The sequence below is a fragment of the Cupressus sempervirens genome, chromosome 9 (assembly GCF_028749045.1).
Source record: "Cupressus sempervirens isolate cs-2001-9-10 chromosome 9, ASM2874904v1, whole genome shotgun sequence".
Taxonomy (NCBI): Eukaryota; Viridiplantae; Streptophyta; class Pinopsida; order Cupressales; family Cupressaceae; genus Cupressus; species Cupressus sempervirens.
This window is the reverse complement of record NC_143126.1, coordinates 505255979-505400157: the sequence shown is the minus strand read 5'-3', so window position 1 is coordinate 505400157 and position 144179 is coordinate 505255979. Positions and strand designations below refer to the sequence as shown.

At 32.8% G+C, this 144179-nt stretch overlaps 1 pseudogene; it reads left to right on the top strand.

Moving 5' to 3' along the window:
* The first annotated feature begins 35270 nt into the window (after positions 1-35270).
* Positions 35271-111831, top strand: LOC149539553 (disease resistance response protein 206-like; annotated as a pseudogene).
* Positions 111832-144179: the final 32348 nt, after the last annotated feature.

Sequence of the window (144179 nt, the reverse complement as noted above, 5' to 3'; positions counted from 1 at the left end):
GTTGCTCTAAGCCTCCAAGCTCTAGCAATTTTTTAGGTCACTTATTAGATTTCCATAGTAGGAAACTTTACAGAGATAGATTGTAGGCTCCTCAATTTTGAAGCATGATTGACATAAGATCATTGTTATAAACATCGTTATACTGATCACTCTGGTTGTGGTTTATTTAGTGGGGTATTGTGCATTAAAAAAAGAAAGGCATGATAACTAGAGAATTGGGTATGGATATAAGGGATAAGTTGAGCTTCAGCTTTAGCCAAGGTAGTGGCAATATTAGAGTAGTGATAGAGATCCTACAAGGTGAAGAACTTTGTAACCAATTCCAAGTGCCTTCCACCATAGAGACATTAGATCTGGATAATCCAAAAGTGATTGATCTAGCAAGTCTGAGGTAGAAGCATATTTCATGCTTTTTTTTATTTTGGTCTTTTCAGCATCATTTTATGTCTTTCCTTTCCTCTCTAGTGCAAATTAAAATGATGCTTCTTTACAAATTTAGGGTTATATTAGTAAAGGGAGCTCCTTTACAATTGTTTTTGAGTAATGCTTACTCTATTATTGTCTTATTATCTGAGTCATTGATTATACAAAATGTAAATGATGTTATTTCTAAGAATTGGGGTTTATTAGGTATTTATTGATTACTATTTCTTTTTGTGTGAAGGACAATGGGGTTAATCACAATACAACTATATTACCCTCTTTATCTATAAAATGTGTTATGCTTTGGCTACTATATTATTAATAAATGTGGTTCTGTTCTTAAGTCTTTGCTATTAATGTGTCAAAGAGAATTGGTGTTCTAAATTCTTCTTTAGGTCACCATATATGGACCAAACTAGGAAACAAAAAATACTTGCATTGAAATTATATCCATGACTATTATCTGGTCTCTCATAGGTTCTATAATTACTAAACATTGTGATAATATTTCTTTTATTTAATTTTGTATATTGAAAAAAAAAATTCTTAGAGGAAAAGTTTCAAATGTACTACTTCACCTATGGATATCTTGTTCTATATTTTGTCCCCAAAAAGTAGATCTTGGTGTTTAGTTTTTAGTTTTTTTTAATATAGTTTTTATAGTTTTTTTTTATAGTTTTTTAGTTTTGTTTAAACAATATAGTAGGAAGCTTTTGGAGAGATGGTGCAAGCAATGAAGAATGTTTCCAAATTCGACTCAGGGCTAACTATAGAGGAGATGAAGTTTCTTATAAGAATTTTATTGGTGCTATTAGGGCTTTATGGTGTATGTTGTCATCAATCAAGTTAAGGGAAGAAGCTAAGGATAAAGAGTAGAATGTCAAATAGATCAAAGAGTATCAATATGAAGTCATAGATGAGCTCGCTAAAATTATAAAATATGAAATGATATGTCATCTATGATTGATGATCATTTAATTCCTACTTCCACTTCACAAGAATATACTATCTTCTATTACAAGACATGTAGTTCTATTGTTGTTATTTGTTCTTCTCATTCAACAAAGAGGTATTGTACAATATTCAATTCTACTATCTTTGCCATTGGGTTCTATGTTGAAAACTCTTTTAATCTATTTGTCCATCTATCTCCAATCTCTATTATAATTATTTTTTAGAAAAGTACTGAAAGTATGTCACATATTATTATCGTATCACTAATCACTTTAGTAGAAAATTACTTACATCATTCTTTCTTAGTCCTCGTGAGAATACATTGATTTTTCTATTTTATCTTCTTTTCATCTGTAAGAATGATTTGTTGGAGTTGTAGATGATCATTATGAAAATTATAGAAATAAAGATAAATCTGTATGGCCTTCCATTAGTGGTTTTTGAATTCTATTGAATTCAATTATTGTGTGAGGGAAGAAGATTACTACTGATATCTTCCTTAATTTAAAAGTGGACATAAAATGAAAGAGTCTTTTGACCAATTTTTGAAGGCTTATTAGACAGTTTAATCCTACAAACATGTATGTTTTTAGTCATATAAGTAAGTAAAAATCTTGTACATATTTTTTCCACATGACAACCAATTCCTAGATGGGCTTAATGAGACTAGTTTGATAAGGTAGGCTACTTCAAATAGTGTAGCTACAAATCTAACTTCCGCTCAATCTACCAGGTTTGGCTTAGCACTAAGCTTGTAAGTCTTCTAATATCAAATTTTGAATTCAGCCAAAGGTGAGTTTAAGTGAATTTTCTGTACATAACATGGTTAATTTTTAATTATTTATTTAAAGGATACCATTATCTTCACAAAAAAAGAACAATTTTCTTAGTACTTAGAATGTTAAAAAGTGTTGCCAAGATGGTTCAATTTGTGAATTTATGGGTTTTCTTTATTTTATTTTATTGTTATAGGGTATGTGTAGGATCATGGTGTACCAAACTATGGCCTTAAGTGGTAGTCAAAAACCAGTAAATCAAGGTTATGTCAACTTGACACATAATTTTAAAGTGGTTCTGGACTTTATATCAAAAAGTTGTAAGAAAATAATTTGTAGGAAATTGAATCTAGTTTCTAAACTATAAGGCCTTATCTAGAGAAAAAATTATTTGATTGGTCAAAAGTTTGGATTTTAATGCAATTCTACAAAAATTTCAGGGCGAAAATAAAAAGTAGGTGTATGTCTGACCACCTTAATCATAATCAAATGATAATATTTTTAAATATAATTTGAAATATAAAAAGTAGACTCAAGCCTGGATGTGACACATATTTTTGAGAATTTTTATTCCAAATAAATAATTAATTATGAATTTTCTACTATACTATTTTCAAAATTAAAAAACTCCCATGTTTGACCACCTTAACTAGTTCAAAAAAAATCAAAATTAAGTTTTTTTTTTCTTATACTAGTCGAAGCATAGAATGTGACACATCTTTTGGATTTTACAAATCTTATATGGTTTGAAAGTTATTGCTATTTTTCAACTAGTATGTCAATCAACACTTTGTAGCTAACTCCATTAGAAAATAAATAATAATTAATTACTCAACTTGTAATTTGAAAAACCTTACATTTATGAAAAGCTAAGAACATTCTTAAGAAACCCTTTTCATTACATCAAATTTTGGTTAAAAAAAAGTCGTTAGCTACATGCTTGAAGTAAAAAACACATAATAACATGCCAAAAACACATTTTCGAGATGTTTTAAAGATGACCATATAAGGTTGGTATCAAAAGATATAGTAGGAATTATAAAGGTATTAATTGTTTTCATTTAGTATCAGGATGGGTGGGAAAAAAGTTGGAATAGATTTTGAAATTCTTTGAGGCATTTCAGAACTACATATTTTTCAGATCGCCACTTTTTGGCACACCATGATCCTGCACATATCCTATATCATTTTAATGAATTTTCTAAAATATTATTATTGTTTTTCAATTACTCATGGGTTCCTATAGAGATTTTCATTTATTAAAATAATCTTTTGATGAAGCCATTGTAGAGATATACATAGTGAAGAGTCCTATAAGGGTACTATGTTGATAATGTAATAATTGAGAGACAATTTTACTTTCTAGACTTCCTATTTACAAAAAGATGTATAAAAGTAAGCTAATTCTTACTTCTTGGTTTATAATTTGGGTAGAGATTTATTTTTTAGGTTTTTAATAATTTTTAAGGATTGTAAATCAAGGGTTTTTCTGATGTAATTCAATTTACATCTAACTTATGAAGTTTTTTGAGAAGTTGATGTGGGCTTTGAATGAATCTTTTCCATTTACCAGTTTATTGTTCCTTTAGCTTATTTTAAACCTCATTTTAAAATACCAGAAAATATGAAAATTTTATGTATTTCCAAAATTACGTGTTGAAATTATGTTATTGGCTCATTCATAGTTAAAAAATGTCATGAACAAAAATAGTTGTATTGAAGAGAAGAAGATGCAAGACTAATACTAAAGAGAACTAATTAAAGGGTTAAATGGAAAATGCCATTGTGTAGTATTTTTACCTTTATATGTTGCTCAATAGTTTATTGCCTAACTCTTCACTATAAGTCTTAAGTTTATCTCCTCCTATGAGTTTTTTATTTCCATTTTTTCCCTATTATTAGTTCTTTTTCTTTGTTGGTAAGACTACCAAGATTTAATAATTCACAAATAGACTTTTGTAATGTACACAGGTTTTATCATTCTAATTGGAAAATAAACTATATTTACATATGTTCATATTTTTGGACATACATTCCCACCTCAACCAAATTTACTACAAGAAGAATATAAGTTTTCTTCTTTTTGGAAATATAAGCCCTCATGGTGTTGAAGGAAAACCCCTCATCACAAACAAAATGAAGTAAGAAAACATAAATCTCTCAAACAACTCTTTAAGAAAGCAATTGGGACTTCTGCCTTCATGTAGAGGCAAGGTTTGGCGAAACCCCAGAGTTTAAGACCTGTGACTGCTACTAGAATAGATTCCTACTTATCCCATATAAAATTGAATGCCCTTCTAAGGCATGGTCAGGGTGGTTGGTAGGAGGAAGGAATTGAATGCATCACTGACTCAAACTATATTGTGCTAGTTTATCAGTTGGCTTTAAATCATTGATTCAACATAAACTATCCATTTGTGATTGTCTCATCAAAAAAGTTTGAGATATTACAATTTTTAAGGTTATTCAAAATATATTTAGTGCCTTTGTTCTAAGATTCTAGGATTTTATTATCTTTATATGGCACGTGCATTAGTTGTAAGAAAATTTCTTCCTTTAGATGTTGAAGTTTCTTTGCCATTGTTGACTGTTCTTTTTATTGTAGACATTCCTCTAAATTAAGATACAAAAATTAATTATGAATGAAAGGCTAGTTAAATTCCTATTTTTGATTAGCAAGGTAATAAATGAGTGGTTGCAAAATTTGTACATGAATACACATTGAAATGAATAGAAATCTTGAGTTGAAGCATGGGATTTCTTGCCCATTCTATTAAATAATTTAGTTATCACCCAAAAACCATATTTGACAAATCAAACTTATATATTAGAATGAAACAACTATGTTTAATGTAGATAATCCTTCTAAAAATTATTTTTAGGAATTTGATAAAGATTAAAAAAATCGTTGTCAATATTTCTTTTTAAATGAATATTGAAATATATGCATACATTTATTATAGCTAAATGAAGAGAATAAGGAATATAATTTATTTGTACTTTCTACATTTTTTTTGGTTTTTAAAATCTTCAATTTTATTTTTGGTCTTTTACTATTATTTGGTATTTGGATCATTTATATAGTCTCACTATTCATTAGGCTAATGGTTGTGTTACAAAATAGTTTGAGTTTGATTTTTATTTACCTAAGCTTAATAAGTATTAATTCTAACAAGAAAATACAATATCCTCAATTCATAGTAACAATAATCCTCCATCTTTTTCACTTTTAAAGAACATTATAATTTTTCTTCGTATGCATTTCATAAAGGGTAGGGAGTTGTGCTCAAATAGAGCTCTTGTTTATATAGAGAAGGAAAATAGCATTTCATCAATTTATTGGGGAATGGATTCAATTGGTGAACTTAGAATGTTGAATTTCTTAGTCAAGGGCAATCATGAGTAAAATGAGAGGGTGTAAATGTAAATATAAAAATGAATGTGTTGAGTCTAATTAGAGAGATTATTGTTGAAAGGTGTGTGAGTGATTATTAAATGATATTCATAGTATGAAATGAAGTTTCCACACTTTGATAGATTTCAATCTGAAAGAACACAAGAACATATAGAAATGAGGGGAAAAATTGTTGTTTAATGTGGTCAAAGTACATAATTGTTGACCTTTATGCTATAAAATAGTACTCATTCCTTAGTGGAATTGGATGCTTGTTGACTTAATTCTATCACATGGGGAGATAATAATATCTTTAATTGGGTCAAGATTCTAAAATGCCATAGGAATGGGGAGATAATAATGTCATTAATTGGGTATTTGTGACATGCCACACACATTTCTACAATAAATTATTAATGATTATTCTTAGTAGAATGTTTTATAAATATAGAGAATGATAAGTAAATAAATAAAAAGCTCTGAAGATTAGGTATTATTATTGTAATGGACAGACAAATAAATATTATCTTTTTAGCTAAATTAATTTGACCATTTAATGTACCTTTATTCTATAAACAATGTGATGGATACAACTACCAAGTCTTTTTGTTATACTTTTAATATTGCTACACAAATACACATAAATTGAAACAATGGAAATAATACTGACCAACTTCTCTAAGAACTCCTATGACATAGAGGCCAACACATAATGTTAAAAGTAAAGCTTTAGATTTGAATAGGTCTTGTCAAATGATCTCTTTGGGAGGTGCTAGATATTGCATACAAAAATCATTGTAAATCCTATATTTGTATGGGGTGCTCTATTTGATACTTACAATTACCCACCTTGGAACCAAGATGACCCAAATTTTTTACCTATGCCACTTATATCTCTAGGTAATCATAGAAAATACCACTATCCATGGCATGGGCAATCACCATGTATAAATATGAAGGAATGACACTTTGCAAAGAAATAATTGATATAGGCACAACAACAAAATAAGGGTTGACTTTTACAACAATATAAAAAGTCAAATCATTAAGGGAATTGCATATAGAAGCACCATTCTCCTTTGATCAATATGCAAGAATGAAAAATAATTTGTTTACAATTATTAGGAAAAAGGAACAGTTTCACCTACAACATCTCTCATTGTAATGTAGAAAGGTACGAATTCTCATGAATTTTCATCCCTTACACCAAAGTTATATTTACAAATATTTTATTTCTCTCATTTAGAAAATTTCAAATTTGTACAGGTTGTACCTTATGTAACAAACCATCCTCGCATTTTGCAAAATAACCCACTAATTGCTCTTTTCAATATGTTGCTATTTATTAAAGGAATGAATCAAGAAGATTTTATGAGTCTCATTTTAAAAAAGCCCAAGGATTCATCATTCCTTCAAAGTCTCCAAATATTTAAAATTTCAAGCCCATAAAAAGACTATTTAAAACATATACTATTTTAATAATGTGAACTCAATTGTATATAAATCTTTTTAGGATTTTTCTTTGAAAGTAGTTAACTCTTTTGCTCAAATCAAACATTAATATAAATATCATTTGTTATATATATAATTATGTATTTATTAATGTAAGTATATATATTTTATTCATAATTGTTAAATGAGAGGAAAATCATGTATGTAGATTAAAGAGAGTCATGTATAGAACGAAACAGGCTCCCAAATCCTAGTATAGTCATATTGACAACAACATGGAGAGCATGGGTCTTAAGAAGAGTGAAGTAGATCAGAATCTATACTATAATATGGTTGGAGGAAAATAACCCATTCCTATTATATGTATTGCGCGATCTATTTTTGATTAATCCACAAAGGATCATATGATATCACAAGAGAAATTTATAAATAGAAATTGAAATGAAATACTTAAGGTTGAAACACTATTTTCTATGACTTGAGGTGTGGTAGATAGGTGGGTAAATGTTACTTAATCATGGGAGACATATTTTGGAGATCTTGAAGAAGTTCAAGATGATGAGAAGTAGACTTATGTGTACACCTGTGATAATTGATTGGAATAAGATTGAAGCATCAAAGTAGGATGATGTAGAACACACCTTATATAGGTAGCTTAATGATTTCTCATGCATCTTTCTAACACAAGGCTTGACACATGCTTTTCATTTAATAGTCTTACTTAGTACATGGTGGAGCATATTATCTATGAAATAAAATTGAGTATCGGCTGAAATATACTCAAAATGACAATGTCAAGGTTGATTGTCTACACTAATGTAGACTAGGATGGTAATGTGAAAGATGACTTTGGCACTTTAAGATATTGCTTCAATATTAGATAATGGGTTTTCTCTAATTGGTTTAACTTGAAGTAGAAGTTGGTTTCATTGGACTCTGCAAAAGAAAAGTACATGCAAGAAATAAGGACTACATGTGAGACCATATGGCTTTAAAATTCATTGGTTTCCTTTTTTGGTTAGAGTAAAAATATACCATATGATGACTCCATCTTGCCATAAATTTTTATACCTTGACATCTAACAGTGGCTTTAATAGTGAAGAAGTGGAATTGGTGACAATCATTGAATCTACAAAAGTGAATTATTTAGGAGAGATTATTATAGAATTTAAAACCCATACCTTGGAAAAACTAGTTGACATGCTAGTGAATTTAACTTGATATGCATGAGATGATTGAGCTCAAAGCTAATGCCTACTACATAAAGGAAAGATAGTGTTAGAAGGTAGTGGAAGACTGACAAGAGTTCATGGCAAGGACTTGCTCAAGTAAATGGAAGAGAAACATGTATCTTGTTAGGGAATATATTGCTCTATAGTTCATATTTTTAAAACTAGGGCTCATGACATGTTATGCAGCACATAACACCTCCAAAAGGCCAAAAAAACCCTCTAGATGTGTGTTATGCAAACACAATAGTGAAACAAACTCCACTTGATTAACTCCAAGAGTGAATTATATTGGGCTTATGTTAGCAACCTATAATGGAAAAAGTAAAACCAATCATGTTTAGATAATAAAATCTGAACATTTGAACACGCATATGTGATATGTGACACAAACAACTACATAAAGAAACTCAACATTTTTAAAGAATACAAACATAGTAATCCTTTTTAAGAATACTCATAGAGAAATTTCATTGATCTAACTATGATATTATATGAGTGTGGCCTTTGAATATATGAATAATTGAAAATAAAGTCATACTTAAATATAATATTTCAAGTTAACTACAAAGGAATAGAAAAATAATGAGTGACTATAACTTATAATTGTCTAAAGATATGCCACTAACATCTTTCATATGAAAAATATCTGAGGTTATTGAATGGCTCATCACTCCTATTACAATCAATATGGGTGACTTACACCAAATTAATAGTCTTGGTCAATGATTAGAATCAACAACTTTACATACTATCATTTTTGGATACTTCAACATTGTAACCCACCCCATGCATCTACTACAAACATTAACCGATTACAACTTGTTGTATTGAATTGAACTAGGGGTTTACAATTTAAGAGAGAACAACAATGTATTATTCTAAGAATGTTATCTTAACATCAATGATCTGCGATTGTCATTATGGATGTCATTGTTGCATTTATTTCAAAGAGAGAGAGAGGGAGAGAGAGGTTCATGCTATATCTATAGCTATACTAGAAAATCCATTAGATATGTATATTTTGATAGTACACAATATTATTTTCTAACTAAGATTTCTTAAATTTCTTATTCATCATTACAAAACATGCACTTTATACAATAATGAAAATAATGAACAAAATCTCTTAAGACACCCATAGATTTATTTGTACATACGAAGATGAATAGAGTAGGTTTTAATCCAAAGAAAACTACTTGTCATCAAATTTTCATCTTTACCCTACCCTTCCCTAGAGCAATGTTTAAAAATAAATATAGATTTCTTATAGAAAGGCCTCAAATTAATGAAGTAAATAAATATTGTTGATATTTTTAACTTGAGCAACCCAATTTTGCCAATACTACTAAAGAGTTCCTTTCAAGTTAGAAACAATTGAACCAAAAGTAGACTTCATATGGTAATAAAAATAGTTTTGGATAGAAAATATCAAACAAGCAAAGATTGGCCAAAATCAAACATTGATAGAAATCAAGAAACCTAGTAATTAATAGTAAAAAGTAATCCAAGGATAACTTTGGTTAGAAATGAGTACAATATAAGTATAAGGTAGAAACATTTTTCTCTCACTGAATATGCTAATGGTTGTACTCTAAAATCCCTTTCTAGTAGATTATTGTATTTTGGAGATTCCAACTCAAATACCTTTCTCTTGAATTTCTTGTCCTCCTCCCTTACCATGCCAATATCTTCAATGAGATTTGCGTTATCACCTTGATCCATGATTCTTCATAGTTCATGAAGTCTATAGTTTGCATCTTTCCATAGGGAAAGATTATTATCCTCCTTAGCTCATTAATACTATTTATGATTTCATTTAAGTAAAAATAGAGACAGTTGGAAGAGATACCTTATGATTGTGATGAAAATGGCTTGGAAGAAAAAACTATTATTTATAAGCCCCCAAATATCTATCTTCCAAAGTGATTAGTTATGCCTCTTATCACCTTCCTCCTCATTTTTTAATTTAGATGATAGGGAGTAGAAGGTATTGTAAATTTTATCACGTTTATCCCTTTCCTCTTACTTCTTAAGGAATTTCTTAATAATCTGGTCCATCAACTTGTTATCTCTACAAATTTTCTTCCCTTTTCATGGCATATAAGTAACTTTAACAATAATCACCTATTCAATTTTGATTTTCCTTGAAGCAACCACCGTGTTACCATCTTTCCATTCATTATTAAACAACTTAATAATACTAGAGTTTGTGCCATAAAGGTGCTCCATGAAGGGAGTCAAGAATCTCCCAAACCTTAATTTTTGTCTTCTAGTTGTCACACGACAAATGTCCTTGTCTCATTTTGTGACCTCCCTATGCTCAAAGAATACTACTCACACAAAGCATAGAGAAAAGGCAAAGAACTAACACCGAATAATTCTCATAACACAATCTACCAAATTCAAAACTAAGAAACCAAAAGAAAAAATTATGCTCCCAAATGTACAAATTGTCATGTAAAATATTTTACATAATAAAATTTTTGGAATATAATTTTTGTAAGTATTAAAGATTGAATAGATAATGTTGATTGTTTTTATTGCATCTAAATAATATGTAATTTAAGAGAGAAAATGAGAAATAAATTCCAATCTAGGCAGTGAAGTTTTGAAAAAAATAACAAAGGTAGTGATCTGATATAGAGAGAGAGAGGGAGTGGGGAAAACTATGTTGACCCATGCGTCTATAGTTACATTTGTGATAAAATGTTGGAAAGTGCAACCGTGTGAAAGAATAAGTCAATCTTGACCAAGTCTTTGTGTGCAGGAGGGATGTCCAAGCTTTGGTATTTTACAAGACTTTTTCTGTAGTAAATTCAATTTCACCAATTCAACCACATTATCTAATAGTGGAAAAATGAGTTACTGACAATTTTGGCCCATGCAGAACGACGAAGAATGCAATGTAAAAGAAGAATGATGACAATAAAATTGTTTGAATTTGTAATTCAATGGGCACACATCTCTTATATGAAAATTTATAGATGATAGGGTGATATTTGAAGTTTTATGATAAATATTGTTTTGATGAATAGTATTTTTTTTTATTAATAAATAATATACTAGTTACAATTCACAAAATAGAGCGATAGTTATAGATCACTATCGATGTTGCATAATTGGAAAGAATTAAAAAATTAAAAATCTTTTAATATAATTTTATAATATTTTAATCAAATAAAGAACATAAGGAGGAGAAGTATCCAATGTTTGTTAAGTTTAGAAATCTTAGGTTTATCTTATTAAATAAAAAACTTTTTAACTAAATCAATAAAAAAATTTGTCAAGCACTTATTTCACTTGTATAAAATATATTAAAAAAATTCTTTACCTTTTACAAGTATATCGAAGAAAGATATACAAATTTTAACATAAATGGTGCTACATAAAAATATATTTAAGGCATTAGAAGTAATTTAAAACATACATAATAGATATAAAAATTCTTGCCCTCATAAAAAAATAGATACATTTTTCTTGCGTGAGTTTAGTATAAAAGTATAAACTATCTAATTGAATCTTTCATTACACAAAGCATTCTATATGAACTCTTATATGGTATGATAGCTTGTCAGGTTGCTTCTTGTTCTTCTTCTTTAAATCTAAATTGCAAAGCTTGATTGAAATGCCACTTCTTGTGGTTTTTAATTGTGGGCTTATTTTAAAGTTTCGTGATGACAATTTGAACTCAATGTGACCAGTAGAATTAATCTTTATCATTTATTTTATTCATACCAAATATCTAAGACCACATTTACAAGAACTTGAAGTTTACAGGTAGTCATTTAATCCACAAGGTAGTTGCAAAATTAGAGCATTTTGGATTAAAACGTACCTTTCTAGCCTATCTATATGAGACTTAAGAACTCTAAGATTGATTATTTATCAAAATAAGTGTACTTTCCTTTAGCACGTGAAAGAAAATTATTCCCTCCATTGTATGTGTCAATATGAAATATATTTTGTAGAATCTAAAAGGTTTTGCTAGAAACATTGCCATGAAATGTAAAACTTGAACATATCTTATGAGTAATTGGTTGTAATTATGATACTAAGACAAAAGTAAATGGTGATATTGAGTGCCCTTGTGACCTTATGACTAAAATTTGGAAGATATATGGAGACTTTGGATCTCCATTTCTTAGGATCTTGTTTTAAATTATCTCTTTTCACTTGATGAGTTCCAACCAATTGATGATAAAGAAATTGTTATGTTTCTTGAATGAGAATAATTTCATTGTCTTGATGACAAAGAGAGTTCTACAAATCATACTTCAACTATAGATATATTTTAATATACTTTAGATGTTATGACATCTAGTGTAGAAAACTTTGAGAGGATAAGAAAAACCAAATGAGATGCAATAAAATTTAATATCCCTCTTCTATTATTGAATTTGATGATATGTGTGGATCTATGTTCATAGCTAGTGACTCAATGTGGTTGGATATTCATAGTCTTCTAAAAATGATTTCTTAGAATGATCTATTGATAAATATTATATGTTTATTTTCACCATCCAAATACTTATCTTTAATTCAAATACACATTTTAAAGAGAGATAATTAAATATAATATTTTTTCCTGAGTTGGACCAATTGTTTTTGCAAATCACAATTCCAAAATTATTTTTTCTATCTAATTACATATTCCATTAATATCTATATAATTTATTTAAAATTAGTATACCAAACAATGTTATACAAAATAAAAACTACAATTTTTAATATTTTTTCATCTATAGAACAACCCAACAAATAGTTTCCATATCTATCCATGATTAAATTCTCATGCTATGAAAAGGAAACCCATTTTAATCATTAAAATTCCATAATAGTGCCCTGGATTGCTACACAAAATTAATTACATCTGAGCACATAAACAAGCACCCCAAAATATTTTTGAAGTTTACATAATCTTTCATCTACATGCTTTGCCTCCATTGTATGTGCTCCTAACTCATAATACATATTCGAAGGGACAATTCTAATCTAAGGGAAATTGTTGTGAGGAGGCAAATGTGTGCAGAAATGCTTCCTACGCTAAGCTTGAGAGGATGGTTATGCAAATTTCAATTTAAATATTTCAAAGATCTCAAGAAATGCATAATAAAGCATAATCAAAATAACAATGAACACATAACTTAGTGATTACCATGGGGAAACCTTCTAAGATAAAATCCCCACCCTCCAAAACTCACACAATGTATTATCAAACCAAGATTATTACAATACACTTGAAATGCAATTTCTTATAGGAGCCCATCACCACAACTCGAACTTAGAGAGATTTTTTCTAGCACCAGTCTTGCAAAAATTCAATGACACAAACACCTCCCAAATCCCTCCTTTTATAGTGATTTTACAACTTGGAAACCACTTTTGGTTTTACAAAACCATGGGCAAAACTATGATGTGACATGTTACGCATTTTGAGATTACATTTCCAAGATAGAGAAAAAAACTAGGTTAAAATAGTAATCCCATCCATAATTTTGTCTCTAGTTTATATCCCCATAAAAGTCATAAAACAAGCTAACTATGCTCTAAAAATGGCCCTCATATATTCTACTATGGACAAGGCACCTTTTGGTATTTGGGTGACCGCAAGAAGTTGGGTCAAAATTCTAGAAAGTCAGATCCGCAGAATTGTACTTCTCAAAAATGGGTACCCAATTTTTAAAAAATTGGGTACCCGTTTCTAAAATTATGCTTCGAGCACCCGACCCAAATTTTAAAAATTAGGTACCCGATATTTAAAAAGGATCGAGTGCCTGAGCCACTTAACTATTGGGCACCCACCGTTTTAAGAATCAGGTACCTGATTGCTTAAGAATCGGGTACTCGATTGCTTAAAAATTGGGTACCCGATTTGTAAAACTTTTATATAGCACTTTTTTGGCATTTTAGAGGTCATTTTCATGACCTCAAAAATGGGATCCCAATTAGAGAGGCATATGGGAGCCCGTTTCTTAGCCCTACCGACTACCCCCTTGCTGCTAGTTTTTGATACACAGGTATTTTAATATGTTTTATACTATTTTACTTTATTTTTTTCAATTTTCTTTCAATTTAATATGTATGTTAATTTATTTTTATCACTTTTCATATGTACGTAAAATTGTAAATTTAAATTGTTAATGAACTTAAATGTTTAAATATTTGTATTTGTTAATTAAAATATAGTTTCGTAAATGTTTATTTAAAAAATTATTATTTTAGATGTTTTGAAATGTATTTAATTTATGTATTTATTACAATGTTGAATGATTAGATTATATGTAAATTTATTGTTTAAACATGTAATTTTACAAATAAATATAACCTCAACCTTGTTTTAACTATAACCTTGACCTAAAACCATATAACCTCGACCTTGTTTTAACTATTTAACCTCGACCTAAATTTATTGTTTAAACTATAATCTTGACCTAACCAGATAAATAAAACCCTAAACATATTATAAAATACTTAATCACATAACAGCCAGCCAAGGGATCCAAACAAAAAACTTATAGTATTTAAAATGATTTTACTTAAATTGTATTATACTTTTTTTCATGGATCGAAAATGGATGATGTAAACTATTTTATAAATGTATATTCTTTCAACCTTTCATACCTTATGACATGTATAGTGGATGATTGTGCATTCTGAATTAATTTGCCAAGTGGCATTCAGAACAAATGTATATAAATTATTTAAATGGATTGAACAGAAGTAGTTAATATGAACTTTCATGTGGACACGTTATTTATTTTACTTTTAGTGGTTCATAATTATTTAAAAATGAAATGTAAATTTTCTCATTAAGGAATGCAATCTCTTATTTTTTTATAAATGTAAATTATTGTGTGTATGTTATTGCTTGCTTGGTAAAACTTTTGATTAGTTCTTTGGATCCCTTGGCTGGGCGTCATTTAGGATTAGTTCTATAATGTCAATTTGTATTGAATTTAACTCTAATCATAACCCTTACTATCATCTTAACCTAAGTAATCTTAATTTACTAAAACCTACACTAGGTAATATATAAATAATTAAATAACTTTCCTATCTTACCTTGAATACTAATTTTATAAATGTTAAACCCTTAGATTGAAAGGTAACCCTGGCCCTTAACTAATTAATATTATACTTATAAACAAAATTGAATTAAACCATGATCATAAACCTAATTATATATCCCAACTTAAGAGTCGAAACCTTGAATTTAACCTTAACAATCCTTTCCCCAACCATTAACCAAATTGAACCATTACCCTAGAAGATTGAACCAAGTTAAACGTTGACCTTAAGACTAAACCAAATCACCCTAAACTAGACCTCAATAATATATTCAAAACTTTAAAACAAAATTCAAACCTAACTTTTTTGAATTAATGTTGGTTTTTAATCTAAAAGCTCTAACTATAATTCTATATCTAAAACCGAATTTAGCACTTTAAAACTTAATTCAATTTATTAACTCTTGTCCTAATTGAAACCTAAGCATGTAAACCTAATCAAACAGTACAAACCAAATTGAACCCTAATCCTAAAACTAATTAAACATTGATATCAAGGTCTCAAAATGATACATCATAAAAAAATTAGAAGAGACTTGAATGAATCAGGCATCTAATTAAGTAACCCTCCCTGACCATCAAGAGGTGGAGGTGTCCACATCAGTGCGAGTACGAGCCCAGACTAGACCCTTAGATGGGTAGCCTAAATGTTTATTACCTTTGCAGAATGGAAGGCCACATAACAAAATATTGCCTTATTCTATAAAAAGAAATACCCACCCCCTAGTGATATATATAGTAAGATCTTTTTCCTAATTTTACTATCAATTTTTTTTGGTTAGAAGAAGATGATATTTCAAAATGATTTAGAAGATAAGGATAAAATGAGAACCATCATTCCTAGAATGAAGATGCATTATTCCAAGTGATAAACCCATTTCTATCTTAAATCAACTCCTCCATCCAAAAAAATTAGTAATTAGAAATCCCTACATCAAGTAATCAATGGAGGGCTCATAAAATTGATCAAGTGATCAACAGAGGGCTCATAAAATACCTAGGTCAAGTAACCAATTGATCCCCAAGGGGAGATAAGAATCTCATTAAAAATTAGAGACAGGACACTCCTAAATGCGTATCATACAAAATAATTATTGCCAAGGTCTTAGCCTCTAGACTAGAAGATATCCTACCCAAGATCATTAACCATACACAAAAGTGTTTTGTTAAGGATATTTATGCATATTGGAGAACTTGATAACCTATTGGAAGACTTTGGATTGAGAAAAATTTCTAGGATAGAGTGTAGGCATGCTCAAGTAATTGATTATGAAAATGTCTACAAAAGGGTGGAATAAAGTTTCACTATGATGATGTTGCGAGCCCTCCATCCAATAGTAAATGTCAAATGGTGTCCTCTCTTATGATTGATGTCAAGGTTTTAGTAAATAAATTAATGGGGTTAGATCATAATTTTTAGGACTCTCTAGATCAATTATGAAAGGGTGTCCTCTTGCATCCTCTTTATTTTTTTATTGTTGAACATTGACTCATTACATTATCTCCTTAGAGATAAGTAGTTGTCTCTAAAAGTTAGAGGATCTACTCTCCAAATAATTAATAAGTATCGAATGTACATAGTTTTTTGATAATATATTTGTATTCTTTTTAAGCTAGAAGAGTGTAACATGAGTCATTTAATGATCAAATTGGACCTCTTTTCTTTGTATCTCGTAGTAAGATTTATGTCTCTACATCTATCTTATTGGGGCTAAATATTGAGTCCCCTACTTGTGTAGTAAATATGGTATTGGATGGAGATTTCATAATTAAGTGGTTAGGTACCTAGGGATTCCATCTGTAGTAAACCCTAACATATAAATGAAATGTGTCTTTATATCAACAAGAAAATCTTTGGAAAACTCAACAACTGGAACTCTACTTATCTCACTTTGGTTGGTAGAATTCAAGTATGTTAAAAGATTCTCTCCTTGAATATTGGGTGTAAGTTTGTCTTCTTCCTGCTCATTTTATTTAAATCAATTTGGTCTTCCATATAAATCTATTAGGACCATTTTGTGGATAGCCAAGGGATTACTTTTGCAATAAAATGGATAGCCAAAGCTTCATAAGGTAATGAATTATGGATTATGATTAGAATTAGGATTATTATACATGGTTAGCGATAGGGTTCACATGTAAATTAGTTCATTACCTAACATGATCTACACTTATAGTATGCAAGAAGGTTTTCAACTTGGTGCCATACTCTATTTTTGAGATCTTCTGAAATTGCTTTTGTAAGAGATGTTTATCTCAATACCTGTATATGTACATAATATGATGGTGCTTCCCCATACATATATACTCAATATACTTTATAAATTATATGCAACTTCTCATATTTTCACCTTTACATCTTTTTCCCCTTTCTAATGTAAATGCCAAAGGTGAATTTTACATGGTTATTCCAAAATGTGACAAGAAGTCAGAACATACCTTTAGAATTAATGCCATTGTCTTGTCCCAGTTTTCTTGTAACATCTTGTTTGTGTGCAATGTAATCTAAACTTTTGCTGATAATTCTATCATCTGATCAACAATGGAGAAATTGTTAGCATGTGCTCTATGACATGAGTGTTTTCGACACCTTTCTAGAGAATATTTTTTATTAGCCAACTACTTTTTGTAGAACTTCATATGACCAAGTTTACAACAATAATGAATGAGTTAAGTTTTAGATTTTGATTCTTTGAAGAATCATGAAGTTTTTTGTATCCTTTCTATATAGTATAATTGTCCCCTCATTCCCAAAAGCCCCAAAATTCCCCTCATCCCTATGTGACTTAGTTAATGGGGATGCCTATTTTAGGTGTTGAGATTTGTACTTGAGCATTTTTGACACCTTTCCAAGAACAATTTTTGATCAGCCAACTGCTTTTTGTAGAATTTCATATGACCTACTTTACAACAATAATGTCATGTGATAGATTTTAGATTCTTTGAAGAATTGTGAAGTTTGTTCTATCCTTTCTATATATATATATATATATATATATATATATATATATATATATATATATATATATATATATATATATATATATATATATATATATATATATATATATATATATATATATATAGCATAATTGTCTTTGCCTTTGTCCTTGGTATTTAATGTTTTTTCATGTTGGATGTGTCATTGTTGATAGAAAACTACTTATGTTAAAAAGCGGATAATAGTTAGGATTCAAACTACAATCATAAATATTTTTTAATCAATTCATAATTCTATCTCTAAGCTTTCATTAGATAATTGTAACCTTAACTCTCGTCTTAGGACTATAATAAATATCCGATACAGGTAAATATAATTGTAACTAAAATCATAATCCTAAGTAAGTTCCCTAACATTAAAGGATCACAATCATTATAATAATCTTAAGCTTAGCCATCATGAAAACTGTTAACATAACAAAATTGTAAACCATAACCTTGTCATAATCTTAACTTTGTTTCATCTTGAGACATGAACATGTATAATCCATGATGAGTGCATACTTAAAAATTTAGTATTTAATGTTTAATTTGACTTAAGTGTTTAACTTTATTTATAATTTAATTGATATAATTTTAATAAAGATATGCACATTTATATAGATCTAGTTGATAAATTTTAGATTTAAATTTTATTAAACAGTAATTTTGTCATACATGTATTATGTTGTGATGTATTTTTGATGTGTTTTATGTTTTATGTTGTTTAAATATATATGCAGATTATATTTGATGGACCCACCGCCACCCCCTCCTCCTCCCATACCCCCACCTCCACCACCTCCATCTCCACCTCCACCTCCACCTCCACCTCCACCTCCACCCCACCCACACCTCCAACACCCACCGTGGATGAGCTCCGCGAGACCATGAGGCATAACCTCAATGACCTCATGAGTGATATAGAGGCTATCTGACATGAGAGGCACCCCCCCTCACCTACTACGTCTTGCAGATAGCATGCAAGGCATGGTTGACTCCATTCATCATTTTGATTTAGACATCGATTCATTTAGATCATGGAAGGAAAGCATGCATGCATTCTACTCTGATGGCTTATCATATAGAGAGGTTTATAACCTACATATAGGTAAAGGAAATTTTTGACATTATTTTGTAAACCCTAAGACGGGTGAACCAATTAGTGAGAAGAAGCCTCGCATTTCCATTAGGTGGTGTACACATCTGCGCATAGCAACACATTTTTGGGAGTGGTGGTGGATGGTATTTGACCATCCACCACATGCTAATCATGAGGTGTCCATGTACTTCCTTAGGAATTTATGGGCTGAGTTTGAGTCGGGTTTGAAACCAAACTATTTTGATATGAAAGCATTTCATGGGGTTAGTAGAGGGATGCCTCAAGATAGGCCTAAGGCAAAGCTGAATGACAGAATGAGAAACCATAGGCAAGCTGAGCCCCTTGTACCTCTTCCTACGCCTATTGTGCTTACTCCTCAGCATCATCATGTGATTTCATCTACTTTTAGCCATTTGAGTGCCCTTTCGGGTAATTTAGTACAACAGTGGACGCAGACGGTACATGCTCCTCCACTTGGACATGTTTGTGCTAGCTGTGGAGGCATATGCATAGGCCCCCAAAGTGATCCTGGTGCAGCACATGATGGCCATTATGTTGAGGGTGAAAATTTTGATGATGATGTATACACTGCTCATGGTGATGGTAGTGACGAGATAGACGTGTCATCATTTGTTGACCTCATGCAGCAGGGAGAGCCTGGAGAGAGTTAAGAGCAGCAGGTAAAATTTTAATTTCAATATAAATATAAAGTGCACATAATTATTTACTTTCTACATATATGTGTAATTGTATTAACTATATTAATTTTTACTTTTCAAATAACAAAGGATGGATGACACTGTTCCTCCTAGGAGGCAGTATAGTCTTTTTCTGAGACCTACAGATGTTGGCATCCCTTATATGGTATGCACTTTGAATTACACTATAAAAATGTACATTCAAATTCAAATTTAATAACATGTGCTCATATGTTCTTTTTATTTGATTTTGTAGGGATTGTCTGCATCTACACATACTGATGTTAGTACAAGTCCTACCCCAGTTACCACTGAGGCATAGCCTCAAATACATGCGGTATGAACTTTTGACTGAAGACAAATAATTTTTATTATTTTTATGTATGGACATTATTATTAACTTGTAATATGGACAATTTTGACTCACATGTATATATATTTTATGTGTTTTTATTTTGCGAACAGGAGCATGGATATCATACTCATCCATACAGGCCTCGGTATAGTCTATTTTTGACTCCATCTTATGATTATCATGCTAGCATACCTATAGACACATCTGTGACATTGACTACCACTCAGGTATGATATATATATTATATATACATGTTTAATTTATAGTGTATAAAAAATGTAGTGTACAAATTATGTACTTTGTAATTATATTCATGTATATTTAATTTTGACTAAACATTTATGTATCCATAATTTTAGGAGTATGTCACCACGAGTGTTGCTGAGAGCACAGGACTTAGCCAGATGGAGGTACCTACATTGTCATTTGAGGTCAGTATTGTGATTTATGTACATAATGTATAGTTCATTATGCTCTAAAATCAAATTTAAAAAATGTATGTATTGTAAATTACAGGACCTCATCACTGCTGCATTTGGTAGTTTTGATAGTGCACCTCCTCCGGTTACTGAGGGACACCCATCTCATGTGGTATAATTTGTTTTATTATATAGTGAATATTTAATTTATTTGAAAGCTATATTTTGAGACCCATTTCAATTAAGCAAGTACATGATAAGACGTGCCTCCTGTTACACAAGGTGATACATCTACCTCACAGGGTGTCCGACATGACGAGACGACTCATATTACACATGATGATCCATCTAAGTCCTCTTCGTGTGGAGCAAAGAGGACATTTGATCAGATAGATTAGGTCTTGTTGGCACCTATAGATTGTGTTTTTATGATATATATATATATAAAATTTATGATGTATGTACACTTTGTGTTGGGATAGTTAAAACTGTATGTTAGACCATGTATTTTTTCACTTCATAGATCATGTTATGATGTATGTTAGACCATGTACTATTTTTTTATGATTTCTTATCATGCTTGTGTATGTAGTACATATATTACTATGTTTCACCATGTTTTAAGTATATTCAAACCATTTTCTTTATTCTGATATATTTTATTCATGAACATATGACACATTTTGTAAGTATATATGCAAGATGAGCAATAATTTTAACTATCTATAAAGCATTATTGGATAAATATCACATCAAATTTATGCATTGAGATAATTCTTACAAATAAAATTGACCTACTCGATTAAAAAATGTATTGATAACGTACCTAACAATGTATCATAAGTGATCTTAATGTGTTGTTTGGTAATGTAAGACTCATTATCACCTAATAAGACCTATTATGTGGTAGTAAACATATGAATGCCTATCATAACGTATAATAGACATAATGACTTATTAGGACTCCCATGTCCCCTTAAGACACATGTATGGATAACGTACCTAACAATGTACATCATGTAAGTGATCTTAATGTGTTGTTTGGTAATGAAAGATATAATCAATACAATGAATACAATGAGTAATGATCTTTAAATTATCATGTGCAAGTCACTTGTTTTTTATATTACAATAAATAGTAATTTGAAACTTCAAACAAACATTAATTTAAACATGCTTGAATGTAAAAGTAATAGAACAAAATAGGAGGCCATTACTTAAATTGACAATTAATTTATAATAATTTATCAAGTGCACATACCTTTAAATTTCAAATAGAAGTAAACTCTCATTTTTGAATTAGTTTGTACAACATATTTCACAATATATGTAAGACAATGTCAATGATATATTTATAGTTCACTGAACTCATTTGAAACATAAAATTGGTTGAACGATCTCTTCAAATGAGGTCCTGTAAAATAAAAATATAAAAAAAAAACACACATGTTAATAAACACATAAATTAATATTCAAGGTATCTGAACTATGTAAATATATATGTGTAATTTGTATGTACTTACTATGTGAAATTACACAAGATGTTGATGTTCGATCCACTTTAACACTTAAATTTGCATAAATTGTAATTGAGACCTGAATAAGAGGTACATAAGTTCTCTAAATTGGTATTGACAACACAAACATACATGTAATTAAATTATATAAGTACATATATATAAAAATAATACAATAATGAAAAAACTTACATGTGTTTGATTTAAAAGTAGTCACCCCACTGTACCATCTACATCCTCTCTCTTTTGCAATTCATCTATGATTGTCTCGTGGTCATCCATTGAAATTGTCCATAATACCTTATTGGCGGGTCTCCCTTTGTACCTTTCTAATTTGATATTTGTTGCCACAACCAAATGAGAACAGTGTAAAATCTTCTTTTCAATTTGGTAGTCTTCAAATGTTGGAAAACCATTTCTTCTTGTTAGGTATCTATGTAGCCAGGTGCCAGCTACAACAACAGACCTAATTGGATACTCAAAACCATCATCATCTACTTGATGCCATGTCATTTTTCTTAGGTTCCACACATCTAGCTAGCCAATACTCAGTCTGTTCATCATTATCACTAGGTGCAATAATAGCATAAACATGTCCTACAAGATAAAATAAAGTATAGAAACACTTTAATCACTCATGTACATATGCAAATTATATAAATTGAATCATGAGATTGCAAAACAATCTAATTAAATTATGCATACCCGGTTCTATGAGGTCTGGAATACGATCATAGTCTTCTAATGTAAAAGTAACATTCTGGCCTTCATTTACTATATCATCTTCAAAATGCATGTCAGTAGGTGCTAATGATCTTTGTTGCCAATCTTCAACCCATTCTATATTCTCACATTCTTCCCATTCACCTGCAAGACAAAATTGACAAAAACAAGCAAGCTCCCTAATCCATATAGTCCAAGTGTTAGAATTTGAACTCCTAAATGAATGCCATTTAGGAGAACCACTAATTGTATCACAATCATATCTTGAAGGGATATTATTTTCTTCAACTAGGTAGAAGAAACGTTTGATTGTAGAGTTTTGACTTGATCCTATGTATAAATATTTGTTACACCATTCGACAATCTCATGTGCATTTTTGAATTTAGCTCTTTACTCAAATTTTAATTTCTCTTTACTAAGGGCTCTCTTCACACATGCACCAACACCATAATGTTCTCCTTTACCATGTCTAACCTCAAAAAAACTCCACACATGTTGGATGCTAGTTTGCTTATGTGTCGTACTCAACCAATAGAACATTCTAGCATTCTTGAATTGTCCTGTACAATTATCTGACCATATCCAATGTTGTGTCATTTGAATTTGTCTCTATTTTAAATTATCATAAAAGACCTTGAAAAAATATTGGACAAACTTAGATGAATGGAGTTTATTATCACTTAAATAAAAATGGTACTCTCTCAATATTTTTCAATCCTCCTCTATACTATCAGGTGCATGCCTATAAACTATATGAACATAAATTGTTACTTGCACTGAATTGTAGTATTGTGGTTGTACCTCTTCTTGCGATGCAAGCATGTAGTTCTCTGCAAAGTCAACAACTGAAAGTATAGTACCAATTGGAAATGTATGCTTACATATGCGAAATTTTCCATCAAGTCATCTAGAATATTGAGAGTGTTTAACATATTTTGGTATGATCACACTCTTAAACTCATCCATAAATGCATGACAACTAACTTTATCTGTTACTAGATCACACCTTCTTCAAAACTTCCCATTCTTCAATGGGTATTCAATAGTTTTAAATCTTTTTACCTCAACTAATTGTTGTCCAAAATTATTCAAAGCATTTTCATGCAAACATTCATCTAACAAAGAAAGATTGCCGCACATATCACATGTACTAGAAAGACATGCATTGAAAAGAAAGTATTGATCATTAGGTGGCTTACAAAAAAAACCTGATATGAAATCTTTTATAGTTTGAGGTAATATTTTTATACCACATTCTTGCAACATTTCTTACTATGCATGGTACCATGTATCGATTGAAATACATCATAATGGTAACGAAATTGAATATGAGTTTTACAACAACATGTGATTCTTTACTTGTTAATCCTTATATACCATGGTTTACACTTTTCAAAAGATCTTTGACTAATGGTAATATTTAATACCTTACCATCTACAAATTTTTTAAGCAATTCAGTTTGAGTCATGTCCAAAAGGTGTTTAGGATGTGGATCACGTATTTTTGACCCAATTCTCAATTTAAGAACATCTCTTGAATTAGGTGATACTCTTATATTATCATGCCAAAAAATTTCAATCAAACTTTTGATTTCACTAGTAAGTTTCATATCACATCTAGGGAGTCTACCACTAGAAGTCCATAAAATATTTGCTAGATCACATTCAATGTTAACCCTTCTCTTTACAGCTCTTTCTAAAGTCTTACGATTCACATTAAGATATCCACTTATGTTGGTAATTAATCTTTTGTCAGATGTTGATTTGTTAACTAAAGCTGTTGTTATTGCTCATCGTGTTGCATTCTTATCTTTAGACCAACTTCTCTTTCCGATAAAATCAAAGGCACTAGCAGCAGTGGATACAACTTGTTTTAAAGACTCATTTTTATTCTTGGGTTTTGCATACATTCCCAACCTTTTCATTACTTTTTGCATTTTAGACATTTTAATTAGTTGCAACATTAGCTGACATTGAAATCCAAATTTCTTATTATAAAAAAATGCCTATACAATCTATTAGCATTTGTCCTAATTTGTCTCCATGAAACCAATCCCTCAAGAATATCTAACACATCATTAGGAATATGAAAATTATGTTCAGACACTTTACTATCATCCTGACATGTTTGTTCAGTAGTTGGTGTTTCTATGTCTACATTCATGCAATTTTTATTTTCAGACACTTTACTATTTTCACTATTATTTGGGATTTGAATATCATTTTCAAATTTTCTTGGCATTTCTTTTGGGGCAGGCATTTCAATTGGAGTGTTTTGTGCATGATCGTTTGACAATTGCTTCTCATGAAGAAAATCTAAATCGTTTAAATCGTAACCTGCTTCTAAAAAATCACCAATTTCATCACGAGAGAAAATTTGAGGGTTTGGAGACACACCTGTATTGAATGCATAATTAGAATGTGCGCCTAAATTTTCTTTTATTGGGTTCTCTTCTTTGACTTCTTCATCCATCGTGGTATCTTCAATGTCTTTCTCCTTTGAAACATTGTTCAAGTCTCTAATTCTCTATCTTCTCTCTCATTGACTTTGTGCTTCATTCTCTTTATTTGCTGCAATCTCCTCATCTTTTAGAACTCTTGCTTTGTTCTTTCTTCATTGTTTTGATCCCATGTTTGCACCAGTTTTGAATTTGAATTAGTAGCCTACAAATTGTATAAGAGGACAAGAAAATAGAATAAGTGTGATGAACTTTGGTGTTGCAGGTCGAAACTATTGTTCAATCATTTCAATCATTGAAATTGGGTTGGTGGGGCAGCTTTTGGGACTCAACGAGTACATCAGAAATGGGCACCCAATTTCTTAAAAATCAAGCACCCGATTTTTTAAAACTCGGGTACTCGATTTTTAAAAAATCGGGTGCCCGACTCATGAGACATGAGCAAGAATTTGGCATGGCTCCCGACTTTTGCATGGGGTTTTTCCTTGGGGAAAGGCATGGCATAGGCTTGGTCCCACCAAGCCATGCCTTTGTACTCCTTTTTTTTTTCTAAGGCATTTAATCGACAATTTTTGATATTGTCATAATTTTTTTATAGTCATTCCTATTGAATTTTTTGATGAGACAAAAACCCATTATAGGTCTTCCTATTCTAATTTCAAAAATGTAAATTTTATAGTGTTATTAGTTTATTTTCTATTTTTCAATTATTTATTAATCAAAACTATCTTCTAAATGTTAAAAAGTGACATTCACTAAAACTTTAATAACTTTTTTATTTTATAATTTTTCTTAAATTAATTTATATGTCATCAATCTACATACAATTCTTTTGATGTTAAAAAAAAAAATTGAAAAAAGTGAGATTTTGATCAAATTATGTGGTCCGTACATGAGAGGTTTTAAAATTTACCTTTATAGCCAATTAATAATTAATAATAAAAAAATTATTCAATAAAAAATTAAGAAAAAAAATTGTCATCAATCTTAGGTGTATTAGGTAACTCCCTTTAAAAGGATTTTCAAAAATTCATTTATTTGTGTCAAATTATGGTGTCCATACACAAGCATGGTATGGTCCTGAAACAGGCATTTTGAAAAAGTGGTTTTTAAAGATCCATACCAAAAAAGTAATCTATCATATGGGTGCACAAATAAATTACATATTCAAAAACTAGATTCTGAACACTAAAATTTTTATTTCAAGAGTTTTTTAATATTCAATCTCTAAATACCTCAAAGTTTGACATCAATTGACAAAAAATTTCAAAAACAGGAAAAACACTTCCACTTTTTGGCCAAAAGTGAGACCCAACTTCTTGCACTGAACCATTTTATACATTCTTTTCTAAGATATAAACAACTGGAAAACTTTCATAGGCAAATTTCTAGAAAATGATTGCAAGGTTGAGACACATGTTCTCAACATTCTCCCACTTGTCGAACACCCTGCAAGATTCAGGGGATCCAAAATATCATGGACTTAATTTCTAGGGACAAAGAGGCCTATAGACTCTGAACACCATCTAAACTTCCCTATGCTTACAGACTTAGTCAATGCATCAACAACATTTACTAAGGTGTCCACCTTTACTAGCTTCACCTTGCCATCCTCAACCATATCTCTCACAAAATGATATTGTATGTCAATGTTCTTAGTCTTGGCATGAAAATTCATTTCTTTTCTAGGTGGATTGCACTCTAACTATCACTATAAATTATCACTACACCCTATTTGAACTTTATATCTAAACATAGTCTTTTAAGCCATATAGCTTCCTTGTAGGCATGAGTAGCTACCATAAACTCTGCCTCTACAATGGACAAAGTAACCACATCTTGTCACTCGCTCATCCAACTAATTGTAACACTCAATAATGTAAACACATATGCACTAGTGGATCTTCTTCTATCAACATTGCCAACCTACTTTTAATCCACATAGCCTTGAATATCAAAGTAGTGCTCATTTTATATTCCATGGAAAGGTATAGAGTACTCTAAGGTACCTCACAAGTATCTGAAAACTCTTGTTACTGCATCTTAATGTGTTCTTCCTAGATTAGACATATAATGGGAAAGTACTTCCACTACTTGATCAATGTCTAGTCTTGTATAGACCTTAGCATACATCAAACTTCCAACAACACTCTGATATGGTACTCAACTCATCTCTTCCATCTCCAATGGGGATGTGCGACACTGTGAACTAGAAAGATTTGTTCCCATTGTAATAAGAACACTCAATATTCTTGAATCTTGCATATTGAACCTTTTTAGAATAGTATCAACATATTTACTCTAACCTATCCAAATCTTTCTATTTATCAAAATCTTTCATTTCAAAATTTATCAAGAGCTAAGATTTTAATTCTGCAATCAAACCTTTTCCTTTGCCAATAAACAACATGTCATTGACATACAAAGTAATAACCAAGAAACTATCACCATTAGATTTGAAATATATACAGTGATTAGATTTAGATCACACAAATCACAAACTCAAGACATATGTATTAAACTTCTGGTACCACATCCTAGGACTTTGTTTTAAACCATACAAGGATTTCTTCAATTTATAGACCAAATGAATTGTATCTTTCAACGCAAAGTGCTATGGCTGTGTCATATAAATTTCTTCCTCCAAATCTGCATGAAGGAAAGCTGTCTTCACATCCATCTACTCAACTTCTAGATCATAAGCTGTTGTAATAGAAAATAAAAATTGAATTGATGTCTTTTTTTCTACAAGGGAAAAATTTCACCATAATAAATTCTTGCAACTTGGAACTAACCTTTTGCAACCAATTGTTCTTTATACTTCTCAATGCTTCCATCTCAACCCATCTTACTTTTGAACACCTATTTAAAACCAATAGGTTTATGCCATTCAAGAAATGGTTCAAGGTCTGATGTATCATTCCTCTTAAGAGCTGCCATCTCTTCTTCCATGGAAATTTTCTAGGATTCTAAATCATTCATACCAAGAGCCTCTTGTACAGATCTCAGTTCATCAATATTAGCATTCAATGCAAATATGCATCTCCAATCATCAAGAGAATACACACACCATTTTGGTGGTTTCCTTTGTCTACTAGACCTTCAAACAAGATCTAGTTTAGGTTCATGATCGGGTTCTTCCTCTTCCTTTGATGATTCAAAACTCATAGAGCTCTCTTTGATTTCTTATCTTTAAAAAGGCCTAGATTCAACTTTCTTCAATGTAGCAGGTAGTTGAATCACATCTTCCTTTTCTTCTATTTATTCTAGCTGTACTGTAAGAGAACAAGGCTTATTTTCTCTAAAAATAACACTTGTTGAATAAAATACCTTTTGTTCAATAGGATTTCGAAGCTTGTATCATTTCACACCATAGTTGTATCTAATGAAAATACATTTAATAGTTTAGTTATCTAGTTTTGTCCACTTCTCCTTTGGCACATGAGCATATTCTTTGCAACCAAACACTCGTAGGTATCTAAGTGAAGGTTTGTGGCCTAATCATGCTTTCATTGGTGTCTAATCAACAAGAGTTAATGTAGGAGACCTATTTATCCAGTAGTAAGTAGTGGCTGCAACTTTAGCCCATAAATTTCATTTCAGTCCAGCTCCACTCAGTATACTCCTAGCCTTCTCCATTAAGGTCTTGTTCATTCTTTCTGTAGCTCCATTCTATTGTGGATAATATAAATTTGTCTTCTCTCTTTTAATACCATAATCTTTACAAAATATGTTGAAATAATTAGAGAAAAATTCATTGGCATTATAAGTTTACAAACATTTTATTTTCTTTCAAGTTTAAAACTCAACCATTGCTTTAAATTCTTTGAAATGACTAAACACTTTAGCTTTACTCCTAAGGAAATAAACCCATGTTCTTCTACTAAACTCATCGATGAAAGAAACACAATAAACTAATCTACCAATAGAAGGAACATCAACTAGACCAAATACATCTAAATGAATTAGATCAAAAATACATGAAGACTTATGAGAAGTTGAGTAAAAATGAATGTGGTTTTCTTTATCATAGATACAATGCTCACAAAAATAAAATTAAGATTGCAGTCATTCAACCCATCAACGAGGTTTTTATTTTTCAAGGTTTGTAGACCCTTCTCACCTATGTGCTTGAGTCTCTAGTGCCATAACATGGTCTTCTCTATAGGAAAATTTGATTTGGTAGAAAAAGCACCCTTGGGTACCCAAAAACCATTACCATCTATTGACAGAGAAACCCTCTCTGTTTCCAACAAAGTAGTCCTCGTCGTAATCTTATCAGAAGTACTATTGTACTCAACCATGCATGCATCAAGCTAGTACAATGTACCCAATATACTTCCTCTTGCTATCATCATAGCACCTCTCACCATTTTCACACCTACTTTCAAAAATTGTACATGTGCACGAGCATCTATTAGCTTACTAATAGATAAAAAATTCCTTGCTAGTCTAGAGATATGCAAGACAGCATCAAATCTTCTAATTCTACCATTAGAAAATTTCACACAAATACTTCCATGACCAACAATATCAAGAACTAATTTATCACCCCAGTACACCTTACCACCACTAAACTTTTCATACTTACTAAACTAGCTTCTATTAGGAGTCATGTAGAAAGATGCACCTAAGTGTATTAACCATGCATTTTTACCTGGCCAAGTGACCAAGGCTATGATAAAAGAATCTCCATCTTCCTTCTCAGACTCAAAATCAAAATCTTACTTCTTCTTCTTCTTTTTCTTCTCCTCTTTGTAGTCCTTTTAGAAGTCTCTAGGTTTTCCACAATTCTAGAAAATTGCCTTGGACTTACTAGGAGATTTTGATCTTCCCTTATTCTTGGACTTAGAATTCCCATGCTTCTTTTCATTCTTTCCTCTTTTCTTTGGTCTTCCTTCAACACTCAAAGCCTCTTTGGAATTTAGAGAGACCTTCCTTCTCATCTCCTCAAAAAATAGAGAACCAACAACATCCTCCATCTTTAGGACAATTGAATTTCTCCCTATAGCTATCACAGGACTATCCCATGAGTCTAACAATGACCATAGAAATATTTGAAAAATTTCTTCTACATCCATTGACACCCCAACTCAGGTCAACTGGGTCACAACATATTCAAACTTTCAATATGCTGAGAAATTTTTCCACCTTCCATTTTCAAGGAATACAACTTCTTCCTCAAGAAAATTTTGTTCACAAGTGATTTCCCTTGATAGATCTCACTTAGCTTCTTTGTAAGCTTCTTTGTCATAGGTTCTTCATGGAAATTATTCAGAATTGAGTCTGTAAGATACAATCTTATGAGACCTTTAGCTTGTCTATCTGTCACATCATACTGTGCGACTAAAGTCAAATTTGTGAGCCTCATCTTATTCTCATCAATTTCATCCCATAGATTCTGATTAGTTAACAAATCTTCCATCTTAAGCTTCCACATCTCAAAGTTTGTGCCATAAAAATTTTCAACATCAATTTTCCCTAACATGCTTGCCATCTTTTCAATCTTGCAACATGGAAATGAAAAACTCTATACAAGCTCCCACTTAAACCTTGATTAGCTCAAAAAACCTTGTACCTTGGAACAAATAGAACCAAAACTGGCCAGGCTCTAATACCACTTGTAAGGAAGCAAAGGTGTGTGGAAATACTTCATACTCTAATCTTGAGAGGATAGTTATGCAAATTTCAACTTAAATATCACAATGATCTCAAGAAATTCATAATAAAGCATAATCAAAATAACAATGAACACATAAGACAATGATTACCATGGGAAAACCCTTCCAAGAGAAAAAAACCACCCTCCCAAACCAACACAATGTATTATCAAACAAAGATGATTAAAATACACTCGCAATACAAGTTCTTACTAGAGTGCATCACCACAAATCAAACTCAGAGAGACTCCTTGTAGCACCAGTCTTGTAAAAACTCAGTGACACAAACGTCTCCCCAAGCCCTCCTTTTATAGTGATTTTACAACCTAGAAATCACTTGTGGTTTTACAAAACCATGGGCAAAACTACCATGCCACATGTTACCCAAGATGGAAAAGCAACCAGGTTTAAATAATAATCCCATCCATAATTTTGTCTCTTAGTTTAAATAACCCATAAAAGTCATAAGACAACCTAACTATGCTCTAAAAATGGCCCTCCTATATTCTACTATGGGTAGGGAGCCTTTTGGTATTTTATACACTCTTTTCCAAGATATAATCAAGTGGAAAACTTCCACAAATGAGTTCTTGAATTTTTGAGAAAAATATTGCAAGGTTGAGACATGTTCTCAACAATTGGCCAAGGAAAATTATCAATATATATTTAAACAAGAAAAATAACTTTATACTACAGTATTATGACTATATGAACATTCTTATTTCGTAGTGTTCTATCCCATATCTTGGCCCAAACAATAATTTATTCTTCAATAAATTTCTCTTCACACCACTTTCATTGATATATATATATATATATATATATATATTGCCCCCTCCTAGATTTGGCCTTGATGGCAGTTTATTTTTTAGCATATTCTACATTTCGTGGTGAGGTCACATGAGCCACATGTGACCAATAGCTAGGTTGTGCTTTGATCTTAAAAAGTGATAATTCAGCTCTAGTCCCAATTCATCCACACATCTCTTAATTTGAGGGTTTTCTTCTTCTCTAGAATGAACAATTTTAGATGAATTTTTGTGCCTCATTATTATACACACATCTGAACTTTCAATATTTTAAGTTATTATGATGATAAGTAAAATTACCATCATCATAAATGTGTTAGGCATACAATGATCTCTTCTCATCATTAAACTCAAAACAGGATTTGATGAAGAAAGTGAAGTTGTATAGAAGATGGTACATTTTATTTGGAGGAAGACTAAGAAAGAAGAAAGAGAGTTATAAGTTGTGCAATTAGAAAGCACAAGGTTAGCAATCGATTATATAGAGAGAATGGATTTGAATGTTGAATTATTTAGTCAATGACAAGTTGGAGTACAATGAGAGGGTGTAGGTGTGAACAAAAAAATATGGTGTCAACTTTGAGAGATTGTTGTCTGGGAGTGCCAATGAATATTAAACAAGATTTGTATGTTTGAAATGGATTTTCTGCACTTGTTGGTAGATTTCAATGTGGAAGAACACAAGCATGCTAAGATTTGAGGGGAAGATTAGTTGTTTAATGTGGTTAGAGTGTATAATTGTTTACCTCATTGCAATAAAATAGAACTCATTCCTAAGTGGATTTTGATGCTTGTTGGCTTAATTCTATCACATATGGAAATAATATGTCATTAGTGAGGTCTTTCTCACATGCCATACATATTCTACAATAAATTACATTATTAGGGATTTTATAAGAGGAAGTTGTTGGCAATTGTACAAATATGAAGAATAAAAAATTAGTATATGCATTAACTATGAGTGCAAGATTATAGGTGATAGGTACATGGGGTGAATGATTTATAAATCTATGAATTTTAGTTATAATAAACAAGTCTCTTGTTAACCACAACACAATTCAGATTTAATGGAAGGGTTGCTTCAACATAATAGTAGAGATAGAGTCAATCTCATATCTTGCAGTTTCATATATATTTTAGAGCACATTAATTGTTTGGTGTGAATCTTTAGTGCAATATTTTGGTGGATCTAAAAAGAGAAACAAATAGTTAATCCATTTTTTGTGGATAACTTTTGTCAAATGTATAAGTAATTTCTAGGTTCTCAAAATAATTTTTAGAAATGGACATTTTATAGATTCCTATTTCCATGAATAATGACAAACAAAAAGGGAAGAGTGATGAAAGGACTTCAGAGGGTCATAAATTTTGACTCAAATCTAGGGTTTTCTTGAAATTTTACAAGTGGATTCATGAGGAGTTGTGTGGATTTCCAAGTAAACCAACTTGGTAATTGGTCAATTTTAACATTTTGTGAGAGCTAGAAACTTCATTTAGACCTTCAAAAACTAATTTTACTTTTTGTCTACAATTTTTTTTCTATTAAGATAGCTAATAATCAAGTACAAAAGGAGAGATTGTATCATCATACTATTTGAAGGAGTAGACAAACCATTATAAAGAAAATCATCCTAGTCATATCACCATGGTTGATAAAACTGATGACTAGGTAGAGATGACTGTAATCTACATCAAATAAGGAGGTGCACAAAGGAAAACAACTAAACTTGAAGATACAGATGACATGAAACACTAAATCCTAAAGAGGTGATCATCAAACCAAGGAAGTATTAGAAACAATAGAAGAACCCCCTTAATGTAAATAAGGGTGAGGTGACATGCAACTGAAAAAGTGGGCCATAATAATGGTATGTCAAGGAACCAAAATCAAGATGCACAAAAGAGTACATATGTGTGTACTAAGGTGATCAATCTCAGACAAATCATAAGGGTAATGTCACAAAAGGGACACTTACTAGACAAAGGAAGATGCCAAACAAAGGGAAAAAATCAACCATTTCATGGTACTATAATCATGGGTAGTGCATGTACAATAAGGCACAAGATATGGAGAATCCCAAGAATACAATAATCTACATGAATGTCCTTAGATGACACTGCTTGAATCAAAAGGAAAGGCAAGTTAAACAACTGAAATGAAAATATAGATGCAATATTACACTTTATGTTAGTGTGTTTGCAAAAATTCTTACAAATGATGTCTAAATAGATAGAAAAGGACATAATAAAAATACAATAGATAGTAAAAGTCATGACAAATCATCTAAATCAAGAATTTTGATCCTTGGACCTAAAACAACCAAAATATCTACTAGAATGCAAGGATTCAAAAAATTGAACAATGTGCCTAGAGAAGAATCTAGAATAAAAAAAAGCATCACTAGAAAGAGCTCAGAAAGGCTTTTCCAATGACATTTAAAGAATTCCTAAATCGAATATCAGATGCTCAAGATATGTCCCCTAGAGTACAAAACTATACCCCTAACTTTGATAGTAGAAACATCCATCGAAAAAGCATCAAAACTAAAAATGAATTGTACTACTATGAAGGCCTTAGAATTTCTTTTTGATGATATCTCATTTGTGGAAAATAGAGTTCATATGCCTAAGACATGAGAAAAATCTACCCAAGATAGGTGAAAATAGAGCCTAAGGAGGTGACAAGAATGTTGATGTGACACTGATGTCAGCAAGTGATGATCCAAAAATTGATGGTTAAGTAGCCATCAAAGCAAAAAAAAATCTTGAAAAATGACCCTTGATGTCAAAAAGAATGCATTCTGCTTGAATATTTTTTTCTAGAAAACAAAGGGTGAATGTTGGATTAAAAACTAGTGGCCAAAAAGGATATTTCATATTTCATGTGTCAAAACATGGTTGGACCCACACCAAATAATTCTATCCACATAAAAAATCATGTGAAGAAAAAAGTTTTAGAGATAAAAAATTATTCAAAACAAGTTTACAATCCATAAAATCTTAGTCAATGGACATGTGCTAAATAAAACATTTATCAAAATAAAACACCAATCAATGGGAAAAACTACTGATGAGCACCACTAACTGAGCACATGACCCCAAATTCCCATGTCAATAACAATGCATTAGATCTCAAGTGTTTCCCACACACATGCATACACATGATCAGTTGGAAGGGAAAATCATGAGGCTTGAGGCACTGTACAAGCACACAATACAAAGCTTGCAGGAGGTGCAAATGGGAGAACATGAGTTGTAATATCTTGCAAAGTCTGAAAAACATTGCCGATGGTGATGCAAAAGGGCTGCCTCTTCAAAAAATGGAAAATGGTGCCAAAACTACCCTGAAAAATCCACATAGGAGAACATCGGCAGTGGCCAGATCAAGGTGAGCCTAGATAGAATTGAGTTGAGCCCACAAAGAACAACAAACTCCACCAAAAAAAAGGAAGAGGCCACATATGTGCATGAAAATATTGTCAAACTAAAGCATGGAAGCTGAATATGGGAAAAAGCATAGATCTGTGTCACTATTTAGGATACCATAACCTATTTTGGTCAAATCTCATTTCTCTATCAAAACTCATTTTTTATCAAAAACTAAAAATGCCCTTTTATAGATCTCAAATTCAATATAACCATTATATAAAATTTTGAGTGTTTTGATTTGTTATAATATGTTGTAATTTAAAAATATTATAAGTTGATATTTCATCATTTCAAAAGATGCTCACTCATAAAAGGGAAGCAATAGTAAATCATATTAAAAAAAAAAGTTACGTTTATCTCTAGAGGAGAGAGTCCTCTTCATGAATATGTAATTTTTTTTCAAGAAGGTGCAGATTTGATAGGAGGAATTTTTTTTTGGATTCTGATAAGGTCGAGCTTGAGTACTTATAATAAAGAAAATATACATCAAAATTTTTTTTTTTTTTTTGTTCCCTAGCTATACATGTCATCTATAAGATATGATCAAATCAAAACAACAAAAGATGATTTGGATATACTTATTTGATAGGAATTACACCATATATTTTTTATAGTTAAAAAAGTGACTTCAAAATAAAAGAAAATGAATAAGTTTTTACTCAAAAAATTATAAAAATTATAGGCATAAAATTCATCTGATTCCACACATTTTATTAGTTTACATCATCTTCAAATTCTAAACACAAGTACCTTTTTTTGTCATTAATGTTGAGCTATAGCATTTTGATATCCTATTTGTTTATAAAAGGTGACACAAGTTTGTGCTTTTACCCATATACGTGTCCACCAGTGAAACAAAAGCTCTCTGATAAAATCTCATAGGTGGTAAGTGGAGGTAGATAGTGTGTTCAAACTCTGGGCTGATCTTCCAAAATATATGGAGTAAAATCATGCAATGAATACATGGTCTCCAAGAACAAGTAAATTTACACCATCAATAATGATTGTTTTGTTACTAAAGATCCATCCAAAAAGCACATCAATGAACTAGAACAACACATAAAGAACTTTATTTTCCCTTTAACATCATTTTTCTTCAATACCCTATATGAAGTGGAGAGGCCAAAACCTAAAGATGTAGAAAATATTGTCAAGGTAAGGGTCAATGTAGCTGTAGGCTACGTGGTGCCCAAAAATAAGTTGTGCTCTCATATTAATCGAAAGAAAAAAATTAGTCATAGAGGGAGCTGGTGAACCACTAGTCAAGGCATGGATAACTCCAAAAAAATGCTAGTAAGTTCTCATAAACTGCTAGATGTCCATACTGCTTAAAAGGCATGTATGTGAGTAGAGATCGCACAATGGAGACCAAGGCCAAAAATAGAGATCATGCAATGAAGGGGAGATGGGACAAAATATGGCATGGCCGATGGTATTTTCAAACAAAATTTCTTCTCCAAAAAAAAAATTCATAGAGTAGCTGATTTAGCATGAGGAACAGAGGCATGCTCATGTGAGTGCCCAAAAAGCCATCTAAAAATTTGAAAAAAACCTCTACCCTCCTTGGTCACCATAGATGCAACTCAAGAAGAGAGAAACACCAATGCTGGGAATAGGAAAAGAGGCACACTAGCTCCAAATTAGTTTTTGAAAATAAAATAACTAATGACTCAATTTGCATGCCTAGGTCAAAAATTTCCTTGGTACAAAACAATTTTGCCTCAGATTTCAACAACATCCAAATTGGACCCATTTTATATGGAAAGGGGGACTTTTGAGTGCTCTAAGCTCAACAGTGATGTCCATTTTTTCGCAAAGTGCATCAAAAATAAATTACCCTATGATCTAATAAAAAACCAATAAAAGCTCATATCTAAAAATCGTTGCCAAATCTCTCAAGTATAAAACAAGGGCATGAAGATCTGGAGCTCTAATACTGTGTTGAAGTTGATGAAAGATCAACCCCACAACTTTGAAAAATCACCTACATGCAAACACCTATACACAAAATGAGAGAAGCAAAAGTTATGGAGGTTAAAACTACTAGATCCATGGATGAGACATTCTTGATAAGTTAAAATATGAATTGCAATTATCAACAATGAAATTATCTCAATTAAAGTTTACAATGTGAGATCATCCTTATAAAGGAGATCGAAACCCTAGAAAGGTCTAACCTAGGTTGCATAATAATAATTAATAAAAGAATTTATTATTATATGCTTAAAGTTTAGCTTAAGAAACTAGAGTTAATTAGGAAATATCTAATTACTCTAATATCTTGTTCTTAGCTTGTGTTGCAATTTCAACAATTATTCTATTTCAACTTATTTAACCTTTTATGTAATATTGGGGTTGTTATTGGATAGTTTTTCTAGAAAAAATATCAATCTATGTTAATACACCTCCTCTATGTACAAGAGAAATAAATGTCAATATAAGTTTCCTAAAAAGTTTCTAAAGCCTCTCTAATAAAATCCATTTTTGTGTACATGTCCACCAATAATTACATGCAAGGAGAATACATTTCATGTACAGTTTTATAGAAGAGAAGAAAATGAGATAGACATGGAGAGGGTGTGTATCATATTGAGATAATGGGTGTTGCACACATTGCATAATATTGTTATATTGTATTATTTTGTTTTATTATGAAATGTTGCACCTAGATGGGCATGCAACATAGAAAGATTCTCATGGTATGTACTTGATGTGTTGTATTGTAGCATTGTGATAATATTTCATGTAATTATTTAATATTGGGAAAAAGAATTAAATATCTAATATTAAATGTGGGATCAATGGGTTAGGTAGCACACAATTTTAGCACATGGTTTATGTAATACCACATGGTGGTTTTGTGGAACTTGCTATTGTATAAGAAGCAACAAGGGTAGTTGTTGGTGTATGAAGGAGAAGAAGGCAAAAAGGGAAAGAGTCGAGTGGAACAAGGTTTGATAGGTTAGCCAAGAGAGCATTGTGAACGTTGGAAGCATGACATGGGATGTGTAGATTCATGGTTGTTCACACGGATTGCTTGGTTGTGGCCATGGCTTTGAAGGCTTCCATGGTTTTATTGTTATGATATTTTTGTTGAATAATACATGGTGATGGATGCTTTTGGAGGTTGGGTTTTTTCCCATCAATGAGGGTTTTCTAGGGTATATCCTGTGTCACATTCTTATGGGTATGTTGTCTATTATCTTGCATGTGGATTTCAATTGCATATTTATTTTAGATCTATTATGAGTTATGTGGAAATAGTTATATTCTTGGTTGTAAGTTTTCTTACAAGTGGTATTAGAGCTATGATTTTATTATTATATCGCTAGATTGAATCCATGGGAATGCATGAGAGGATGAAAGAAAGGGCATGGTATATGAGTTGTTTATTGTAGATCTAGAGGATTTGGATTTTCTATTAGATGAGATGTTAGTAGATTTTGGACATGTGAAATTGCTTGACAAAAGAGTTTTTTAGATGTTTCATTTAATTGAGGGTTTTTGGGAGAGTTTGAAGAAGTGACCTCCTAGGTTAAAATAGATCTCACTATTGGATTTAGCTCAACATTTCCATAAATTTTGATATATAATATGCCCTAGTTTAGCCATGTTTAGAAAAAAGGAAAGAGTTTTTAGTTTTAGCCTATGATACCTGTCAAATTTAATCCTGTCATTAAAAAAAATGCACTAAAAATGGTAAGAAGACTTTCATAGTAAAGTGATCATAAATTTCTCTCAAGATATTGGATTATAGACTTCTTACAGGTGTTGGAAAGCTAATTCAAAGCACTACGACTTGGTGTTGGTTTAGTTTTGTGATTTTGATATTTTTTCTACTTTTAAGAGCCTAAAAGTTAGATGTTGTCTATTTTGAGCATAGATTAGGGCATAACTTGGGCATATGGAGTCAAATTTTGGTCTTTGAGTAGTCAACAAAAAGCTTTTGGAGATCTCTATGCGTTGTTTTAGATTTGATGCAATTTTGACATGATTTATTTGGTGATATATTGATCTACATAGTTTATGACATTATATATTTGGAGATTTAAGATTTGATGTCATTGTATAGTCATTTCATATTTTTTATTAGTTTGATGATGATATGGTTATCAATATTTGGTTTACATATGTATGAACACTTGTTGGATCTACAATTTGTGCATAGTTGTAAGTGGTCCATACTTATAGGTTGCATTTATGGCTTGGATATGGGTTTTCTTTGCCCATTGATATTTATTTATTGATGCATATTTAGATTGGTGGCTTAGATTTGGGTTTTCTATGCCCTAAGTCAAATAATTTTCTAATTTTTATTCATGTAGAAGGGATGAGATGTTGGTACTAGGGATAGCCATGGTGGAGTATTGTGTTTGACTATTTTATGCTAATAGGTTGGACATATTGAGAGTTAGTTGATCTATTCATGGATGTGATCATGGTGTCATGAATTTTGGTATACCATGATTGGATATATAGGTACATCCTTGATGTTTATTGGTTTGGATTCTTGATTTAGTTATGGAGGTATATCTTCTTGGTTGAGGATCATGGCTATTTGGTTTCTTTTGAGGAGCTTATGATGTGCACTTTGAGTTCTTTGATGGTTTGAATCCTTGATTGAATCTCATAGTTTGAGGATGATATCTCATCATGATGTCATGGATAGCTTGGATACATAGTTTAGTGGGAGCTTGTGACAGTGATGTGGTCGTAGTGCAAGGTTATTTACTAGAGGGGTTTGTATCATCTTATGTTTTGAGATCTTAGTTTCACTTGGTACTAACACTTTGGTTCTGTGAGTGTAGACCTAAAGGAACTTCATGTAGGAGATGGATTTTACGATGCCTTAGTGCCACAGTTGAGTGATTTTTTTTTTGGCATTGATATATTCATTGAGTGTTTGTAGATGTTTGAGCTTTGTCTTATATCTTGTTACTGCAGAAGCATCTTTGACATTTGCATCATGTATTGGCTATCTTCATGGTGTGTGAAGATGGTTAGATCTTGAGGAGTCATGGGGTTCTTGGTTATCTTAATAGTGTGTGGAGATGGTTCTTCATAGTATGTTGAGATGGTTCTCTTCATGGTTTGTGGAGATGGTTGTATCTTGAGGACTTATAGGGTTCTTGGTAAAGGTGTGGTTTATTCTTTCATTTGGCATGTTATCCTTGGTGTTAGGATGGTTTCATTTTTAATGTCATGGTATAGTCTTGATACATGTTTAGAGTTTTGTCATGTTATAGTATGTTCATATGGAGCATGTTACCTCTTTGATTGAGATGATTTAGATCATATTGTCATGTTCATGTTCTTGAGGTGATGGTTGGAACTTTGACATTGATCTTGGTTTAGTTTCTTTTTATTAAGTACATTGATCATAAGTTGGATATTTCATGATATTGCTATGTTGCATTTGGATTTGGTATGGATTAATTGGTTACAGGTTCTCATGGATACTTAGAGATGGTGGTGATGTTAATTTCTCTTAGATTAGAGAAGTATTTGTTAGGACAGTTGATGGTTTTAGTAGGAAGTCTGACCTGGGCATTTGCCTAATATGGACTAGAGAGGAGATTGTTCTTAGTTGAGTCTCGATTGGAGACTTGGATATCTTGATGAGAATTCTCATTCCCCACTCTTGGTCAACTCATTAGTTTTCTGTACGAGAGGTATAGCCCATTATTTCTCTTAAGTTTATTATATTTATGCTTGTCTTTCATGGATATTGATCTTAAGCTATCGTAAATGAGTTAGTCTTGGAGGGTTCATTTGAGAGATGATTTAGCATTAGTTATCTCCATTTTCATGTGTTGTTATGTTGGTTGAGTTTGGGAGATGGTTTTATATTGGGTATATTCCTTGGTTTAGGAGTAGTTTATGAGTTTTATCTTCTTGTGAGAGGCTTACATCTATGATTTGCTATATGTTATAATTTGGGTGTTGTTGTGGCTTCTTGGTTGGGGTTTTATGAAGGAGATCATACTTGCACAGTTTACATCTAGAGATCTATGTAGAAGGACATGATATAGGTTATGATCTGCATGGTTTATCTTTGGCCTTGGTTATCTTCCTAGATTTTCAATTTCACTTACATTGGATTTGAGATTGTGATCACTGGTTTGTGCTCATGTATGTAATGTGAGTGATGACATGGTTATTCCTTTATCTCTTTCCTTTGTTGATTGTGGAGAACTTGGGAAAGTGTTGGATGCTTGTTGTGAGAGTTGTTCTTGCAAGTTATTGGTTTATGTACAGTGGATGTCCTTGAGACTACATGGATTCACTTCTTTGAGATGTTGTGAGTGGATTGGTTATAGATTTGACATTCTCTTTTGCAATGGGAGCTTCTTGGTATATATGTGGCAGGGATTGCTCTTGAGGCTTGTGATTGGAGGTTATAGATTGGATATGTTGATGATGTGAGATTCACTTATTATACCTTTGGAGGTATGAATAATTGGATGGGTTGGCACTTGTGGGTGCTATTTCAGCTATGGATATTTTGACAACTACAAATAATGTGATTACCTTGGGGGATCAAGTTTTTGTGCTTGGCATTTCAGTTGGTACATGATTTTATGATCTTTTAATGGGATAGGTTGGGTGGCTTTCTCTTTAGATGGCTTCTATGTATGTTTAGTGGTAGTGGCATAATAGGAGGTGAGATCATTTCTATTTGAGATGCTAGATACTTTGATTTTGTTATGGGTATTAGGATGGAGCACATGGTGTACTTTGATCCATGATGGTGGATGTGCTAGGAGGGATTGTTCCCCTTTTCATTTATGTGGCTATAGACTAACCCTATGAAATGTATACAACAAGTGGGAGATTGTTGAGATAATGGGTGTTGCACATATTTCATAATATTTTATTATTATTTTATTTTATTTTATTATGTAATGTTGCACCTAGATGGGCATGTGACATGGAAAGATTCACATGGGATATACTTGATGAGTTGTATTGTAAAATTGTGATAATATTTCATGTAATTATTTTATATTGGTGAAATTAATTAAATATCCAATATTAAATGTGGGGTCAATGGGTTAGGTAGCACATAGTTTTAGCACATGGTTTATGTAATTGCACTCGGTGGTTTTGTGAGACTTGCTACTAGATAATTAGTCAGAAGGGCAATTTTTGGTGCAAGCAGGAGAAGAAGAGGAAAAAAAGGGAAAGAGTCAAGTGGGACAAGGCTTGATAGGTTAGCCAAGAGAGCATTTGTGAAGGTTGGAAGCATGGCATGGAATGTGTGGGTTCATGGTTGTTCACATGGATTGCCTGGTTGTGACTATGGCTTTGAAGCCTTTAATGGTTGTATTACAATGTGTTTTATTCTAAATAATACATGGTGATGGATGCTTTTAGAGGCTGGGTTTTTCTTTTCCCTCAATAAGGGTTTCTCAGGGTATATCTTTTATCACATTTTTGTGGGTATGTTGCCTATTCTCTTTCATATGAATTTCTATTGCATATTTATTTTGGATCTATTATGGCTTATGTGAAAATAGTTATATTCTTTGTTACAAGTTTCCTTACATATCAATGATGGTGTTTATCCTTATATGATAAAAAAAACCCTATTAGTTTTCATGTTTCCATAAGGATGGAAGAATTTTATTGGAGTGCTATAGAAATGAGAGTTTTATAAAATTAGAAAAATAAGAAGAAATAAAAAACACTATCATTCAGATGAACCAAGTTTCAATTTGGTCTTTTTAATTTGATAATGCATTTCTCTACATTTATATATTGGTAAAATTAGGTTATACTGGGTATAAACTAGCTTCAATTTAGCATTCAAGTAAGTCTCAAATCCATAGAGGTTAAAATAATTGATATCTTAAAAATAGAAAAAAGGAGACTTTATCGATGAAATATAATAGTTACCTCACATTGGTTGGGAAGCTATGTCTAGAAGAATATGTATAGTCCTATATATTATGATGAATGGAAATTTGGCCCTCGAGAGTTGCTCCTATAACAATGTAAATTTCCTACTATAATTTTTTTTGGTCCTGAAAAAATATTTAGCTTTGATTGGGAAAGCCTTTCAACCTTTCCTCACATACTCATGACATCCATTTACAATATAGTCTTTTGATACCATATGGGGGGAATGAATGGTTTGATTTTTAGTCAAGTTAACTTGGACAATTATTTGTCAATATGCAATCATTTAGTAAATAATTGTTATACTAACTACTTTGTTAGAGTAGGGACAATTATTTGTTAGATAATTGATTTTTTTTACAAGAAACTAGAAACCAATTTTGTTAATGGTTATTGGGTTATTTAATCTCAACTGGTAATTGAGAATCAATCTCAATCATTGGTTTTCCAATAGGAGTAGAATAAAAGGGGGTCCGAAGGGAACTTGTAGTGTTAGAAAATGAACTTGCAGTGATAGAAAATAGTCTTGTAGTGTTATTAAGGGTGTAATGATAGCATTGGTGATAACATTGGGTGAATATCAATGAGAGAAATTGGGAGGTTGTCAGAGTTGTGCTAGTAAGAGGCAATAATCAAGAAATCTACTTATATTAATTGGAAACATATGCAAAGTAGGTTTTATTTTCAAAACTTTTGAATATTTTTCATTTAGATTTGTATAAGTTATGTTCATTTTAATCAAGACTAGTTTTTATGGATATCCATTGAAATTATAGGACACAATTGGTGCTTGTATAATGATCTATGCATTGTAAGAACTAATGGCTTATAGATTTAGAAACTAAACTCATATAAGGTTTATTGGAAATTTGTTTGGTGTTATTTGGATTTATTTTGAGAATTTTATTGGAGACCCTAGGAAGGGTTACTGGTTTTGCTCCTGATTTATGACAAAAAATATGTGTCTTGGTTCAGAGCACATAAATTGTGATTTATTTATTGGATTGGTGTCAAATTTATCTATGATTTAAAAGGGATAATTTGGAAAAAATAATCCAAAGGGTTTTCAAATAAAATGTTAGGATTTAAAGCTATGAATAATGTACTTAGGTATAGACTTCAGACTATGTCAATGGTGAAGTATTGTTGACTAGTGTCAAAAAGAGTTTTTTTTTTTTCTCATGAGATGTCTAAAAATGAAATTTATTTCATTCATTTTGAAGGTATCAACATGTATCCCAGTGATTGGTTTATTTTTAAGATTCTCTACATCACCAATTCATGTCAATGATGCTAACAAGAGTTAGAAAAGTGAGGTGGAATAGGAGAACGCTACCTTAGTGGAAATAGAGAAAGCAAAGAAGGGGTCTAGCAAAGGATCAAATTCACAAAGTGAGAAGAAGAAGAAACTTTCTAAGATTAGCTGCTTTGATTATCATGAGTATGGTCATGCTATCAATGATTTCCTACAAAGAAAGAAGGGAAAGAAGTAGGTGGTGGCTTCAACAACTGTAGAAGGACTCTCTAGTAGAATGGAAGACTAGTTTATATTCATATCTTGTATGGCTAGCTCAACCTCACAGTGTGTTTTGTATATAGATAGTGGGGCATTATTTCATATGATAGGAGTTAAAGAGTAATTCACTACTTATAAGGAGGAGAACACCAATATCTATATCTCTATGGGGAAATTTTCCAAAATCAATTCAATTGGGAAACAAATTGTTCAGTTTCAGAGGGAGAATGAAAAGATAATTCCATTTCATGATGTGTTTCATGTGCCAGATTTAGGTATGATTTTTCCTTCTATATGTGCCCTTCAATGTAAGGGATATAATGTAGTCTTTAGAGTGTCACATGTGTTGATCAAGCATAACAATTGGAAATCACTAGGAACTATTGGAGTTAGCACTAATGAGAAGTAGTAATCCTAGATATCGTGGAGAGATATGGCATAGGAGGATGGACCATATTTATCATGAAGAACATAAATTTCTATGTGAGACAATGATTGGTGTTCCAAAGGTGTACAAAAAGCATGATGATGTATGTAAGGGATGTGTGTTGGGAAAGTTTGTTAAAACATCTTTTCCAAGGAGTAACACCAGATTTGAGGATGTTCTTGATCTAGTACATTCAAATGTATGTGGACCAATGTTGATGAAATCTCATAAGGGATATGAGTACTATGTTACTTCTATTGATGATTTCTCTAGGAATACCTAGATATAGATATACTTCTTGAAGACCAAGGATGAGGTTTTTAGTTACTTCCAAGAGTTCAAGGCTCTTATGGAGAACTTAATAGTAAGAAAGATAAAGGTTTTTTAGTAAGACAATGGATGCAAGTACAAAGGAAATAACTTCTAGGAGATGTGCACCAGAGAAGGAATCAAGAGAGATGGACTATTCCTTACAATCCATAGTAGAATGGAGTTAATATGAGGAAGAGTTGGTTTATATTAGAGGTAACAAGTGCTACGCTATATGACTAGGACATGCCCTGCTACTTATGGTCAGAGGTCTGTAGTACAATAGTTTGCATTCAAAACTAGGTTCCATACAAGGTACTAAGGAAGATGAGACTAGAAGAAACAAGATGTTGGTCACTTTAGGATATCTGGGAGTCTACCATAGTTTCTTATTCAAAATGATACACATACAAAGTTAGATCAAACCACAGAGAGAGGGTACTTTGTTGGGTGCAATGAAATCTCAAAGGCATATAGGACTTTTATTCCAGTGACCATAAGAATTATTATCAGATGTGATATCAAGTTAATGAAGGAGAAGACATTTAGAAGGTCTAGATATTTTCTAGTAGATGATTATAGTGAGTATCCAATAGAAGTTCCAAGGCCAAGTCAAGGGAAAAAAAACTCAACTACACTTACTAGTACAAGGCTAGGATTAAGTGGTGAAAGTTCATTAAAAGTGGAGAAATTGGTGCAAGAGGAAATACATCAAGAAGACATAGAAGTTGATATTTCACCATCTGTAGTTGGCACCAAAAACTGTGAGGTTCAAGAGACACAAATGGATACTCAAGAAGTTATGGGAGCTCCTAGGAAGAGTATGAGACAATACAGACAACCAACCATGTTCAATGACTATGTGGAACTAGTTAGTTGGTAGATAGTGGGCCTTCTGGCTATCATGAGGCTATATAGCATCAGGTATGGTGAGATGCTATGGTTGAGGAATATTATTCAATAATACAAAATCATGTGTGGGAGGTACTACCTAGACTAATAGATAGAGAACTAGTTTGATCACAATGAATCTATAAGCTAAAGCATGGTGTAGATGGTAGCATCAAAAAATAAAAGGAAAGATTTGGGAAAAAGTTGTTCCCTCAGAAGGAGGCAATAGACTATGAAGATACATTTTCTCCTATGGCTAGCTATATTTCTATATGAGCTATGATCTCATTTTTAGCACACATGGAATGACATATCCATCAAATGGATGTTAAGACAACATTGCTTAATGGTGAGTTAAAGGAGGATGTATACATAGAGGAACTAGAAGACTTTGTAGCACACAACAAAGAGATCCACATCTGTAGATACAAGAGAGCCTTGTGTGGACTCAAGAAGGCTTCTAGTAGAGATTTGTATGAGGGCATTGATATATAATTTCAAGAAATGGGCTTTGCAAAAATTGAAGCAGATGCTAACTTCTACTACTTGGCAGTAGGGGCTATGGTTCTCATTCTTTTTCTTTATGTGGATGACCTATTTTTTATAGGTGCACTAGGGCTTATAAATAATTCTAAGAGCGACCTTTTAGAAGAGTATAAGATGAAGGAGTTTACACTTAGGCATTACTTTCTAGGGGTGGAGGTGTGGTAGACTGATGGAGATATTTTCTTTAGTCTAAGGAAAATATTGCATTGAAATATTGAAGAAATTTAGGATGGAGGATTACAAAGCCATGTCTACATCTATTACCATGAATTGGAGGAAGGTATATACATCCAAGGAAAAGGATGTAGATCACACATTATATAGGTAGTTGATTGGTTTTCTCATGTATTTGGTCAACATTGAGCCAAATATAACATTTTTTGTAAACTCTCTTAGTTAGTTCATGGTTGAACCAAAAAGAATGTATTGGACAATGACTACGCATTTATTGTGTTACTTGTATGGTACACTTGAGTATGGGATTAGATATGTTCAAGGTGAAAATATAAATTGATAGGATAGATTGATGTATATTGGGAATGAAGTACACTAGACAAAAGAAGCATTTCAGGGTGTTGTTTCAATCTGGGATTAGGACTTGTATCTTGTTTCAATAGGAAGCAAAAGTCTATGGCTTTAAGTTCAATAGAAGAAGAATACATAGACAATAGCATGGAAATATGTGAATTTATATGGCATCAAAAGTTACTAGTAGCCTTGTTTGGTCAGAGGTTTGGGACTACTCTGATACATCACAACAATTAGAGTTGCATCAAGTTGTTTCAGGATCCAACATTTCATGATAGGTCTAAACATATAAACATCAAATATCACTTCATCAAAGATTGTGTATTATGTGGGATTGTTCAGATATAATTCATACCTCAAGAGGATTATGAAGAAGACATTCTAAGTAAGGCATTAATGAAGGTAAAGTTCATCTTCTTCAGAGATAGCTTGCGTGTTGTGTAGAACAACTTCCTCACCAAGAGGGATTGTTATTTGAGTTTTTTGGACAACTAATTGTCAATAGGTAATTATTTAGCAAATAATTGTTATACTAACTAATTTTTGGAGTAGGAATGATTATTCAAGTTTAATAATTGACCACTTTTAGAAGCAACAAGAAACCAATTTTTTTATTAGTTGTTGGGCTATTTTAATCTCAACTGTTGGTTTTCGAAAGGAGTAGTATAAAAAGGGGTTAGGGGTAATTTGGAGAAAAAAAATAAGAGAAACATTTGTAGTGTTGCAAAATGAATTTGAAGTGATAGAAAATTGTCTTGTAATGTTAACAAGGGCACAATGATAATGTTGGGGATAACAGTGGGGGAATATCAATGAGATAAATCAAGAGGTTGTTAGTGTTCTATGAGTATGAGGAAAGGAATTTTGGTTCTCTTGATGTGCCAAAGTTTAATATAATTCCTCATCTATAAAAATGGATTTCCCTTAGGGATTTTTTCGAGGATGATTTGTTCAAAAAAATTATGGTCATTGTGTTGTTTATTTCTTTTCATATTTTTAGTGGTGAAATTGTAGTTGTATTTTTTTTTGATAAGTTGTCAATTAATTTTTTTTAGTTAAATACTTTTAGTAGATACGAAATTAATAATTAGTGTCTACAATAGTAATTTTCATACTGATCACTGTTGGATACAATTGTTAATTGTGTATTGTCTTTGATGTTACATAAATGTCATATCAGTCATCAGATAGAGTCTATCAAACTCAGATGATCAACAAAGAAATTTACAGTGTCTACCGAACATTCCTGAACATTACACAGTAAAGTCAGTTCTTACTGAGCTCACTTGGGCATCAATGGATTTTTTAGCAGAGAGTTAGTATTAATTGAGCTCCCAAGGTTAACAAATAAAAGTTAGTTCTTACCGAGCTCACTCAGGCATCAAAGGATTTTGTAGCAAAAAGTTAGTGTTAACCGAGCTCCCAAGGTTAACAAAGAAAAGTTAATGTTTACCAAGCTCACTCGGTCATCAAAGATAATGTGGCAAAAAGTTAGCTTCTACAGAGATCACAAGGTCAACAAAGGAAGGTTAGTGTTAACCGAGTTCACTCAGCCTCCAAAGGATTTTTGTAGGGTTTGTAGTGTTTACCAAGCTTCACTTGGTTAACACTAGAAAACCATTTTGGAGCCAGTTACCGAGCTGGATCAGCCAGCGAAGGATTTTTTTGTTTTGATATTAAGTTCAATTGCTTCATGCAATAAGTGTAGCCAATTGATGTAATGATTTTTTTAATTGTTGTAACTTATATTTGAGCCGACTTTATAATTTGAAAGGTATATATATAGATGTTCAAGTTGTGAGCGAATATTGAGTGAATTTTGATGAAGGATTGGATATACTAGAGGAGCTACAAAGTCGTATTCAATCAATAACGATCTAGTAAAGCAGAACATAGATCTATAATCAGAAAAAGATAAGTTACATATCATTCAGGTCACTTCATTGTTTCTTTCTAATCATTTTAATAGTGAATCTAGAATCTCTTTACAAAGTTGGTTTAATAGCCATTTTGTAAATCCTCTAAGAAGGTGACAGTTCAGTTGAATTGTTCTAAAGACCTCTAACCTGGCCACTCCTAACAGGGTGATTAAATCCTCTAACAAGGTCACACCTAACAGTGTGTATTGTAACCTTTAACAGGGTTGGCTCCTAATAGGGCTCACTTTAGAAGAGTGAAAATTGGTGACTAGTTACTTGGTGGTTTTTCCGATATTGGGTTTCCATGTTAAATCTGGTATCTTTTGTGTTCATTTATTTAACCTTTGCATGCATATTAATAACTATGAATGCTAGATGATTAGTAGCTAGTTAACTTACCAAGTTACAATATTCCTGCACTATTTACCGATTATCAGTAGTAAGTAAGCATTATAGACATCTAAGGGATTTTTGAATTGTTTTTGTGGTAATTGATTCACCCCTCTCCTCTCAGTTACTTCATCTACATTTCCAACAATTGGTATCAGAGCTTTTGGTGTTTACAGGATAAGATTTCAAGGATGTAAGCCAAAGATCAGAATGTCTTATAAGAGGGAAATTCCAAGACTTAACAGGGACAACTTCTTAGCATGGCAAGGGTTGACGAGACTTCATCTAGCTTCTATTGGAGATACAAGTGTAATGCCTCGCCAAGGGATCCAAAGAATTAACCTAGAATTTCACTAAGTTAGGTAACATTTTTATTTTATTTTAAAACATGAAAGCAAATCACACATATAACTTATACACAATAACGGAAGCAATAGCAATGTCCATATGAAAGTAAACATAACATACATAACAGATTACATTCTTTAAGGATCCCTTAATGTTGAACTACATCTTAATCAACTAACATTATTGAATCCATCAAATATAACAACCACATGAAATAATAATGATAAGTCCAATGTTTATACATTACATTTCAAATGCTCAATCATCCACTGTACATGTCATAGGGTATGAAAAGCTTAAAAGAATATACATATGTGGAATAAGGTACATCCTCCTATTCTAATCCATGATACATCAAGTAAAGATAATCACATGATACACATGATACATCATCATAGAAGATCAAACATAATAAACTAAGTGCAGGTTTCCTTCCAACCGTTAATAGCATCATTAGACCATCGTGGGCCCTAGGCATCCCTCCGTGCGTAACATTCCAAAGCACCGAAGAGATCATTGGTATGAACATAGTAGGAATGTCACTCCTAACATATACTATATCATATGCAGCAAGTAATCTAACATGCAAATATAACCATAAGATAACATCATCTAACATATGTTATTCATCAATGAAAGGATACATATCCACCATCATGAAGGACACATCAGCCACGATGTCTCAATGAATCTCAAATGATAAGAGTGGAAAAACACTACCACCCGATCGTGTAGTACCTAAGTGGTCCACTCCCACATAGTATCAAAATCACAAACAGGTTATCAAAATCACATAGTATAAATACTCTCTAAGTCCAGGAATCCTAAAAGTATACTAACTCAAGGGTTTCAAACACAAAATTGACATCTAATTCCTAGAGGCACACAAAGACATGTAGGAACCTACTATGCAAGCAAGAAAGTGTCATCGCATATATCATGTACAAGTTACCCTGGCAGTTAGCTAAACTCCACGGGTCCATATTGATCTCATGCAGCCACTAGTATCCTCTCATACTGACGAGGCATACTATGGAATGCAAGGTTGCAACCATGCATTCTCTGTACTCCCATCCTAGTCTGTACAAGCACTCAAGGCATGGGCAAGAACAAAACACTTATCTTTTTAGGTTCATTTAGTTAGTATTAGGTGTGAATATTTTCACTTATTAATCCAACTTACAATGAGTTACCTTGGCAGCCTCTTAGGGCCTCAGCCCCCCATTGCAAGCCACTTCCTGACACTACATGCAGATATCCTACCCTAAGCTCATGGAATCATAAATCTCAAAATCACAAAAGATAATCCATAATAAAATCATCAAATATGCATAAAAGCATCAAATCTCCATGAGCAAGCATCTATAGAAAATCATGATCACAACAGCTCTCTATTGGCAACTAAAGTATCATTGATAATTAAAAGTATCCATTGGTTCTCAATAACCAAAATATATCTCAATCATACTGATCAAAGTTTCCAAAATGGTTAAGTCAAAACATGTCACAACATGACATCATCAAGAATAAATCCACATTTCAATCCCATCATGGCGACTAGAAAATAACCAAGGATAATTGATCGATGAACCAAAAGAAATGGTTAAGTCAAGTGTCTCATACATAAGAATCTCAACTATAACAATCAGTAATTACAAACATTACATAGAGCATTCCATCACATAACCATGGTTGGGTTTATAAAGATCGACATTAAAACATCATCATGACATCACAATCACAACACCCCCAAGCCTCTGGTAGACATCCTATAACTGGTCAACACTAGTCAACCCAAAACACAAAACAATAGCATAAAGAATACACAATGTAAACACATGTTTTGGTTTTGCTAAATTTACAAATTTAAATTTAAATGTAGAGGTCTCAGTTTATGTTTCCAAGTTTGGAGAATGAATGGAGGAACATTTTGTACATTTTTTCTAACACATGTATTTTTTTGGATGGATAAAAATTTTTCTTAATAGGTATAAAATCCATTTTCCAATTATAATATTTGTTTGAAATTGTTTCCCACCAAACTACCAATTAAATTTCACATACTTTATTTAATAATTTAAAACAATTAATTAAATCTTAATAGTTGAATATTATACAAGAGTTCACCATTATAAAAATGAACCTTTGATATAAATCATTTATCAATTATATAATAATTCAAATTTATTAATAACATATTTACATATTTTATATATATATATATATATTAACTTTGCATTTTATAAAAATCAAATTACAATAATTTCGATTGATACAATATAACATATGAAAATTTAATAACAATGAAAATCAATTTCATATGAAATGACTATTATACCAACACACATATATAAGTATGTACCACTGGCGGTATGCAGGACCCTGTGGTTGCAGGGCCTACAACGTCAGTGGGTACTATGTACCCCTACCATCATAGTACCTGCGATCGCAGTGGGTACGTGGGTGCGGGTCTCATCCCCCCCGACTTTTGCATATTATTATTTTTTTTAAAAAAATCGCATAAGCGATTCATTCACCATTTAATATATGCGAATTCAATTTTTATCAAATTTTTCTTGAATAACATTTTTAAAACATATTCAATCAATCATGGTACAATATCATTCGATTTTTAATTCAATATGTATGTATGTATGTATGTATGTATGTATGTATCTATATATATATATATATATATATATATATATATATATATATATATATATATATATATATATATATATATATATATATATATATATATATATATATACACACACACACACACAGAGTTTTTTTCAAATATCACAACATATAAACATGTATACATATACATATATATATATATATATATATATATATATATATATATATATATATATATATATATATATATATATATATAATTGTATGTGTGTGTGTGTGTGTGTGTGTGTGTGTGTGCAGATTCAAAAATAAATAAGAAATTTTAATTTTCAGAATTTTCTTATAAACCTTTGATCTCAGATTTATTCAATAATTTATGTAATGGCTTGAATTTAAACCCTAGCCCCATGTTCTTTCCAGATCTATGCATATAAGACTCTCAAATAAATTTAACTACCCATATTGAGAATGCATACAATTAAAATAGGAAAAGCCTCAAAAAACTATGGAAGACATGAAGAAGACGGGGAATGCAAGATGTGGAAAAAGCATAAGTAAAATCACAAGAATCTACCTGGATTCTGATGTTAATTCGTTCTTCCTTAGAAAATCCATAGAGCAAACTCCTCCCTTCTTTAGAGTTCTCAAGTCCTCCAACGCTCCAAATGCTCTCCAAACGCTCTGTCTAAGCTTCTAGGAATGCTTGAATATAAAGAGCTCTCAAGAAACACCTAGAATGTCTCTAGAAACAACTAGAAGGTGTCACCAACTAAGCATGTGTCTTTTCCAACCTTCTAGATGAGTCATAGGGTTGTAAACACCATGTGCTTAATTGATGCACTAACCCTCGTGTTGTTGACATATGATAAATAAAAAGGTGTGTTAACTCCTATGTAGGCTTATAACTCTAATTTACTTTTATATAATTTCTATTGAAATTTTTATAACTTTCATTTTAATTTTTATAACTTTTATTATTATTACTTATTTATTACTTTATTATTATTTTATAATTATTATTAATTTTAATTTCTAATTTTCGTTTATTTAATTCTCGATTAATCCTCATTTAATTAATTATAATCAAAATATCAAATATCATGATATTTTATATAAATTTTCTCAAATAATTAATTTATTAATCAAATCTATTTATTAAGACTTAATTAATAGAAAATTCACCATAGACCTCCAAGATAAAATATGAAAACCCATCATAGAGCAATTCACACAAAATCAGTCTAAAGGGTTAAAAATCATGAAATATGTCATCCGACACATTCAGTGGGTAACATATCCAGATACTTTTCCTACCTCACTAGGACAATTGGTTTAAGGGTTTGGGATTTGGACTTGAGAATTTATCTCCCTTCTCTTATCATTGAGATAGTATAATAGGGTACGCTCATCCTGGCAATTCAAGAAATTCGATACCTGGTACTTGCAACCTGCAGAAAAACCATGCATGTACATACAATATATATAATGCTAAGCTAAATACACAATGGCAGGAAGTGGTGCATCGTGTAGATCCTGACTAAGTAGGTGACTATGACTCCCTTCCTTAACCCTATCAGAAACGCCATACAATAAGAAAACACACACACCATACACATGCAAGTATGGGGTAAGTATCCATAATAAAGCATATGAGATAATAAACCATCTAACTAATCATCAACAATAACTAAAAGCAATGTAATGATCATCACGCATACATGAAATGTAAAGTCTAAATGATCTCATCATATATCAACTAAATCCATAACATAATGTCTAATAGTCTCAAAACCATACCACTAATCCATCAACATAAAGCTAGTCTAACATAGTCTGATAATAACAACAACAATGTCCAGCAAAGATGTAAATGAGGGTAGGCACTACAACAGGACTAAAATACCTTGATTGAAAATATGCAAAACCATCTGGTACACTATCTGTTAATTATATTGCTGAAAAGAAGACCCACAACATTATGATGATAGATATAGCATCTACTCTGAGTTATGAAGAATTTGATGACATCAAGGACTAAAAATTTTCCTTTGAAATGTGGGAAAAGCTAAAAGAAATCTATGGAGGAGATGATAAAGTAAGAAGAGCCAAAGCAGAAAGTCTGAGAGGACAATTTGATCAGATGAGGATGAGAGAGGAAGAAAGCATTACAAAATATGTTAAAAGAGTCAAAGTGTGTGTCAGTGCAATCAAAGCATCTGGAGGAGATATCAAGGGGGAGACAATTATAAATAAAGTTCTTAGAACTCTACTTCCCATTTATGCAATCAGAGTTCTTGCAATTCAAGAAAGAAGATGTGAAGCAAATCATAAGATAAATCTAGAGGCCATAGTTGGAAGATTAACTGCATTTGAACTAGACAACTTTGACAACCATGTTCCAGCTTCCAAGAACATAGAATCAACATTTGAAGCCAAGCTTTTAATCAAGGAGAAAAGAAAAAAGAAAAAGGAATCTTATTCAGGAAGTGAAGATGAATCAAACCAAAGTTCAGACAGTGATCTTGAGGTGATTGAAGCTCTTCTAACAAGAAAATATTTTAAAGGCAGAGGAAAATATAAAGGTAAAGTTCCTCTAATCTATTTTTCATATGAAAAAAATGGTCATATTGCTGCTAGGTGCCCAAACAAGCAAAACAAAGATGAGAAGAAAGGTTACAAGTACAATGGCAAGAAAGACTTCAAATCATTCAAGGATAAAGTTAAGAAAACATGTTTTATGGAAAAAGATTCTAATGATTCTAATGATGAAGAAGAAGATGAAATTGTCTACATTGCTGTGAAAGATGAGTCTAATAATGATCAGGAAATGGCACTCATTTCTCATATGAGAAAAAATGATACATGGATCATAGATAGTGGTTGTTCTCATCACATGACTGGTGATAAAACTAAGTTTTAATACTTTGAAGACTATGATGGTGGCAGTGTAAGATTTGGTAACAATGAACCTTGTTGTATAAAAGGAAGAGGAAGAATCTCTCTAACCAAAGAACTTATATGTGATAATGCCTATTGGGTAGAAGGACTAAAGCATAATTTGTTGAGTGTGGCATAGCTACTCAATAATGGATTCAAAGTAGAATTCATGCATGGAAAAGCAAGACTGTTGGATGGCAAAGAAAAATTGATTGGATCAGGAACTCAAAAAAAAGGTAACTTATTTTATCTTGAACTTGGTGAATGTTCATGTTTTATTGCTCAAATTGAAGAAAGTTGGTTATGGCATAAAAGGTTGTGTCATGTCAATTTCGATAATTTGGTGAAGATAAAAAAATTCAAGAATGTAAGAGGCATTCCTAACATAAAGAAACCTGAGGTCGGTCTATGCAAGAATTCTCAGATTGGTAAAATGGGAAAGACTAGTTTTAAAAGTAAAAACTACCAGTCTGAAGATATATTAGAAATTATGAATACTAATTTATGTGGACCCATTGGAATTGAAAGCTATATTGGAGAAAATTTCTTCATTCTTTTTGTTGATGATTACTCAAGAGTGATGATTGTCATGTATCTAAGGAACAAATCAGAAGCATTTGAGAAATTCAAATGGTATCTGGCCAAAGTAGAAAAGGAAACAGGGAAAAGATTGAAATGCTTGAGGTCAGAAAAAGGTGGAGAATTCATTTCACATGAGTTCAATAAATTTTGCATTTAAAGAGGAATCAAAAGATAGGTATCAGCCCCTAGAACTCCCGAGAAAATGGAATAGATGAAAGAAGGAACAGATCTATCATGGATTGTGCAAGAACCTTAATGATTGAAAAGAGCATTGCTATCAAATACTGGAAGGAAGCTATCAACACTACAGTTCATACCTTGAGCCGAGTACAACTAAAAAATGACTCATTGAAAACTCCCTATGAGCTATGGTATGGCTATAAACCTAATGTAAGTTATCTAAAAGTATTTGGAAGTAAATGTTACATTTTGAAAGAATCTAAAAAAGGAAAATTTGATGTAAAAAGTGATGAAGGAATATTTTTGGGATACTCTTGTAAAAGTAAAGTATATAGATGTTTGAACTTGTCTACTTACAAAGTCATAGAAAGTGCACATGTGAAAGTTGATGAGTTTGCAGAAAGGACTGAAGAAGAAAGCAAAAGGGAACTAAAAGATTATAGAAGGTTTGTTTTCATTGAACCTGATACAAAACCAATCAATTAGGAACCTTTTACTCCCGAGTCATCAGTAACTTAGTTACAAGAAGTTCAAACCGAGCTACAACAACACGAGTTACATTTAGATGCTATCGAGCAAGTGTCTACCAAGTCTGAAGGACCTGAGCCAATATCTACCAAGCCAAAATAACTAGAACCTGAAGTTGAAGTGCAAGAGGATAACAATGAAATTCAGTCAAAAGGAAAGGAACTTGTATTAGCAAAATATGTCAGGAGACATCATTCAATAGATCAGATCATTGGAGACAAATATGAAGGAACCATGACAAAAAGTAAGTTGAAAGGTACTTGTTTACTTGTTGATTTTGAACCTAGAAATATCAAAGATGCATTGGAAAATGATAGTTGGATTGAGGCTATGAATGAAGAAATAGAGCAGATAGAGAAAAACAAGACATGGACTCTTGTACCCAAGCTTAAAGATAAAAATGTGATTGGAATTAAGTGGATATTTAGAAACAAATTGACTAAAGATGGTAAGGTATCAAGAAAAAAAGCTAGACTAGTATGAAAAGGATATGCTCAAGAAGAAGGAATAGACTATGGAGAAACTTTTGCTCCTGTTGCAAGATTGGAAGGAGTTAGAACCTTACTTGCATATGTTGCTCACAAAATTTTCAAAGTTTACCAGATGGATGTCAAGTCAACATTCCTCAATGGTTTCCTGGATGAAGAAGTTTGCATTAAACAACCTGAAGGTTTTGTTGATCCAGATAATAAAAACATGGTTTGCAAATTACACAAGGCATTGTATGGTCTGAAACAAGCCCCTAGAGCATGGTATGAAAGATTGCATAACTATCTTATTTAGATTGGTTTTCAAAGAACTAATGATAACAGTAGCTTGTATATAAAGGAAAGACCAGATAATAAGATTGTCTTAGCAGAAATATTTGTAGATGATGCTATTTTCACAGGGAATGATGATCTTTGCAAAGAATTTTCTGAGCAAATGAACAACAAATTTGAAATGTCTATGTTTGGTGAAATCAAATTCCTTGTTGGTCTTCAAATTTAGCAGAATAAAAATGTTATCTACATCACTCAATCAAAATACATCAACGAGATATTGAAAAAGTTTGGTATGGAAGATTGTAAACTAGTTGGGACTCCTATGTGTACTGGATTAAAAATTACCAAGGAAGATGAATCAAAAGAAGTAGATCAAACATTGTATAGATCTATGATTCAAAATTTACAGTATGTGGTTAATACTAGGCCAAATATTGCCCTTGCAATTGGTATTGTAGCAAGATTTTCAGAAAAACCAAGAGAAAATCACATGATGGCAATCAAAAGAATAATGAGATATTTGAAAGGAACTGAAGATTATGGTTTATGGTACAAATTTGGAGGTAATCTAGATTTGAAAGTGTTTACTAATGCTGATTGGGCAGAAAACCTTGATGATAGAAAAAGTACTAGTGGAGGAGCATTCTTTCTTGGAAAGAGGTTGGTTTCTTGGACAAGAAAAAAGCATAATTGTACATCCCAATCTACAACAGAGGCAGAGTATGTTGTTGCAGTAGTAAACTGTTCTAATATTGTTTGATTTAAACAGTTGTTGGAAGGCATGAAGGTGGAAATCAAAGAACTAGTTGTTATGTTCTGTGATAATACAAGTGCAATCAACATATCTAAGAATCTAGTGATGCATTCCAAAACCAAGCACATTGCAATAAAATATCATTTTGTCATAGAATTGGTGCAAGATAAGGAGATCAGATTGGAATATGTCCATACAAAGGAACAAATTGCTAACATATTCACAAAGCCATTACCTAAGGATGCATTCTTATATCTAAGAGGTAAGTTAGGGGTCACTCCCCTATCTAAAGTTCACTAAAATTAATTTTTAGTGATGCATCAACGCATACCAAGTTGAAGATCTATTAGTTGATGCAGCATAATCAAAAAATATTACATATGAATCAGTACTAAAGGTACATTAAAATTCATTTGAGTTGTGTTATCTTTGGCATGTGTTGTCAAAGAGGGAGAGTTTTACTATCATATCTTTCTGAAATTCGTTTGAGAGGAAGAGGTTGCTATGTAATTCCTTCATAGAGGGAGATTACTGAAAGAGGGAGAGTTTGCTATCTAATAAAGAAAGTAGTTCTAACAAGAAAAGACTTGTTAGACTTGTTTTCAAATTTCATTCTACTATGACATGTTGTGTTGCCATCAATTGGATACAATTGTTAATTGTGTATTGTCTTTGATGTTACAAAAATGTCATATCAGTCATCAGACAAATTCTATCAAGCTCAAATGATCAGAAAAGCAATTTACAGTGTCTAGTGAACATTCCTGAACATTACATAGTAAAGTCAGTTCTTACTAAGCTCACTTAGGCATCAAAGGATTTTGTAGCAAAAAGTTAGTATTAACTGAGCTCCCAAGGTTAACAAAGAAAAGTCAGTTCTTACCGAGCTCACTCAGGCATCAAAGGATTTTTTTGTAGAAAGTTAGTGTTAATTGAGCTCCTAAGGTTAACAAAGAAAATTCAATGTCTACCGAGCTCACTCAGTCATCAAAGATAATGTAGCAGAAAGTTAGCTTCTACTGAGCTCACAAGGTCAGCAAAGGAAGGTCAGTGCTAACCGAGTTCACTTGGTCTCCAAAGGATTTTTTTAGGGTTTGCAATGTTTACCAAGCTTCACTTGGTTAACACTAGAAACCCATTCTAGAGCAGTGGTTACTAAGCTGGGTCGGCCAGCGAAGGATTTTATTGTTTTGATATTAAGTTCAATTGCTTCATGCAATAAGTGTAGCCAACTAATGGGTAAAAGCACAAACTTGTGTCACCTTTTATAAAGAAAAGTGATATCAGAATGTGACAATTCAACATTAATGACAAAAAAAATGGTATTTGTGTTTAAAATATGAAGATGATGTAAACTGATGAAATGTGTAGAATTGTATGAATTTTATGCCTATAATTTTTATAATTTTTTTAACTAAGAGTTTATTCATTTTATTTTATTTTGAAGTCCCTTTTTTAACTGTAAAAAATATAGGATGTGGTTCCCGTCAAACAAGTATATTCAAATCATCTTTTTTTGTTCTGGTTTGAAAATATTTTATAGATGACATGTATAGCTAGTGAACAAAAAAAGAAATAATTATTTTTTATGTATATTTTCTTTGTTATAAGTACTCAAGTACAACCTTTTCAGAATCCAACAATTTTTTCCTCCTGTCAAAACTTCCTTATCAAATCTATACCTTATTGAAAAAAAATTACATATTCATGAAGAGGATTCTCTCCTCCGGTGATAAATATAATTTTTTTATTTTTTTAATATGATTTACTATTTTTTTTATTTTTTGAAAAAGCGTCTTCCGAAATGTTGAAATATCAACTTATAATATTTTGAGATTATAACATATTATAACTAATCAAAACACTCAAAAATTTATATAATGATGATATTGAATCTAAGATCTATAAAAGGCTATTTTTAGTTTTTGAAAAAAATTGAGTTTTGATAGAGAAATGAGATTTGACCAAAACAAGTTTTTGTATCACAAATGGTGATACAGATCTATGCTTTTACCCTAATGTAATAATTTTTTCAGTTGTTGTAACTTATATTTGAGCCGACTTGATAATCTGAAATGTATATATATAGATGTTTAAGTTGTGAATTGGAGAGGGAGTGTGAATATATGAATGAAGATGGAATAAGCGAATATTGAGAAAATTCTGATGAAGGATTAGATATCCTGAAGGAGCTGCAAAGTCGTATTTGATCAATAAGGATCCAATAGAGCAGAACAAAGATCTGTAATCAAAAAAAGATAAGTTGCATATCATTCAGGTCACTTCATTGTTTCTTTCTAATCATTGTAACAATGAATCGAGAATCTCTTTACAGAGTTGGTTTAATAGCCATTTTGTAAATCTGCCAATAAGGTGACAGTTCAATTGAATTGTTCTAAAGACCTCTAACTAGGCCACTCCTAACAGGGTGATCAAATTGTCTAACAAGGTCACACCTAACAGTGTGTATTGTAACCTTTAACAGGGTTGGCTCCTAACAAGGCTCACTTTAGAAGAGTGAAAATTGGTGACTAGTTACTTGGTGGTTTTTCCCATATTGGGTTTCCATGTTAAATATGGTGTCTCTTGTGTTCATTTATTTAACCTTTGCATGAATTTTAATAACTATGAATGCTAGATGATTAATAACTAGTTAACCTACCGAGTTACAATATTCTTGCACTATTTATCGATTATCAACAATAAGTAAGCATTATAGACATCTAAGGGATTTTTGAATTGTTTTTGTGGTAACTGATTCACCCCTCCCCTCTTAGTTACTTCATCTACATTTCCAACAGATCACATATATTGCAAATGAGTTAGGATTAAAAGAGATCAACTCATTAAGGGGCTTGTAGTCAACATATTTTTAGTTGTTATCTAATACTTCAAAAACATATTTTTAGTTATTGTTTTTTGGCAGCTATTTTACTGTGGTTCTTATAGAGGCAAACTCATTGAATGGGATGATTTTGAGAAGACTTCTTGTGGGATTAGGAATTGGATAAAATACTATCTTGGTGCCTATTTAGATCTCAAAGTAGGTTGCAATTTTCTTCACTACAAAGATTGAATGTGGTATTTGGCAAGGATGCGATATATTACATGAGTTTAATGTGATAGGACCCCATATTGTATTCCTGAAAAGCATGTATTAGGCTTGAGTTGTAGGCATGTATCTTAATACTATAGATTTCTCTTGAGTTTTAGATAGTTGTTATAGTCCACTATATGGTTATATTCAGATTAGGGTAGTTCCTATCTTGTGTAATGTCTAGAGCATACATTATTATAAATGATATTTTATAAGGTCATGTTATGATAGACTCTTCTTGTTTCAACATATATGATATAGAGCTATTGTAGCAATTATAAAGTCAAATTGTGTTGCTACTATCTTTGATATAGATTAGGTTTGATGACCAACTTTGATATATGATTTATAAATAACAACTTTCTTCTTGTTTCTTTCCCCAGGATCTCTTCTGAACTAGTATTTGATATATTTAAAATATATAATAGATCTCCACTTTCACCTAATTTTTATCATTTACTTAGGTTTAGTACTTAATCATATATCTATTACTAAGGTTTATATTTGGTAATTCTAAAATTTGGTCATGTGTAATTGAAAATAAGAACACATTAAAAGAAGAGGTGGGAAATACCTCTCAACCTATGATATATTGACTATAATCAAATTATTATTTCTGGTTATTGAGTAACTACAATACTTGACAATATTGAAAAAAATATTGTTACATATACTTTCTATATCTAATATATGTAGATATTTTTTGTGGTATGTACCCAAAATTAATACTTCAATAAATCAATTTTCATTGGAGCACTATTATGAGAATGAATATAAGTTTATTTTCCAAACATTTAGTAACTTGCATGCATCTCACTATCTTGGAGTTAATAGAGGCAGGAGAATGGGGATGTAAAATAGGGTTCAACTAACAAAGTAAGATGATTCTAGTAACTTGTACCTCTTGTGGAAAATCCTATAAGATAATAAAAAAAGTGTATAAATATTAGGAATTACTAATGTAATGCACAAAAAAATGAACAAACAAATCAATATCTTCTTGTGAATAAAATGAATTCAACCATTCAATGTACATTTATTTTACAAACAATGTGTTTGTGATACATAATAGAGAAAAAATAAACTACTAAATCTTTGTTTTGTATTTAATACTTTTGCAAAAATACACATCAAGTCAAATAATGGAAATGATTTTGACCAATTTCCCCAAGAATTTTAGAGGCCAATAAAAAAAATTAACAAAAACCCCTTAGATTCAAATGAGTCTTGCCAATGGACTTTTGTGGGAGGTACAAGATATTATGTACACAATTGGCTCTAAATCCTAGATTTATCTTTGTAGTTGTTGGTCTATTTTTCAATACTTCAAATATCCCATCTTAAATTTAGGATGACCAAAAGGGTTCACCTATAACACCTATATCTCTTGTTACTAATAGATAAATAACACTATCCATGACTTGTGCAATCACTAGTTATAAATTCTTAGGAATGACACTCTGCAAACAAACAATTGATACAAGTACAAGAAAAAGAAAATGGTTGACTTTTACAACATCAAAAGTAAAATCCTTAAATGGATTTCATATGAAAACACCATTGTCTTTTAATCAACATGTAAAAATGAAAAAATAATCCATGCATAATTATCAAGAAAATTGAAGAGTCTCGCCTACAACATCTCTCGTTATAGTGGGGAAGAGTAAAAATTATTGAAAATTTCAATTATGTAAAACTGGACTTAAATTTACAAATATTTTCTATCCCTCAATCAAAAATATTCAACTTTTTATATATTTACATTCTACAACAAACTATCCATGAATTCTAAAAAATAAGCCACTAATTCCTCTTTTCAATATGTAGATGTTATATTATTAAAGGAATGAATCAAGAAGCTTTTCCTAATCTCAGTGTTTAATAGTGCAAGGATTCATTAGTTCTTAATAGTATTCATAAATTTAAAATTCCAAGCCAAAAATATTATGTAACACATATACAATTTTAATCACGCAAACACAATTTTGTATAAGTGATTCTAGAATTTTGCTTTGAAAATAGTTTATTTTGTGCACAAATAAATATCTTAGGTTTTAAATACATATGATTACGTATTTCCTAATTTAAGTATATATATATTTATTCATTTAATTCAAGGGAATATCATGATTTTAGATTAACGAGTTTCGTATGTAGACTGAAATAGGCTCCCAATGCATAGTATAATCATATTGATCACAGCTTGGAGAAGATGGGCCTTGTGAAGAGTGAAGTAGTTTTCAATCTATACTATACTATGACTAGAAAAAAGATCTCATTCTCATTTTGTATCTATGTTATCTATTTTTGATGAATCCACAAATGATCATATGATATTGCAAGAGAAAATTATAAATATAATTTGAAATGGACAACATGTAGCTATTACACTATTTTCTAGGACTTGAGATGTGGTAGATGGCATGTGAAAATGTTTATTATTGACTTGAGATATGTTTTAGAGATATTGAAGAAGTTTAAGATGACGGAATGTAGACTTCTATGCCTATGTTAACCAGTTAGAAGAACATTAAAGCTTCAAAGGAGGATGTAGACCCAATCTTATATAGACAATTTTTTTGGTTTCTTATGTATCTTAGTTTCAGTTAAAGAGTAAAAATAGATTTTAGGGTGACTTGAAACTCCATAGAGTCTTTACAAAATATGCATCATTATAGTCCAAAAAGTCGTCTATGCTGGCCTAACTAGCAACCCTTTAAAAAAATTGGATATCTTTGATATTAGATCATGTGATTTGATATTTTTGACTTGATATTTTTATTAAGTGAATGAATATTTAATTTGGAAATTTCAAGGGTGTCTTATTTATCACAATTTGGGCATGATAATAGAAGAACATGGTTCCATTGATTCATTTATCTTCATGTTCTATTTTATATTCCAAAATTTTGATCCATTTTCATGTTGGAGTTGAGATTTAACTAATTGTAATGTACTTTGTTATTTATTGTTAATAAGAAGAATAATTATAGCTGATTATTCAATATTTTCTTTCCAACCCAGAGGACATAAAAGATTCAAGGTGACATAGGGAGAGAATTTTCTCGTGGTTATATTTGTATTTTAAGAATAAAGGTGTATGGCTATATGACATTATATTCTAAATGAAGAAGCCATGTCATTTATGTATTATTTTATGATAAAGCTATATTTTATTTTATGAGATGTAATGAATAAGTTAATCTGCTTAATACTTTGAAAGCACTTATAATTTTTATTTACTTTGTTTATTTTTTGAATTGCTAAGGGATTTTCGATATGTTTTCTAACATTATATTGTTGTTGTGTGGAGTTGAATATCTAAACTAAATATAAGAGTTGACTATCTTTGTTTTTGGTGTTAGTTTGTGGTGACTCGTCATGAAAGTACTGTACATACTTCATAAATTCTTTGGGGCTTAGGGCATCACCTCAATTTTTTTTTGGGTACTATTCGTAGATTCACCATTCGTAGATTTGCCACTAAAGTAATGGCTAATATACACCAATTTATGGCTAACATGTGGTAACCCTAAATTGGTCTAATACTTGTATTAAAGGGCTTAAGGTTAGGGTTGTTTTATAATTGTGATGCAAAATTGGTTCTTACAATAGTATTGAGCTATAAGGGATTATGGATTGTAATCAGGTTATAATCATTGGATCGTAATAATATCGAACCTACTATTTGGTGGAGATAGCTCAAGGATTTGGTGAATCACGTTAAATCTTGGTGTCTTGTGTTCTTCTTTGCGTGATCTATTATTTTCTATTATTGGTTATATTTTCATGTAATTGTTATTTATGTCCGTAGTTTAATCATAACAAGTGGTATCAGAGCGAGGTTATTTTTTCAGTTATCCTCTATAGGAAAGTCTCACAATTGAGTGGGAGTCTATCAAGTGGGAGTGATGGCAGATGAGGGTAAGCTAAGGGTTGACAGGTTTAATAGGCAGAACTTCTAGTTATGGAAGATGCGAATGGAAGACTATCTTTATCAGAAGGATTTATGGAAGCCATTAGAAGGAAAAGCCAAGAATCAGGGATCTATGTCAAATAAAAAATGTGATCTTTAGATAGAAAGGCACTTGGAAGAATTCACTTATGTCTGGCACCATTGGTGGCATTTAATATTACAAAAGCAAAGATGATAGAAGAATTGATGCAAACCCTATCGAAACTATATGAAAAGCCGTCTGCTTAAAACAAGGTATTTCTCATGAAGTGTTTATTTAATATAAAAATGGTAGAAGGTGGATCTATTATATATCATTTAAATGAGTTTAATACTATTACTAGTTAGCTATCTTCTGTACGTGTCAATCCCGATGAAGAAATTAGGGCTTTCTTGATTTTGTGTTCTTTTCCTGAAAGTTGGAATGGCTTGGTAATTGCTATGAGTAACTCAATTCCTAGATCTAGTACCCTAAAATATGATGATGTGATCAGTGTTATTTTGAGTGAGAAAACTCGTAGAAAAACCTTAGGTGGATCTACATTAGGAAGTGCTTTGAATGCACAAAGAAGGGGTCGAATGACTAAGAGAGGAAGTAACTTTGGAAACAATGGGAAATCAAGAGGAAATCCAAAGGGGAGGAGGTCTCAATCGAGAGGATCCAATGATTGCTAGTACTATGGGAAACTGGGCCATAAAAAGAAAGATTGCTGGAATCAAAAGAAAAAAGGAGATAAATCAAATGGAGACAAGAAAGAAAATGTGGTAAGTAACAAATATGAAGAGGATTCTTTGCTTCTATCTTTAGAAAGTGTTTATGATTCATGGGTTTTAGATTCTAGTGCTTCATTTCATGCTACACCTTATAGAGGTTATTTCATTGATTAGGCCCAAGGGGATTTTGGACTTGTTTATGTGAGGGATAATGAACCCTATCAGATTGTTGGAAAGGGAAAAGTTAAGATTAAGTTGTATAATAGGAATCATTGGCTACTACATGAGGTAAGACATGTTCCAAGGCTGAGTAGGAATTTAATCTCGATAGGAAAACTCAAAAGGTTACTTTTAATGATAAAAATTGGAAGGTTTCAAAAGGTTCCTTTGTAGTAGCAAAAGGTGTGAAAGTAGGCATATTATATCTTTTTAAAGGTCATATTGTTCCTTCTACTTTAATTTTTTAAGAGAAAAATAATGTTTAGGAACAATTGTTGTTGTTGAGCAAGGAGAACAAATAATTGTTGTAGATTTTGATACAACGCTATGGTACAACAAACTTGGGCACATGAGTGAGAAAGGTATGAATGTAATTCATCCAAAGAAAGTTTTAACAGGTCTAAAATGTGTTAATATGGATTTCTATGAAAGTTATGTGTATGGAAAAAAAAAGGGAGTGAGTTTTGTGAAGACTGGGAAGGAAAACAAAAAGGAGAAATTAGAGCTTGTGCATACTGATGTATGGGGACCGACTCAAGTATTTTCCCTTGGTGGCTCTAATTATTATGTTACATTTATTGATGTTCCAACTAGAAAAGTATGGGTTTATTTCTTTAGACAAAAATCTGATGTATTTCAAACTTTTAAGAAATGGAAATGCTTGGTTGAAAATGAGACTAGTAAGAAATTAAAATGTCTCAGTTTTGATAATGGTGGTGAGTATTGCAATCATTAATTTGAAGATTATTTCTCCACTAATAGTATTAATAGATAGAAAATTGTTCCAAGGACTCCATAGGAAAATGGAGTGGTTGAATGTATCAATAGGACTCTAATGGAGCATGCAAGGAGCATGAGGTTGCATGCTAGGTTTCCTTTACACATGTGGGTGGAGGCTATCAATACTACTACATATTTGATTAATAGAAGTCTCTCTACTCCTTTGGGCTGTGGTATTCTAGAGGAAGCATGGACTGGTAATAAGGTGAGTTATTCTTTTCTCAAAACTTTTAATTGTCAAGCATTTGCTCACATAGATTCTGAAAATAGAACCAAGTTGGAAGCTAAGTCAAAGAAATGTGTATTTGTTGGATATGGAATTAATGAGTTTGGTTATAGGCTTTGGGATTTGAAAATTAGAAAACTGTAAGAAGTCATGATGTCATATTCAGTGGGAAAGTGTTGTACAAAGATCTATTAAAGCAAAATGAGAATAAAGAAGATGATTATGTAGTTATGGCAGATACTCCAAAAGTTGATATTTTAGCCATTCCTCATGATGTGCAACAATTGCAACAACAAATACCACACACATTGGTGAATGTTAGATGGTCAACAAGGCAAATTAGACCTCCACAAAAATTTTCTCCCTCTTTGTATTCTATTTTACTTATTGATGCTGGTGAACCTGAAAGTTATGATGAAGCTGTGCAGGTGGATACTAAGATTCAATGGGAGTCTACAATGAAAGATGAAATGGACTCTTTGCTGAAAAATAAAACATGAGATTTGTGAAAGTTGGCTATAGGTAAAAAGGCTTTACAGAATAAGTGGGTTTATAGATTGCAAGAAGAGGAAGGAGTTAAGAAAAAAATTGAAGTGAGGTTAGTTGTAAAAGGATTTGCATAGAAAAAAAGAATTGATTTTGATGAGATATTTTTTTCTGTTGTTAAGATGACTTCTATCAGTACTATTTTAAGTCTTGTTGCTACTGAATATTTGAATTTCGAGTAGCTTGATGTTAAAACAACCTTCCTTCATTGTGTTTTGCATGAAGAGATATATATGGCTTAGCCATAGGGATTTTTCATCAAAGGTAAGAAGAAGTTAGTGTGCAAATTGAAGAAAAGTTTATATGGCTTGAAGCAAGCACGTTAGCAATGGTATCTGAAATTTGATAGTTTTATGCTTGAGCATGGTTACAGTAGGTGTCATTCAGATCATTGTGTCTACTTGAAGAGTTTGGATGATGATATCTACATTATTTTATGTTTATATGTTGATGATATACTTGTAGCTAGGTCTAACATGGATCACATTAAGGGGCTAAAATGCCAATTAGCACATGCATTTGCTATGAAAGATTTGGGGGCAGGAAAACAAATCCTTGGTATGAAGATTTGTAAAGATAGGAAGAATAGAACATTGACACTGTAGTGCCTGCCCCTGGTTCACATTTTGTTATCGTTGCTAAACTCTTTTAGAACTAGTTTTATGTTGTTGGTTAGCAGCATTCTTTTGAGATTATCAGATATTGTGCTATGGATTCAGTTTATTATGTGATGAGATTACTTAGATTCTACATTTCATGTATGTATAATGATTAGTTTTAGTGTTCACAATTATTGATGATGATCATTACATTGCTTTCAGTTATTAATGATGATTAGTAAGATGATTTATTATCATATGTGCTTTCTTATGGATACTTACCCCATACTTGCATGTGTATGGTGTGCGTGTTTTCCTTGCATTTTTGCTTTTGTATGGCGTGTCTAATATGGTCAATGAAGGGAGTCATAGTCACCTGCTAGTCGGGATCTACACGATGCACCACTTCTTACCGTTGTCTGTTTAGTTTAGTATATATTGTGTTTGTACATGCATGGTTTTTATGTAGGTTGCAGGTACCAGGTATCAACTTCTCTGAATTGCCAGATTGAGCATACCCTATCACATTATCTCAATGATAAGAGAGGAGAGATAAATTCTCAAGTCCAAATCCCAACCCTTTGAGCCATTTGTCCTAATTGGAAAATTAGGACAAGTATTTGAGTTGAATACCCACCGAATGTGTCGGATGCCATATTTCATGATTTTTAACCCTTTAGATTTATTTTGTATGATTTGTTTTATGATGAATTTTCATATTTTATCTTGGAGGTCTATGGTGAATTTTCCATTAATTAAGTCTTAATAAATAGATTTAATTAATAAATTATTTATTTGAGAAAATTAATAAAATATCATGATCATTGATATTTTGATTGTAGTTAATTAGATGTGAATTATTGGTGAAAAGGAATTAAATAAAAGAAAACTAGAAATTAAAATTAATAATAATTATAAAATAATAATAATAAAAGTTATAAAAATTAAAATAAAAGTTATAAAATTTAAATAGAGATTATTTGAAAAGTAAATTGGAGTTATAAACTTGCATAGGAATTAATATGTGTCAACAACATGGGGGTTAGTGCATCAATTAAGTACAAGGTGTCTACAATTCTATGACTCATAAAAAAGAATTGGAAAAGACCCATGCTTAGTTGGTGACACCTTTCAACGGTTTCAAAAAGCATTCCAAAAGTTTTTTGAGAGCTCTTGATATTCAGGCATTCATAGAAGCTTAAATGAAAAACTTAATGGAAGCTACAAGCTTAATGGAAGTCTTGAGCTACAAGCTAAAAAACAATAGAAACTTCAAAGCTTACATGGATGGGAGAAGATTCATATGCTTATATATTTTCTACTTGTCTCTATGCTCCTTCTAGCTCTTCTAATCACTTGGAAGATTCGATCAGCTTGGATTCCTGGAAGAATTGTGAATGATGGAGAAGGAAGAAATTTTCTATGGACTTCTGAGGCATGGCAAATTAGCATCAGTGTCCAGGTGCACTCGTGATATTCTCATATTCCCTTTGCACTCTTTCTCTTCCTCTCTTCATCGTATCTGTTTTATGTGTCTGAATACTCTCTGTATTTGAAATTGGAATCTAGATATTTTATTTGGATGAGAAGAAAAAAATAGAAAAATCCTAGATCCAATTAAGGAGAAATAATTAGATCTTAATCGGGTTTGGGTTCAAATTTATATTGTGAAATTAGATAGACAAGATTTGGAATTAAAATAAAAATTCTAAGTTGAAAATTCGTATGATTAGATGTAATATTTCTATCAAATTATATTTTTAGATGTGTATGGACAAACCTATTAGATGGATGAATGGGTAAATTTAGAGAACAATTACATTTTAAGAAGAAATTCTTAATTCATCACAGATTGTCCTGTCGCTACCCCTTGGATAGACCCAAACTCAGTCATTCATAACTTTTTATCGTGATCGAATTTATTCGATTGCTCTTGTCAGAATTGGCACAACTTGGCCCTCTCTAACATATTTAAATTTCAGCCTGATCCAGCAGTTCATTAGGGAGATATGGTCGTCGTACTAGGACTGTTTTATTCAAGGACACATATTTCTCCATTTCCCATTACCAAGAGATCTTTATGCTTAAACTTCACAAAAATAATATATCAAAGTATGGAATGAATTAAAGATATTATTGCAATCTTCCTTTATTAGAATCTTATTAATATGCATTAGTTTTATATGGTTTATTATTTAATCTAATTAAATCAAATTTAATTAAGATTAATTAATAGCAGAAGAAGTGTAGTTAATTATTAGCCAATCTAAGTAAATGGATGAGAGGAAATTAAAAGAAAAGAGATTTTAATATAGTTTATATAGTGGACTTTTTATAATTTATATTGAATGCTATTTAATATATATTAAACAATTTTAGAGTTGTTTAATGAAGATGATAATGTTAAGAATTTGGAGATTATTCATGTTAAAATCTACAATGAGTCTTATTGGTTTGTGATAGGGATCTCTTTCAAACAACATTTATATAGACAAAATATTATTAGAACAATTATAAAATGGAGTCTAATGGTTAATTTTAATATTTATTAAATAATTGTAAGATGATAATTTATATTATGTTGATTTAAATTTAAAAACTCTGAATGATATTGGATTAAGACTGAATTATTATGTTATTGGTTAACACGTTTGAATACCTTAATGGAGTTAAGAGTTTGCCAAATATTAACTAATGATTTTATGGAAGGATTCTATAGATTGAGTATGTATAGTTTGAGGAGTTTATTATTTATTAATGTTTGTAAGGACTAACAAACTATTAATAAATAATGGTTTAAATAGATATCAACAAATTTGGTTAGAGTTAATCTAGAGGAGATTAGATAATGATTGAAGTACTGTAAAAGATATTAATTAAATTGAATTGGTTAATAATTTGGAGTATTAATTAATTGAATTATCATATATAGGGGAAACTTATTTGAGATAATAATACTTGGTATTGGAGATGTATTATAACTTGTTATTATTAAAATAAAAATGAGAACATCATGAATGTGGTCATTATAAATTTATTAATAAGATTTCCAATATAATTTGTCATTAAATATTAGCAAGTTATTATTATTGAACTATGAATATGAACATTTGTGTATAGTTGACTTTTAGTTATTAGTAAACTAAATATTCATTGGGTTGATGGTTTGGTTGTGAAATTACTAATTAAATCAATTAACTAAAGTTAATTGGATTTAATCAATAATTATGTTATGTAATAAAGATTTAATTGATATGATTCTTTTAACGAGGTTGTAAAATATTGATATCAAAGTTGATAGGCCTTATTCTCATGATTTGAATAATATCCCTAGATGTTTTAATGGTGAGACGTAGTAATATTGAATTGAAAACTATTAAACGACAAAAGTCATGGAATCATGTACTTATGTTAAGTGGTAAATTAAATTGATCATTTTAATTAAGTTATAATCTTCTTAATCGAAGATTGATAATTGGTTCTTTTATGAATGAATAATGATCCTTTGATTATGTTGAAATGTAGAAGTAACATTAAGGAAGAGTTGATCAATTATTACTATGGATCTTAGTGAGTAAAGAAAATGATTTAATGAGTAAATATTTATCCTTAATTTATTGTTAGAATGTAATTCTTAATAATGGAAGGGTAATGCTATCGCAGAACAAATGGGTTGACTTGTAGGTCAAATGATAACTTAAGACACTTGAAAATATAGTTGCAAATAGAAAATTGGAAACCTCTACACTTGATCCAACTATGTAAGATAGCAAAACCAAAACATGTGTCTGCATCGTGTATTTTATATGCTTCTTGTTTTTGGTTTTGGGGTTAACTAGTGTTGACCAGTCCTAGGTTGTTACTAGAGGCTCGAGGGTTATGAGATGTGATGGCATGTTGATCTTATTTGGTCTTGATCTTTATAAGCCCAACCATGGTTATGTGATCGTATGCTCTATGAAATGTTTGTATTTTTTCTTCAGCCTTCATGTGTGAAGTTGAGATGTATATATATCTGAGATACTTGAGCTAATCATTTTTGAGTCATCGATCAGTTATCCTTGGATTACTTTCTAGTCGCCATGATGGGACTGAAATGTGGATTTATTTCTTGATCATGTCATATTGTGACATGTTTGACTCAACCATTTTGGAGTCTTCGATCAATATGATTTTGAGATATTCTTGGTTTCTTGTTAAGAACCATTTATCTTGAGATATATTTTGGTTATTGAGAACCAACTGATACTTATGATTATCAGTGATGCCTTCAGTTGCCAATAGAGAACTGTTGTGGTCATGATTTTTTATGGATGCTTTTTCGGATGCTCATGGAGATTTGATGATTCTTATCTTGGAGATTTGATGATTCTTATTGTTGACATTTGATACTTTTATCATGAATATTTGATGATTTTATTATGGATTATCTTTTATGATTTTGAGATTTATGATTCCATGAGCTTAGGGTAGGTAATCTACTTGTAATGTCGGGAAGTGGCTTGCAATGGGGGCCGAGGCCCTAAGTGGCTACCAGGGTAACTCATTGTAAGTTTGGTTAATAAGTGATAATATTTACACACTAAATGAGGATTAAATGAACCTAAAAAGATAATTGTTTTGATGTTCTCGCCCATGCCTTGAGTGCTTGTATAGGCTAGGATGGGAGTAGTGAGAACGCATGGTTGCGACCGTGCATTCCGTAGTATGTCTTGTCAGTATGAGAGGATACTAGTGGTCGCATGAGATCAGTATGGACCCATGGAGTTTAGCTAACTGCTAGGGTAACTTGTACGTGATAATTGCGATGACACTTTCCCGCTTGCAGAGTAGGTTTTCTACATGTCTTTGTGTACCTTTGGGAATTAGATGTCGATTTTGTGTGTGTTGGAACTTTTGAGTTATTATACTTTTAGGATTCTTGAACTTTTTATGCTATGTGTATTGATATCCTATTTGGGACTTGAGATTATCTCCTCAGCACAGTGGGAGTGGACCACTTAGGTTCCACGCGGTCGGGTGGCAGTGTATTTTCACTCTTATCATTTGAGATCCGTTCGAGACACCGTGACTGGAGTATTTTTGGTTGGTATTTATCCTTCATTATGTTCTTGGAGCATTATGATAGATAATATACCTTATGATGGATGTATTTACTAGTATGTTTCTTATATTGATGATTTGCTTTACTTTGCATATGTTAGTTGATGATTTATTATGCTTTACTTTGCATGTTAGTAGGATGTTTTAGGAGTGACATTCCTACTATGTTAATACCGATTATCTCTTCGATGCTTTGGAATGTTACGCACGGAGGGATGGCTAGGATCCACGATGGTCTAATGATGCTATTTACGGTTGGGAGGAACCGTGCACTTAGTTATTTATGTTTTGTGATATATGGTTATCTTTTGTGATAGATGTTTATATCTTTTGTGATGATGTATCATGTATGATATGTGATTTTATTTATGTTATTGCATCATGGATTAATATTAGATGATGATGATGTACTTTATTTAATTGGATGTTTATTCTTGTAAACTTTTCATACCCTGTGATATGTACAGTGGATGATTAAGCTAAACTAAAATATAATTACAAAAGGACACTTGTATATTTCTTAAGTACATTGGATGTATCATTGTTAATTATTTCATAAGGATGGGATGTTAGATGAATAGTTAATTTAGATGTGATATAACGTTAAGAGATCTTTAAAGAATGTAGCCTGTTATGTATATATGTTATGTTTATTTTCATTTGAATTGTTTCTATTGCTTTCGCAAATGTTATTAATGGTTTTATCTTCCATAATTAAAAAAAAATTTGTTTGAAAAACTTAGCAAAATTCTTTGGATCCCTTGGTAGGGCATTACAGACACTATCTTAGGCTAATTATGTTGAGAAGTTGTTGCAATATTTCTCTATGGAGAATGCTAAAGCTGTCAGCACACCTTTACATGTTCATTTAAAGTTGACCAAAGAGATGTGTCCTAAGACACAAGAAGAGGAGGATAAGATGTCCAAGGTACCCTATTCTTTAGCTATAGGAAGCTTGATGAATGTTATGGTATGTACTAGGCCATATATTGCACATGCAGTGGGAGTTGTTAGCAAGTATATGAGTCATCCAAGAATTGAGCATTGGAGTGCCATCAAATGGATTCTTGGATATTTGAGAGGAACATCCAACAAGTGTGTATATTTTGGGGGCTCTACTACTGCTTTATAGGGCTATGTTGACTTAGATTTGGTAGGAGATATTGATACTAGGTCGAGTACTATAGGTTATGTCTTTACTATTGGTGGGGTAGCCGTAAGCAAGGTTTCTAGGTTACAAAAGATTTATGCTTTATCCACTATAGAAGCAAAGTATGTACATGCTACAAAGGCAACCAAGGAGAAGATATGGCTTCAATTCTTCTTGGAAGAATTGGGACATCCTCAAAAAGATAATTATTTGTTCATAGATAGTCAGAGTTCTGTTCATCTTGCAAAGAATTCAGCTCTACATTCAAAGACCAAACACATATAGTTTTCATACCATTTCATTCAGTTAGTTTTGGAGGATGGACAATTAAAGTTAGAGAAGATACATACAAATGACAATCCAGCAGATATGTTGACAAAGGTAGTTATAAGGGAGAAGTTGAACTCCTCTTTAGCTTTGGTTGGTCTTCTAGACTGAACATAAATAAAGAATAGGAGATTCCAAGGTGGTTTGATCTAGTGGGAGCCTCATGGAGTAGTGATATCGCTACAAGATTAGTCTCCAAGTGGGAGATTGTTGTTTAGTGTGGAGCCTGATTAGTACCCAAGTGGGAGATTGTTAGTTTGTGGTGACCGATCAAGAAAGTATTGTACATACTTCATAAATTCTTTGGGGCTTAGGGCATCACCCTAAATTTTTTTGGTACTATTCATAGAATTTCCATTCGTAGATTTGTCACTAAAGTAATGGCTAATATTCACCAATTTATGGTTGATAGGTAGTAACCCTAAAGTGGTTTAATACTTGTATAAAAGGGCTTAGGGTTAGGGTTTTTTTATAGTTGTGATGTGAAATTGGTTCTTGCAGTGGTATTGAGTTGTAAGGGATTACAAATTGTAATCAGGTTACAATCATTGGATCGTAATAATATCGCACTTGTTGTTTGGTGGATGTAGCCTAGGGATTGGATGAACCACGTTAAATTTTGGTTTCTTGTGTTCATTTCTATGTGATCTATTGTTTTCTATTATTGGTTATATTTTCATGTAATCTTTATTTCTATCCATGGTAGTGTGGAACCTGATCAGTCCCCAAGTGGGAGATTTTTAGTTTGTGGTGACTGATCAGGAAAGTACTGCACATACTTCATAAATTCTTTGGGGCTAGAGACATTGCCCTGAACAATTTTTTTTGGGTACTATTCATATATTTTCCACTAAATTAATGGCTATTGCCAATTTATGATCGACATGCAGTAACGCTAAAGTGGTTTAATACTTGTATAAAAGGGCTTAGGGTTATGGTTGTTTTATAGTTGTGATGCAAAATTGGTTCTTGTGACGGTATTGAGTTGTAAGGGATTACAGATTGTAATTAGGTTATAATCATTGGATCATAATAATATCATACTTGTTGTTTGGTGGATGTAGCCCAAGGATTGGCCAAACCACATTAAATCTTGGTGTTTTGTGTTCTTTTTTGTGTGATCTATTATTTTTTATTATTAGTTATATTTGCATGTAATTGTTATTTCTGTTTGTGGTTTAATCCTAACATTTGCTACTCTTTTTTGCATATAGAAAACCTCAAAGATATTCATACAATAAATTTTTCTTTTTCTTATAGAAAATTGGTTTTCAAAGGTTGTCAATATTAGTAAGTAACAATATCATAAAATTGACTAATTTTAAAATTAGATTTAATGATTAGATAAGTTTATCAACATTTAGGAACATGTATCAAATAACAATTAAAATGGAAAATAGACTAAGCCAAGCTTTAGAAAAACCAAATCTTTTAACAATATATCTATCCATAAATATTTTATGGAAAAAATATGAATATAAAATAAATACTATTACAATTGGTAATTCATACTCTTTCTACACAAATTATAGATCCTAGCTTCATGTGGCACATTTTAGATTATATGTTTCTCATCTAAATAATATGCTCTGCCTGAGCATTCATCATTTAATTCCTGATGTAGAGCATCTAAAAAATTGACCAATAAGTGGGATGCATGTTGATCCCTTAAATATCTATGAAATAATTTCATTATATAGAGGCATTTCATGAGGAAGAAGACAACATGTTTTAATACAAAAACATCAACCTTTCTCCATTACTCATATCTTGATTTCTATATCTAATTCTATTATTCATAACTTTTGTTCTAAACATCTTATTGAAAAACCCTTTGGTGGAATTTTTCCAAATTGGACCTATTAAAATATATCCAAGCTTGAGTAGAATATAATGTACCAATTACAAATTATGATGTCTGCACTGAGATCTAGTTGCTCTATCATAAACCATAAGTAAAACAAAAATCCTACCTAGGGCATCAAATAACTTGAACAAAATGACTCCAAATGAAACCAAACTAATTTCTAATTATTCCTATATAAATCTAGTTTCATACTCTATAATTCATTAATTTATCCAATACATAAATCATTTTATAAGATCAAATTTTTGTCTTCACCTTTAATGGATATCCTTAAAAACCAATCTTTACTCAATTACACATAACTTACACAAATCTAAATGATATTGATGCACACCAATTGAAAATGCAAAATAGTTCACATATATTTCCAATGAATATAAATAGAGTTTCTATTTCATCCAAATGTGTCTGTACCAAACATTGCAATCTTGCTAATGTTTGGTAGCTTCAGTCGGTTAAACCTATATATACATATATAATATTTAATTTATGAGATATTATATATATTTTATTATATAATTATAATGGATATACAAGTCTCATGAGAAGATATGTCTCTCCATGTGTCATTTTCAATACATATAAGACGAGATTGATGCATTTAAAAAGCATATACCAATACATGCAATGTAACTACATTTGTAGTGATCTGAGAATTCTAACATGGTATCAAATCTAGGTTGCAAATGTACTAATAATAGAACATAGAAGTTCAAGAGGGTTAATAAATAAATAAATAAAAGAAAGTGTTCATGTTTCTTGTAGCACCAAGAGTTGTCATGAGTGTGATAGTTGTGTATGTTCTATATTTTATATTTTGAAGCTCTTGTCATGCAAAATTATATGGCACACAATACAAGCATCCACAATTTCTATAGTGGACAGAAGTAATAAAATATAAAAAAAAATGTTTCATTTAAGATATACTACACCCTTCATTCATATAAAAATCAACTAAGTTCTATTGCAGATATGATGTTATAACCATGAGTCATATTATCAAACATTAAACCACAACATTATAGAATAGAAAGAATATGAAAATGTGAATCTATTATGGCAAGAAATATCCTGGGCATATAAAATAATATCAATAACTTGAATTAATAGAATCAATGTGAGTTGTGGCTCTGCCTAGTTCTGTCGTAAATCATTTTAGAGAAATATATTGGTTAAAACAATGTTCAGGTGCTCTGCCCTCCATTGAGTTGTCTTCTTGGTATAATAACTTATCAACTATGAACATTAGCATTGGACAAAATGGAGTGAGAGGAGTCTACTAATTAGTCAATGAACTTTTCTTGACCACATGCATGAATCCATGAGCAAAATGAAACCATTACTTGAGATGGAATGAAGGACTATTGTCGAATTCACATAACAAAGTTAAGAGGTCACATCACCATCGTGATGCCAAATATTGATAATGAGGGGCCACAGTAGATGATAAACAAGTAGAATAGATAAAAATGTTTGTCAAGGGCATCGACTATAGAATTAAATGTTGATAAGGTAAGTTGTTTAATTAAATGAAACATGTGGTTATGATTATGTTCTATTTAGGAATATTGTACTATTAGTAATAGAAATATACTTTCTACTTATAATGAATATTGAATATTTATGTTTAGATTATATGTAACATAGGGAACATGGTAATTCCCAACTTAATTTAATTATTAAATATTATATTTTTTATCATTTGAAATGAAATTTATTCAAATAATATTACTGTGAAATTCTATTATTGTTTGGTACACAAGTAGAATATGTTTTATTTATTTATTTGAATAATTTTAATAAATTATTATTGAGAATAATTACTCAAGGTAATTTCATTATAGGATATGTTCCTTGATCTTTTCCTTCAAGAATAATCTTGTAGGAAAAGGAGATTTATTATCAAGTTCAAAGGGAGCTTAACACTCGGAAGAATTGCAAGATGAAGAGCTTGAGAGATTGATATTAAGAGGAAGCCTAACATTTTTTTATGGGTAACCTTGAAAGAGATGGAGTGAGATGGAGGAGGTGATTTGGTCTACCTTTGATAATCTTGATTGCAATGACTTAGAGGGAGTAAACCATGCTAAGATGGATTCTCCAGTGATCAATACATTGTAGAAAGCGATACGACTATGATTCATGACTATTTGGGCCTACCCCCTGTACACATCATGAGGAAGTGATGACTTCCAAACGATCATCTTTTGTATTTGCACAAGTTATTGAAAGGTGACAATTTTCAATAACTTAATCTTTTATGATAGATATCTTACGATGTATTTGCAAATCATGATAGATTATAATTTTCATGGTGGATGTTTATATGGTACACATTATGAGAATGTTAGTGCACATACCTTATAAAAAATTTGAGTACATGGTGAATGGTATGAAAATTGATGTTCAAGAGGCCATTACTCACAATACTTGGTGAATATTTTACAACTTGACATTTAGGAGGCCATTACTCAAAAGCATCTAGTGAATGTCAAAAGAGTTGGCATTCTAATATCAAATGAGTTGATATTCAAAGTCAAATGAGTTGGCATTCAATAAATGAGGAATTCAAATGAGTTGACATTCTAGAAGCCATTTTTTACATTGAGGTAATATGTTGTTCACACTCTTGTTTATCCTCCCTAACTAAGAGGGAGTGTGAATGTTTGGTAACTTAAGTTGGTTAAACCTATAATTATACATACATATTATATATGTATGGATGTATGTGTGTGTGTGTGTGTGTGTGTGTGTGTGTGTAGCTAAGAGGGAGAGTAATGTTTGGTAACTTCAGTCAATTAGACTTATAAATATACATACATACATACATACATACATATGGGTGTGTGCACCAAGTTGTGGTGCCAAAAACATGACACCATTTTTTTTAAGGTTTTCAAAGCGTGTACATGCTATAGTACACACACGCTATGGATTTGGTATATATGGGTGTGTGCACTAGGTTGTGGTGCCAAAAACATGATACCACTTTTTTAAGGTTTTTAAAGCACATACATGCCATAGCACGCACGTGCTTTGAAAATCTAAAAAAAATTCTAAATAGGCTACAAACCCATAGTCCATTTCATTTTCATTTCATATTACAAAATTTCCTCCTCACAACACATATGCAAGTTGACGGAATTAGACTTTTGCAACCCACCTCCTTAGAATGCCTCCCCATCACCGAAGTTTGAGATTGAGATCACGTCATATGTTTTCTAATCTTTTTTTTGCATTGTTTTATATGCTTTTGCATTATTTTGTAGGTTTTTAAAAAAAATTCTTTAAATTTGTTTATTTATTTAGATTGCAATTGGTTTCTTATCAAGAAATGTGGATAATGAACTACCAAATCCCCTCCTCAACAAGATCAAAACCAAAACCCTCCACAAAATCTGGATGAAAACCCTCCACAAGATGAGAATCAAAACCCTCCACAATAAGAGCAAGAAATTGCACAACCTGCACCAATTAGAAGACCTCTTCCGAGCACATAAGACAACATAATAAATGAAATAAAAATAGGGAAAAATGAATTAGAAGCACTTGTTGGTAGGTTGAAAGCTTGTGGACAAACCAATCCAATGAGAGCACAATTTGGAATCCTCCCTCGAGTCCATTTTGACCCATGTAGCTTCTAATAGTGGTCAATTGGATATTTGGCATGTTAAGAGGGATGAGCAAAGAAGATATTATGCAAACAAATTATCATATCAAGATGTTAAAAATAAAAAAACAAAAAACAAATGGTAGCATTTGTGCATTGTTTAAAAAACCTAGTGAACAAAATACTATTAGAGAGACAACTCAATGGTTCCCCATCCATTGGTGCATACATGATGGTATTAGAAATAATTTTTGTGATAGATGGTGGATGGTCTTTCATGCCCCTCCCTACAATAATCATGAGGTTCCCATGTATTTCTTAAAGAAATTATATTGTGAATTTATTCTTGGGGAGATCCCCAATTACTTCAATATATTAGAATCTTAGGGTAGAGGTAGGGGATCATCATTTGAGAGGTCGGGGGCACATCGTGATCCTAATGTAGTTGGAGCACCTATTGTTAAGCCATAGGGTGAGCATGTGATTATTTGTTTAGTTATGAAGGAACATGTAGATCGTAGTACTCTAGGGACTATTAATTCTTTAATGTAGGCCCTAATTCATTGCACGAGTCCATTAGTTAAGGAGGAACCTTCTATATGTCATGATCACATGTGCACATCATGTAGATCCTTATGCACATTTGGCAGTCGTGCTAGAGATAATATGGATGTTGGGCTAGTCACTGATCAGTTCCTGAATGAGACATTTGGCATTGACACATAGGTAAATTACAATTATAATAAACTAATTTGATCACATTTCATATGTATAGTGAATGAATAATTAATTAGCATGTATTGACATTGTTCCAAATTCAGGATCAAAGTGTTGGCAGTGCTAATAAAGATCCCCCAACCCCATTTTTTGTCCCATTGATGAGTTCAGAGGTATGTATCAATTTAATCATTTAAATTAATACATATATTTATTAAGTAATCATATGAAAGATTGACAAAAAAAGTAATGCGTGTGCATCAGTTCTCTACTAGACCATTGACATTCACTAGGGACTCTAAGGCTAGGTGTGATACAACTTTCATAAAGGTACATTTGTTTCATATTAATTTAATTCATTTGATTATATTTGTTTCATGTTTCATGTAACTTGTATTGTATGCCATCCAGCTCTTGACATCTGAGACTCCTTCTCATCTTTAGTAGTCCATGGATCATGGAGTTGCTGCAATGATGGCTAGTTGAGAGCCATTGACTAAGGTATGAAATAATTTTCTTGGTTTTAGTTGTTGTTTATAATAGTTAGTATCAAAATTTCTAATGTTAATTATAAGTGATTATATTGATTGAATTTTTGTAGGGTCTTGTTACACCTGATCGCCTGTGAGCCTTTGAGGTGGACTTATAGAGTGACTATTTGATGGCAGTAAGAAAATAATTAATTTTGTGTATGCATATATTTGATTTTAATGTATAATAATTATTGATTCATATCTACTTTCTTTGTATTAGCTCGAGTTAGAAAAAAGCCTAAACAAGAGGATGAGCGAGCATGTGAGGAACACCCCATCATCCCCATCATTGTTTATCAAGATTAATTCAATATGTAATTAGTTTGAAGCATTGATAGAATATTGATTAACAATTTTTTTTATCACTATTCAAGCACAAGTTTATCATTTCCAATATGTCATTGTCATATGATATATAATCTTGTTCATGTTTAAAGTTTTCCTTCTTTTTTATTTGTTTATCAATCTTAATTCAATACCCAATCAGTTTGAAACTTTGATACAGTATTGATCAACAAAAAACTTTATCACTATTAAAGCCAAAAATTTATCATTTGCAATATGTCATTGTCATATGATTTATGATATTCTTGTTCATGTTTAAAGTTTTCATTCTATGTTATGCATCTAAAAATTTATCATAAATTATTATTACAAACATATAACAAATCTGAAACTGAAAATAATACATTACATTTGCAAACTTTATCACTATTCTTGATTTGAAAAATCATTTTCATGACTCATAAATTCAGATTTTCTATAAATATTAAAGTATAATTAAAAATAAAGTTTGACATACCCAAGTACCCCCATCCTTTATTATAAAAAATAGTTTTACCTATACCCATACCCATACCCTAAGTACCCCAAGTACACCTGTCCCAATGATGTAGAGTGCTCACAGGAAAAGCTAGTGGATTCCCAACAAGAACACTTTTAAGGAAAACTACCTTTCCCACCTTCATAAGCGTCTTCAAAGACTCTTTCAAAATTGGTTAAAATATTGAACAAACTTCTACCCAACATAACAAAAATACTTGATCACTTTCCCTATTCAAGACTTGGGAAGCAATAAGGGAAGAATGAGCAAATTTGAGAAATGGATCATAATCAAGTTCTTGCTTGAAAGTAACATCTTAGCCACTTCAAGGAACACCTAATAACTATCTCAAAAATTTCATTCTATCATCTATTCCATCCTTCTAAGAGATTCTTCAAAATCTCTTGAGTGAAAACAATCTTCCAACATCCTATGATTGTATTTTCTTTGCAACAACATATAATTTGCTAATTTTCGGACATCTCTTCACAAAGGGAAGTGGTTATGTTTCACATCCATGAAATGACTATTAAGACAACCAAGAAGATAATTAACATCTTCCACTTAACCAAGAAGATCATTAACATCTTCTACTAACTCCATTCAGTGATAACATGTAGCTATATAAGGTGTAATGACTCTCAAAATACTTATTGAGTCAACTTATTAACAAAAACAACAAAAAAAAAGAAAATAATTAGGACTAAGGCAATTTGAGTTTATAGGTGACCTGAAGTTCCTTGATCTTAAAAACAAGGATTATCTTATTACCATAAAAAAAGTATGTTCAAAATGATTTGTATGATCACCCCTTTACCTTCTATCATTGGATGAGATGACATAGACATTTGCCATAGTCAAAGATCACTGCCCTATGGCATTTAGTGACTCTTATGGACGATTCAGTTTGGCATTCTTGAGAACATTCAAGCACTCAATGGGAAGGGACAAACTTAGGGATAGTGTTTACCTAGCCACCCAAAGCTAACAAAATAGATAGTTCGGTCCCACGATGAAAGGTGAGAGATATTTGATAGTTGGCAACTTTGTACTAGCCAACACTACAAGTTTCAACATCACCCAAGATGGCATTGCAAAATCAAAATGGATTAAGATCTCAAAAAAGTGAGAGAGGTTATTGTAGGTCTCTACAACATGGTCCTATAGAACCTAGAATTGCATCCATACCTCACACAAGCTTTGAGATATGCCCCATCAAAGATTTTTTTCCTATGGCATTTAGTGACTTGTAGGGACATTTTTGTTCAATATGCTCAAGAATGTTCAAGCACTCAACAGGATAGGATGATCTTAGAGCTAGGGTTTACTTGGTGACCCAAAGCTAACAGAATAGATAGTTTGATCCCATGATGAATGGTAAGGGAGATTTGGTAGTTAGCAATTTTGTATTGACCAACACTACAATTTTCAGCATCACCGGAGATGGCATCACAAAATTAGAACATAGTAAGATCTCCAAAAATTGAGAGAATTTGTTTTAGCTCTTTGCAAAATGGTCCTATAGCACCTAGAATCACATCCATACCTGACATGACCTTCGAGATATGCCCCATCAAATATCATTGCCCTATAGCATTTAGTGACTCTTAGGGATGTTTCGCTTTGATGTGCCCAAGAATGTTTGAGTGCTCAATGGGATAGGATGAGCTTGAAGCTATTGTTTACCTAGTCACTCAAAGCTAACAGAATAGATAGTTTAATCCCAAAGAAAACAATGAGAGAGATTTGACAGTTGGCAACCTTGTACTATTCAACACTATGAGTTTCACTAGCACCCAAGATGGCATCACAAAATCAAAATAGAGAAACATCTCCAAAATTTGAGAGAGGTTATTATAGGTCTCCACAACATAGTCCTATAGCACCTAGAATCACATCCATACCTCACATGAGCTCTAAGGTATGCCTCGTTAAAGATTTTTGCCCTATGGCATTTAGTGACTCTTAGAGACATTTCAGTTCGATGTGCCAGAGAATGTTTGATTTTTCAAAGAGATAGGATGATCTTGGGGCTACAATTTACCCAGCCACCCAGAGCTAATAGAATAGATAGTTTGATCCCATGATGAGTGGTGAGGGAGATTTGGTAGTTGGCAACTTTGTACTAGCCAACATTATGAGTTTCAACATCACCCGAGATGATGTCGCAAAATCAAAATAGAGTAAGATCTCCAAAAAGATAGAGAGGTTATTGTAAGTCTCCACAAAATGGTCCTATAACACCTAGAATCACATCCATACCTTGCACAAGCTTCGAGATATGTCGTGCCAAGGATTTCTGCCCTATGGCATTTAGTGACCCTTAGGGACATTTCAGTTCAGTGTGCTCGAGAATGTTCAAGCGCTCAACATGATGGAACAAGCTTGGGGCTTGGGTTTACCTAGCCATCTAGAGCCAATAGAATAGACAATTTGATCTCACGACAAATGGTGAACGAGACTTGCTAGTTGGCAACTTTGTACTGGCCAACACTATGAGTTCCAACATCACCTGAGATGACATTACAACATCAAAATAGAGTAAGATCTCAAGAAAGTGAGAGAGGTTATTTTAGGTCTCCATAACACGGTCCTATAGCACATAAAATTACATCCATACTTCATAGGAGCTCCAAGATATGCCCCGTCAAAGATTGTTGCCCTATGGCATTTAGTGATCCTTAGCAACATTTCAGTTTGGCATGCTCGAGAATGTTGGAGAGCTCAACGAGATAGGATGAGCTTGGGGCTAGGGTTTACCTAGCCATCTGGAGCTAATGAAGTAGATAGTTTGATCCCAAAATTAATGGTGAGGGAGATTTGGCAGTTGGCAACTTTGTACTAGCCATCACTACGAGTTTCAGCATCACCCAAGATGGCATCACAAAATCAAAATAGAGTAAGATATCTAAAAAGTGAGAGAGGTTATTGTAGGTCTCCAAAAAATGGTCCTATAACACCTAGAATTGCATCCATACCTTACACAAGCTTTGAGATATTCCCGATCAAAGATCACTACCCTATGGCATTTAGTGACCCTTAGGGACATTCTGGTTCGATGTACCTGAGAATGTTTGAGGGCTCAACAGGATGGGATTAGCTTTGGGCTAGGGCTTTCCTAGCCACCTGGAGCTAATGGAATAGATAGTTCAATCCCATGATGAATAGTGAGAGAGATATGAGCAAGATATTTATGCCTAGGCCACTTTGTGCAAGATATGAGAAAAAGTTGCTAATTAGGCCAAATTGGGTCTTTTTGAGTTTTTTTTCAAGATACAATACTAACTACCATTTCCCAAGTAACCATGAAATTTCAATGAAGGAAACTATAGTTAGAGGCCCATTTTTGTTGTGTGCACCAAAATGTTGTCCTAAAAACATAGTTTCAATAAAAATGCAATAACTTGAGTTAAAAAAAAAGCAAGACCAGAAGAAAAAGAAAGTTGATTCAAAGAACTATCTCAAAAATCCATCGCATCTAGTCTAAAAGTTTGTACATTTTATGCAGCATGCAAACAATAGTAAAAATGACTCGAAAACTGAATTTCTTTGTTTGCAATTTCTTCCAATCTGTATATTAATGCCTTCCAGACCTCACAAATGAGGTATATATATATCCTATGTATATTTTAATGGGTAGAGCCAATATTTTAATAGTTATAACCCTTCTCCCACTAAGTTCCAAATTTGAGCAACTTTTACAACTTTCAACAATGCGACTTTGTACAAAAAGTGCAATTTTTACATTTTCCACTTGATTCCACTTCTAGGACTTGGAAAAGGTTCCAACATACCTAGAACAAACTAAAAACAACTCATTCTGAGGGTTTCTTGACCAAAAACATTATAAATTCTTAATTTTTCTAACATGCAACTTTTTCTTATAAATTGCATAAAGTGCCTTAAGCATACAAAATGGTGTCTTTCTTTGAGAACCATGGACTTCTCATCCTAGGGTTTTTTATTCTAGCCTAAGTAGGTTAGAAAAATGATAACCAAAATATAAATCAACTGCCTTGGTGCTCTACACCAGGAACATACCACCAAACATGAATGAAAAGAGAACAATGACCATGGACACAGTGAGATTGATGAAATGCAGTAGTAAAACTTTTTGTGTTTGCAAGTTTATAATAAATGGAATCCAATACCCACACTACCACACCTAGGTCCAATGACACTTATTCTACTTACAAGGCTCACTTGGAGCATAACACAACAAAAATGAAAAGGTGAGGGCCCTATGATTGGTGAAGGAGCACCCCTCTTATGAAATCATGTAATCAAGTTGTTTGGGTCATTTATCACCTCTTTCTAGTTTTCTTTCCATGTTTTCAATAAGGTCATGATTTTAGACTCCTATATTTTCCATTAAGCCTTTTGCATGGTCCATTAGCAATATTGGGTGTTTTCTAAACCCGTTGCTCAATGAGGTCACAAGGGCACAATTTTTGTATTTTGAATGCATATACTTGTCATCTAGGGCCTAATATTTGTGTTGAGTCAATTAGGAATCATTTACATAGTTAAAATTCCTTTTAGGCACAAAAATGAAAAAATGCAATAAAAGTTGCAAAAGTTTCTATGCAACTTTGCAACTCTTTTCATAACTAATTAAAATTGTTTGTAATCATGTTAGTGGATACACAAATCCTTGGCATGTAATTGGGTCTCAAAGACCAAATTACAAGTGGATATGCAATGTTAGTATGTAATTGAGTCTCACTAACTCAATTACAATAATGAATTATAGATAATATGTAGTTGAGTCTTCAAGACTTTTCTTACAAGTGTCTATAAACAAGATATGTAATCATACCCTAAAGACTTGATTGCAAGTGTAGAAGAGATAGAATATGTAACTAGGTCCTAGAGCTACATTACAAGTTTTAAGTTCAATACATGTTGATATGTAGTCAAGTCTCAAATACTTAACTATGATTGTGTTAAGATGGTGATATGCAATTAGGTCTTCAAGACTAGATTGTAGGGATGCATGACTTAACCTGATGACATATGAAGATGCTTAAAGAGCTTGCAATCAATTTATCGAACAACATAAAAGGATGACTTATTGGTTGTGTCTTAAGGCTTGTCAACCACTTAGGCATGATAAAACTTGCAATCAAGTTTGTGAGACCCAATTTCATTTTTTTAATGCATATTTATGACTTTTAATTGATGTCAAGGACCTTGACTACATGTGAGAACTAGGACAAACTATTCACATGTTGAGATTAAAATATCGATATATACACTAGTAACTATGAGGATAATGCAAGGGCATTCAAAGACATAAAATAAGCGCCTAAGATACATGAGCCACAATGAAAATGGATTTTTGTGTAGATTTATACTTAATTCTTACCAAGAAAAAATCAAGGGCAACATAGTGAAAGGTTATGTTAAACAATAGTAATGTTGATGATGACCTTCAATCTACCTTTGAACCCTTTGAAATAAAGTCACGTCTAAATATACTTCTTTATTTAAGATGAAACAATATGTGCATTGTTCAATTCAATTGCTTCATATGTTCTTTACTCTTTTCTATCCCTGCGTATATAATTCAAACTTCTATTACATGAAAAATACTTTCTAGTCTCCCATTATGTTTGGTATCATAAAAGGTGTTAAAAGATTGAAATTGCATAAATTTTTCTTCATAACTACTTTATCTATTTGTTCAATAGACTCATTTAACCATAGTTGAAAATTTGGTTCGATCATAACTACTTTATCTATTTTTGTGGGTTTACTCACAGAAATAAAAGTACAAGGGAGAAAGATGATGCCCTAGGTGTATGTAGCATAAATGCACCAACTCACTATTTTCTACAGTCAACTCTTGAGACCTTAAAACTCATTTCCAAGGCTTCAAACTTGGGATTTACACTATTTAGAATATTCCTCAACATGTCCAATTGGTTTGGTGATCGGGAGAAGTAGGGATGAACCAATCATTAATTCATGCTTTGTGTCTGCCTCTAAGACTTAGGGTGTCTTGCAAGATCACTTGATAGATTTATAGGACCTTTTCCAAGCTAAGATCCCCCAATCTAAAATCATACTCCACTATCTCACTAAGTTTTCACTTCTTTCTATCTGTTAGGCTACCATTGTAGAATGACGAGCAATCAAAGTCTTCAACAAAAGTAGGTCTTTTTGACCATTCTTCTCAACCACTTTCAAGATCGTGGAAGGAGTCTCAAAACCTTGTAATGTACTCCTTTGGCATCTTAAAACATCTTTCTATGGCTAAGTTTCTACCTAATTTCACCCTTTTTCTCCAAAATAGGGCTATAAGGAAGAGCCCAAGTTAGCCCTATTTAACCTAAAAAATAGGGATTTTCTCCTTTGTCTTCAACTAACCAGTAAAAATGGCCTTCATGTCCCTGTATTCAATTTTTGAGAGCTTTACAAATTTCTAGGTTTTAGACCCTAGAATGGCTATATAACACCCTTCCTAATTTAGAGGGTTTGTACAAAAAAAATTGTTGTTTGGTGTTGTTTGATGCCTAAATGGATTGATGGAAGCTTTTCCTTTCACCCAAGCAACCTCCTCTCACTTCTCTTTCAACCTCCAAAAGCATTCTACAAAACCTCTCCATAATCCTGCAAGAAACAAGCTCTATAACAACACTATTCCCTAGCTGGACATGCTTTAGCTCACCCAGGGAAAGAGCTTAAAAATGCTTGCTAGCATTTTGAAGGACCTTGATTTTGGCAAAATATAGTACATTGAATTTACTCACTATCCCCAAGAGGCTGTACAATTCTAGCAGTGGGATAGTGAGTTACACCATTATTTCTACAAGTTGTTCAAAACAAGACAACAAACTATATAAAATGGAAATATTCTGATAACTATAAAACAAAAAAATTTCAAAGAAAACTTCCTAAAGAATAAATTTTCTAATTAACCCTATATATGATTCCATTAGGTACAACAACCAAGGATAATGCCAAAAATGTCTTAAAACTCATAAAATCAGTAATTTTACCTTCCAAATGTCATGCTACAACACTTGTCCATACAAACAACAATTCCTTATGCCTATTTTAGGGTTAGAAAGGTATTTATATGTCTTCTTAGGTGTTTTTCTTCCTTATTAGGGCTTGTGTTAGCTTTCTTCAAGTTTTAAAAGGAAAAATCCACCATTTCTTGCAAAATCTGCATTTTTGCAAAAATTGCAATATATCAACTTTTGCAATTTTTTCTTGCTTGCTCTTTCTAACACTTCCAACTTGTTAAATGGGCTATACCTTAGCAATTCCATCCTAGGGATCCTTCCCTTTTCTAGAGGCTTATCCCTTAAGTTTCTCATTACCCTATGGTAAGGTATGCCTTGACTTTTACGCCAATTAGTGACTCTTCCAAAGACATTGTGACTTTCTACACCCTAGCTATCACACCTAGGTCTAATGACCCTTATTGATGCAGAGCACACAACCTACTTTTTCCACTTGGTTCTTAAACATCTAATGGTACCCAAACCCACTTCAAGATGATGTCTTGGTTACCAGCTGTTGCCAAATGATGACCTTTACTTATCCAAGTGGACTCCACCTTTCTAATGTTGTTCCCCTTTCCTAGGGCTCTTGGCAAACTCGGATCAAAATATGGCTTTAGGGACACTTGCCCTCAACTAGGCCAATTAAGAAAAAACATGTTAAAAGGTTGCAAGACTTCAAACTTAGACTTGATTCAACATTTCTAGGACTAAACCACTATGATGCATGCACTTTTAAGGCACTAACACCTTCAAAGGATAAATATCCCTAACTTAGGCCTAGAAATCCTAATAGGTCAAAATTTAGTTTTCCATGGAAAAATTCCAAAATTTCCAAAGGACAAGGCTAGCTTATCACTTTTTCAAGTACCCTTTACCTAGTTCTTAAAGATTCCAAAGGATCAAGGGCTGACTCCATTCCAGCATACCCAAAATCCACTTTAGTCTGCAAACCTAATAGGCCTAATTAGGCTGGGCTTCCAAAGCAAGTGCTTGAAGATGGGTTCATAGAATCAACTCAACCCCATGGAACTCTTCCTCTCCTTCCCAAAACTCTATTTCACCCTTCACCTAGGTTCAGACAATTAGTTTGGAAGCCTAAATGCCACTTCTTCTTCAATTTTGGGTTGAACACATAAGGATGTTCAGCATAGGGCTAGCTAGTAAAAATATCAAACCAATACCTCCTAGTCTAAAAATATGTCATATAAAAGTACACTCCCAAAGAGGCATTAAATTTGAATTGTGGGTTTGCAAGTTAGAGGCACATGTTTGCCAAAACCCTTGAATTTAGGCCCAAATAAGTAACCTTTACAAAAATTGCAATAACTTAAGAAAATGAAAAGATATAACCTTAAAACCAAATGAAAATGAGACTTAATTCATTAGGCTATCCAACCATGGCACTTGATCTCCTTCAACAATTTGTACACATTCATACAACTCAAAAAAATAGAGAAAAAAAGCGTAAAACCAGAATTTTATTCATGTAAATCTTCACAAGTCCATACAACTATGTTGTACTCTCCATGTACAACATTCTTAAACATGTATTCCTTGCCTCCAATGGTCATAACCATTGTTCAAATGTTTATGCCAATGTTCAACTACATTTTCAATTATTTAGCAAGAAAAGTTATCATTTTGCATTTTTTTTGCATGACAACATTGACATTTTTTCTTTAATAACCTCTTAGACACCTAAATCTTTGCTAAAAGACCACAAGGCATTTAAATCTATATAAAGACCTAAAAACTCCTTATTGCATAAAAAATAACTCAAATTCCTCAAATTTGACCTTTGGTTCAATTTGGTATCCTAGCTTATAATGACACCAAGGATCCAATCGACCTTACATATGGTCTTGTTACAAAAACCTTATTCAAATGACTAATTCATGGACCTATTGCACTTCTTTTCCTTGGTGCCCTACACCACTTATTACTACTTACAAAAGCTCTATAGGAGCACAACACAACAAAATAGAAAAGGTGAAGGGCCCTATGTTTCAAGGTGCCCTTGCACTATTTGGTGGTTCTAGCATATGTTTAAATAGTACTTCCTTTGCAATAGTGGCCTAATCAGCCCTTTGCCCTTAATTATTGTCCCCATAGGTTAATGCAGCATTTTTGTTTATGCAATGTTAGCACTTTGGAATTTGACAGTATGTTAGGAGTAGGAGGTGTCTTGGTGGTTTTTTTTTGCTTCCATTCAACATTTACTAAGTTGCAGGCCATAACCTTGCTTCTTGGGCTACTAGGAATCTAAGAGGTTAATGAATAAACTATGACTTTTTCTCAATTTGAGGCCTTCAAATTTAGTCCATATGCCCTTGCTAATGTAAAAACAAAATGCCTTAAGTCTGTGTTCATGGTTCCATGTCTGGAGTAGGTTTTATATGTTAAGCCTTTATTGTTGTCAAGGTGAACATGTAGGGTCTTTGGCCTTGTTTGGGCTTTCAAAATATTTTTAGATGTCCTTGTGGGTTGTGCTCTCCCAACCTTCCTTGTTAGTACCCTGCTTGATGTAGAGCTTACAACCTACTTCCACCAAATGCTTCTTAAATGCCTATCAACACCCAACCCACTACAAGATGCTAATTAGGTGTACCAACCTTTACCCAATTCTGATCTCTATCTCTCCAAGTGGACTCCACTTTTCCAAGGTATTTCCCCTCTCTAGGGCTCTTAGAAAACTTGGGTCAAATCTAGGCTTTAGGGACACTAGCCCTTAGCTAGGCCAAATAAGGAAAAATATGCAACCAGGGTTCACAACTCCCAACTTAGGCTAGAATCAACATCACTATGCTTATACCACTAAGATTCATGTTCTTTTAGGGCTCTAACACCCCCAAAGAACTAATTTCACAAAATCATGCCTAAAAATCCTAGTAGGTTAATTTTTGGTTTTCTTCATATAACTGCCAAACTTCTCAAAAAATGTGACCAACTTAACACCTTTCTAGATACCCTTTACCAAGTTCTATCATATTTCAAAATATCTTAGGCTGACCCTAGTCTAGCATATCCTAACTCCTACTTGGTTCACAAACCTAATAGGCCTAATTAGGCTAGCTTTCCAAAGAAAGTGTTAGGAAATGGGTTCATAGAACCAACACAACTACATGGAACTCTTCCTCTCTATGCAATATCACCATTTCACCCTTAAACTAGGTTAGATAAATTGTTTTGGGAGTTTAATCACCACTTCTACAAATCTGGGCTTAACACATAGAGATGTTCAACCTAAGGCTTGCTAGAAAAAATAGAAAACCTTCTCCTCTAGGCCTAAAACTCTGCCATATGAAAGATCATACCCCTAACTTTCTTTCCTCCAAAAGGCATCAAGGTTCCACCATTGGGTTCCAAGTCAGAGGTACATGTTTGCCAATAACTCAAAATTTAGGCTTAAATAGGCAACCCTCACCAAAAATCCAATAATTTACACAAATGAAATGATAAAACCTTCAAACCAAATGAAAATGAAAGCTAATTTACATATCTATCAATTAATGTCAATTGATCACATGGTCCAATCTGTACAACATAGAAACATAGTCAAATTGGTAGAAAATTAGGCTTGTCTATTGCTGTAACTTCTCAAATCTGTACATCCACCACCACACTGATCATGTATTGTCATTACATGCTTATATTACTTTATTCCAATTTTTATAACCATATTTCAAATGGTTATGCCATCGTACAACCATTTTGCAACCATATTGCGAAGTTGTCAGCATTATTCAATTTTGCTTGAGAACTTTTGCAATTTTTGACAATTTAACTAACTTCCTAGACACCTAGGACTTGACCAAATGACCCTAAGGACCATTAAAACCTTATAAGCATAAAAAAATCATATTTTCATTTTAAAAGTCACCAAAATTTCTCATTTTTGACCCATTGGTACAATTTGGCACTTTGGCTTATAATGGCACCTAGAGCCCAATTGACCTTACATTTTGGTCTTTTTACAACATTCTCATTAATGTTACAAATCCAAAACTAGGACCACTATCCATTTTCCTTGGTTACCTCCACCACTGTCACTTACATCAATGATTTAAGGTGATCGTGCACCACTCTTTCTCTCTCTCCCTCTCTCCCTATTCAATCTAATGAACCAACTGGATCTGCTCTACATTTTAATGTCTCAAGTATTGCCTCGTGGTTTGACTCATGAACTTTCCAAAGAGTCTTCTTATGTGGTTCTCTACCGTATTTTATCAAGTGAAAATTTGATGCAACAAAAAGGTTTGAATAGTGAAGAATCTTTCTCTCTATTTGCCAATTCTTGAATAACCACAAGTTAGGGTTCTTCATAGAATATCATCTAAGCCATGTGCCGATTAAAACCATTGCACCGATATGGTACTCTAAACCTTCACCATCTATAATTGAGTGATCCAATTTTTTTTTGGATTGGACATAATGACACAAATAATAATCAGTGCCTTCTTCATTGTCTTCAGGTGCAATAACAACAAAAACATGGCCTATAGTGATAAATGTACAAAATGCACTCATTAATTTAGAAAATACTTAGGTAAAAGTTATAAAGTTACATATTGAAATTAAAAATATATATAAATATGTATATTTCCATGTTGCACTAGATCAAACAAGTGGTCAAAGTCAATAGAAAAATCCATCTCTACCATAAACCAATGCTTGTGGGGGATGATAGGTGTCAATTGGGTCCAAAACTCATATATCCCACTCATCCACCCATTTAGTCAACTCATAGTCATCCCAATATTCCTCTACACATGATGGACAATATAATTCCATTTTTCATGTGTGGATACTCCATGAACCTACATTAGAGCTTCTAAAAGAGAGCAACTTACTTGATCCTATTAGTGTTCAACAATCCTCATATGGTGCAATGTTAGTATTATCTATCAACTAAAAAATCTATGAACCGTAGACTCACCTTCCTTACCTAGACCATTGTAGCATTACACCAATAGATGATGGATTTTGCATCGATCAATATTGTTTCATCTTTGTACTTTAGTTCATAATGAGCTAAGGCTATTTTGATGCATGCGCCTACACCATTATGCTCTCCCTTTCCATGACTAGCCTCTAATAAATTCCACATATATTGAATTCTACACAACCTATGCTTCCTACTTAACCAATAGAACATCTGTGCATTCTTGAATTGAGATGTGTAATTGTCTGACCAAATAATGTGCTCATGATATGATATGCCATTGCTAGCCAAGTCTCCATAAAATAGTTGAAAATAACCATGTACAAACTCCATAGAATGTGATCGATCATCGCTAATGTAAAAATGGGACTCCCTCAAAATCTTCCTATCATCCTCTGCACTTGTAGGTGAATGCATGAATGTTATGTGAACAAATATGAAAACTTGTTGAGAAGTATAATACTTTGCTTGCACCTCATTTTGTGGTTGTAGTGTGTAGTTCTCTGTGAAGTCTACAACTAAAACAATTGTATCTAGTGGAAACGTATCCTTGCACAACTTGAATTGCAAATCCAGCCATCGAACTCTATGTGTATGGCTTGCATACTTGTAAATAATATTTTCATGAAAAATCTTCATAAACTCATACACTAGAATCTTTTCAATGACTAAATCACATATTTAACCCTATTTCTCATCTTTTAGAGCATATGTCACTATCTTATATTTTTTGTAATCTACTATTTCATTTCCAGTTGCATGTGTACTATCCATATGTTCACAAGTTGATAAAAGTTGCAAAGAACCACAAAATAAGCATGTACCATCCAAGCATGATGTCTTGTAAAATTTTTGGTTGTCCCCTATTTCACATAAAATGTTTGATAAGAATTTCTTTGAAGATCTTGGTGGCTCATTCATGTCATAATCCTGCAAAACAAAATTAGAATGCAAAAACACACATATATGCTTAAAAACATCAAAATGGTTGGAAAATTCAATATGTATCGTACAATACTACAACAACAAGTTGTATGTGTGTGTGATTTATTTTTACATAAAAATGTTTACCCATCTCAAAATATATTTAACTTATTCAAATTTGATGATACATACCAATAATTTTTACAAAAAAATGCATCTGAGTTTAGTCAAAAAAAATTATTTTGCATGTGGGTCACGATTTTGGCTACCAATCCTCCTTCTTATAACATATCTTTGATTATGGGAAACATGTGTGTTATTGTTCCAAAAATCTTCGATCAATAATTTCAAAACTTCACTAATTTCTTTATCCTTTAGTAGTAGTCTACCGCTAAATGTTCATAACTCATTTTTTGTTGGATCTTCCAATCTCTCACACCTTAGCATGGATCTCCTTAGAGTACCTCACCAATTTTCAATGTTTTGCTTGTCTTTCTCATGAGTCAAGCTTTCTTCATTTGCATACTTACTATTGTCAATGTAAGTAATTGTCTTGTGATATTACTATCTTTGGTGTGTGATTTATAATCCACTTTTTCATAAGAACTCATTAGATTCTTTACAATTCTTTTTTCATTTGAATAGTCCATCATTCTTAGCCCAAAAATCTTCATGATAGGCTTAAATTTCAAATTCCTCATCATTTCTACAAATAATTGGCATTGACCTATACTATTTAATTCTTCAAAAAATAATCTCCACATATGATTAACTTTTCTTTGACAAGTACGCTTGCTAATCTTGTTAGGTATTGATTTCAAAATGTTAGTATCAATATCAATCAAATATTTTGGTCTTCTAAAAAAAATTCTAGAAGGTGTTGTAATCTCTTCCATTTTTTCAACATTTTGAACATCAACACAAGGTTGAGTGTTTTGTGTACCTTGAACTGAAGATGATGTGCCTCGGAAATAAGATGCAAAAGATGGAGTATCACCTACTTGATATTTTGATGGTGTGCCTTCAACATTACATGATGAAGTGTGTACATTGTCGGATCTACAAATTAGTGTCTCTTCAACATAAGAGGATGATATGAATCCAACATTGGAATATGGTGTAGCTTCACAATTCAATTGTCTTCTTCGGCATAATAGTCTTATTCATTCTCTTTGTCTTTCCAATTCTTCCTATTTGTTTCTTTGGACTGGTGGTTTGTATTCCTCTTCGAAAGTCAATTCTTCATTATTTCTTTGCAATTTTCTTTGTTCATGTAGTAGTTTCATTTTATCTCTTTTTAATTGCCAAATCTCTCTCCCTCTTCATCTGTTTGAGTTTTTGGTTTCTTCCTTGGCATAATGATGATTTCTATATATGTCAAATTATTCAAACATCTGAATTATTTAACTGAATACACACTATAAATTAAACAACTTGCCAAATTTCTAACTATGTCCAAATAACAATTCATTCAAACATACAAATTTCAATGAATTCACTATATATTAAACAACATGTCAGATTATAATAAAATTTGTCTCTATATAACAATAAAGAATATTTAAAAAGGACCGCTCTAACTTTTTCTATAGAAAGAATATTCAAAAAGCCTTCAAATAGTGTTTGCTAACTTCCAACAACTTGAAACCCATGTTTTCTATTAGAACAACAGAAAACACAATAGAGAAAGAGTAGAATATACATTAGCAGCAACCCAAACTTGCTTTATGATCTCTTTTTGGTGTTTAAATATAGTGTGTATGCACTATAGTGCGTACACACTATAAAGCACATACGCACTATGTGAAAAATAATCTCTCCCTATCCCACCATCCCCCATCCCCTACTCTCTCTCCCTACTCTCTCTCCTCTCCCATCCCTTACTCTCTCACTCTCACTCTCCCTCTCCTACTCCCTCTCCCACCTCCTATTCTCTCTCACTCTTTCTCTCCCATCTCCTACTCTCTCTCACTCTCTCCTCTCCCATCCCCTACTCTCTCTCGCTCTATCCCTCCTCTCCCATCCCCTACTCTCTCTCTCTCTCATCTCCCATCCCTTACTCTCTCTCTTGCTCTCCCTCTCCTACTCTCTCTCCCATCCCCTACTCTCTCTTGCCCTCTCTCCTCTCCCATCCCCTACTCTCTATCTCACACACTCCCATCCCCCCTTTGTCTCCCTCTCCCACTGCATACTCTCTCTTCCATCCCCTACTCTCTCTCCCTACTTTCTCTCCTCTCATATACCCTCTCCTCTCTCTAACTCTACCTCTCCCACCACCTACTCTCTCTCTCCTATATCATCTACTCTCTCTCTCACCCTCTCTCCCTCTCGCCCCCTACTCTCTCACACAATCCCATCCCCCCTCTCTCTCTCCCTCTCCCACTACCTATTCTCTCTCCCATTCACTACTCTCTCTCTCTCTCTCTCTCTCTCTCCCTTCTCCCATCCCCTACTCTCTCTCTCCCTACTGTCTCTCTCCTCTGCCATCTCTACTATCTCTCCTCTCCCATCCCCTACTCTCTCTTACTCTCTCTCCTCTCCCATACCCTACACTCTCTCTCATTCTTGCTCTCCTCTCTCCCATCCCCTAGTCTCTCTCTCGATCTCCCTCTCCTACTCCATCTCCCATGACCTACTATCTCTGTCCCATCTCCTTCTGTCTCGCACCCTCTCTCCTCTCTAGTTTCCTACTCTCTCTTACACACACTCCCATACCCCCCTCTCTCCCTCTCACACCACCTACTCTCTCTCTCTCTCTCTCTCTCTCTCTCGGGCTACTCTCTCTCCCCCCTCTCCAATCCCATACTCTCTAGATCTCACTCACACACTCTCATCCTACTCTCTCTCTCTCTTGCTCTCCCTCTCCCACTGCTTACTCTCTCTCCCATCCCTATTCTCACTCTCTCTCTCCCATCCCATTCTCTCTCTCTGCCACCCCCTACTCCCTCTCTCTCACACTCTCACACTCTCTCCCATCCCCTACTCTCTCTCTTACACACACTCTCATCCCCCCTCTCTCTCTCCCTCTCCTACTCCCTCTCCCACCACCTACTCTCTCTCTCTCACACTCTCTTGCATCTGCTACTCTTTCTCTCTCCCCTCTCCCATCCCCTACTATCTCTCTTTCACACACAGACACTCCCATTCCCACCCTCTCTCTCCTTTCCCATCCACTACTCTCTAGATCTCTCACACACACTCCCATCCCCCCTCTCTCTCCCTCTCCCACCGCCTACTATCTCTCTCTCACTCACTCTCTCTCCCTCCCTCTCTACTCTCTCTCTCCCATTCCCTACTCTCACTCTCTCTCTCTCCCCCATTCCCTACTCTCTCTCTCACTCACTCTCTCTCCCTCCCTCTCTACTCTCTCTCTCCCATTCCCTACTCTCACTCTCTCTCTCTCCCCCATTCCCTACTCTCTCTAACACTCACACTCTCTCCCATCCCTTACTCTCTCTCTTACACACACTCCCATCCCCCTTCTCTCCCCCTCTCCCACTCCTTCTCCAACTGCCTACTATCTCTCTCCCATCCCCTACTTTCTCTCTTTCACACACACATACATTCCCATCCCCTACTCTCTCTCCTCTCCCATCCCCTACTCTCTCTTACTTGCACACTGTCAACCTCCTCTCTCTCTCTCCTTCCCCACCACCTACTCTCTCTCTCCCATCCCCTACTCTCACTCTTTCTATCTCTCCCATCCCTTACTCTCTCTACCACCCCCTACTCTCTCTCTCTCTCTCACTCTCACACTCTCTCCCATCCCCTACTCTCACTCTCTCTCTCCCATCCTATACTCTTTCTACCACCTGCTACTCTCTCTTACACACACTAACATTCCCCTTCTCTCTCCCTCTCCCACTCCCTTTCCCACCATCTACTCCCTCTCACTCTCTCTCTCTCCCCTCTCCCATCCCCTACTCTCTCTCTTTCACACACACACACACACACTCTCCCATCCCCCCTCTCTCTCCTCTCCCATCCCCTACTCTCCATATCTCTCACACACCCATCCCCCCCCTCTCTCTCCCTCTCCCACTCCCTCTCCCACAACCTACTCTCTCTCTCACTCTATCTCACCCTCTCTACTCTCTCTCTCCCATCCCCTACTCTCACCCACTCTCTCTCTCTCTCCCATTCCCTACTCTTGCTACCACCCATACTCTCTCACACTCTCTCCCATCCCCTACTCTCACTCTCTCTCACATCCTATACTCTCTCTACCACCCCCTACTCTCTCTCTCCCATCCCCTACTCTCTCTCTTACACACACTCACATTCCCCTTCTCTCTCCCTCTCCCACTCCCTTTCCCACCATCTACTCTCTCTCACTCTCTCTCTCCCCTCTCCCATCCCCTACTCTCTCTCTTTCACACACACACACACACACACACTCCCATCCCCCCTCTCTCTCCCTCTCCCACTCCCTCTCCTACCACCTACTCTCTCTCTCTCACTCTCTCTCTCCCTCTCTACTCTCTCTCTCCCATCCCCTACTCTCACACTCTCTCTCTCCCATTCCCTACTCTTGTTGCCACCCATACTCTCTCTTACACACTCTCTCATGTCCTATTGTCTCTCTTACAAACACTCCCATCCCCTCTCTCTCTCTCCCTCTCCCACTCCCTCTCTCATTACCTACTCTCTCTTAGGCTACTCTCTCTATCTCTAAGGCTACTCTCTGTCTCCCCTATCCCATCCCATACTCTCTCTTTCACACACACACACACACACACACACACACTCCCATCCCCCCTCTCTCTCCTCTCCCATCCCCTGCTCTGTCTCTCACACACACACACTCCCATCCTCCTCTTTCTCTCTCACTCTCCCTCTCCCACTCCCTCTCCCATTGCCTACTCTCTCTCTTCCCCTCTCACATCCCCTACTCTCAATCTCTCTCTCCCATCTCGTACTCTCTCTTCCATCCCTACTCTCTCTCACACATTTCCTCTCTCTCCCATCCCCTAATCTCTCTCTCCCCTCTCCCATCCCCTACTTTCTCTCTCTTCCATCCCTAATCTCTCACACTCTCTCACATGCCCTACTCTCTCTCACACACACTCCCATCCTCCACTCTCTCTGTCTCTTGCTCTCCCTCTCCCACTCCCTCTCTCACTGCCTACTCTCTCTCTCTCTCTCTCTCTCTCTCTCTCTCTCTCTCTAGCTCCCCCTCTCCCTCTCCCTCTCTCACTACATACTCTCTCTCTCCCTCTCCCTCCCATCCCCTACTCTCAATCTCTCTCTCCCATCCCCTACTCTCTCTCACACTTCCTCTCTCCCATTCGCAACTCTCAATATTTCTCTCCCATTTGTTACTCTCTCTTTCCCACCCCTACTCTCAATCTCTCTCCCATCTCATAATCTCTTTGCCACCCTTACTCTCTCTCTCTCTCACACTTCCTCTCTCTCCCCTCTCCCATCCCATACTCTCTATCTCTCTCTCATACACACACACACACACACCCATCCCCCCCCTCTCTCTCTCTCTCTGTGTTACTCTCACTTTGCCTCTCTCCTTCCCTCTCTATGCAATATTTAGGTCTTAATATTATGTGCCCACTAAAGTTCATATGCACTAAATCACACATGCATTATTAAGACTCAAATTTTAAAAAGCTTTGAATAGCATGTGTGTGCTAGAGCACACACACACTATTTAAAGCTTTGCACTCCACCAATCCTAAGGCTTGGTTTTGCCTTAGGGATTCAACCCAAAGGTTTGGAATTTGTAAACAAGTTTAAGATGTGTTTTACTACAAACATATAAAAAATGATTGATTTTTGTTGTGTGCTCTCCTTCAAGTTTCCTTGTAGTTGAGCATCGATAAAATCAGGTTACATGACATTGTAGGTCTCTATGTTAGCTATATAACCATATAATTTATTTTTTATTTGAACTATTTCAAGCCTTTCAACTATACTTTATTTTGAATGTATGTCCATTTTTTAATCAAAAACCAACATTTACTAATTGGGTTGTAGATTTTAGCTCATCCATCAAATTTTGCAACAACTTAGTTTTTTAGAAACTAGACTCCATTCTACACATTTCGAAAAGAAGAAGTTTTGATTTTAGATTAGTTTTCAATCATTTCTAGGGAGAGCATACAAATATTTCATGTTTTTGGGATGTGTCTAATTAAAAAAATCATTAAAAAAATACACATTATAAAATTGCTCGAAAAATCTAAGATAAATTACATAGTCTTAGGTAAACTTTGACCAGAGCAATTAATGAATTTCAAAAAATGTTCAAATTTTAGGGGGGCAACACTTTGTACTGTGTTATGTTTTTTTGAAATAAATAGTACCACTTTCTATGGCCTCCTTTTTTGAGGACCTAAAACTAAACCATTTTGAAAAAAATAAGTAGTTTAGAAACTAGATTCAAAAGATTATTACTTTTGTTTTTGTCATATCTTAAATTTTGAATGTAACTATCTTCAAATTCTTGTTGAAGTTCAGAAATTGCTGATTTTAGAAAAAGTGACCACTTATACCCTCCTTTTGGCACCACAACTTGGTGCACTTACCCATATATATATTACATATATAAGTGTTATATATATGTATATATGAGATATTATATATATTTGTTATTGTATAATTATAATGGATAGGTATGTCTCATGAGAAGACATGTCTCTCTATCTATCATTTGCAATATGTATAAGAGGATATTGATGCATTTAAAAAGCATATATCAATACAGGCAATGCAACTACATTTGTAGTGATTTGAGAATTCTAACAAATTTGACTGTGGTTGGGCATCCTCAAATCTGCAATTTACTAGCTTTGCCAAAACTTGCATAACTTCTTCATTTATATACATGAAATTACTCCAAGCCAAAGAGAGAAGAAAGATAATTTATACCAGTATCCAAATATATAGATTATACAAAATTTCTAGGCTATACATGTCTGTACAAGGCATGGAACCAACATGAATCCAAAAAAAATTCAAAATAGCAATAGTTAAACACCAAAAATTCTCCAAAATGATTCTTTCTTCTCCTTTTTCTCATTAATTGATTTCAAATGACCATTACAATGATTTTATAGTATTTTTTATGTTGAGAACTTCCAAAATAAGTTTTGAACCAACTTGTTACATTCTTTAACACTTTTTTTTCAATTTTGACAATATTTAATCTTTATGACAAAATGGCTTCATAGTCTTTACATCTTGACCCAAATACAACATAAATGACTCAAATGGATTTAAATATTTCAAATAAGGAATCTTAACCTTCTCATGTTATTGGACTTTAGGTGCTCTTGCACGAATTTCTAAACTGACATGACATCTAACTATTTTGTCAAAATGAGATGCCATCTAATTGCTCGAGAATGAATTAGTGGTTATCCCCCAGTTACTTGTTGTGTCTAAAATAGTTTGTAGCTAATGGTAGGTCGAATGTTACATCTACTTGTGATGTGTTAATGGCCTCTATTTTAGGCATGATTTACTAGATATGTTTGCATTTATGATAATGAAAAGAAAGGTCTGTATTTTGTCAAATCCATGGCTTATATGAAGCCAAAGCATTCAATCCAAAACTTAGGGCCCATTTGGCTATGGGAATAGGAATAAGGGAATATGAATAGCTATTTTGGAATAATTGTTCTAGTATAGAAAATTGGGCTACATATTCCTATTCTCTGTTTGGTTCAGCTAGAATTTGATGGGGAATTCATGGACCAAAAAATTTATGTTTTCTAAAATAAATAGAACTAGAATAGGAATACATATTCCAATTCCACCTATTTGGGTGGAATTGCAAGACCTCATTTTTTACCAAAATTGGAATAAAATTATTCCAATTCCAATTTAGTGCATCCAAACAAAGAATTCCAAATTTTAAGAATTTACATATGCCTATTCCGCTTGTATTCCCATTGCCAAACGAGCCCTTACTGACTACATCTTAATGCTGGCCCTAGGTATGGCTTACATTGGAAAAAACGCTTTTGTTGAGTATCCATTACACCAACATATCTAAAAATAGTAACAATTAAAAAAGGCAAAGACACGATAATGACACCACGGTCATATTAGAATTATGATGGAAGCTATATAAAGCATCTATTCCAATGGGGTGAAGTACTATGCAATACTAAGATCTATTTCACTTGTGTAAGAGATTTTAATAGAAATGGCTTTTGGGTATTGTGGTATCAAAGTATTTCATGTGTTCTTTATGGGGCTTCTCCTCTCTTGCATGATGCTCAATAATGTACATGGATATGGATGGAAGAAGTAGCTTACAAAGTCATGTAACAATTTGGTGCTTTATTGTGATGTCCCCTTCTAGCTAGAGACATCACTTTAGCTAGTGATTAGCCTATCAGAGACCCTCGTAGGCTAATAAGATTGGATAGAGGGTCACCTTGGTGTGGAGATCCTCCAAGGACTAGAGCAGAATACTCTTTTGGGTTGCCAGAGTTTGTTTATGATGAATTTTTGCTTTGAGTTTGGCTTGGTTAGGCTATTTTTAGCAGTTTTGGAGTTATAAAGATAAACCCCTACTATTTTTAGAAAAGCTGTATGGTCATATGCAGTTCTATCATGTTAGCTTCCAGTCCAAACGACATTAAAAAATGTTGAGTAATAATGGAGATATTAATGTTTATTTAGTTAAAACAAACATTATTGGTTTTGAGCCTATATTGTTAAGTTATAATATATAACTTAGGTGAGGGTCATGATATCATAAAAGGGGCCATTGTTTCAATTAATTGTGGGTCCAAGCTTATGGAAAAATTAAAAGGGATTTTCTAAGTTTTAATGTAATAACATTTTTTATGTTATTATTATATCTTTTATCCCACATTTGAGTGCGGAGACTCATTCTGGAGTTGAGGAGTCCTTATAAACAAACCTTGTCTTCCTTCAAGAGCAGGTTATGAGAATTGCTTAAAAACTTTGCCTTGTGAAATTTCTTGAAGTTGTGGCAACAAGGGTTTCTACAAGTTTGAGAAGAATTCAGACTGTGGAGAATGTAGTATCTTCAGATTTGATGCAATTTGAGAGTGTGAAATATCACTTGAATTTTGCCTGTGAGTTGACTTCATTCTGGAGTCAATATTGTGTTTTAGTAGGAAAGAATTGGATGAAGCTGTTTACAGGTTGGAAGGGGTTATAACAACAGCTACAATGTTGTGAACAGTACAACACTACAGTGAATTAAAAATAAAAAATTTGATATTGTGGTTTTTGATAGGCACTGCCCAAGGAGGAAGCAACCAACAGCGTGGTTGTGTACTAGAGACAAAAATTAGGTTTTCAATTATTAATGATGATGTTTTTAATGTATTCTTCGAGCAATAAGTATTGTACATACATTAGGAGCCATCTGAATAAATGAATTTGATTAGCATTATAATCAGATTTGAGTTATAATTTTAGGTAAGATTAGTTTTCAATATTTTTATTTTCTTTTCATCAACTCAAAAAACCCAAAAACAGCTTAAAACATTCAAAAACAAACAAAAAACAATCATTACACCCAAGGAAACAAACAGTGATCAGCATAGAGCCTATTTGGGGTTCTTACATTGGTATTAGAGCCTAGTTCCTGCCATCCTTAGGGTTTGGGGAGTCATATGCAGCCACTAGAAATTGGACCACATAGGTACCATACTCGTAGGAGAGCTCTGATTGAAAGAGAACAGTTACAAGAAACATGAAATATGAAAGAAAGGAATGATGGTAGTCCACCTAGAAATAGGAGGAATAATGATGATTAGGATACCAGAGAATTCTACCATGCTATGGTTACAGGGCAGCAGCAGATGGCACAGGCATTATAGACACTCACTACTATGGTAGAAAGGATGAACCCACCTGTTAGACAAAATGGGGAGCCAGGAGAACAGGGAGATAACAGGAGTGCTACAGGTAATCAGAGGCCACAACAGACCCATTCCAGAACTGCTGATAGGCCTATACGCCCTACATTTATTTCGGAGGAGCTAGAAGAAGCTCTGATAGAGGAGGCGACAGGAGACCCCATATTCGTAGATGCACTCATGGCTGCAAATGATGAATGGGAATTATTAGCTCCATAGGTTCGAGAGAGGATGACCTTTGAACGCTTTGTAAATTAGAGGAGAGAGCATTACAGGTCACTCAGACAAGGTAGGAGGCCTAGAGGTCAAAATAGTGAGCTAAAGAGGGCTACAGGCAAGCTTACTATGCCTACATTTGATGGGAGTGGTAAGATGACAGCTCAAGCTTGGATTCATAAGCTTGAAACGTTTTTGGCACTGAGGCCAATGACAGAGATTGAAGCTATCAAATATGCCACCTTGCATTTGGAAGGAATAGCACATGATTGGTGGTACCATGGTATGGTAACACTTTAGCATAACCAGGTGACAAAATACCAGGACTTCGTGGATAGGTTGGTTGAAAGATTTGACAAGAAAGATCTAGAGATTTACTTCCAGGACTTAGCATAGCTAAAACAAACATGCAACTTGGATTATTTCATTGGTGAATTTCAGCGGTTGGCAGTCATGGTGCCAAACATTTCAGAGCATAGATTGATAGTTCTTTTCATTGATGGCCTATCCGAACCACTCAGAGGTTGGATAAAGGAATTTGATCCTATTTCTTTACAGGAAGCAATGAAAAAGGCAAGAAGTATGGAACATGTAGTCCCAACAAACAAATTTCAGTCCAAAGGGGCATCTTCTAGTAAGGATAACAAACCATTTTATAAAAAACCAGAGAGGACTAATTTTTAAAATGATTCTAAAGATAAAATTCCAGCACCTTTTGATAGGGAGACATTAAATGATTTGAGGAATAAAAAATTATGTTTCTATTGTAAGGGACCCTATGATGCAAACCATGATTGTCCTCTTAGGCCAAAGGGAAAAGCTAACAGAGTTATGTGGGCATACTATGAGGAATCAGAATCAAATAATTCAGATCAGCAGTCTAATATAGAGGAAATAGATGGTGAAAAAGAGGAAGACAAGGCTGAAAACTTGTCTAAAATGGAGTCCAAGGATGGGGAAGGAGATGGGAAACTTAGGGAAGCTCATCTCAATAGTATTAAGCAAGAAGGGTCATTCCGAATGAGAGGAGTACTTGCTGGACAACGAGTCATAACCTTGGTTGATACAGGTGCCACTCATAATTTCATTGATGCTAGGATGGTGGAGAAGCGTGGCATACAAACAGATGAGTTTGGGGGAATTAGAGTGAGGGTAGCGGATGGCTATGTCCTCAAATGTGATCGTAGGATCATTGGACTCCCATTGAAAGTTAATAATTATGACTTTAAGGCAGATTTTTATGTTGTACCTATGGGAGATACAGATATAGTTCTTGGGATGAGTTGGTTGCACGATATTGGTGAGTTCACTCTTAATCTCAAGGAGATGGAGATGAGGTTTAAAGTGAATGGGAAGACACATATTCTTAAGGAAATCAGGGACAGTGATCTCAGGATGGTCTCTTTTCGTAGAATGGCTAGATTGATTCAACATGATCAGGCAGAGTGGGCAGCAAAGTGCATGTTGATGCCATCACATAAGGGACAACATAAGATTGAATATCCTCCTGATATTTAGGAGCTTAGAGTTAAACACTCTAAGGTGTTTAGTGACATTCCACCACGTAGACCACCAGATAGAGGTATTGAGCACATCATTGAGTTAGAGGAGGGGGCTAAGCCCATCATGATTACACCTTACAGGCATCCGAAGAGGTTGAAGGATGAAATTGAGAAAACCATAAAGCAGTTACTTGCTATGGGCCACATTAGACCAATTAAGTCTCCTTTTACTTCTTCAGTGGTGTTAGTAAAGAAGGATGGGACATTGAGGATGTGCATTGATTACAAAGTGCTTAATAGGAAGACGATTAAAAATAGATACCCCATTCCTAGGATCGATGAGTTGATAGATGAGCTTCATGGAGCTTGCTTCTTCTCAAAGATAGATTTGAGATCAGGTTATCACCAAATCAGAGTTAGAGAGTAGGACATCGAGAAGATAGCCTTTAGATGTCATTGTGGCCATTTTGAGTTTGTAGTTATGCCATTTGGGCTAACTAACGCACCTGCTACTTTTCAGGCAATAATGAATAGGGTTTTCCATCCTCAGTTGAGGAGATTTGTACTTGTCTTCTTCGATGATATCTTGGTATATAGTAGATCTTGGGAAGAGCACTTGGTTCACCTGGACACGGTGCTGAGTATATTGGATAGAGAATCCTTGTATGCAAAGGAGTCGAAGTATGATTGGGCATGACAGAGTTGTTGTACTTAGGTCACATCATTAGTGTAGAGGGCGTGTGCATGGATCCTGAAAAGATTCGTGCCATTGTGGAGTGGCCTTCACCAGTGAACCTTACATAGTTGAGGGGCTTTCTAGGACTATGTGGTTTCTACAAGAGGTTTGTGGATGGATATTCCAGGCATGCAGCACCCTTGACAGATTTGATGAGAAAGGGAGCTTTCTTGTGGACTCTTGAGGCATAGGAGTGTTTTGAGAAATTTAAGGGGTTGATGACTTATTGTCCAGTGTTAGCATTACCAGATTTCAGAAAACTTTTTGAGCTACATTGTGATGCTTTCGGAGAGGGCATTGGAGCGGTGCTTATGCAGGAGAAGCACCCTATTGCTTATGAGAGCAACAAATTGAGAGGGCCAGAGCAGAGCTTCAGCATATATGATAAGGAAATGTTAGCCATTATACATGCTTTGGCCAAATTCAGGCAATATTTGGTAGGTAGCAAATTTTGTATCAAAACCGACCATAATAGCCTAAGACACTTTTTGGGGCAGTGAGATCTCAATGATAGACAACAAAAGTGGGTGAGCAAGTTACAGTCCTATGACTTTGACATTACATATTTTAAGGGGACACAGAATGTAGTTTTTGATGCCTTATCACGTAGGCCCCATTTGAGCTTATTTACAGACATATCGGAGGATTGGAGACACTTTATCCTAGCAGAGTATGCAAAGGACACTTGGGCAGCTGGATTCATAGATGAGACTATTTAGGACAGTAGAGACACCCTTGTGGATGAGCTCATCATTTACAAAGGACGAATATTTTTGGTCCCAGGATCAGTAGTGAGGAGGGTGGTTTTGAAATCTTTTCATGATTCACCTATGGCAGGACATCCTAGTTTCTACAAGACATACCAATAGATTAGAGAGTGATTCACATGGAAAGGGCTCAAAGCAGAGGTACTTCAGTATGTTAGGGAGTGTCCCACTTGCCAGCAGAATAAGCAAGAACACTCCTATCCATCTAGTTTACTTCAGCCACTTTCGATTCCTGATAGGAAGTGGGAGTGTTTGTCTATGGACTTCATCATAGGACTGCCTAGAGCCTAAGGCAGGGACTGCATATATGTGGTTGTGGATCGCCTTATGAAGTTTGCACACTTCTTTTCGATCACTGCTACATACACTGTTACACAAGTGGCAAAGTTGTTCTTCAAAGAGATATTCAGATTACATGGCTTACCTCAGAGCATTGTAAGTGACAGAGACAGTAGGTTTATGAGTGACTTTTGGCAGGAGCTATTCAAGTTGTGTGCGACAGAGCTCACTCTGAGTACTAGCTACCACCCTTAGACAGATGGTCAAACAGAGATAGTAAACAAATTGGTGGAGGGATATCTCAGAAATTATATAGTAGGGCAATAGAGGGCATGGGTAAAGTGGATTTATCTCTGTGAGTATTGCTACAATACCACTTATCACATGTCTATTCAGATGTCACCCTTTATGACCCTGTATGGGTATGAGGCACCCAATTTTATAGATCTACTTTTGAGTGACAGTAGAGTGTCCAGTGCAGATGATTTGTTACAGGAGAGTCAAGACCTTGTTAAGACTCTCAAGGATAATCTAACTAAGGCACAAAATTAGCAGAAGAAGTATGCAGATCATAAGAGGATTGAGCGGACTTTTGAGGTTGGAGACATGGTGTATCTTATGTTGTAGCCTTATCGTCAATCAACTCTCAAGAAGAGTGGTGCCGAGAAACTCAAACCACAATACTATGGTCCATTTAGGATCATCAAGAAAGTGGGAGAGGTGGCTTATGAGTTAGACTTGCCAGCAGAGAGCAAGGTTCACGCCTCAAGAAGGCACTAGGGCATCATATTGTGCCTTCTACAGTACTACCACCCCTGGATGATGAGGGAAAACTTTTTTTGATACCGGAGGCTATCATTGATTTTAGAGAGAGGAACTTGAGGAGACATACCATCCAGGAATATTTGGTGAAGTGGAAGGATTTGCCAGTAGAGGATGCTACTTGGGAGAGTGAGGAGATTCTACAGCATCCAGAGTTGAGATTGCTTGAGGACAAGCAATTTCAGGGAGGGCAGACTGTGATGTCCCCTTCTAGCTAGAGACATCACTTTAGCTGGTGATTAGCCTATTAGAGACCCTCGTAGGCTAATACGATTGGATAGAGGGTCACCTTGGTGTGGAGATCCTCCAAGGACCAAAGCAGAGTACTCTTTTGGGTTGCCAGAGTTTGTTTATGATGAGTCTTTGCTTTGAGTTTGGCTTGGTCAAGCTGTTTTTAGCAGTTTTGGAGTTATAAAGATAGACACCTACTATTTTTATAAAAGGGGTATGGTCATATGCAGTTCTATCATGTTAGCTCCCAGTCCAAACGACATTAAAAAATGTTGAGTAATAATGGAGATATTAATGTTTATTTAGTTAAAATAAACATTATTGGTTTTGAGCCTATATTGTTAAGTTATAATATATAACTTAAGTGAGGGTCATGATATCATAAAAGGGGCCATTGTTTCAATTAATTGTGGGTCCAAGCTTATGGAAAAATTAAAAGGGATTTTCTAAGTTTTAATGTAATAACATTTTTTATGTTATTATTATATCTTTTATCCCACATTGAGCGTGGAGACTCATTCTAGAGTTGAGGAGTCCTTATAAACAAACCTTGTCTTCCTTCAAGAGCAGGTTATGAGAATTGCTTAAAAACTTTACCTTGTGAAATTTCTTGAAGTTGTGGCAACAAGGGTTTCTACAAGTTTGAGAAGAATTCAGACTGTGGAGAATGTAGTATCTTCAGAGTTGATGCAATTTGAAGGTGTGAAATATCACTTGAATTTTGCTTGTGAGTTGACTTCATTCTGGAGTCAATATTGTGTTTTAGTAGGAAAGAATTGGATGAATCTGTTTACAGGTTGGAAGGGGTTATAATAGTAGCTACAATGCTGTGAATAGTGGTACAGTGAATTAAAAATCAGAAATTTAATATTGTGGTTTTTGATAGGCGCTGCCCAAGGAGGAAGCAACTAGCAGCGTGGTTGTGTATTGGAGACAAAAATCAGGTTTTCAACTATTAATGATGATGTTTTTAATATATTCTTCGAGCAATAAGTATTGTACATACATTAGGAGCCATCTGAATAAATGAATTTGATTAGCATTATAATCAGATTTGAGTTATAATTTTAGGTAAGATTAGTTTTCAATATTTGTATTTTCTTTTCATCAACTCAAAAAACCCAAAAATAGCTTAAAACATTCAAAAACAAACAAAAATCAATCATTACACCCAGAGAAACAAACAATGATCAGCATAGAGCCTATTTAGAGTTCTTACATTTATTTTCATGATATAATTTACAATGGGAAAAACCTAGAAAATGCAACATCTACTCTGGTTGCAGCCCCTGCGTGGGGTAATCTCACTTCTTTTGCCGATCCATTCTAGTTTGGATGATCCTGCTACTCTTGACCACAATTTCCACTCTCCCCATGTGGGAAGAGCGCAGGGATTTTATTTCTATAAAATGAAGACTATTTACAATGCTTGGTTTGGCTTCACATTTGTGCTGAATTCATCAGATGATAAGGGCACCATCGCCATTAATGGTTCTGACCCACTGCTACAGAAGTACAGAGATCTATCTGCAGTTGGTGGAACAGGTGATTTCTTGATGGCCAAAGGAATTGCCACCTATTCTACCGATGTACTAGAAGGAATTGCTTATTGTTGTGTCAGAGTTAACATAACACTCTACGAGTGGTATTGATAGTTACAAGGAAAATGGAGAATAGAATAATGTTCTTAGCCGTTTAGTAGGGTTATGGATTTGGAAGTAAGTCACATATTAATTGGCATTCGATTGGTTGAATTGTGATCATAGGTTTAATTGTTTTAGCAGTTTAATAGTAAATGGAATGTTTTATGTTTAAGTTTTTGGTTGTTAGGGGTCTTAAGTAGAGAGAGTTGTAGAGTGGTTCAAGGAAACACCTTAGACTTGGACCAACAAGGAGGTAACCCACTCCTACAAGAGCTTACGTCAGACTCGTAATCCATCCACATGAATTGTAAGTCAATATTTGTGCTGTTTGAGTTTGCTCTTTTAAGTGAATGTAATGGTGTGGTTTATTTGTATGTTTATAAAAGGGGTTTCTCCTTTGTTGTCATATATTATGAGAAAATTTGAAAAAAAAATTCTATTAACTCAGATATGAACTTATACATTGATCTTATAATTAATATAAGAATCGATTTCAAAATGTTATATTATTTTTTAAAGTAATTTTGAATTTAAATATGATAATTCATGTTCAAAAGTGTAATATTAGATTTTACAAAGTTAAATATTTAAATGTTATTAATAGAAATTCATTCACATTAGAAACTTATTTTTTTTAAATGAAATAAAAATTAAGCGTAATATATTTCTTGATGTATGAGAGATGGAGGGATTTTGAATTAAATTATTTCAAATTAAGATCCATTGATATTCTTAATTTGACCCTTGATTCTGCTCCCTCCCCTTTAGAGTTTCTGCATAAAGTGAAGAATAAAGAAGATGTCTTCCTAGCATTGGATGATTGGGTCTACATTGTCAAACTTGTTGTTCAAAGACACCACATTTTCATTGAGGGCATTAATCTGGTCTTCCAGGTCCTTTTTTTAATCTTTTCAACCAAGTTTTCCTCATTAGCAATGACAATCTTTTGGGCTTCAATATTAGGTCCTACAATAACCTCAATGTTGACTTCATGGGACTCGTATTCAACCTCATCTAAATCTTCACCATCCTTCTCGGCCTCGCACTCCTTAATGGCACTATTTTCACCTTTCTCTAGTGTTTCTTCAACTTCAGTTTCATACGTGTCCTTGTCATTTTTCCCTCAGTCTCCTCTTTACTCTCTTCTTTGTAGTTGTTACATTTTTTACAATTAAGTCTCTTCGTCCTCCTTTCCCTAGAACTTGACTCAATATAGTGACCTTGAGTGTTTATCTTCTTGTCTTCAACATCCCCTACAAAATTATTTGAATCCTAGTTATCTACATCAATAACATCTCTACAAACTTATACTTTTCTTAGGGTTTGCCTCAAGGCTAGATTTAGAAGCATTTTTACATTTAGCTAGAGTTTCCAACTAAAGGAATTCTTCAAGGGTTTTGGTTTTACTCTTGGGATTTTTCAATTTTTCTTACTGTTTCTAGAGATTCTTGGCTCATCAAGAGAGGTATAAAGATCATTACCAGTGTCAATTTCCTAAATGAAAACATAATTTCTAGTGATTTTTAGAGGGTCCAGAGAGCACTCCTTACTAGTCAAACACCTACCCAACCCAGGATGATTGGAGAACACATGGTGGTAAAGAACACAATTTAAACCCTAGTCAATGGGAAGACTATCCCCATTTTAACACTATTAGCCAATGAAAAAAATAGAAAGAAAGGGATGCCAATCTTTTCATGGTGCCTTAACATATCCAGGAGTAGGAAGTGGTAATCATTATAAGTGGTGTACCACCCTTCCATAATAAAATAACACATAACCCATAGAAAAACATGGTAAAACGGGCAAGGAAGAGTAGTACAGTTAAACCCATTACTCGACTTGATGACTAGTTGTTTAGTACCTTCAAAAAACTTGTGACTAAATTTGTTGTAATCTTTAGTTCACTTCCTTTCCACCTTTTCTCCTTCACAAACTAGACCAGTCACCTCATCAATAAGTTGGGGAGTCACCACAAACTTGACAGTTACAATCGTAACCTCACCTCTGTACCAGGAATCGGAAAACTTAGTAGAGAGTATAGAATTGTTGCCTTGTATTATCGAAATGTGTGTTTCTCAACCTCCCCCTAACAAAGTAGTTCCAAATTTATTTGTTCTACAGAATATCTTTACAGTTTCTAGGTTCAACCCATTTCGCATGACCCCCCATTATATACACCCTTTCAAAAGCCCTAGGATCTTCAATATTAATCTTGATTGCTCCTTGACTCACAATATCCTTTTGCATTTAATAATCCCTCCTCTAAACTTTTAAAGAAACAAAACTATTAGGAATAAATATAGGAGAGAGCTAAAGAGGAGAATAAGATTTGATATAAGGGTAAGTGCAAGAAGTTGGGTCTCAGTTTTGGGAAAAATGTGGAAGTGTTTTTCCTATTTTTCAAATTTCTTGTCAATTGATGTCAAAATTTGATGCATTTAGAGATTGAATATTAAAAAAAATTTAGAGATAAAAATTGTAGTGTTCAGACTCTACTTTTTTAATATGTAATTTATTTGTGAACCCATATGGTAGATTTTTTTATACTTTTTTGGGTATGGATCATTAAAAATCACCTTTTCAAAATTCATGATTCAGGACTATACCACACTCATGTACATACACCATAATTTGACACAAATAAATAATTTTTTATAAATCCTTTTAAATGAAGTTACCTAACACACCAAAGATTGATGATAATATTTTTACTTAATTTTTTATTGAATAAAAATTTTATGATTAATTTTTAAGTTGTCTATAGAGGTAAATTTTAAAACCTCTCATATACGGACACCATATTTTGATCAAAATGTTACTTTTTTCAAAAAAAATCTTTTTTTTTTCAACTTTAAAAGAATTATATGTAGATTGATGACATATAAATTAATTTAAGAAAAATCATAAAATAGAAAAGTTATTAAAGTTTTAGTGAACCTCTCTATTTTACATTGAGGTACCAACTTTCATTAAAAATTAATTCAAAAATAGTAAATAAAATCATAACACTATAAAATTTATATTTATAAAATTTATATTTATAAAATTAGGATAGTGAGAGCTCTAATGCATTTTTCGTTTCATAAAAAAATTAATTGAAAAACCCTCTAAAAATTATGGCAAGGCATGAATTTGTCAGTCCAATGCCTTAGCCGAACCTTAAGAGGTCAAGGCATAGGCTTTTTCTTCCCAAGCCTATCCCGAACCAAAATTTGAGGCAGGGAAAAAAAATCCCACCCCGTGTGGTAAGAATTGGGCACCTGTTATTTGAAATTCAAAAAATGGGTGCCCATTTTGAAAATTAAAAGCAACATTTAAAATCCCCCAATAAAGAAAAAACATTATTTTAGAAACGAGTACCAATTTCTAAAAAAATTAAATTTTATATGTTTTCAAAAATGAGTACCCAGTTTTAGAAAATAAAAAATGACACCTGATTTTTTAAACAATGGATGTCTATTTTTTAAATTTAGGATTGGATACCTGAGTTTAATATGAGTGCCTATTTTTTAAAAATAGGTACCCATTTCTAAAAGAGTTGGATCTCCATCCATAGACTTCTATGGAATTGAGACCCAACTTCTTGCTTCTACCCACATATAATAACTTCCTAAGCATATATAATAAGGAAAGTACTTTACACACAAGCAACACCATCTCTTGAGAAAGCCTCAATTTTAAAAATCGTATCTTTCAGACTATTGAAGTGACATGACTCATTATAAAACATTACTTCACATTCCCCATTCCATAAATGGTGGTTGTACCTAGGATGATTCACAATGATTTCCTTGGCTTTGGAGCTATTATCTATAATATGTGTCATAGTCTACCATCTTTTGACAATGTGCCTATAAATTTTTATGATTAACATACCTTTGCTATTTCTTCTATAATTAGCCTTGCACACCTTATAGAGTTTGGTATTTAGTAAATAATAATTCTTTCCATCTTTTTCTCTCCACACTTTCTTAATCCCTCTAACAATTTTATGCATTCTTGTGAAATTTAAAACACCACAAAGGACAATCATATGTTTTTCCTCCTTGATACTACTAATTATTGCGAAAGAGTCCTCTTTTCCATTTTAGATTCTTCTAGAATTGTATTTTTCTTTGATTATTCATAACTTTAGTTTTGAACTCCTTGGGACATTCAGAATTTGAAACACGTTTCCAGTTTTGGAAACTGAGACCCCAATTTGTCATGAAATAAGCAACTTTATTTCCTTCTCTTAAGGAATGATTTATCTTAACTTTATTAAAGAATTGGATTATCCTCCTACAATCATCCATCATACTTTGAATTCTTCATGGGCATCTAGCTTTATTAAGAAGAATACCAATTATGATTTTTGAATTTCCTTCCAACTCTATATATTTTTCTCTATAGTCCTATAGTGTTTTAACTCCATACCACATAGCAACATCCTCTAATAGTTATTAGAGTTAACTCCTAAGTTCTTGAAAAGCCCCAAGATAATAAGATCATTGTTGTTTCTTATGATACCTCTTGCCCCCTCTAGGCCTAGATTACCTTTGGAGCAGTTGTCAACATTACACTTAATCCAATCTTTCTCAGGAGGATCCCATTTGCTTTTATTTATTTTCCATTTATTAGTACAATTTAGATTAATGAGAATCTGTGTGACATTCTATTTTTTATTTATTCTGAGGTCCATTAACCAATGAAAGAATATCCCTTTAGGGTAGCTAATATTATTGATGTTTTCCCTTATGACTCTCTTAGTGATATAGAATAGAGGTAGGACTTCCTATTTCTCTTCTCTAAAAATTCTATTGTTTCTTTCTTTCGATATAGACCATGCTATGGTGGGGGGAATAAGAAGCCATAAATTATTTAGGATAGGATGAAGATTAGCATCTTTTCTCCATTGGGTTATGAGGAGTTTGATCAAGCTCAACATAACTATATTAATCCTAGTTTCCTATAGCACTTGACTGTAGAGCTCTCTCATGAAGGAATAATGGATAAACAAATGGTTAATATTTTAAGCATCCTTCTCGCATAAAAAACATATGCTAGTGAAAATAAACCATCTTTTACTTAGGTTGTCTAAAGTCAAGATTTTCTCACGATAAATCACTTACCAAAAGAAATTAATTTTAAGGAAGATTAGAGATCCATCCCTCTTTCCACAAGTTAGAATCCTCACCCTTAGTCTCTATCATAGCATAAGAAGACTTGACTAAACAAATACCACTTCTATTATTTTTCTATATCCACTTGTCATCCTACATTATGCTAAATAGGTAAGGGTTAGGGAGCCTTCTTAATAAAGCACAAACTTCTTCTCCTCTAATATGAGTAATTTTTCTTTCTTATCTTTGTCTCATCAAATGTGTTTCTAGATCAATCCATTTAGGCTTTCCATTTCTCTAAACAATGTAATTTTCCACTTTGAGACCTATATTTGTCACTAAAAAATTCTTTATGTCTGGGTTACTAGTCAACTCTCAAAGAGGAACAATATCCTAGATTCATTCTAAAAAAGGGTATGTCTACCATTCCCAATAATTTTCTTTCCACCTCTCTTAATGATATGTTCGAATTTTATAAATTTTTCCATAGAGCATATGTACCATTACAAGGATCATCCAATAAGATAAGACATGACAAGCCATTAGCCAAATACCTGATAATCACACTCTACTCTTTAGAACCTTCTAACATTATCCAGACCCACTTAGCAAGTAAGACTTTATACATATTTTTGAAATTTATTACCACTAATCCTCCACACTTCTTAGGTTTTCAAACATGATTCTAGTTGATAAGGGACATCTTCCTCTTTCCCTACATTCACAACCAAAGAAATATTTTTTTAATTCTCTCCTGGGCTTCAACTACTTTGGCTGACATAAGAGAGAAATTCATAAAGTAAACTAGAATAATTTGAAGCTAGGCTTTAAGAAAAAGAATTTTCCATCCCAAGTTGTGTAATTTACCTTTCCACCCACCTAATTTTCTTTGGAATTTCTCAATAATGTTATTCTAGTAAGTTTGACTCAATTTTGTTGGGGATAAAGGGAGACCAAGATAATTATCTAGTAATGTAGCAATACTACATCCAAGATGTCTCAAAATACATAACTAAACTTCATTACTAGTGGAGAACAAGAATAACTTACTTTTATGGAAGTTGATATACTGCACTAATATTACAACACAGTCATTGAGAACAGATTTCCAAGTATAGGCTTTGGAAATAAATGATTCCTGAGAGAACACTATGTCATCCACAAAATACTGATGAATAGAACTAGGGATTTAACATAGGTTTCTTTAACACTTGAGATGATATTAGTATTGCATAGTCTAGTTAAGTTTCTTCCAAAAACTTGAGCAACCAAAATAAAGAGATATGGAAAGAGGGGGTCTCCTTGCCTCAACCATTTCCTAGTAGAGAAGAATCCCATAGGATTACCATTAACAAACACAACATATTTGGTAGTGCTTACACAACTCATGACCATTTTATGGAATTTTCTTCTAAACCGAATCTAGTAAGCACTTTATCTAGGAAGGACCATTTAACTCTATCATAAGATTTTGGTATATCCAATTTGAACACCATTGATGCCTTGTTATTAAAATTCATAGAATGCAATAGTTCATGGGTAGTGATAACATAATTCATTATATTTCCACCTTGAAAAAAACCTTTTCTTCTTTTTGGAAATAATTTTATCCAGAAGTGGCTTTGTTCAGTTAACCATGACCTTAGCTATGCTTTTATTAGTGGCATTGCAAAGGGTCATTTGTCTAAAATCACTCATAGAAGAAGGATCTATATTTTTTGGTATAAGGGTAGTATATGCTTGATTAGTTAACTCTTCCATATTCCCCATTCTAAAGAAATGTCATACTACCTTGAAAACATCTTCCCCAACAATATCTCATTACTTCTAAAAGAATGCAGGGGGAAAACTAGTCCAACCTTGAGGACTTGAAAGCTTGAAAGGACAAATAAACATCTTTAAATTCTTCTCTAGAAACACTATAATTCAACATAACATTGTCTTCACTAGTCAAATACTGGGGTATAAATCGAAGGAGGTCACTGGTGTCATCTCAACCTTTATCCCTAGGACCATTTTGAGTAAAAAAGTTTAACACTTCATTATTTATATCTTCCTCCTCTTTGACCTTTGCACCATTAGAATGTATCAGTTATCTGGTATGATTTCTACTTCTATGTTTCAAAGTGGTTTGGTGGAAAACCCTAGTATTTTAATCTTCCTCTTGTAGCAATTGAACATGATATTTCTATTTCCAACAGGTCTCTTCTTGGATGGATGAAGAGACCCACTAGTCTCTTAGGGACTTTTCCTTCAAGCTAAGGATAGTTCTAGATTTAATTTTCCCATTAATCCTTGGACCTTAAAAAATTTCTCTCTAAGGTGTTTTTTGTAATGATGTTACCGAAGTAGACCTTATTTCATTTTTTGACATTATCCCTAGACCACTTTAAACTTTTGTTAAATGTTTATCAGTAGAGGCAATTGATTCAACTTATTACACCAAGAGCATATTAGATCCTTAAGACTATGATTAGCCATCCATATATTGTTGAATCTAAAAGGGTCAACCACTTTTTTCTAGCTTTACATTCAAGGAGAAAAGCATCATGATCAGGACCTATACATGGTTTAGCTTCCAACAAAAAATATTACTATAGAGCCATTCCATCAAGTCTAACATGTATAAGAATAGGTCCTTTTCTTCTATTAGTCCAAGTGAATTTATCCCACTTGAGATATATGTCAATAAAACCAATATCAATGAAGAATTCCTTAAGTCCTCCATACTTTCGGAGAAATCTTCACTGCCCCACATTTTTTGTGAGGGGTGGAGAAGGGAGTTAAAATCTCCCATAACCATCTATTTAGCATTTCTAGAAATGATAAGGTTCATAATGTTATTCCAAAGAAGTTTTCTTTGGACATGATTGTTAGGGGCGTAAATATTAACTAATTTCCAAGATACACCAGAGATAAGATCATTGAAATTAATATTGAACAAGTTACTAGAGGATTTTACAAACGTACCAGACAACTTGTTAGGGTTCCAAAAAATTACAACACTATCAGAGGTGCCTTACAAATCTTGGTATAACAAGGAAGCATCAAGCTAGAAAAATTTATCCTCCTTTCCATACCTTCTCTATTCATTTTAGTTTCTTGAATGAGGAGGATATTCACTTTGAGATCGTAAAGAGCACAATTCAGCATATGTTGTTTTAAGTGAGTATTCATCCCTCTGAGATTCCAATATAGTATTATAGTTCCATAATTTTCTTTAATATAGTACCACAAAAGTGACCACAAGAACTAGGGTCCAACTGAACAGTTAGACTTTACACTCCCCATAGGGACACCCATTAAAAATAGAAGTGCCTAGTTTTCCTTTCGATATTTCTTTAGGTAACGAACTATCTTCCTTAGTTACTGTGACAATTTTTTTCCATTTCCCAATATCTACTTTATGCTTCCTTTTTTTCTTCTTATCAACCTTATTCTAGTCACTCTCCTTAGTAAAGTCACATTCCAAGATAGAATTGGAATCCCTCAAACAAGCTATTTTATTAGATCTCATGGATCCATTAAGAAAATGCTCATATCCTTCCCCACTTAAGGACCTTAGACAAGGAAGAACCACTGAAATAGTCAAGGTTGACTCAAATAGGGGAGTGGGGGCTTACTACCACCTCCAAAGAAGTCATTGATTTAGGCATAGAAAATTGGATAACTTGTCCAAAAAAATTGTTGAGAAATCTATGTAAGAAATTGGATAGATTTAGGGATAGTGAGAATATAAGCTTCAAACCTCATAGCTTCTTCTATCACAAGAGGGTTCTTATTCTCTAGAGGGATAAGGAATTTCAAAGTTAAGATAGGTGCCTCCACAAATTTCTTGGTACCACCTCTAACCTTGAGGGAAAGGTCAATATGGGAGTATCCTTTGCATCTCACACAAAATAGATCTGCCTTTTCAAAAATTAGTATTCGAACATAAGACCTTGATTAGAAGATTATGGTTTTAGGCATAGGGATAATCTTATTAACTGATACATTGACACAAATTATGGAAAAAATAAAGCATTATGTAGTCTAAATAACCTTGTCTAGCAATAAAAGGGACCCAAAGGCTTCTGCCACATGTCTGACTACCTCAGTATTCTAAAAATCTGGCAAGAATTTTGGCAGTCTGACCTACATTGGTGCAAAAGCCCCAAGTCAATAGATGGGTCTAGTTTTGGTTTTCATTGACAAACATTAATGATATTCTTCTTATTAGACCCTAAAAACTAGGGCCCATTAGTGAGGAACAAGAGAACATCCTCCTTGACTCTTAAGGAAAAAAAAATATAACATTTAGGAGAGCATTAATCTTGACACTTCCTTTAGAGACCCCTTAGATGCACCCTATTTCCTAAGATGATCAATGGTTGGCCTATAAAGAAAGAAACAACTGACTAGAGAAAGATATATACCACCAATAGAGTCATCAATAATATCATTAGGGATCTATACTATGCTTTCATTCACCATCCATGAACTAAATGATTTGATAGGGATGCCCCCCTAGTCAAGGAAACCATCACTTTCTTAAGAAAGGAATTTCCATCTTTGAGTCTTGATAAGGGGGAGTTGACCAAATTATCTACCACTAAGGGAATAGAAATAATAGGAATCGAAGAATGGCTTGGACCCCCAACCGAGAGGATCATGGAACTAGGGATCCCCCATGCCCAACCAAGAAAGGAATTAGAGGGGGGCTCATAGTAGTAGAACCGAGCATTGAGGCATGAGGCCAAAGGTGGTTTTAGGGCTAAATGAATAAGTTTTTAAAGTGGCCAATGAATAAAATAAAATTTATTCACAAAATATAAGATATTGTGATAAACAACTCATTAGATGTGTTCATAATTATTTTGTAGCTTTAATGCAATATACTATAGATATATTATAAAATATTAAGTTTGGTCTTACAAATCTAACATATGCTACACTTATAAAATTACTTTGTTCATAATTTAGTAACAACATATGTGCATTTTTTATGTATTATATTTGAGCCTAATAATTCTAATCATTACATTTCTATACTCTTCAAAAACAATTTGAATGAGTGGTCATGTGATTACAATTAACATTTAAGCACTTAATAATGTAACAATATATAATAAAAAAAGAAATTAGTAAAAAATAAGAAATAAAATATGACAATACATAAAAAATCAATTTGTTGGTAACTAGTAAAATATGCCAAAGAAAAATAATATTTTATTTTCTCTTTTTATATATGTGATGAGATAGGTGGGTTTTTAATGACAGGATCATTTGTAGCCTTTTGAATGTGTTTACTTTTTATGGCTTATATCATAGTACAACAACTGTCATTATTCATTATGTATTTATATAAAGAGAGTATTAATGTAATAGCCAACCTATGTTTATTGTTTATAAAGATTCTAATGGTGTTATGTAGTACAAGGAAAGTGTATGTACCTCCAAAGGAGATGACCAAACCCCAAACATATACATCACAACAAAAGTATAACAACATGCAATTGCACATCACACACTTTATTAACAAGAGATATGATAGAATGATTTAGAATAAGTGAGAGGGGGTAGGTGGTGGTGAATTTTATCCTTAGGTCCAGATGTACCAATTAAAATTTTAATCCCTTCAAATACTTTAGATCTAAGCATTTAGTAGCTTGGTCTCTATACAAAATAAAAATAATGGATATGTGCAAGATTGTGGTCAACCAAACTATACCCTTAAGTGGCAACGATAAATCTAAAAATTAGGGTTATGTCAAATTGATGTGCAATTTTCAAATTGTTATGAAATTTCTATCAAAAATTTGAGAGAAAATAGTCTCTAGGAAATTGAATTTAGTTTCTAAAATACTAAGCCTTATCTGGATAAAAATAAAATTGATTGGTCATTTTTCTTAATTTTAATGCAATAGTACAAAACATTTAGGACAAAAATAAGAAGTAGACATATGTCTAACCACCTTAATAAAAATCAAATCATAATATTTTTTAATAAGATTCTAGATATAAGATGTAGACTTATGCCCAAATGTGACACATATTTTTGGGTGTTTTTATTATAAAGAAATAATTAATTATGAATTTTCTACTATAGTATTTTCAGAATTTTAAAAAAAAAACTCATGTTTGACCACTTTAACTAATTCAAAATACTTTAAATTTTATTTTTTCTTTCTTTTTCCTTATAGTAGAAGAAGCATAGAATGTGATGCATCTTTTAGATTTCAAAAATGTTCTACCATTTGAAAGTTATAGTTATTTTTTAATCAATGTGTCAATCAACACTTTATATGTAACTCCGTTACAAAATAAGTAATAATTACTTACTATCGTGTAATTTAACAGGCATTATATTTATGGAGAGATAAAAAAATTCTTAAGAAACTCTTTTTATTTCATCAAATTTGGGTGGAAAAAATTCATTAGATACATGTTTGAAGTAAAAAATAAATAAGAATACACCAAAAGCACATTTTTTGGGATGTTTCTAAAGTTGACCATATAGGGTTAATATCAAAAGATATACCAGCCCTTATAAAGGAATTAATATTTTGGTTTTGTATCACAATGGGTTGGGAAAAAATTAGAATAGATTTTGAAATGCTTTGAGGTATTTCAAAAATAAATATTTTTCAGATCGCCACTTTTTGAAACACCATGATCCTACACATACTACAACATAAAACTTGCAGTCCACTATCTTAACAATAACAAACTTGTAGAATGTAAAACATTACACTACTACATTTGGGCTTGAATTACGATGAAAGGCTATTGCAATTATGATGGCTACCCATTTCCCAAGTGACAATACAACCAATTACCTCCTGTCAAATTGGCAACAATAATTTTGTTTGAGCAACATCCATCCATCGAAAGTGGCTATCGCAACTATGAGATATGCAGTGGCAATGTTGTTGGAGTGACAACTACCCATCAAACAAGCCATCACAATTGTGACAATTTGTTGAATTATTAAAACAAATTGGTTGTTTTGGTAGTTTATTGTTAGTTCCTACCATGGCAGAGAACTCTAGAGGCATAAGCATCTCGAGGAATTTGTGATAATGTTTTCTTCTTTCTTTCTCTATCAATTCCTTGTAGGGAATGTACCAATATGTGCAAACCCCAATGAATAGTAACATACTTAAAAACAAGTTATTAATAATACATTACAATATTAGCAATGCAATGTAGACTATACAAGAGAAGTGTCACCTTTAAATAAATATTTATATGTAGAGCACCATAAAATGTAGGGGTTTCCTTTCAAACAATGGATCTTTGCAACTACGTATTGCATTTATTCTATAGTTTTTTAAGCATCAACACCCAAGCTATTCTTGTATTCTCTATAAATCTTTACTCATTCAAAAATATGAGATTGTCAACCAAACCTTTCATCTACTAATTAGGGCCAATAGCGTATAGGTGGAAGCTCATTTGGCCCCACCCCCTGACATCTAAATTCCCCTTTAATGTCTAAAATTCATTCATTCATTAATAAAACTCATTCATTCCATTAATAAATTCCTCATTAACATCATAACATTGATTTGATAAACTTGAGAATGCCACTCTTAATCAAGAATGCATGTGCAACTACATTCTATATGCATGCATAATAGGTAGAGCTGAAAATTCCCACCATGTTTACATGTATTTAATAATTTTTTAAGTTTATTAAATTTATAGATCAACATCAACATTATAACTATAGCTAATATAGAAAAGAGAATGTCCTCAACAAGCTAGCATTCAAAATAAGATTTTTCCACTACGAATCGACAATGCATGTACAATTGCATTCTATATGTATGGACAATAAGCATAGCTGAAAAAATACAGCACAATTACATTTATTTAATAGACCTTTATTATGTTTTTAAAATTATATACCATCATGAACATTAGAACTCTAGCTTCTGTGGCCAAGAGAATGTCCTAAGAAAAACAACACACATAAAGTCTTGATTTGCTTACATGCTGAGGACATTACCCTTGCCTATAAGAGTCAAAGTTACAATGTTTGTGATGGCCTATAACTTAAAATACCTAATTAAAGACATATAACAAAAATGAAAACTTGTTACATTTTTCAACTGCACCTGGTGTGATATGGATATGAATTGAGATTATATATTGAACTATGGCCTCCTTCTACATTTCCTGAACCAAGAGAGTCATACAATTAGGTGTCATGCAATCATAGGTTAATGTTGAGCTTCACTTGGTTTCAAGAATAATTAATATTCTATACTAATCAAAGCCAACAATGTGAAGGTGGAAGCTCATTTGCCTCCCCCCCCTCTCACAACATCTAAATTTCCTATTAGAATCTACAATCTTTATGAAAGGATCAATCTTTAAACTACCTAGAATGTCCTCATCACCTCCTGTTACTTTCAAGGGAAGTCCATCTTCATTGTGCATGAGAAATCCATCACAATTCTTTAGTGATTCTCATACATCTAACATGGATACATCTACTAATGCCCTCATCATGTCCTACATAAAATGAATCAAATGTTACAAAATGCTTCCTAAGAAATAATAATTCAAGTGAAATAAACACATAAAAAATGAGAGAGAAAATAAGGAATCTACTTACCAATACGTGTTTCCATCACATCTATGGTTGTGCTATGTGTTGAGTGAATTCTAATTTAAATTTTTTCTTGTACAAAGATCTCTCTATTTATATAAATGTATACATACATAAACACATGTACATATGTGTGTATGTCTGTATATACACACACATATATAAATATACATATCTATACACATATACATATGTATATATGTATATACATGCATACATAAATATATAGAGATCACAAGGGCACATACATACATACATATACAGAGATCTCTTTAAGGTGCTAAGTGATTAACCTCAAGATCCTGCACACAAATAATGTAAAACAAGAAAAATGGGCAGAGTTCAAAAGAAACTTTACAAAAACATATCATAGTAGATATTTTTAGAAAGAAACAAGCCATAACTAAGTTAATTGGGTCTAGCTACCGATTAGTTGGGTTGATGACAAATTATTGTAGAACTTTCATCAGATTAGGTACAATAAAATGAATGAGATGCATAGATTACAAGGGCATGATAATGAGATGTAGATATCATAAGGGAACGATGATGAAATGAAGTGATCACAAGGGTATGACAACAAAATTCTAGATCCCCATAGATCTCCACAATCAACAAGATCTCTCTTTCTATATATATACACACACACACACACACACACACATGTGCATGTATATGTATATATACACAATTATATACATATACCTATGTATATATACATATGTATGTATGTATGTATGTATGTATGTATGTATGTATGTATGTATGTATGTATGTATATATATATATATATATAGACACACACACACACACACACACATAGATACATATACATGTATGTATGTTTGTATGTATGTATATAGAGAGATCTTTTTAAAGGTGCTTATTACATCTTAGCACAACAAAAAAATTGATCCAGCTACATACATATGCCATAATCCAAAAAATAAAACAATAAAAATCACTCAACTCATGCTAAGTGACTTACTTCAAAATCTTGCACATAAATTTTATTTATATATATACATATATACACATATACATACATATATATACATGCAATGTATTTATGTAGAGGAAATATAATTCTCATTAACAATAACATTAACTTTGGCCATTTTTCTTGGCCTATAATATATGTATTTACATAAATGCATTCATTCATACATACATCTACATCCTTCTTATGGTTTAGAGGTAATGTCATTGTAGCAAAGGCTTCAAAAAGGGAATGAGTCTCATGATTATGACATTTGCACAGAAGAAGAACTTGCTTCTTCAATTCCTTACACTCAACTCTTCATTGGAGTTATTCTTCCAGTAGTGAGAATAGCTGCCACAAATTCTTTGGAGCCAAGGGATCTTGAACCTATGATACATTTTTTAGAGACATGAGAGTAGTTACTACCTGCTTAAGTACTTCATAACATTTTGGATCATATAGTGATGCCCAAATTAATAGAAGCAATAGATACTTGGGATCCTCATAGGGAGAGTGTGCTAATACATGCATGGTTACACTCTTCGCTTCCATTGTTGGGCCAATATATGGATCCTTTATGTCCAACCATTCATTATAAATTGAGAAATATGCTTCATGCTTGGGATGCAAGTGATGCATCTTCATATGCAATTTTATCACCTTGGAAAACTATATTTGATGATTGGCTTTATTCAAATCCTGATTTTAGTGAAGTAATAAAGTATTTTTTTATGGTGGAAAGGACTATTTCACCTTGAGCTTCTTGTTAATGAGAGGATAAGAAGTTAGCTAAATGTCTCCCTTGAAATAATAAATCAAGTTGTAGAGGGTATGACTCTGGAACAACCTAGGGCTAGAGAGAACGTAAGCTATCTTAGGGTGACAAAACATTACCAATTTGAGGCACTTTAGTAGAGACAAGTAATAGAAAAATATGTTCAACAACAAGCCTCAGCTTCCATGGGCAGTGGGATTCACTTGAATAATTCTATGGGTGCACCTCAGTTGAGTTTGAAGGAAGTGATTAAAATATATGTAGAACAGCATGACATCCATTTTTTGCCTGAAGTGGGATACCGACATGATGGTCTTTAGGTTTATGGCTTTGGAACTCTTAGTATATATCTAGATTCTATAAAACAAAAAGTGCTTGCATAATTTGGAGATAGATGGGTGATTGAATCATTGGAGTAGCTAGTTGAGATGCATCGTAATCAAACAACAAGAAATCATTGATAAACAAAACATATAATGAAGAGGAAACTTGAAAACTTGAATGTTGAAATGCCAAAATGAAATCTATTGAGGATCCAACACCTATGCTCTAGTTACAACACAATGTGAAGTTGATTTTATATATATATCACATAAATCATTCCCCTTTTTTAAATTGTGGAGAGCTATGCATGAAAGAGGGTGGAGAGCTTTGAATGATAGTGGAGAGATCTAAGCCCTGAATGTTGGTGGAGATTTCATTTCCATGCTATTGTGATCAATGCATTTCATTATTGTGCCCTTATGATCTCTTCATTTCATTGTCATTCTCTTGGTGGATATCAGTGGAAATGTATGATTTCATTGTCATCTAGAGTTCATTATCATGCCATTGTGATACTGGCATTTCATTGTCGTGCCCTTGTGATCTTTGTGCCCTTGCTCTATGATTTCATTTGTGTGATGTTCCCTTGTGATCTCATTTCTCTTTCTCTATGATTTTCTTTGAGGGGAGATAAAAGCCTGAGATGGGATTTGAATAAAATATTGTGATGTTCTTTTGTAGACAACTTATATGGATTCATGTCTAGTAATCATAGGCCAGAGGTATTCATGTGTATCATACACTTTTCATCAAAAAACCCCTAGTTAAAAATGTTTCTTTTACCACTCGAGCAAGTATTCACCATTGAGTGAGAAACTATACACCATTTGTAAATGTCATTTACTTTTTTGGGACATGGAGCACATTCTATGTCAGTAAAATTTAGGTGTACAGTTATTTACATTTTAAAAAAAATATTTGAACAATGATTGATTAGAATTTCCCACATTTGTTTCTAGATATTACCCTCTATCATTTATTTCCTCTAGACATTATTGTCATCTTCAATTTCTCAAAGCTATCCATACACACCTTCCTTCTACTCCACCATAGGCATGGACTAGAGCTACATGGAGCCCTTGCTCTCTAATGTGCATATGGTCAAATATAGACATGAATTACATAGGCATTATTTTCTAACCTACATATGGTTTTTAATTTTATGTAGTCCCCCATATGGTGTATTACAAATATATAGTCTAATTTTAAGAAAAATAATAGTATTAAATGTATATCATTAAATAAAATAAACAAGAGTATTGGATGTATCTATATAATTCTAGTGTTACTAATTATGATAAACTAAATGTTCAATAAAACAAGTATGAAGTAACATAAATGGATCATCTACTTGATCCTATTATGACTTAATGCGTGAAGCATTTGATCATTACCTAGACAATATTATACACAATATCTTTACTTAATCACCAAGAGATAATATAATCTATAAGTACAGATTTTTGCATACTTAGTTTGGTATGAATAGTTTCAATTGAATGGAGGGATAATTGTTTGTTTGAATTCAAGACATGAATGCTTAATTTAATTTAGCACAAGTACTATGAAGTGTGTATGTATGTATGTAAAGTAGTTCACATAGTGAACTGATATGTATACATAAATACACATATGCATATGATCATTATAATTAGTTTTCCTTGAATCTAACCAAAGCTATTATATATGAACAAGAGATACATGTTTAGAAAGAAAAAAAGAAGAACATTTACATATGTACCTCTTTTCCCCTTGAAGATAATCATAGAGCAAGGGCACATAGATCACAAGGGCATGATATGACAATGAAATGTAGTGATTACAAGGGTACAACAACAAAATCCTAGATCTCCACTAATCTCCACCAACATTATGAGCTCTCCTCCCTGTTTCACATGTAGCTCTCAATAATCAATCAAAACAAATGATAAATGATTAATGTCATGTTTTCTTTTTTTTAAATTTTATTTTACATAGTCCTCCATATGGCCTATTACCAATATATAGTCTAATTTTAAGAAAAATGATAGTCGTAAATGTATATGATTAAATAAAATAAACAAAAGTACTAGCTGTAGCTATATAATTCTAGTATTATTGATTACTTTAAACAAAATGCTCAATAAAATAAGTATGAAGTAACATAAATTGAACCATCTTCTCAATCCTATTATGACTTAATGTGAATGCATCCAATAATTATCTAGATGATATTATGCACGAGATCTTTACACAATCACCAAGAGAATATAATCTGTGAGTACAAATTTTTGCATACTTAGTTTGGTATGAATATTTTCAATTGAATACAAGGATAATTACTTGTGTGAATTGAATACATGAACGATTAATTTAATTTAGCACAAGTACTATGCAAGTGTGTATGTATGCATGTAAATAAGTTCAGATAGTGAACTAGTATCATACATACATGCACATATGCAAACAATCATCATAATCAATTATCCTTGAATCTAACCAAAGCTATTATATATGAACAAGAGATACATGTTTAGAAGAAAAAAGAAATAATGGTTACATAGGTACCTCTTCTCCCCTTAAAGAAAATCATAGAGCAAGGCCCTAGAGATTACAAGGGCATGACATGGAAATAAAATCCAACAATCACAAGGGAACGATAACAAAACCCTAGATCTCCACTGATCTCTACCAACATTTAGAGCACTCTACCCTTGTTCAGAGCTCTCTATCCTCTTTTGTGTAGAACTCTCCACAATCAGTCAAAAAAATGGGGAATGATTCATGTCATGTTTTCTTTTTCTTTTTTGTTTATAATCCACATTCATATTGTAATCTCTACCCCAACTTGACTTTTCTAATTGTATTACCAAGATTAGTTTAGGCTATTTTTTTTATTATGTTTATGATTATCGGTGCTTGGTTATCGAATTAGATTAAATGTATTTCATATTCAGTTGATATATGTGTTAAGTTACTTTAGTATTAGTTATTTCAGTTATTTCATGACTATTTTGATAATGATATATATGTTCATTTAGTGACTATTAGTTATTTAATGATTTTTATGTAGTTTTCAATAGATACTTACCCCATACTTGCATGTGTATGGTGTGCGTGTATGTTTTCTTTATGTTTGATGTTTTTGATGTGGTTGAGGAAGGGAGTCGTAGTCACCTACTAGTTGGGGTCTACATGATGCAACACTTCTTACCATTACCTATTTAATTTAGAATATTGTGTTTGTACATGCATGAATTTCATGCAGATTGTAGGTACCAAGTATCGACTTCCCTAAATTGGTAGGATGAGTGTACCCTATCATAGTATTTCAATGGTATAAGTTGAGAGATAAATTTTGAGTCCAAATCTTAAACCCTAAGCCAATTGTCCTAGAAAATAGGACAAGTATCTGAGTTAGTTTCACCTTTCTGAATTTGTCAAGTGACATGAATTCATGATTTTAAACTTGGAATTTGATTTTTTCCTTTGTCTTCAGTTGAGTTGTCATTATTTGGTTTTGTGGGTCTATTGTGATTTTCTATTATAATTAAATCAAATTAAAAGATAAATTAATTATTTGATTTGATTGAAATTTTATAAAGAAATTTGATATTGAGGAATTAATTAAATAACAGAATTAAATTTAGAGATTTTATTAAAGTTTTATTTTTGATGTATTTATATTTACTTAATTTAATGATAATTATTTAGGAGTTTTATTTTAATAATAAACTTGAAATAATGTTATTAATTAAGTTAATAAATATATTATTAAAAAAAGTCTACTAAATTTATTTAAATATAAGAATTAAATTTAAAGATAAAGTTATAGTTCTAATTTTAGTGTTTTATATTTATTGAATTTAATAATAATTTATTTAGGAGTTTTATTTTAATCAATAAACTCTAAGTAATATTGCTAGTCAAATTAATATATATTATATTAAAGGTGTTTTCATGATTCAATGAGAGAGAGAGAGAGAGAGAGAGAGAGAGAGAGAGAATAATTCAATAAAGTTTATTTTAATTAAATTGTACAAAGCTCATGCATGAAATTAAAATATAATAAATTAATTAAAGAGAGAAAGCAATTAATTTAATAAAGAACATGTATTTATTTAATATTAAAAGAAAGGGAAAAAGGTAGAAATTAAGTATTTCTTTTATAAATAAATAAATAAAGTGATTTTTTTTTTTTTTTTCAATATAAGAAAACAAAAGAAACTATTATTTTATTTTAGTTGAGTTACCTTCTTTTGTAGGTTTACTTATTTTATAAACCAAAGTTTTATTAGTTTTAGTTTGTGTATTTATTATTTATTAAGAGGTCATTCTAGTTTTTTTGTAGAAAGAGAAGATGTTTGGGAGAACAATAAGATAATTTAGAACAGAGATTTAGGAGAGAAGTTACATGTTATGCATTTAGATTTTGATGAAAAATATTTTTTTAAAAGCTTGGGAGTAAAGTCTACAATTGGATTTTCTTCTTCTTCTTAACAAATCAACTTGGTGTTTGAAGGTAGGGGTTTTTTAATCTCTTTGCAATTTATGTTGGAAAAAAAATTTCTCCATTTTTTTCTAATTACGAGTAAATTTATTTGTGGTTACTTGTGTGTTAGTTTGAGGGTTTGAAACTTGTGATTTTTCTATAAATTTTATTTCATAAATTTTATCAAAAATATAAAGATACTTGTAGACACCCATTTGGATTTTATTTAATATATATAAAAATTGTGCATGATTTTTTTGTACTAACATAGTCAAAGATTGTCTATCATGCTTTAACAAGGTCTATTTGAGCTCTATTTTTCAATTAGAGACATACAAACAATTACTTATAAATTTTACAAAATATATATTTAGGAGAATACCTTCTTTGTGATTTTAAATAAGTCTATTATGAACACTTTTCTTTATTTTCATGAAGATCCAACAGTTCAAACAAAACTTATGCTCTTTCTTCTAAACTGGTAACCTTCAAATCTGAATAGTGTTGGTAGAAAAATTTATATTTTACACCATTGAAATGAATGTTTCCTTAGGACTAGTAATAACAAAGAATGTGTGAAATTAAATTATCTTTCCATCGATATAGGTCCCAAATCTTGACCTTTACATATGAGACTAACATTTAAAATACCAGCTAATTTACATAAAGAAAATGAATAAAAACTCAATGTTATGAACTTTAAAAATATTTTATGTTTATTTTAAATATTATTGATTTAACATATAAAATATTTAATTATAAACTTAATAGATAATTAACAAACTAACTTTATCTAAACTTTTCTAACCTGCATATAATCAAACAAATTTTTTGAAAACAGTCTAATCTAAATCATTCAATAGAGCCTTGGATTATTTGGTGTGTCTCTAATTGAGGTTTTGTGGTTTTTTTTTTGTGATGGGTTTTGTTAATTTTAATGTGGTGTTTTATTTTGTGATGTATTTTATGTGAACTATTTAGCTTTGGCCAATCAAGATGTATACCGGAGGCTTGGGAGTTTTGTTTTGTGATGTTATGATGAATTGATCTTGATCTTGATCTTTTAAACTCATCCATGGTAATGTGATTGGTATGCTCTATGATGAGTTTGGTTATATTGTTTGTTATTTCTTTTAGTGTCCTTGTGGGATAATGAGATGGATGTTATGACATATTTGACTTAACCTTTTTGAGTCTTTGATCAATACTTTTGGGTTGTTTTCCAATTGCTTGTAAATAACTAATGGGCTATTGTCAATTATCTTTTGATGCTTTCTAGTCACATGTATAGGATTGAGGTGATATACTATGATTCTTTGATTTGTGATTTCATGAGCTTAGGGTAGGTTATCTATATGTAATTTCAAGAAGTGGCTTGCAATGGAGGTCAGGGCCCAAATTGGCTGCCAAGGTAAACCATTTTAAGTTGTTCAATAAGTAAAAACACTACACTAAATGGCACTAAAATGAACCTAATAATAGTCTTTTTATGTTCTCACTCATGCCTCGAGTGCTAGTACAAACTAGGATGGGAGTAGAGAGAATACTTGGCTATGACCATGCATCATTAGTATGCCTTGACAATATGAAAGGATACTAGTGTTGCATAGAGTCACTAAGGGGACAAGGTCAAGTTAGACTACTAGGGTAACTCTAGCATTGATTCATGCAATGACACTTGCCTAGTTACATAGTAGATTCCCTACATTTCTTTGTGTGCCTCTGGGTCTAGATATCAATTTATCTTGGAAGCTTTAAGTTAGATTATTTTTAAAGTTTGCTAGACATAGATATTACTTTTGATTTTGGGTTTGTTATCCTATGTGGTACTTGAGACTATCTCCTCAGCAAGCTAGGAGTGGGCCTTTTTGGGTTCACGAGGTCAAGTGGTAGTTCTTTTTCTAATGCCATTGAGATTTGACTATCATATGCCATTGCTGGTTGTGTTTGTGCAGATATTCCTTTATCTAATCTTATATTTATGTTGGATGGTTGTTCTTAGTGTATTGCATTTGATTTCATAGATCTTATGAGATAAGGTAATCTATTTTTATGTTGTATATTCTTTCAACCCTTCATATCCTATGACCTATACAGTGGATGAAGGTGCATTGTGATTATTGCCAAGTGGCATTTGAGAGGACTGTATATTATTTAAATGGATTCATACTTGTATATTATTATTTTATGACGATTTATTGTATATTGGATTTAGTGTTAATTAAAATTAAATGTGATTCATTGTCATGGGACCCTTAAGAGTTGTAACCTATTTATGTGTTGTTGATGTATAAGTGTATGTTAACTGCTTCCACTATTCTATTACTGTTGTTGTATGCTATCTTTATCTTTTAAAAAGATGTTTGGAAAAATTAGTTAAAATTTGGGTTAATTCTTTTGGATCCCTTGCCAGGGTGTTACACATACATACATACATGAAAACAATAATGCACTTTCTAAGGGTTTACGATTGTTCAAAAAAATTAATGTTTTATAAGATAATACACCTAAAGAACGGTTAGCTCAGAAGAAAGAACATGGTGTTGAAATAGTATAGAAAGTGTTTGACATGAGATGTCCACAAGCGAGTGTGTTGACCAATCTTGAAAACTTTAATGCTAAAATGAAAGAAATCGATGATCAAACACTTATGCTAGAGCTACGATACAATGTGAAGTTGATTTTAGATATGGTAGAGGTAGATATTCAAAAGTTTGACAAGAAAAATTTAAGGCATGAGAGTGAAGGAGAAGGAGTGACTTTAGATAGAGAAGGAGAAGGAACAAATGACTTTAAAAAGAGACTACATGATAGAAACAACAACTAGACAACATAAAGGATATTGTGGGAGCCACTAGATAGAGTCCACAAAAGTGTTGCAATAGGTACTATGAAATTGGAATCAATTGTAAGTTTCATTGAGAATATTAGGGAAAGAGATGATAGCGAAACTATCAGGAGGACTAAAAGTTGTGAAATTTTTCATGTATTACATCTGCACTTTCTTACAAGAGTGTTTCAGGTATTAACAGAGGCTCCCTACAATGATCCTAACTATCAAATGCTTATAAGAGTGTTTCAAGGTTGGGAACCACTTTAACATCCTTTGCATGTGTAATGTCTTAAAATGGAAGAAATTCTATGTTAAGAGCATTTAACCATCTGATTGAGTGGTCTAGGGTCATGTTAAGCACCTCAAATGGGTCTTTGCATGGATCTGATAGTTTTTTTCCTATTTTGATTCTCTCTCTCTCTCTCTCTCTCTCTCTCTCTCTCTCTCTCTCTCTCTCTCTCTCTCTCTCTCTCTCTCTCTCTCTCTCTCTCTCTCTCTCTCTCTCTCTCTCTCTAGCATATTTCTGATAAATTGCTTTGTGAAATTGAGGACTTTGGCCTCTAGGTCAAGGACAACCGTCTGGGTCAAGGTCAAGCGTGACCCTAACCTAGGTGAAGGATGAACTCAACCCTAACCTAGAGAAGGGTTGACCTCATCCCTAACCAAAGGTCCCATTTTCAATTTTTAGAAGTTTTGGGATCTTGGGCACTGGAAAGTTTCTTTTCCCCCTTCTAAGTCAGTTTTTCAGGTTTCAAAATGGTAGACTCTTAAATTACATTTAATCTATGTCCATTCCTAGCAGTTAAGGTTAAATTTGATTTAATGCTCCTATGTCATCCTTCTCTAGTAGTTTGTGCCTTAGACCTCGATATAAGCATTCCTTCTTCCCTCATTTTTTCATCTACAATCTATGCACAATCAATCTAAAAATGACTTCTATCTATGAGTAACTCATTTTTTCAAAATCAAACAAGTATTCTATCATTCAAGCATTTAAGGTCTCCATTGAAGATCAAGGATTGAAGCATTCAAGCATTTAAAGGGATTTGGTTCAAGCATTCAAGATTCATCATTCACAACCCTAGATCTAGCCATCATTGTGGTGTGATCTTCCTTCAAGATCCTTTGTATCTTTAAGATCTACTCATACTTATTTCAAGGTGGGTTCTAAGCATACAAACATGGAGGTTTTAATTTACATTTGTTAATGTTGTGTTTAAGCTTTCATATCAATATACTTGTTTACATTTCAAATATAGTTTCATATCTATTGGATATCACAGCTTCATTATTAGATTTACTTCTACTACTTGCTAGCATTTCTTATTTCAATTCCATTATTAAGGTTAATTCTAAACTATGGTTTGACGAAGGAAAACCACTCATCCAAAAAACAAAACCAATTTTCTTGCAGATACGGGTGTGGAATAACGAATTGGAGAGCAGATTTGGATACCCTTTTTGTCAAACTTGCAAGATCTGCAAACAAAATTTTTGTTGGAGTAGTGTAGGTCAAGGTCTACTTTTTGGGGTATAATTGTGCCTTGGGGTAAGATTGTGCCCTGCCAATAGGGTCAAGGTCGACCTCCCTTAAAAAAGACAAAATATTTCTAGGTTTTCATCGTCTCAACATTTCCATTCCAAAATAGGTTGCAAAATTCCCCAAAACTATATATAGACATCAAAATTCAATATTAGTATTTGTCTTTTATCTAATTCAAGATTTAAGCACATACCCCCACCCTCCACCATGATATAAATATTATATAACCTCCTTTCTCTTTATTTTCTATCACTTGATCCATTTTTGCATTGATCACTCTCTTGTGCTTAATCAATATGGATCATTCCTTTTGAAAATTATGGTTAAAGAGGTTTTCCATTTTCTTTCTATTCCTTTTGGTGAACCCACAATATACAAGTCTTTCTTTCTAGAGTTAGATTTGCATCTTGTGTTAGATCTTGCATGTTAATTAGATTTATTTCATTTGTATATTTTAAAAATGCCAAAAAATGGAAAAATCTCTTTCAAATTACAAAACCTTTCTTGTATTTTGTTTACTATGAATATTATGAAGATGCTTTGGTGTGTGGTTATGTTTCTTATTACCCTTCTTTTAGCATCCCTTTACAATAATTATGATGTTTATGAGAGTATCATTCAGTTTCTTATGCTCATGATCTTTCATTTTATTCTTTTTTGTGCTTTTGTGAATTTAACTGATACTAATCTTTCTACATTAAAAATTTTCATTAAAGATTCATGTGGTAGAATTATTATTATTTTGGAATATGTGAAGGATTTGGTAGATGATACACCATCTCCTAATCTTCCTAATCTAAATCCTATTATTTCTAATTCCAATAACTAGATCTCTATCTGCTAATCCTCATTCTTCTTATGATGGTATTCAAGCTATATTTCAAGATACAGATGTGCAATACTTCTTTGATTCACCCTCTCCTTTGATTCATGATGATATTAAGGGAAAGGGTCCACCTTATATAGTCTTTTCTCATGAACATGATAGAAAATCCTCTTCTATAGAGAATTTACATGATATGTACACTACAAGATAAATGATGATTACTAAAAAAGGTTATAAAGGTTTAGGGCTTGGAGTTAATGAGCATGTCATTAAGTATCTATTTCATATACCCTCTAAACTAGATTTTTGTAGTGTTGGTTGTTCAAAATCTCAAGTTAAGGAAGGTGATGTCAATCATCATCCTCCTCTTCTAAACTTCTCCCTATACCTACCTTGGATAACACTGATATTCATCAAGTGGTGGCTGAATAGGTATATGTTGAATTTATGAATTCCAAAAAAGAAGTATTTAAACCTATACGAAAAGATGCTTTATCCAAGTGCAAATTTCCTTTTAATTATCGTAACATGCACTTAATTGTTGATTGTAGACATTTCAAATTGCATGTTTTTGAATGAGCTGCTTTAGGAATTATATCTCATTCTTATGAAGTTTTACAATTCCTTAATTAATTTTAATATAGGTGATTCACCTCTTTTTGATATAATATAGATCTCTTCTCCCCTTATCTCGGTACTAGGGGGCAAGTGGTATATTTTTGTCCAATCTCTTAGGATCCATTAGGCTTTGAGCATACTTTGTGCCTTGAGCTTAATCGGTATTCTTTATGTTCTATCCCTTTATGGATTTGTATTATGTTTTTAATTATCCATATAATCTATTCAAGATATCTTTTGTATGAGATTTTTTTATGCAAAGGTATCCCTTGTCTTCCTCCCTAGGGAGCATGTTTCTTTCTTCTTTCTCTTTGTCTAGGGAACTCCTTTCCTTGGCTTAGTGGAATTTGTTTATATCACAATATTATTTCTTCATAATTGATAGATATTTTGACTATGGATAATTTTTTTATGAGAGGTTGTTGTCCCAGGTCATCGCCTCTTCTTTATGTTTCAAATAATGACTCTTTATAAACTCTTACTCTTTCTTTGGTATTAGAGTTGTTTTCCTCATTCCAAAGATTCCTTTCCCTCTTCCTTGGAGGGGGCTTGATGATTGAATTTTTGTTCCTATATGATTTGAAAAATGATATTTTATCTAAAAGAATTTCTCTATGGTGGGGGTCTTGTTGATAAGATCTATGTTCTTTGAGGATCCTTTCTCCATAAGTGACATATCCTTTTCATGATTATATATACTATTGAATGTAAGGATCAATATCCCTTGTTAAGAATATGGTATACATCCTTGTAACAAGATATCTTATTACATTCTGAAGTAGGTATCTTTTTCCTCTTCCTTATCGTGTCTAGTAGATAGCCATGATAAGGAGGGGGGATATATAGGGTTTCCCTTGTACTATAATTATTATTTATATGCTAAATCTTAGAGGGTAACACAAATAAGTTGCTAAATCTTGAAGAGACACAGATTTTTCATTTTTTATATATGTGCTAAATCCTCTGAAGGTAACACACATAATTTTCTAAATCTTGAAGAGATACACATTTTTAAATTTTCAATATGCTAAATCTTTCGAAGGTAATACACATAAGTTGCTAAATCCTAAGAAGACATGCATTTCATATTCATAGTGATATAAGAAGGTGGATCTATGAATATTCCAGAAGCTATCTAGAGACACATTTACAATTGAAAGCATAGTTTATGGTTGAACTATTAGGCTTGGCTACCTATTTGGTTCTCCCTCTCTACTGGTAATTCATGGTAAGGTGAGCATCTTATAGGGCGAGGTAATCACTTTTCCTTTTGTTATTTTTCTCTTTCATGCTAGTAGGAATGGATCATGAAGATATGAAATTTATGGTATTTCTCTTGTCTTTCTTATGTAATCACTTATATTTTTAAGATAGCTTTCCAAATATGATATTAGTTTGAGAAATATTTTTTAGCAAGGTTTCTTGTGCTAGCTAATTTGGGTTTGCTTGTAATAACCCTTTTATTTTGTTGTTTTGGTTTTCCTTTTGGACTCTCATACATGTATGTTGAGTTAGAATCCTTAGCCTAGGGGCTCATGTCCTTAGTTAAGTGTTATTTTATCTTGTTATAATTCCACTTGGATCTATTCTTTCTTCTCTTCCTTTACCAAGGGTTTGCATCAAGTCTTGATACTCTTGCTAAAGTGGCAGCTTAATGTATCATCTTACAATGGAAGAATTTCCTTGCTAAGAGATTTTATCACTCAGAGTAAGTGATCTGGGGTCATGTCAAGTACCTTGAATGGGTCTTTGAATGAATCTCATAGTTTTTAGCCTATTTTGCTTATCTCTCTCTATTTCCAACCTAGTTGTGATAAAGTACTCTATGAAACTGAGGACTTTGGCCTCTAGGTCAAGGACGATGTTCTGGGTCAAGGTCAACTTTGACCATGACCTAGCTCAAGGATGACCTCATCCTTGACCTAGGATAGGTTCAACCTCATCCCTAACCCTAAGTCTCATTTTCAATTTCTAGAAGTTTTGGGATCTTGGGCTTTGGAAAGTCTATTTTTCAGATTCTGGGTTAGTTGTTTTAGGTTTTGGAATGGTAGACTCTTAAACTACATTTATTCTAGGGTTTAATGTTAAATGGGATTTAATGCTCCTATCTTGGCCTTCTCTAGAATTTTTTACCCTAGATCTCTGTATAAAAAGCCTTCTTCCCTTATTTTGACATCTATAATCTATGCACAATCAATCTACAAATGACTAGTATCTATGAGCAACTACTTACTTTTCAAGATCAAGAAAGAATTATATCATTCAATAATTTAATTTCTCCATTGAAGATCAAGGTTTGAAGCATTCAAGCCTTCGAAGGGATTTTGTTCAAGCATTCATGATTCATCATTCAAAACCCTAGATCTAGCCACCATGGTGGTGTGATCTTCCTTCAAGATCCTTTTCTCATCTTGAAGATCTATTCATATTTCTTTCAAGGTGGATTCTAAGCATAAAATCATAGAGATTTTTATTTACATTTGTTAATGTTATGTTCAATATTTGATATCAATATACGTGTTTACATTTCAAATACAATTGCATATCCATTGAGTATCATAGCTTCATTGCTAGATTTACTTATACTACTTGTTGACATTTCTTATTTCAATTCCATTATTAAGGTTGATTCAAAACCCACGTTTGACCAAGAAAAATCCCTCATTCAAACAAAAAAACCATTTTTCTTGTAGATATAGGTGTGGAACAACAAATTGGGGAGTAGAGTCAGATACCCTTTTTGTCAAACTTGCAAGATCTGTGAATAGAAATTTTGTCAAAGTAGTGCAGGTCAAGGTACCCTTTCCAGGGTCCATTTGTACCCTAGGGTAAGATTGTGCCCTGTTAATAGGGTAAAGGTAAACCTCCATTCAAAAACATAAAATATTTCAAGTTTTTCTCTGTCTTGACATTTCCATCCTAGAACAAGTTGCTGAATTCCCTGAAACTATACATAGACATTAGAAACCAACATTTTATAGATTTAGGGTTATAATTTGTCTTTTATATATTTCAGAATTTAAGCACATACCCCCCCTCCCCCCCCCAACCCATAATAGAAAGATTATACAGCCTCCTTTCTATTTTCCATCACTTGATCCATTTCTACATTGATCACTCTCTTGTGCTTAATCAATTTGGATCATTCCTTGTAAAAATTAGGATTGAAGAGGTTTTCCATTTTCTTTCTACTCAACATGGTTTAAAGGTAATGTCATGATGGCAAAGGCTTCTGTAAGGGAATAAGCATCATGATTATATGGCATTTACATAGAAGAAAAACTTCATTCTTCAACTCCTTACACTCAACTCTTCACTAAAGTTATTCTTCTTACAGTGAGAATAGCTACTACAAATTCCTAGGAGACAAGGGACTCTAAACATATGCTACATTTTCTAGAGACATGGGATAAGTTACTATCAGTTTTAGTACTTCATAAAATTCTAGATCATATAGTGGTGCCTAAATTTATAGTAGGAGTAGGTACTTGGGATCCTCTTAGGGAGAGTGTACCAATACATGCATGGTTACATCCTTGGATTCAATTTTTGGACTAGAATATGGAGCCTTTATAACTAACATTTCATTATTAATTGGGGAATGTGCTGCATGCCTAGCATGCAAGTGATGCAACTACATATGCAATTTAATTATCTTGGAAAACTATATTTGATCCTGCTAGCTTAGAACAATTGATTGTTTGTTGTATTGTACCTAATGTGTTGATAGTTCTTTAGGAATTTTTAATCAACCTAGCTAATCAGGAACTAGACCCATTTAACTATGTCATTATTGGTTTCCTTCTAAAAATATCTTCTATGATATGGTTTTGTAAAATTTCTTGTGAACTATGCCCATTTTTCCTGGTCTGCATTATTTTTGTGCACGATCTTGAGGTAAGTCACCTAGCTTGGGTTGAGTGAGATTTATTGTTTTATTATTTGGATTCTAGAATGTGTATATAGATAGATCAATTTTGATGTTGTGCTAACATCTAATAAGCACCTTAAAAAATATCTTTATGGTATACATATTTAGAAGGAAATATAAAGAGATGACTATTTAGAAGGAAAAGAAATGAACATTTACATAGCCCTTGAAGAAAATTGTAGAGCAAGGGCATGACAATAAAATCATAGAGCAAGTGCACAAAAACAAAATTATAGAGCGAGGAAACAACAAAGAAATGTAGAGATCACAAGGGCATGACAACGAAATCACAGAGCAAGGGCTTAGCCATGAAATTAAGAGATCATTACAATGAAATCACAAAGAAAGGGCATGATAATGAAATACAAATATCAAAGCAATGAAAGGTACCAATCACAAGGGCATGATAATGTCAAGACCTCTCCACCCTCATTCGGAGCTCTCCATGCTTTTTCACACATAGCTCTCGACACAATCAAAATATATGGGGAATGATTTATGTCATTTTTTTTGTTTATATTAATGAGAGCATCACAATTATGATGCTGACTTCAATATTACGATGGTGTCGGTGAAAATTGCAAAAACAAAACAAGAAAATTACCACAAATTACACCTCCATCATAAATTGTCATTGCAATTTGACCCCAAATTTTATAGTGTTAAAAGTAAAAAATCTCAAATAATATCTACACAAGTATGACACCATGACTTAATGTGGAAACCCAATTTGGGAAGAACCACTAGTAACATGTCACCAATATTTCACTCTTTTGAAGTGAGCTCTATTTGGAGCCAACTCTATTAGAGGTTACAAAACACATTGTTAAACATGACCTTGTTAAAGGATTTAATCACCCTGTTAGGAGTGGTCTTGTTAAAGGGCTTAAAAATATTCCATTAGAATGTCACCTTGATTAAAGGATTTAAAAATGGCAGTTAGGTCAACCTTGATAAAATTATTTCAAACTAATACAATGGTTAGAAAGTAACATTAGGTTAATATAATAAATACAACTCACTTTGCAAATATAGATCACAATGTAGCTCATATGTTGATTGACTGACTAACCTCCATTTTCATCTCTATCTTTTATCTATTTCACACTCCTTCAAGCTATCACACTTCAATTCTTCATAACTCTTGGCAACCTCTTGCTTAAGTTTGCTAGTCAATAGCATCAACAAAACATCTACTTGTCAACTTTAATTAGGTCACCTTTATGCATCCCTAAAAAGGTATTTCTAATCATTTACCTCTTAAAAATCACCATAGATCTTAGGGTTAGGTTAGATTCATCAAATTCTTCCATCATTTCACTTCCTTCTTTCAGTTCTAGAAACTTCTCCAAATTTCTCTTTGAGTCCATGCATATAAATGCTTAAACATAGTTTCTCTTGAATTAAATACTCCAGTTCATCAATCCTCATCTTCAATATGCTTTCCATATCCCAAGAATTTTATTATGTCATCTTGAAGTCAATATTTCCTCACAAACTAAAAAATGTTATCATTCATCTAGTACTAGATTCTAATGCTTGATCATCATTAAATTACTTGGGAGATACTAACTATTCTATTCAATATACTTTTTGATACTCAGTTGATACTAATGCTTGATCAACATTGTATTTTTCTTGGCTTATACTATTTCCCAATTAACACTAGTATTATTCGGCCCAAACTTCTAGTTCCTTAATCTTATACTCTTTTTCTGAGTCAAGCCTATGCATTTAGTCTTCTATTGATCACATCTTCTAGGATTTAATACCACTATCTTCTCCACTTAGGTTATTATTAAAAAATCATATTATCTTGTCAAAGTCCAACTGATCAAGTGCCCATTATAATTTTGAATAACTAAACCTTTCCTCTAGGTCCTTTTGTTATTTCTTCTTCTCAAATTTTCTTCATGAATCATCTTGATATAGCACACTACTTGGATAATAATTATCTTACCATAACTTTTTACATCAATCATAACATAACAACTATCCCATTTGTATTTCCAACAATCTCCCCCTTTGGTATTGATGGAAACACCTCCAGGTACCACACAATCCTAAATTTTCAATTTCTTTTTAAAACTCCCTTTGTGCTTAGTATCAAATCTTCATTAATATACTTAGATTCATTTTGATTCTCACCTCAGTGTCCAAAAATCTCTCCTTTTTAGTATCATTCCGATTCTCATCCATCTAGCTCTAATACACAACACACAAACTCCCTTTATCATATCAGATCATTAAATAAATTAGATCCCTCTTGTATTACTATCAACACCTTGCATTAATTTGCAGCATCACTTTACTTCTCTCTTTATGACATCTCCCTCTTTATATCTTAACA